This window comes from Homalodisca vitripennis, chromosome X (genome assembly GCF_021130785.1).
Source record: "Homalodisca vitripennis isolate AUS2020 chromosome X, UT_GWSS_2.1, whole genome shotgun sequence".
In the NCBI taxonomy this organism is placed as follows: Eukaryota; Metazoa; Arthropoda; class Insecta; order Hemiptera; family Cicadellidae; genus Homalodisca; species Homalodisca vitripennis.
Window position 1 is genome coordinate 41734501 of NC_060215.1, and position 144179 is coordinate 41878679.

General features: G+C 35.2%; 3 protein-coding genes across 3 annotated transcripts; all 3 read right to left on the reverse strand.

Annotated features, from left to right (window-relative positions):
- Positions 1-30225: 30225 nt before the first annotated feature.
- On the reverse strand, positions 30226-55540 carry LOC124369421 (poly(A) ribonuclease pop2-like). The gene is made up of 5 exons (XM_046827428.1): positions 55498-55540; positions 49946-50108; positions 36297-36408; positions 33075-33227; positions 30226-30291 (listed from the first exon to the last, which is right to left on the reverse strand). The coding sequence occupies exons 1-5, from the start codon at positions 55538-55540 to the stop codon at positions 30226-30228; spliced, it is 537 nt and encodes a 178-aa protein (XP_046683384.1).
- A 62554-nt stretch (positions 55541-118094) lies between these two features.
- On the reverse strand, positions 118095-118643 carry LOC124369423 (gustatory receptor 23a-like). Its single transcript, XM_046827429.1, has one exon. It carries the CDS (start codon positions 118641-118643, stop codon positions 118095-118097), a length of 549 nt encoding a protein of 182 aa, XP_046683385.1.
- A 7880-nt stretch (positions 118644-126523) lies between these two features.
- Positions 126524-127130, reverse strand: LOC124369424. Its single transcript, XM_046827430.1, has 2 exons — positions 126867-127130; positions 126524-126694 (listed from the first exon to the last, which is right to left on the reverse strand). The coding sequence occupies exons 1-2, from the start codon at positions 127128-127130 to the stop codon at positions 126524-126526; spliced, it is 435 nt and encodes a 144-aa protein (XP_046683386.1).
- Positions 127131-144179: the final 17049 nt, after the last annotated feature.

Here is a 144179-nt window from a genome sequence, read left to right on the forward strand (position 1 = left end):
AACTTTTACCAGTCTCATATTTATGTATTATTTTGCAACTAAAGTTTTAATCATTACTTCAACCAAGATTGATGACATAATGATAATTGCATAATCCTAAATATTTGAGTTGACTAATCTAATTTCATATTCCGTATAAAAGTTCACTGTAGAAGACTTGGTTTGACTTTAGGGATAGCTGAAATGAGAATCAAACTGTCAGTGTAATGGTTGACGTAGTACTGTGTCATTATGTAGTAGAGAGTCGATACATTTTTTCAACACGTGTTTCAGGTATACTCCGCTCAGGCTGATTTGATCTATGGTATTTATATATGGAATCTGTGATATGGCAATAGGATGAGTATAGACAGGCGACAAACATGGCTGCCCGGAGATGAGTCACGGAGATGAGTCACTCTAGTTGCGAGCACAGAGTTGGCTGACGCTGCTAAACGTCTACAGCTGACCCATCTAGGTCAACAGATTTCTGACAGCCAGTTCAAAAATTCAAAATCAAGGAAGGCTGGTTCACAAGTGCAATCATTAGTTACAACGTTAATTGGCTTAATAAAACCACAATATGCCTTTATAGATATACTATATTTATGTCGTAAATAGTATACAGTTATATTTTGAATATAGTTTTTACAAAAAATTTTAATTTTAATTTAGTCAGTTAAATTTTTGTCTTACATATAAAGAAATATACATGTCAATATTTATAACTATTTAGAAGACTGTGTACCCTATATTTGATGTTTTAACAAGAAATACTCAAAATAATATTAACGTACCAGTGTATAGATATGAAAGTTCCGGTGGACGGATAGACTAACTCTAACATGTATATCATTTCTATTGTAGGTTTTTTTATATTAAGTGTTTGCTACAAAATGAAAGTGTTCACAAATGCTGTTCAGTTACCCGTACGAGTATGTTTGAAATATCACCCAAGCCAACACTCATATGTTTCAAGAACAGAGGCAGGCTAATCAAATCTTCTGAAGATACTGTTAAGATTTGTTTAGTAAGTGGATCTGTTGTAATTTATTCGTAAATTCTGTTAATATCACGTCTGTAACTATTCTAGTTAGTGCTAAGTTTCTTTAAAAGTAATGGAAAAATGAATTGGGAGTCAAACCCATTTGGTATTCTTAATTTCCTTATATAAAAGTTATTTTAAAGTTAGATTGTACGTATTCTTTAACAAATTAAATTACAATTTAAATCAACTAAAACAGTAAAATGTATGGATCAATATTTGAACGAGTATATAACTAATATTTTATAAATTGAAACTTTCTCACTTTGATCATTTCTCTGAGCAAAAGATGAAAACGCTCGTAGCCGATTGACGTTTTCATTTCACGTTTTAAAATTCGTACAACAAGTTATTACATGTATTTGAAATGTGTATAGATTATTATTTAATCTTATAACTCTACTGTATAGTCTAGCATTAACACTGACTGTGTATAGAAAATTTGACAATGACGCCTCCTCAACTCTAAAGGCATTAAATAGCAGTTTATTTGAAAATAATTGCATTCAAAAGCACGGTTTTCACTTTCTATCTACTGAAATGACGACGGATTGGTTTCACCATAACCGTAACCATAGACATTGAGTTTTAACCATTCGCTCATACATCATTCTTATAAAAGTTATAAATCTAGAATTAGTTATAAAGTAACACAATCTTGCAAAATGCCTAATATTTACTCACGGTTATATATGATGTTACTAATGACCAGAATTGCACAAAGCTTTTTCGTGTCTTAATATTTTAGGATATCTGAAACATAAATGACTAAGATGTTCGAGGTCAGCCGGTGGCATGACATCTAGGTTTTCCGGTACAACCCGTGAAAAAGCATTACAGAATTAAAATCTTGATATGTATGCCAAGGTGTAGAGCCTACAGATAATCGTCTCGAGTTAAAAAAAATATTAAACCTATTCACGCCTCTCACTGATTTTAACTGTATTACCAATGTTTGGACACGTTTTGAAATGGAAAATTTAGATAGTACTAAATAAGTTGTAATTATTATTAATTTTTATTATCTTATGTGATAGGGAACATATACGAATAAGGTAAGGTTAAAGAACAAACTAATGTAAATCGTTTTTCCAATATAGATTTGTGTATTGAAAAGTATATTTTACTTTATAACCAACGAGAATTATATTTAAACACAAATAGGCCTATAAGTTTTTTCATATGATACCATCAAAAAGCATTAAATTTATAATATCAAACTTTTTTGTTTGTGTTTTAATTTTAAAATGATATGGAATATGGAAATAATATGTTTCAACTAACTAACTATTAATCTGAACACGTACTAGCCTACACCACGTAAACTCAGTTTGTATAGAAGACACGTTTACATAGATAGAAATTTAACTTATCTGTTTATATCGCATTTCAGTTTTATCTAGTCTACTGTCATTTTCAGAATGGATTTTAATATCCATCAAGCAGAATACAGTAATTTTCTGATTACAAGTAAATAATGTATAAGTAAGTTTAAATACGGAAGGGTTTGCGGATTGCTTTCCGAGCTTAATATAGATATGAAAAATATACCCTCAGTTATAAAGTAAATAACAGAATACCAATAGTAAGCATGTTATTAGGTTTTTAAATTACAGAAAACCATAACATGAAAGGAACTGATGACTACTGAATTACTTATTTAATTATGGAATTGAGTAATATTTTAGTTGTAATAACTAATTAAAACTGGAGTTTTTAGGTTCGCACTGCGTCAAAACATTGATAACACGATAACATTCTTGGAATACCACGGCGACTCCGCGGAGCCATCAGTCAAATGATGACTAACAGAAAAATTTAACATGCTTAGTTTCGGTTTCATTTATGTTCACTAAATATTGCTCTCCGGTGTGAGGTTGAAATATTTTAGTAATGTAAGCCTAATATTGTATTCAATGACGCAGTGAGAACCTGAAAACTTAGATGTTAGCCATGACATCGGCCGTGTAAGCCGATCATCTAAGATTGGTAATAATACAAACAGTAATGTACAATGAATTATTTTTTATCTATATGGGTTTTAGTATAATATAATTACTCTTAATCAAAAAATACTAACGGGATTCTTTGAATCTAACATAGGATCATAGGATTACTGAGTTAGGAATAAGTCCTATCGGATAAATTGTTCAATGTTAGAATGTGTTTTTTTTTTTAGTTAATAGTTTCGTAAACAGGCAGTTAGGTTATGTATACATTTCCTTCCATAGTAATAACGAGACGTTCAGTGGTAGGTAGTTTACTGCTGACGTCTCGACCAAGAACTTTGGACTATAGGCCCGAGAGGTTTGTCGGCATCCATGCGACTTCAAAGAAACCCCTGCACTTAGCCTCCTATAGTCCTAGGAACTGCCGCCGCGACCGGTTCCGCATTTTAATATTCCATACGCCTTGTAGTATCGCTATTGTTGTATTTCATGTTTCCATGAAACGTTATCTGACCAACGTTTATAATAAGTATATTTCTTTAATAGTAAATTCATAAAACTTGGCGATTTCAATGTTTTTTTTCCTAAATAGCGAATAAGAATTGTTCATACTTATTTCAAATTGAGTATAGCAGAAGAAAGGGTCAACAGTGGATACATATTATTTGAATGTTAGGTTTACTGATTTAGTCCCATAGTTTAGATTAGTGATTTTCATTTAGCCTATATTTAGACATAGGCTGCAAGGTTATTGTAGGCGTTACTTGTACTAATTATGTTGTCATTTTGAATTATAAATTTCGCACGAATTTAAACAAGCGCAAACGACCTAAAATAAATGTTCAGTGTCCCAATTCACAGTTAGCTATGTTCCAAGTTATTATTATCATAACAAGCTTGGGCTTATATTAATGTTATGACCTTTGTATGTGTTCGTGCTCTTTAATGCTTTTACGGTACTTTAGTATTATTCGGACAGATCGTCCAACTTTTTCGACGTCAAGAAACGTTGGCCGATCAGGTACGCGATCTGAGGTCGGAAAAGTACCGATCGCAAACAGCGCGAGCTTCAATGGCGTCTTCGGCGCCATGTCACACTTTTGGCGAGAAAAGAAAAACATCCCGCAAACGCTCGTTAAATTTTTCATATTTGTAATACATACGTATGTATTTACCTACTACTTACATAGGCTAATAATAAATAGTAGATGGGGACAGAATGGCCTCCGTCTCGCTTATATCACTTCCTTTTAGCAGACAGAAAACAAGAACCTATTGCCATAATGACATGCAATATTCGCAGTGAGCAAATAATGTCTGTTCTTTGTAATGGTGCAGTGTTTTAGGTCTCCGGTATTAAAAACTGTTCTAAAAATAGTGGCCTTCAGATAATACCAAATTACCGCTTTTGTTATGACGAATTGACAAATTAAATTAACTTCACTGCAATTATAATATATAGCATAGCCTACTGTATATTTTTTAGGATAACACAAAAGACAAAACTACCTTCTTTATGTGTCACTTTCTTTTGGAGCGCACATTTTCAGTGGATACTCGAACCACCGCCTTTATAGAATCAGAAGAGCTGGAATATTTAAATTAGATGTGGGTTTGAGTGAACTTTCACATTTCTGAAACAACCTACTCTGGGAAAAACCAAAATTCATTTACTAGGCCTGCCCCTAACATCACAATCCCAAGGGAAGCCCGACTCTGAGCCGTGTCGCTCCGCCTCTAGCTGGGCCTCTAATCGTGCACAAAATCAATAGAGCCTGTCTGGCGAGCGCGCATTGGCTAGGCCATGTGGAGTTGAATTTCTCCCCACACGCTCGCTCTCGCCGGGCTCTACATCACGAACAGTACGCTCGCGCTTACATTTCGCTCAGACTTACACGGTTTTACAACGGACCTCGTTCACGATTTCAACCTGGGCCTTTGACGAAGACTCACAAATAGGCTTAGGCTATTGGAGGAAAAAAACTTTTTCCTCCAAGATAGAATAAACATTGATCTTGAACTACGCACGCTGAACAGGATGAGTATAAAAGTAGTTATGATTGGATTGAATTAATAAATTACTTTAATTCTCATTCAACAACAGAACGACAGGCCCACGGGAGGTTGCCACACAACTGCCGCCCGACACGGCACAGGTTGATAGTGGTCCTACACCAGGAACCGCCAGACAGTCAGTGCAGTTGGCGGCGACCAATAGATTGACGGGCCCACGCGATGTTGCCACACAACTGCCGCCCGACACGGCACAGGTTGATAGTGGTCGTACACCAGGAACCGCCAAACAGTCAATGCAGTTGGCGGCGACCAATAGATTGACGGGCTCACGCGGTGTTGCCACACAACTGCCGCCCGACACAGCACAGCTCGCTAGCTAGTGGCCCTGCACCAGGAACCACCACAGAGTGAGTGCAGTTGGCGGCAAACAATAGATTGACGGGCTCACGCGATGTTGCCACACAACTGCCGCCCGACACAGCACAGCTCGCTAGCTAGTGGCCCTGCACCAGGAACCACCACAGAGTGAGTGCAGTTGGCGGCAAACAATAGATTGACGGGCTCACGCGATGTTGCCACACAACTGCCGCCCGACACAGCACAGCTCGCTAGCTAGTGGCCCTGCACCAGGAACCACCACAGAGTGAGTGCAGTTGGCGGCGACCAATAGATTGACGGGCCCACACGATGTTGCCACACAACTGCCGCCCGACACAGCACAGCTCGCTAGCTAGTGGCCCTGCACCAGGAACCACCACAGAGTGAGTGCAGTTGGCGGCGACCAATAGAATGACAGGCCCACGCGACGCGACGTTGCCACACAACTGCCGCCCGACACGGCATCGCTCGCTGTGGCCTACTACATACCTATGTCACTGTTGTACTGTACGAATCTCAAACTAATACTGACACTGAACATTGAAATCTTATCAATTTAAATATAAAGGCTCGACAATAAATTATTAAAAATGCTATTAAAGTTTGCTATTATATTTTAATGGTTTATAAATGTTATTACAAGCAAACCGTCGAATACAACAGAATAGTCTTGTCAGTTTGTCAGTGCAGCTACCATACGATACAACACTCTTTTCAGATGAGACTATTCAGGCTTTTATTATAAACATTTTTTAAATGATACTAACATGAATTTAAAATTAATACGCCACACTATATTACATAAATCGTACATTAAACGCGTTGTTTTATTGTAAGAAACGATTCGCATTTATAATATAATCATTATTTAAATAATCATCATACATTTTCCACTAAATAATTATTAAGATTGTCGAACAAAATACGTTAAAGAGAATAAATGACTTATTAATATTCCTACTTTTACACTTGTATTCAGGGTGATTCATGAAGTTCTCCCCCCACTTCTACAGCACATTGTACTAGTAAAAATAATGAAAAAATGTTATATAAACATAGGTCCGAAAACGCTTCGTTAGCGAGTTACAGCTAGCGAAAGATTTCGCCTGAATTCCTGGGTAAAGAGTAAAATAAAGCCATACTGAACTTTTGGAAAGGTTAATTAAGTAAGAAATATCGTGGATTCTTGTGTATTTTTACCTGATAAAGCTAATAAAATAGGTTTCAGAACTGTACCTGTAGTAGTTTTTGAGGGATTCAGGGTTAAATGCAAAAAATTGGGGCACGAAACAATGTTTTTTTTAAGTTTGATGTACAATAACTTTGTTAAATTGGTAATAAATACATAAACTCAACAAACATTAATTGTAGAGAATTTAATTCTGAGAAAATTGATATAATAATCAAAGTCTAAAATAAAACAGAAATAAGTACCAAAAAATCGATTTTATTCAGTATAATACATTACTAGCTGTAACGAAATACCGTACGGTATTAAGTTAAAATAAAACAAAAACAAAATGTTTGTTCCTTAATGATGAGATAAATTGAGAAAACAAGATTAACTGTTAAATAAATTTGTTTGTAAATAAAAATATCATGTTCTATTACGTTGTATTTTTTTTATATATATATAAAAATTTACATCAAATGTTCGAAAATAAATGAAGCAAACATTTTCCCATTATTGTTTACTAATCATCGAAATGCAGTTTTTTGTTTTATTAATTTCTAAGTTGGTAACGCACGAATAACAGCTGATCAACAATGGTATTCTGTACTGTTACGTTAGAAATGTGTATTAGTGGTGTTTTGCAAGCTACAGCAGGAGATCGGATTCTGTGAATCGTGTTATTAAATGCAATTTTTCTGTGAGTTATAATTCGATTGTTTATTCAGCGAAAAAATGCCTTACTTATTTACATCAGAGGAATACGCTGATATGGTTTTTATTTTAGGTTACTGTAATAGTAATGCTAGAGCTGCTGTAGAAGAATATGAACTACGTTACCCTAATAGGAGGATTCCAGATACCAAAACAATTTCAGGAACTTTTCGTACTCTTCGGGAAACAGGATCACTACCAGGATAGAACCAATTATGAAAGAGCTGTACAACTTGATGATGATATTGTTATTAATGCTGTTCATCGCAGTCCAGGTGTAAGTACACGACGTATTTCTAGGCGGATAGGAGTTTCGCAGTCAACGGTGTGGAGGTCACTTAATCGAAACAAATTTTATCCGTTTCATAAACAAAAGGTTCAACATCTACAGCTAGGGGATGGTCCGCTTCGCTTGGAGTTTTGCAACTTTTTGAATATTAATAATCAACTCTACAAGCGTATTTTGTTTACGGATGAGGCACAATTCACTCGGGATGGTGTCAATAACTTGCACAATGAACACTCATGGGCAGAAGAAAATCCACATGAGGTAGTGGAACAGAACTTTCAACACCGATTTAGCGTCAATGTCTGGTGTGGCCTTTTGCACAATCGGCTGATTGGACCTTTCATATTACCTGGACGCCTAAATGCTGAGTTCTATTTGCATTTCCTTCAAGAAGAGTTGCCGCAGCTGTTAGAGAATGTTCCTTTACATCTCAGACAAAATTTGTACTTCCAGCATGACGGAGCACCTCCCCACTTTTCACGTGCCGTTTCTGCTTACTTAAATCATCAATTTCCTGGACACTGGATTGGTCGTGGAGGGCCTCACCCTTGGCCACCAAGATCACCAGATCTATCCCCATTGGATTATTGCATCTGGGGATGGATGAAAGACATTGTATACAAGACAAAAGTGAATTCTCGTGATGAATTAATTGCCCGTATTATGGATTCGGCTGTGCAGATACAGGGAAGTCCTGAAAAATTAAGAAACGCAACAAAAGCAATACACAAACGTGCTGCAAAATGTATTGATAATGATGGCCTCATTTTCGAACATCTATTATAAAAAGGTGCGTACGGTTGGCCCAACCTGATTAATTTTGCTTAAAACTAGTAATGTATTATACTGAATAAAATCAATTTTTTGGTACTTATTTCTGTTTTATTTTAGACTTTGATTATATCAATTTTCTCAGAATTAAATTCTCTACAATTAATGTTTGTTGAGTTTATGTATTTATTACCAATTTAACAAAGTTATTGTACATCAAACTTAAAAAAACATTGTTTCGTGCCCCAATTTTTTGCATTTAACCCTGAATCCCTCAAAAACTACTACAGGTACAGTTCTGAAACCTATTTTATTAGCTTTATCAGGTAAAAATACATAAGAATCCACGATATTTCTTACTTAATTAACCTTTCCAAAAGTTCAGTATGGCTTTATTTTACTCTTTACCCAGGAATTCAGGCGAAATCTTTCGCTAGCTGTAACTCGCTAACGAAGCGTTTTCGGACCTATGTTTATATAACATTTTTTCATTATTTTTACTAGTACAATGTGCTGTAGTGGGGGGAGAACTTCATGAATCACCCTGTATACTTTACGCGCTCTCAGACGGCAATATTGTAGCCAAATCTTCTTCATGTTCACTTATTGCCTCATTGCTACTCGTGTCGAAATTATCTGCTAATTTTATAATTATTTGCTCTACAACACTTGTGCGGACACATATCAACTTACTGCAAGGCTTCTGCATGCCAAACTCTGGATAGCCAATCTTTAGTCACTTTAACAGAGCATCGTGAATAAGTTTTCAATCGTTCTCTTTTGCTGAACGACATAACAAATTATTAATCTTCTACCTGTGCCGACAGGAACAAATAAGTTTACTCTACTATTTGAGCTCACAACCACCAGATTCTCTAAGATCTTGCATCAGATCTCAAAAAACATTAAATGAGCCGCTACAATAATATTTCGTTCCAATAAAAGCTTTCTACCACCATTGGTTTTCTTGTACCTGAAACCAACATGCCTTAGTAATATATTTGTTTAAGTTACTGATCCGTTGTAAAGTTTTCTTTTGAGACCCAACGTGATTCTTTTGATGTTGGAAATTCTCCTGTGTTGTAGTATGACAAAAATCTTATGTCTCAAGTCATAAAATCCTGTTATTTTTAATTCGTGACTGCTTGTGCCGACTTCGTTTCTTTATTTATTTTGTTAGCAGTTCATTCACCGCATGCCTCAGCGCATAGTTTACCGCTTTGCTTAAAGTTCAAAGTTTCTCGGAAATGTTTCAGTAACAAGTGATCTACAGTAGGCTCTCTCTAGTTCGTCTTCTTGGAGATGATAAACCACCCGCAGGACAGTTTCCTAAGACAGAAATCGACAGGATGCAACTTGTATATTAAGTTTCCGGCCAAACGTAACCAAATCATGTCAGTTCAGTTGAGGATCGATTTCGTTTGTTTCGTGTCTAAAACGTGTTGTGTGAAGTGTCTGCAAGAAATGTTTACAAAAGTGAGTAATAAACGTAATAATAAAACGGTGAAAATGCAGGATGCCTTAAACTTTACTGCGCCTAGATAAGGGTGGATCAGTGCTAAGAATTAGTAGCGAATTCAATGTAGATAAAAGGACAGTACAACAACACTATTGTTTGGGTGAGTATGCTGTACTTGATTATTAAAACCATATTTGGTTCTGATTTGAGTCTATAGGTTATTACCGTCAGTTAGTCCTGGTTTTTTAAAATTCAAATTGAGGGTCCGGTCCCGAGATGGCTAAACTAGTGGGAGTCTACTGTATATTACAATTTATTGACACATTTAATAAAGGTGGAAACACTCGATAACAGTAAAATACTGCACAAAATAATATACGCGTACAGAAAAATCAAGAAAACTCAGTAAGTTTCAACAGCGACTGACTCAGAGAGAATAGGCCCTAACGTGCATAGAGAGAGGGAAGAAGGGGGCAGTATGAAGACATCTCTGTCTGGCACTGGCACTACCACCATTGCTGGGCTGGCTGGGGCGGCTTCTGTTTACAGGTACAGGTAGTATTTCACTCGTCGGCAGGACCGCATTCTGTTTTGGCGGGCGGCGGAAAAGATAATTGGTAGGGTCCCGCCATCTGCCACCACCTGCCCCCATACAACTCTGGCGGGGCTGGCCCGCGCACAGGTAAAACTATCCGAAAAAAACCGGTCTGAGCACCGGCCTGTTCGTTGCCTCCATATTTTCACTGGACTGGCATCACCTGTTATAACTATGTCGTGTTAAAACTATATTGCGTGTTATAATAGAAAAGGGTTACTTTTGAATTTAAGAAGAAAGTGCATTCATATTATAGAAATGCTTGTGCTGCATCATATTTTTAACTGATTCCAGTTTAAATCACTTAAGAGTGAAAATAATTTTTACATGAAACAGACCATTCATAGCCTGGTACGAAAGATGCTATTAAGTTCTTATAGATTTATGAGAACCGAAGTGTGTAAAAAAACCGTTACCGTAAACCGGGGCTACTTTGCACCTTGTGAGGTTACTTTGCACCAAAGTTGAAAAAAGATTCAACTTTATCTGTAGGAGAAACTATTAATCATTTCGACCTAGTTTCACAATTCTCCACTAGGCTGCACCATCTTCTACATGATTTGTGTGAACGGACACTTTATCCCGCCATTTTGGATATTTATGGGAAGAGTTGTCTTTGTATCTTCAGTTTTGTTTGAATTGTTACGTCAAAAAAGTGCCGTTTTTACGATATTAGACAACGTCAGAGAAAGGCAAGTGTGGTATATTTATGTGTAGAATTTTATTATCTTACAAATAACAACAGTAACTGAGAGTTTATATCAATACTCATTAAATTATCATCCATTTTAAGTTTAAGGTTACTTTTAAGAGAAAGACGGGGTTACTTTGCACCAGCATAAGTAGAGCCTTCAGCTGTTTGTTATGCTTTCCTCGTTGCCCTGCAGTCAACACGAGAGGCCTGCAGCACAAAGCCACAAATAACAAGAAAAAAGAAACTTGCTGTGCCAGCAGGAAAAAGTTTATCTCACGAAGAGAAACAATTTCCATGCAATCACTTGTAACTAGTGATAATGCTAGTGTTAAACACCCACAATCTATGACTGATGATCAAACACCAAGCACGAGTAAGGCAACCACAAAGACTTGTTTAACTAAAGGAAAAAAATCGTGTCAGCCTAAATTTCACCGGGATAGTAGTGATGAGTCCATAGATGACCCATCAGAAATGTGTATTGATGAAAGTTCCTCCGACGATGACTGGAAGTCCTATAGGAAAAAGAAATTAGAGGAGATCAATGAAGCAGCAAAAGAAGAGGCTTTTCTAACAATAAAATCAGGACTGAAACCCATTAACAAGTCTGATCTACAAGTAGATTCATTTGTTGTTGTTAACTACGAAAACGAATATTACCCAGGTACCACTGTAAACGTTGATGAAAATGGAGCTTTTGTAAGTGCAATGATGAAGTCCCTAGGCAACTGGAAGTGGCCTGTTAATAAGGATGTTTTATTTTATGAGTGGAATGAAATTGCTGGATCTATAAATCCACCCAAAATTTTGAGCAAAAGAGGAATATTTGCAGTTCCAGAGCTTGAAGGCAATTTTGGGAAAATGGACTAATTTTTTTTAAGAATATGCATTATTAAGTGTGTATTATATGTTATAATGTTTTTGATCATAGACCTGCAAGTATTTATTAGGTTTTAAGCTTTAGAATCTCTAAGTTTGTCATTTTGTCACTGTCAATTTTCCCATGTTAAATACACTTTGTGACGTATCATGAGTTTTTGTTGTTTTCCCCCTTTCAGGTGAAAAAAATTAAATCATATAAGTATTCAGTGGTTCCAACAAATGTTTAAGGGTTTCTGAATAGGTCTTACTTTGCACCAATAAAGTTTTTCATAAAAAGATAAATAATTTTTCAGGTGGTGCAAAGTAACCCGCTCCTATGGTATACTTTGCACCAAATTAAAAAAATACATAAAAAATATTTAAATATATAATACTGAAATTTATGAGTGTGGAATGGTTTCCTGAATGTATAAGAATTAATAAAAACCAGTAGTTTGTTAATTTGTTGAAATGCTTTATTTTTTATGAGATAATATTTATTTTAACTCCTAAAAGTGGTGCAAAGTAGCCCCGGTTTACGGTACGGCCGTTCCCGCCGTTATGTACTGAAGTACATTTTTGAAAATTAAATTAGATCTCAGATGTATTTACAACTATCTTACCAAATCGAATATTCATTCAACAGAACACGATTCTACTATTTAAACATGCAATTTCTTACCATACATAAAATATGCTTGTATTATCTAACCATTAAATACGGGAAACCTATAACTCAGAAATTCTTTATTGACAGACAGAATATTACTGCAAAATAGCGTCAACAATAATGTGTGATAGTTAATTACATTAGGTGATTCAGAATAAAGTACATAATTAAGTTACATATAAAAACAAAGTCACAATAATTAAAATAGTATTAAATTTTTATAAATGCTAAAATAAACTAAAGCTTATACAGGTGGTAATCTTAATATAAAGCTCAATATAAGCTAGTCTGATCAGAGCACTCCACAAAGTCCCCCGGACACTCTAATAAAAATGTTTTCAATTCCTCGATCTTCGTAAACGGCTAATATAATACAATAATTACTTTCAACCCGTTTATATTAACATGGAAATAAGGTGTAGGGATGCACGTAAAATTACAATTTTTAATATGTGGTTAATTAATTTAGGACAGCTCTAACATTTCTTTCGGACGTAACGATTAAGTATTTTAAGTACAATTCACTCGCTTGGTTTGCGGTTACAACGGGGGAATATTTGGTAATATCGCTCGTCCTCTCTGGCTGCTCCAAGGTGACGCGCCACATAATGCATGTATGTGTCACTGAAACAGGGAATACTCAGAATATATGTTATGAAGGGTTGATTCGTTGTAAATGAAGGGGTTTAGCTCTAGATCTTCTATATTTTAGTGCAAGGTCAGGAAGCTGATTTGACACCTGGAATCTGGCTGGAGTCATGTTCGTCTGAAGACATACAAAATAAGGTCGGCGACGAAGAAGCTCAAAATGAACTCTACATCGTTTTGACATCAGATACACATAGGCTACATTATATAGTGTAATCTTAGTGAAGATGTATTCTCGTTGTCTAATCAAGGTCACAATTAAATGCACTATGTTGTTTAAATACACGATCTCTAAGCACGTAGGAGCAAGCGAGTTTTCTACAAGTCACATAGCTATGGCGTGAAGGGTTGTTTAAATTTGATTGATGAGTTAGCCTAATTTCACCTTCCTCTTAGTGCAGCGTCTGTATCTGCTGCTGTCACACACTGAAAGTTTTGCATATTTTGACATTTTCTCTTTATAAGTACGAATACTCGGACATATAACATTTGCATCGTCGCGATTGAGTCACAAATAGTTTTCAGAGAAGAATTGGGCTGCCAAGGTTTATTGTAATTGTTTATAAATTTCCAAGTGTTCTATGTCTTTGTGCTTGGCAGCAACTGTCTTATCATCCCAAAGCATTCAATATGCGCGGAGTCCTTTCCCTAATTACACACAAATTGTGGCGATGGTCACTTTTCTACCTATCCCTTCTTTTACATCCGATCTTTTGTGTTTCATTGAGACCAACTGTCTGCTCTCTTCATACGCGCAAATAAATGCGAAAGGTAAATGTCCGTAATTAGATAATCTTATGTAGTAACGTTAACCTAACTTCTTATTCACTTTGTATTACAATAAAAATCAATAGTGAGTGTGATAACTATCGTTCCAGCAAATAGTCATATTTATACTACAGCAAAATTATTTATATTGAAACTAATAAAACAAATGTTGATTTCGAAAGAAAGAATTCGTTCCTATTTTTCGAATCTTTTAGAGTTATATTACTTATTCTGTTCGCTTTGACAAGCTTTCGATTTATACTCAAAAGTTATGTTACTTAAAACCTTACAGTAACTGCAAAGAACTGAATTGCCAACCTTGGCGACCTGCACCAGATGGTTCGGAGAGGGACGGGTTTGCCCTTTGCCTTTTATAACGGCAACAATAGAAACTAATGAAGCCCTTTGCTATCAGTTGGGTCAGCCATAAACTTACCCTAAAAAACTCTGACCATCGACACATGGTATACTCCCCAGCAAACAGAAGAGGTTGTTTTCTTGGACTATTTTAGAAATGTCGTCTAAGGAAACAAACAACAGGATCCCTGAGGCGCACATCAGGTCTGGGTTATGCCTGGCCCCGGTGTTGATAAGACTATTTCGATTTTTATTAAGGTAGATGGTCAATTTCCGGTTGCAGCTCAGCTTAGAAACTATAGTAAAACGTCTATGAAAAATCTATTCCCTATAACTACAGTGTTTCACTTCAAATACTTTTGTGACCTTATTTACATCGCAGAATTATGATAGATATCTTACTTTTAACATTTATTTTTGTTTTGTTTGTGATTTGGAAAAACTGATTTTTTGGTATTTTATACGTTAAGACAAAGTATTTATTTGCAAGGAAAACTATAATGCGTTTGTGTGTGTGTGTATATATATATATATATATATATATATATATATATATATATATATATATATATATATATATATATATATAATTTATTTAATTAGTGACGTGGCAATACTGCTCAATGTAAATAACTTTGTCAATGCTTTTGTAAGCCTGATCGACAATAAAACAAATTCTTATTCTTACATTTGTATAAATAGCAATAGCCAAATTTAATTTCAATAAACATTGAATCACAAATGCTCCCTTGCCGGTTGAGTCCCGGCGGAGCAAATACTTTTTGTGATTCATTGTTTATTGAAATTATATACATTCACCATCCTTTTAAAACAAGACATCTCTCATAATTATTCTGCATGAAAAACAAGGGCGTGAAAGTGTTTGAAGTGGCGATGCGTGAGTTTTTGTCCTGAGCCAGAATACGTCGTTTATTGGAGTGTGCGTCTCTGGGACATCCCTTACCAACCCAAGAACCTCAGTAGCCTTGAACATTTGGACTCAATATACATGTTCAATTGTTCGTTGTGTGTGGGGTTTCCCCACCCTGGCGTTTTGTAGAGTTGCGATTTTGTGGACTTTTATATTGTTTTACTGATTTCTATGGTTTTCTGTCCTAAGTTATTATTAAAGTATAAAGAAAAGGAACTTGTATTACAAATATAATTATAAAATTAGTGAACAAAAGTGCAGGAGATGATTTTGATGTTAGAAAAATATTATAGATGTGGGAGAGTCCCTCCCTGCCTGCGCATATTGTTGCAGTACTAATCATAACAGGGAATTATATGGTTAATAAATTTATTTTGTATGATAATCTTACTTGCCTTAATGACTGTATTAAATCTACTAATGAGTAAACCATATTGTAACAGCCACGGGATTTATTTTACTATTAAGTAAACCTTTCTTCATAGCACACAAACAAAAACTGAATGTGAGGGAATCCCCGCTGTAAGTGTCAGATTTAACATTGTTCTTATAAGTTTAAATTCGAGGTCGTTTATCTACAAACGGCTCTTAAGGTGAGAAACATTCCTAATGCTATTAGAGTGTATTATATTACCGATAGATTGCACCAGTCATTCCTATTTTTCATGCTTGCATTCTCATGAACAAGGTAATAGGTGTTAGTCTGATTATTACTTACTTGTGCATCAGTTTGTGGATCTGTATCACCATCAACTCCTACAGCAGCACTGAAGGACTGTCCATGCTTCTTCGTGTCTGCTACTGTTTCCACAAGTCACCTCAACCGAAGCTTCAATCCTCTTATCGTTCTCGTTCATCACTGCCAGTTTGATTTGAACATCAAGGAAACCTCCGCTTAGAAACCAATAGAATACGCCGTTCTCCGTCCAAATAAGTTAATTTTCGTACATGAACATATTTTCGTACATAAGTATTTACACGAGAATCCTATCGCTTCGAAGGGCAGGTGACTGAATTTCCAATGCTTCGTCCTTGGATAGAGTAGAGGCCCCCAACCCCTCACACCCATTCACAAACACGATTCTAGGGTAACTGCGATAGCGTAGCGATATGCACTAGCGCTAGGTCAGGTAGATTCTGAAGAGGAGTGAGGAGGGGTTGTTTTGACAGTGTTGGAGTCAATGAATACAAACCTTATAAGGTTTGTATTCATTGTTGGGGTACGCGCGGGGGGGGGGGGAATGGCTGCCGTGTCGAGTGTCGGACTTTGGTTCCGGACACTACGGTGTAACTAAAGCGGCCCATACACTAGACGTGCATTGCACGCCGTGCAGTTTTTTTATACTGGCACGCCGTGCTTGGCATGGCACTTTGTGCCCCACACACTGACAGTTTAGTCAGTCCCGTATCGTGCTAGAAGTTGGTTGTGGTACTGTGATATTGTGTAGTATTGTCGTGCTACATAATGCATACATGCACATAATCAACTGTACAATCAGGCACCACAGTTCTGCTCAGTTCCACTAGGTCTAAATACGCATTTTGTTTTAGACTTTTATTTGAGTACTCTTTACACTTCACTCGCCACAAACAATGGTGATTTCTGTACGAATCTATAAATAATGGTAAGAAATTAGGAGAGAGAAAAGTTTGTGTGTCAGCAGTTGAAATGGTAAATATAGGAGAGTATTTGCCGCGAGAGAACGAAAAACAACCTCAAAAGACACTCCACTCTCAGCACGTGGCGCGGGACTGGTCCACACACTTGCAGGATGGAACGGCGCGGTAGGTGGCACGGCACGCCGAAAATCAAACCGATCTTGATTGCCATCGTGCCATGCAATGCACGGCGTGCTTAGCATGGAGACCCCCACACACTGGCACGTTTCTTCCAATTTTGGCACGGCGTGCATTGCACGTCTAGTGTATGGGCCGCTTAATGGGTTAAAATGGAAAATATGCAATTTTAACCGCTTAATTCATTTATATAAGGTATTTTGTGTATTCGCAGTCCGGAAAAGAAGCCACACACTTAAATGTTTACTGACGAATCGAAAAGTTCATATTTTGTATGCAAGTAGAATCTTTGTTTTTAGTTGTATTAAAAAAAAATCAATGTCGGAAGTGTTGCGGGAGAAACACGTTCATGTTCCATCCACAATACTAGTTTCGTGCAGCGTTACTTATCCCTCTTTGTTGGATAGTAAAAAAATATTTTTAGCTTTTAAAAACTCTCTTTAACACAGTGTGTAAACAGAGTTTCTTGTATATTCTTCCGTGCCCTAAAGTATATCATATAATCTACTGAACAACTGAAAAATAGAATACATAATACAGTTAAATGAATATTTTAATATATCTGATTAGATATAATGAATTACAATTATATTTCAGAAAAAAGATAATGTGGATTCATATAAAAGTTATTATACGTCTTTATAAAAGCTAACAAAGTTTTTTTTCCTGTTAATAACATTTAAATGTTAATATTTACTCATTTATTTATTATCAACGGTAAATCATTAGATATATTCCTTAATCTACACTATCATAAATTTTTAATCGGAGAAATTCCACCCTACGACAAGGTTGCATGTGTACTGTCCGCATTGACTTGTATTGCGCGCGCGGGGTGAGCGGGGGCAGAGGGTCGAGGACTTCCCTCCAGAGACAAACGTCAACGTTTTGTCCGGACGGCGCTATAGTCACCTCCGCCACTTTCACCGCGAATACCTTGGTAGTAGAGAGGTGTGATTTCAACCAGTTGCACCCTCAAATTGGTATTATTATGGTTTTAATGCTAACTTAGTGTAAATTTCATTAGGTGAAAGGAGTTTATTTAATATAGTGTATATTTGTTAGTTTTTAGCTTTCAAAATGGAAACGGTTCGCAAGAAGGGACAGACATATTCACTGTGAGGCGAGGGATGTTATAAGGCGAGTTATTCAAAAGTGTGATGAAGAATCAAATACCGGGTTATCTCCACATTGGACTGAAAGCAGAGTAATATCGGGTAGCTATATTACACGGGTATATCTGTGCGAAGTGTAACATCTATAAGGGAAGAGTGTCGAAGCGGTAATGGAAGCCTTAAAGTACTCCGGGAAAAAAAGCCCTATTCAGAGGAGAAAAAATTTCACATCGATGAATTTTGACCAGAGAGTGATTCGTTGATACCATTAATGATTTTTACATTGTACAAAAGAAAAGTGCCAACGGACATAAATTATTAACGGCAATTAAAGAAAAGATGAAATTTCCTTGGGAAGTACACACTTTTACGACGCTACTTCATACCGTAGGGTTTTAAGTGGAGAGATGTGGAAAAAATCAGGAAACGTTCTTAATATGAACGGCTGTTGTAAATGGCGTGCTCGTTATTTGCGAAGAGATACGGAAGTTGTAGACACGGGGCTAAAGTTAATTGTGTACCTAGTACGAGGACGTGGGTGGACACAAAATTTAAATTTTTGGAAAATGTTGAATTGAATTGAAAAAAACTTATATTCATAAAGGTATACAGTGGTATACATTGAATGGCGTCTTAGAAAAAATTAAAGCTAAAATAACATTATATACAGTATTGCTAAAATATTTGATAAAAGAACTAGTTATTATAGTTCAGTTAACCCCTTACTATGGTTTCTCTGTTAAATACAATTTTAGCTCTTTTTTTAAATTTCTTTAAAGTTGTCAATGCCTCTCAATTCCACAGGAAGCCTTGATAAAAGATGTTGCACCTGCGCTTGGATGTTTTTTTGTGAAAAATTAAGCCTATGGAGTCAATGGCAATTTGTTTTCTAGGTCTGGTAAAATTGTATGTCTGTCACCTATAGTCTAGAATTAAACTCTTATTACATAATTGTTTTACATGTAGTGTGGGTATGTAAACAATAAAGCTGTAGACAGTTTTAATGGCCCAAGTGAGAAAAATGTTCGCGAACTGAAACGTTCAAAATTTAGATTCAACATGGTTCGTATAGCTCTTTTCTGAAGAAGAAGAATTCTATGTCTAAGTTATGCTTTGATTGTACCACCATAAATAGCAATTACTCCAAAAGCGACAGATCGATTCGACCAGTGCCGATATAGAGTGCCTTGTAATGTATTAATGAACAAATTGGACATTCGGTAAATAGCATATATTCCTGAAACTAACTTTACTTATACATGGTCAATGTGGAGAGAGATTCCATGTCACAGTTTTCTGTCTACAATTAGACCTAAAAATTTTGAGGAAGTTACTTTTTTCAAAACTTTATTATTGATATTAAAATGGATCAACTGGATGGGTTGTTTACTTTTTCCCTGTTGAGTACATGATAAAATTGGTTTTTACTTGCATTTAAATAATAATTATGGTTACTTAAATAATTGTTATACACTGTTAGACTTAATATTGATTATTTTCTAATTATTTAATGATTTTTTTTTTTCCCCAAACTTTTAAAAATTTTCATTTTAAAACTAGCATCATATGCGTAGAGGCAACAATTTTTTGATGGACCCACCAGGAAATGAAAGTGGTAGACCTTTTAAAATAACAGGTTATGAAACAATAGTGGGCCAAGAATTGAGCCCTGTGGAACGCCGTTGATGAATCTGAGAGAGGAGTGTGGCTGCAGATTAATACGATTTTTTCCGTAGTTTTTATTTCACAAATTTTTTACGATCAATTAGTAAGAATTTATGCCAATTCAAAGAATTGCACAAATTCCCAGGCTTTCAATTTTGTTAAAAGAAGTTTATGAAGTTACCACTGTCAAATGCTCTGCTTAGGTCCAAATAAATTCCCACTGTTTTCTATCCATTATCCACAGAGTGATAACTGAATTAATAAATTCAATGCCAGCCGTTAAATCAGATCGGGTTGGGTCTGAAACATGTTGTTCTTCCTTCATGTAAACACTCGGTCTCAAGATAATGTACTAATTGGTGGTAAGCAGCTCTTCCCATGAATTTTGGAAAAGGTGGGCAGCTAGTGATAACGGTCTATAGTTGGAGACGGATCCTTTGAATCACCTTTTTGAATAATGGAGCTACTTTTGGACAGTACCCCTCGCGCTTAAGATGTGCTCGCATGGGAAATTGCCACTGAATAAAAGAGGGAAATTTTAACCCAGTGGTACCAAGGTTTACCTAATGAGTTGTTTGCTAGGCATATTTTATCACTGTCATAGGAATTTCAATCCCTTCCTGGTATTTGGTTTTGAAAAGAGCTTAAGATTTTTGAAATTTCATTTTCTGTTTACTGACTGAACTTAAAAGTAAGCTTTACAAAGTTGTAGTGGCCAAGGCAGAGCATTGTTGTCATATTTGCTTGTTGCGTGCTAACTGTGGAATGTTGGACAAAATCAACATAATTAGTAAAAACCTCATTAAACAGGTCTACTGATTGCCTGATGATCAACCAAAAGGTACCACCAGCTGCAATTTCACTCACGATTTTATGACATACGAGTACACTGGACAGTTTTTCAATTTCATTAAAAAATTGTGGTGTACAGATTGTTTTGAAATTCTTCCTCTAGATAATTTCTTAGATTAAAATATACTGGAAATATTACATTATCTATGATCCGACCTTCCTTAGTTTTCCCTCTTTGTATACTTGTCCTTGAAAATACATAGCTCAAAAATATTCGTTGTGATGTAATTTGGCAAGAATATTAAGTTAATGTAAAATTGAGTTAGTATGTAACCATATGCTATGTAACATGTCATACATGTCTTTGTCTTCACTAATTAATCGTAAGGTACCCGATTATAAACCGATTATAACAATTATACTAATAAACACTTGGATACTGTTATTATGTTTTTAGTGTTTCTATTTTGAAAAACATAATTATCTGGTACATAGCCTATGATATCTTTTCTTGTGTGTTCTTGTGCTTATCGATTTAGAATTCTTAGTTGTGGGATCTACACAATGAAATATATTTTGACCGTTTTCAAATAAATAAATTAATATTATAAACGTAATAAAAGTATTTTCTATGAATCCGTAAATTAGGGAAATGTGTGTGTGTGTACAATGTTCGAGGCTACTACGCTTAAGAATAGACCGCTAGCAGGGTGAGATGAGAATTAATACATTTTGTTGTTTTTCTCTCGTTTTTTGTCTTGTCTTTTAGTTAAATAAACTTGTTTTATCTATCATTGACGTGATCTGCATATATGTTTCCCATGAATATAGTATTTTTTGTTATTACTAAATACATACAATATTACATGAGTATTGTTAATGTTAGTATGTACTAATACAAGTTCAGGTCTAGTACAATAAATAGGTATCTGAACGTCCATTAAACAATAACCGTATTTCTCTTTCAAATACGCATGTCATTCATGAAGAATTTTAAACAATCCGATCATTTAAAAAAGGTATAGGTACATAATAAAAATTTGTTTTAACTAAAACCAAAAAGTATTCACATAGCCCACACGTAGTTCAATATAGCATGTTAACAACAATTATGTATGTACGAGTGTGAGGACTGATTTTAAAGCGATTACAATTCAATATACAACATGCAAATTCACAATGACATTAAAGCTGATGCGTACAGAAAATAAAAAACTACAATCAATTCGTGATAATTAATACCTGTTCTACTATTATTTCATTAACAATAACAATCTATTTTTAAACATTATAAAGACAGATATACACAGAAAGGTTAATTAATTAATACAAGCGTGATTACCACATAATAGGTTTTAAAAACCGGTTCAAACAATAGAAACAATGTTTCTTGGTTATCACGGGAATTATAACTTTGGAGGTTGGTACAGGGAAGGCGGGTTACCCCTCCAGCGGGTGGGGTTACCCCCCCCCCACTCTCAAATCTGTGGCGATATGAGCTGTGGACGCTGTGAGCACTCCGGCCAAATCTTTGGCGCTATGACCTGTGGCGCTATGAGCATGGATCCGATTATTTATTCGGTTGTGTTGGCGCTGTGAGCACTCGACCAAATCTGTGGCGCTATGAGCTGTGGCGCTGTGAGCACGGACCCGATTATTTATTCGGTTGTGTTGGCGCTGTGAGCACTCCGGCCAAATCTGTGGCGCTATGAGTTGTGGCGCTGTGAGCACATTCACGTTGTGGCGCTGTGAGCAAATTCACGTTGTGGCGCTGTGAGCTTAGGCACTATGAGCCACCACCGATCTGAATGCTCCAAGTGCAATTCTTAATGCTTGATTTTGAACATTGTCTAGTTTATTCAATTCAACTTTGGCAATGTGTCCATAAAGAAAGCAACCATAATCTAACTTACTTCTGATAAGACTTTTGTAAATCTGCAGTACAAATTCTGGATGCGCTCCACTTGTTCTGCAACTAATTGATTTCAATATATTTAAATCCTTTAGACATTGTTGTAATATTTTATTAATATGAGTCTTGAAAGTAAGCTTATTATCTATAACAATACCCAGAATTTTCATTGTATCAACTAGAGGTAATCGGTGTTCCTTTATAAAGTATTGTAGGTCAGGATCAACAACTATTTTTCTGGAAAAGATAATTATACTACTTTCCTGGGCATTGAATTCCATGTGTAAGAAGAACTGAAAATAAGACAAAATCCATAAATAAATCTAAATAAACTCACAGTTTTATCTCTCATTAACAGTTTGACTGTGAAGTTAAAAGTTAAAGTAATGAATCACAATAATTAACACCAAAAACGAAACTAAATGATCAAGATTAGATCACTTGACATGTGAAGTAAACAAAAAGGACTGTACAATTCTTGTAAAGTCTGTTGAATTAAAATATTGATGTTTATATCATTTAATTACTATTTTTAAATTTCTTTACACCTATAGTTTGAAAGCATAGAGTAAAAAAAACTGTATCTTGAAATAAACAATTGCCTGAATTCCAAAATGTAAAAAAACAACTGTAAAATTTTGATTGACACTTTCACAGCTGCCTGTGTCATTTTTCTGGATTACTCAGTCAAACAAAATGAAATCATGGCTACTGACATATAGATTATCCTTTCAGTTTTACCTTATAATCAGTCAATCATGAAGTGATTTTTTTTACCTTTGCAATAATCTGTTGGTTTTTTAAAAAAGACAAACAACTTATTACTTCGATTGCTTTCGGTTCGGATAACTTTGTTTCGCACGCAATTAAACGATTTGCGAGTGTTTGTGAACATTGAGAGGATTATTATAAAGATGCCGCGACCCAGAAGACCAAATCTGTCTCAACAAAGCCGAAATGCAAGAAGGCTTCGTAACGTTGTGAACAATTCTACTGAAGAAGAACGTGAAATCGGACGACAAGAGCGTCGTGTTGGTATGGCCCGACTTCGTGCTTCTCAATCTCAAGAGCAAAGAGAGGAAGCCCGTGAAACAGCTCGCTTGGCTATGCGAAATCGGCGAGCTAATCGTACTGATCAACAACTAGATTCAAGTTCGACACGCAAGAAGGAATACATCAGCTGTTGATTTGAATAGAGCATCATTTAGTTATGATTGCACTTATGATTACAGTTCGCATGTATCTGTACTTATTGGTCCAATGGATGTTGTTTGTGGGCATTGTAGTGCATTGAAGTTTGTTGGAGAGTCGCTTGGATTGTGTTGTCTTAATGGCAAAGTAAAATTGCCAATACTGACTCCCCCTCTTGATCCATTGCAATCATTGCTTTCTGGAGAAACGCAAGAATCACGACATTTTCTTGCTAATACTCAAAAATACAATAGTTGTTTTCAAATGACATAATTTGGGGCAAACATAATTCAAGAACATGGATTTAATCCGTCTAGTCTAACTTCGTAAAGTTTCTGTAGCTATACAAGAGAATTTGTGGTACTAGAGTTGCTGTGAGAGTTTAATTTGTCTATTACATCTTTCCACTTTCTATAAGGCGTAGTTACTAAAGTTCCATATTTTTGATATTTACCTTTTACCAGTGAATCCATTGGCAAATAACACACAATACGTCCCCCGGATCCCCCGGGTCGGACCCCCCCCCCCCGAACGAAATTTCTGGCTACGCTACTGCAACTCGCCTATCTCTTCCGAGGGATGGTTCACACATTGGGAAGGGTTTACTTTAAGAATAATTTCGTCAGCTGGCCGGGCGAACCGCGCAAGGGCCACGTATAAGGGTAAACGGACTGTAGGCCCCACGTCGTAAAACTGTCGGGACCATTTCAGCGCAGGAAGCTCGCTATCTCGGCCCACCTGCCACACGTGTCCAGTCTAACAATGACTCACAATTAGGCTAATTCTGAAAACATCACTTTCGAAACAATGAAATTTTAAGATAAACGTTTAAAAATGCTATTTTAAATAGGAGGTTGTATGTATAGCCATTAAAAAGGCTTGGTTGGGGAAAAATAAATAGTTAGAAATACGTATTATACTGAGTATATTATTTTTTTATTGCTCTGCTTAAATCTATGATATTATATAACCAGACTTAAGAAACAACAAAAAGTTTACATAATACGAACTTAAATTCAAGTCTCTAGCATTCAAAATAAATTAAGAAGAAGATGAATGATTTATTCAGTCCAGCTCTAGTAGCCGAGCAGATAAGACGCTCCGTTATCGCTCCGTTCAAGGTCGCGCGCCTCGTGCAGAATACTTCCTGTTCTAACACTAAACTTAATAGTTATTTTGTACTTTTTGGATTAATTTGAAGTATGGCAATCTGTGTCGTCTGCAAGGTTGAGTGCGTTGACGGTAGTGAGTTGAAAATGTGTTGGTGGCTGTGGTCGTACGGTGCATGGAAGCTGCGTGAAGAGTGACGGACAGAAGCAGTTACGGTCGAAAAAAGACTGGAAATGTTCTGAGTGTAAGAATACGTCCGGAAACAGCAACTCGCAATCCACACCTGTGTCGGCAACTGCAGTAACAAAGGAATTTTTTGCTAGTGAATTGGAAAGTTTTAAAAGAGAAATATTTGAAGAGTTCAAACTGTTTAGAAATGAGATGCTTGAACTCGCTAAACCAACGCAGTTTGTATCAGATAAACTCGATGCATCCAACTCGCTTATGGAAGAGCTTAGAACTCATTTTGTTGAGCTGAAGAAAGAAAATGCAGAACTGCGACTAAAAAATGAAATCCTAAGTCAAGAGGTGTCAGAGATTCGTGAGAAAATGCGTGCCTTAGAACAGTATTCTCGGCGAAACAACCTGGAGATCAGCGGCATTCCTGTAACAGCTAAGGAAGAAGTCAGCGAGGTGGTTAAGGACGTGGGAACAGCGCTGGGGGTGGATGTGCAAGATAGCGACATTGCTGCCGCACATCGCGTTCCGTCCTACAAGAAGGATAGGGAACCCTCACTTATAGTACAGTTCAACAACCGCGCTGTACGAGACCTCTGGATTTTCTAAATACAGAACTATAAAGAATCTGTCAGCCCAGAATATCAACAAGGAGTTTCCTGCCCGCAGAGTCTTCATAAACGATCATCTATCACCGGAGAACAAGCAGTTTCTGACCAGGATCAAGCAGAAATGTCGGGACATCGGTTACACTTTCGCCTGGAGTCGGGATGGCAAGTTCTTCGTCAGGAAGGGGGAGGGAGACAGGATACAACGGATCGACTCCTACGCTGACATCGAGAAGCTGAAGTAATGTTGCCGAACATTGAAAGTAAGAAAGTACATATATCTGCATAATTAGTATAAATTTGATTGAGAAATATAGTAAATTATTTTTGTTTACCTAGTATGTTATTTATTTATTGAATGTTATTATTTATTGAATGTTATTTATTTATTGAATGTTATTTATTTATTGTAGTTTATTTTAGTTATCTATTTATGTTGGTTACAGTATTTATTGTCTGTTATTGCTTTATATATATTTTAATATGTTGTATAATCCAGTTAGTTTAGTTTTTTAGATGGCTAATATGGATCCAATCTTAAACACAAACAATGATCCTAGCAACGTAGTCAGCTTTTTCGGTGATCGAAGTTGTCAAATTAATTTCATTCATGCAAATATAAGGAGTTTGCGGAAAAACTTTAACTCATTTCTTTTAGAATTATATTTGATAAATAGTAAAATACACTTCATAGTTCTTAGTGAAATTTGGGTTTAATAGTGACGAAATTCATTCTTACGAGATCCCTGGTTACAATATGTTCTATTGTTGCAATGATACATACAGAGCTGGAGGTATTGTTTGCTATGTAACCGAAAATGTAAAGGTTTCGCAACTTGAAATAAATTTCAATAGGGTAGACTCGGTGTTGGTTAATGTAAAATTAAATGATTTATATTTTAATTTATTCTGCATTTACAGACTTCATAATTATTCTGAAAAAAACTTTTTGGATGAATTAAGCAATTTTTTACCTCAACTATCGCATTATACAATTATAATTGGTGATGTGAATATCAATATTCTTGAGCATAACCAAATTACTCAGAATTATTTAAGCCTTCTTACTAGTCACGGTTTTAAACAGTTTATTAATAAACCAACCCGAATTACAGAAATATCAAAAACTTGCATTGACCACATTTTTATAAGGCATAGACTGTTGAACATATTTCAAAGTGCAGTTCTGGACACAGGTTTAACAGACCACTGCTTACTAGGCTTGAAAATGGATCAGTATTGTAAATTAAAAACACCTGAGATCTCTAAAGAGCGCTTTGTTATAGATTATGTATTGTTAAAACGCAAATTGCAAAATACTGACTGGAATTGTTGTTATAGTTTGGTAGATGTAAACACTTGTTTTAATATGTTTCATAGTATTTTAAGTGAAACTGTTGGTAGTTGTAAGATTAGGGCTAGTGTAAAAACTCAGTTAGACAAAGCAAGGTCTATAAGTCCTTGGATTAATGAAAAACTATTAAATAAATTTAAGAGAAGAAAACAACTTTATAAAATTTACAATAAAAGGCCTTACGATCGTTTGTTTAAAAACTATTTTCAGAAGTTTTGTATTGAATTAGCTAATGAAATAGATAACGCTAAAAATCGATATTACGCTAAACAAATTGAAAACTGTAATGGCGATATTTCAAGGCAGTGGAAGGTAATAAACCAGTTAAGTGGTGACCATGCGAAAGTAGGTGTTAGTGAAATAGAATTAGATAACGGGCTAACTGTTTCAGACCCACAAACAGTTGCAGAAGAGATAAACAAATACTTTATCTCGGTACATTCCTGTGTTGACCTTCACGACAGTGCAGTCCCTACTTTAAATTTAGAGCAAAGTTGTGATTCTTTTTTTATTACGCCAACAACCCCCAACGAAATTGTAAATATAATAAATCATATTAAAAATAAGAAATCCTCTGGTTTTGACAGTTTTTAATTCCTTTTTAATAAAAAACATCGCGGAAGTTATTTCTCCGGTATTGTCTTACATTATAAATCTAAGTTTTTCGGAGGGAGTTTTTTCCCGAAATTTTAAAAAGCAGTGTTGTTGTTCCTATTTTCAAAAAAAGCTTTAGTAAAAAATTAGATAATCTAAGACCTATCAGCTTGTTGTCAGTTTTCTCCAAAATAATCGAAAAACTTATGAAAAATCGGCTCATAAATTATCTTGATAATAAAAATTATTTTAGCAGTAGACAGTACGGTTTTAGGAAAGGGAAGTCCACCGAGGATGCTCTTGTTGAGGTTACGGACTACATTTACACAAACCTTAATGAAGGAAACAAGTCCACCGGTTTATTTATAGATTTCAAAAAAGCATTTGACTTGGTTAATTACAAAATACTATTACTGAAACTAGATGCACTGGGAGTAAGAGGAATAGCCCTAAATTGGTTTAATAGTTTTCTACAGGGCAGAACCCAACAAGTACAAATTAAAAATAGTTTTAGTTCACACCTTTCTGTGAAATCAGGTGTGCCGCAAGGCTCTGTCCTGTCGGCTACTCTGTTTTTGATTTTTATTAATGACCTTTTAGAGTCTGATTTTAATGGCATCCCTAGCGCGTTCGCGGACGATATTGCTCTGTTTTATTCTGAAAAAAATATTTTACCGCTCTGGAGACAAATAACAGAAGACCTGGCAATTTTAAGAATCTGGTACGATAGTAATAAAATGGAAATAAATGTTAACAAAACTAAATATATAAAATTTTGATTTTAGAAGTTTTCATTTCCAATCTGAATTGAAGTACCATATCCTAAACTGTCCTCAAACTAATTATTGTAACTGTCTAAGTATAGGGAGAGTAGACAGCTTCAAATATCTTGGAGTATTTTTAGATACAAAACTAACGTGGGAAAATCACATTAATTATTTGTATAAAAAATTAAAATCATCATTACGAAAATTTTATTTTTAAAAAAATATTTGTGGTGAAAAGCTGTTGAGAACACTATATTTTGCACTAGTTGACTCTAGGCTGCAGTATGCAATACAATGCTGGGGAGGAACTTTTAAATATAAAATAAAAAAAATACGTGTTATTCAGAACCATTTTTTAAGAATAATTTTACAAAAACGGAAGCGTGAAAGTTCTTTTCCCCTATACTGTCAGCTAAGATTATTACCTTTACAACATCTTTTTGTATTTAAGGTGCTAAGGCTCTTCTATTTAAGAAGTGGTAATACAGGCACAATCCATTTAATGTATAGAACGAGAAACTTAGTACAAAACTTTTTTAGAACGCCTAAAGTAAAGAAATCGTTGTTTAGACATTCTTTTAAATATGTTGGGCCGAAATACTTTAATCAACTGCCTTCTGAAGTTAAAGACTGTAGCACAGTAAAATTGTTTAGTATTAAGTTGAAAAAATGGTTATTTGAAAATAGTAATATCAGTTTCTTAAAACAATACTCTTGTATAATTATTCATTGTATGTTGGCTTATTTATTGGTTTCTCGGCTTTATATTTATTTTGTTAAACTGTAAATAGTATGTGTATTTATTTATTACCTCATTATTATATTATTTATTTGTATATGTGTATTATATTTATTTCTATATTTGTCGCTATTAAAAATTTTGTTTCCTTAATATAGTAACACGACTAAGTTTTAATATCTAATCATTCGAAAGTACATTAGTCAAATAAGGCAATTTGTATTGATAAGATTAAGTACAGTGATTAGCAGGCGGCACGGAGTGAGCAGTCTATAAAGAAGAGTTTGGACTCTCGCTAATAAACATTATTTTTTCTATTATTGCGCTGCCACACTACTGGATGAAGTGGCAGTGTATATTCCTAGAATGTAGATTGTTGTCGAACTGTATTTTTGTGGAGGAATAAACTCATTATTTCATTATTTCATTTTATTTCAATGCGTAATAGGCTACAATATTAAACTATGTACAACTCAGTAGCTTCAAACATAATTATATACATATAGTAAAATAATACAAGAAACAATTTGTCATAATCCTAATATTATTATAAATGCGAAAGTAAGTTTGTTTGTTACGCTTTCACGCTAAAACCATTCTATCTGTTGTATTGAAATTTTACATGGACATTCCTAGAAAAAACATAAGCCTATTCTTATTTTGGAAATCCTTTCGGGCTACGCCCCGCTGGTCTTTCAAAAGTTCTGTACTGTGGGCTCCAAGAGCCGGATAAATGCATTCAACTGCTATTTTTAAACATCGTATTATGTCAGCACGACCACATGTTTTATTATTTTAACCAGTATTTTGTACTTGTTTACATTTCTAGAGTGAAAGCATAACAAAGGTAACAAAACTTCTTATTTAAACATAATGAGAAAAATTATGTCTCAAACCACTTCGGCACTATCAAATGTTTAAGGAGAGATCTAAATAGCCGTGACGTCAGAGCCCGAGGGGGTGCTTATTCCAGGGGGTGCTAAAGCAGCGTCCCCGCGTAAACCACGCCCCCACCGCCATTCTGCCCTCTGATTTTTACGTACCGTTTTCCATTTGAAAAATAAGATCACTGGTCCCTTGGACCGCTTGGTGGCCTCCGGTGTGGACTTCTATCTCGCCGTCCACACTGGGTACACCTTCCCCAGTAGTCCTATGTCTACAATTCCATACAGGAGCTGCATAAACAAAATGATTAATTAACGTTACTAAATACTAATCCATTAAAAATACACACTAAATAGCAATGAAAGTTACATATTTTTATTTAAAAAATCAAACCATTATCGGTACTTTAAACATTTGTGTAATAACAAGAACATTAATACTACATAAATCCATATGGGATACTGATCTATAACTGGTCCTTGCGAAGTAGTCATATCAGGTTTAAAATATTATTGCAATATGATCATAAACTTTTCTTTGTTCCAAATGTATTATTGATGACGGATAATTGGAAAGGAATATTTCAAACGTCAATTTGCTTTTTGTCAATTTTGACTTTGGCGAGTTTATCACAACGGAGACGTCGAACTTTGGGTATGAATAGACATAGCGCAGGTTCAAATCATGTGACTGTTATACTTTTTATCAGGCAATTGTAAACAGGCAAAATAAAGCTACAACGGGATCGGCTTCTTCCTTTTTTTAAAGAAAGAAAATCCCCGTAATGTGATTTATGCTATTTTGGCCCTATGCGCCATTGTTATGTCTTAGGAGCTGCAGTGAAAGGACTTTGAGTGTTTCCCTTTAAATACAATATTAAACCGCGTGCTCTGTTATGCCCTTATGATTGATAATAGCGTAATGTGATATGTCTCATTTTGAAAATAAGAAATGTCTGTCTACTTAGTTGTCTGTTACACTAACTATAACTAACCATAAGTAATTGACAATAACATTACATAATTAAAAACACAACAGATGAATAATATGAGAATATACAGAACATGAAGTCACACCCCGAAACCTCAACTTATGGCCCGCCAACAGTTCTGATGCCACCAGAAAGATTATTCCAAAGGCGTAAAGTAGGTACAGTGAAAGTAGTTAAAAAGGAAGTACTGTGAGTGGAGATGGATCGATAGCAACAAAACATGACGCTGAGTATCACAAGAATAGAAGATAAGGAAGAAAAATGTTCTAATTGATACAATCTAATATGCAATATCGAATGTAGCGTCTTCAACGGGCTACATTACGAAGCTCATAGAAGATTAAGCGATTAGAAGTGTACTGTGAAATGAAGAATAGTGTTTAGAAAAGGAAGCAAATTAAGTCATAGAGATAGATGGCCAATCAAAAGAGAACAGATTGGAGTTGTAAATAGTTATTAATATTTGAGGGTTAAATTGAAGTCAGCGTTGTCGTGGACGCTGGTAATTCTGTTTTCTTCTTCAACTGTCTTCTGATTAGCAATAATCATGTGCCACTTAGTGTAAAGCACTCGTGCTTTGCTTTGATGTAGTTATAAGATATATTATTTGTACGGCGCCTACTTGTGGGGGTACATTGAAAGCACCAAAGTCGAGACTGTAAAAAAAAACTTTAAAAGCATTATTTGAATTCCCCATTAACACTCTTAATTGTGTCATTTACTTAATGGCAGGATTTGAAAAAAAAACACTTGTTTGCTTTAAAAATGAATAAAAATTATTTAGTTAAACTGTGGAATTTAGATTACACTCGCCCGCCTAAAATTCTTGCAAAGCATATTGTAAATAAAAACTCCGGATAGGATGGTATAGGGAACGGAAAGTAATTAGTTGAACTGTAGAATTTAGACGATACTCGCCTGCCTAAAATTCTTGCAACGCATATTGTAAATAAAATCTCCGTTGGTGTAGGGAATGGAAACTAATTAGTTGAACTATGTAATATAGATGATACTCGGCTGCCCAAAATTCTTTCAAAGCATATTGTAAATTTAACTGTAGAATTTAGAATAAAATCGACTTCCTAAAATTCTTGTGAAGCATATTGTAAATAAAACTCCGGGTGACGTAGTAGTGAGTGGAAAGTAATCAGCTGAACTGTTCTGATCAATTAGAGTAATGGAAAACTTGCCAATTTAAATTACACGCCATGGATAGAAGGGACTAATTGTAAGTGCTCGTTATGTCATATATAGGAATTTGAAGACGCTTTTCATTTCGTTGCAAGGTGTCCAATCTTATCGGCATTGAGAAAACATTGGTTTGGAAAGTTGATATTATCAAGAGATTAAATCTCATACTATCTTAATGGGAAGGGCGCGGCTGTTGTTTTAACTACATGCGAGAGGCGTAGAGACACCGCTGGGACCTTGTGAGGAACTTAACTTGTAAATTGTATTAAATTATTAGTTTACATAGATACTTCATTTTCGTGACTACGAAACGCCTTTTCCAGTTCAAACCATTAATACTAATATTTTTTTAATGTGTTTTTTAAATTTTTTATGGCTACAATTAACAAATCAGATTCAATAAATTGATTTACACTTCACTGAGGTGTTTAAATTGTGGTAAATGACTATAGATTCTAGATTTTATACATTTTTACATTAAGTTTGTATGATAAGAGTATGTGTAGTATTGTAAACATTACGTAGTGTTATAATTCATCATGTCTATCCAGAGATTATAAGAGGTAGGGGAAAATTATATGGAAAGTACTCAATACGGCTTTTTTACTTCTTGTTTGTTGTTATAATATGATATATAAACTGATGAGTATACAGTAACCAATGTATAATTGAATTGAACTGTTGTCAAGATTGAAAAGTAATTCCAGTAATATAAATTAAAAACTAAATTCTAACTTCTTTTCTCAAATTGAAGTATGTAACATGTGAGGGATTTTATTTTACGCCAAGAGTTTCAACAAAAACAATGTCTTGCAAAGAATGCCGTTTATTTAATGTATTCCCCCTTCGTGTAAAAATTATGTATTCAAAGGTTTGTGAACGGGTCCTTACCGTGTACAGGATAACGAAGAACACCTGACCAGTCAGGTGCGAGTCACTCCCTGCCTGGTGTTGCTTCCCTATCCTAGGCACCTGAAGTATGTCGGCGATCCTCTGCAGTCCTTTCCTCGTCGCTTCAGGCCCCCATACCCATGCGCTCAGGTACTAAGAGACGTACAATTTTATTCCATCAGCAATTATTAAATAGATTATCACTCATTAGATGTCATGTATTATACTACTACAGAATGTATTATATTATATGACGTACATTCGGAATTCGTATAACGCAGAGAATTAGTGGATCATATCTAAATTCGTATATAGTGTAAGGTAAGATAAGACGTCAAAGCATGGTGGATAGTTAGTAATCCGTTGATAGGATGACTTAATCCAAACACATAAAGATAGTTCCACTATGATATAAAGGTTTTATGTAGCACTTATTTGTATGCTTTTAATTGCTCATTACTTATTATTTTTTCGTTTTTTTATTGTTATCGATTAATGAATATATCTTGTTACGTTTCTCAATATTGCGACGTTACGACGCGTTTTATCAACACCGTGACATTCTCAGGTACATCCGCACATTAGCATTTCGTCATAAATTACCATAAAATAACATATCGCACACGACACAATAACATTTAACCCTCGAACTGGCAGTCATTTGTTCCACAGATAACAGGTCATTTATAAGCGTTTTGTACCCGTGCCTTAAACATTTTGTAAATAAAATAAATTTTAACCATAAACCTATATGTGTTAAATCATTGTTGTTTTCGGGAAAATGTGGAGATTATTATGGTGTTAAAATATATGCATAAACCATCCAAAAAAGAACCACAATTTAAGTGGTGGGACTGCCCCTGGTAAAGTGTAGTAATATTATAAATATTAGAATCTGAGTCAGCCAATTTATTCTTCATTTTATTTAGTTTCAGAAAATATATAATGGTATCTACGTTCAGTTGATAAATAATTATATATATTGTAAAAACCACAAATAATACACGAAGGGCTTTTGTTACTATGGTTAAGATTATTTTTTAATAAATTAATCTAATTAATTTATTGGCAATAAATAAATTTAAAGCCAATTTCTAATTTTTTTTTGGAAAGTGGTGGTGAGTACCTAAATTAGTTAATATGGATAGGATTATTTTCAAAGAATTACAAAAATATAATGTTTACAGTAAATATAGTATACATTTTATAAATATACCAAAATATATGTTTGTTTGTTATGGTATAGCCTAAAACAAAGCTAAAAAAGTTATAAACCAATATTATAAACCATACCTATGATATCACTAATTTTCAAAATGGCTAGATGAAGACGATCTTTCTGGCAAGATTTATGTCGGCACTGTGACATCACTGTTGCCAAAACAGCAAAACAAATTTCGCCCATTGACATCAGCACATCTTTCTTTTTGAAATAGTACCTGAATAGTGGTGGTAGTGCTAATTTATGTACTGTATGAGCTGTCAAAACGCGTGCGTGTCAGATCGACATTATAGCCTAATGTCGACTGCCTCTTGTCAAACGATTTAGATAGACATTATAATTTGATTGCCAGTTCGAGGATTAAATAAGTAATACACATTCTACAAAATATGAATGAATACGACGCGGTGAAATGAAATGAAATGAAAAATTCTTTATTTTTACAGGCAAAGTTAGAGCCGCATGGCCCTTTCTTACACTTAACCTGCTGCAATTAAATAAATATTATCTAAAAATAAAACAAAAAATAATAAAGATAATAAAATAAAGAAATAATTACATTTACACAAAGTGGTGAAATTAATGTAATATTTTAACGTGTTATAATTAAAATTTAACACATTAATAAATTAACCATCTCTACTATTCTTAAAACATATAATATAAAATTATATTTTTAATATACAAATAAATTAAAGTACTTATTACTAATGAATCCTAACTTTTATCACACACAATCTCACATTCATCCCTCTGCCAGTGTCACGCCCACAGCATCTCAGACCTGAACTGCCTCGGCTAACCGCTCAAAATACATATCTTTCAGTTTCGCCACTAACCGGGAACGGCTATCGATGTAAGTAATTGTTGCGGTGGCCACCTTTCCAGTTGGACTTTGCTCACCTCTCACCATTCAAGAGCATTTCTGTGTCAGACAATGAATTGGTTTGATTGTTTATTTTATATAATTGTTATCGATTAAGTTGGTGTCTTTGGAAGTTGCATGTGAATGGTTTTTAAAATAAGCTGTGTTAGGATTTATTGAATTATGTTATAAAATGTAGTGTAAGTGAAGTTTTAGTTAGTATAAATGCTTACCTTTGTCTTATTTATATATGGAGATGGCGTTTGCCAACTAGTTTATGAATTTAAACAACAGTTTCTAGATTTTCGATTAGCTTATTACTACTACATTTAATGTCTGTATCTTACCGTTGTTTAAATTCATATTAATGTTCCCCCATGGTAGTAAGCTATTATTTTATTTGTACAAGCAAGGAACCCGAAACAGATTTTGTCTGGATTAGTTACCACGTAATTGTTGTTTGTTATGTTATCTTTAGAAGTTACATGTACTGGTGTGCAAGCCTTACAAGGAGAGTTGGACGGACGCCGGTGTGCGGTATTCCATTTAATAAGCAGGCGGACATTATTAAAAATATAGGTATATAAAAATTCAAATATGTAAACAACACTAGTCGTTTTAGTAATTCATTTTCCTACAAATGGTGTCCATCGTTGCTAGGATAAATAGATACATAAGGCGTTTTTTTAGATTTTAAGCTCACTTACAATTACAATTACAACAAAGTAGAAATGCATTAAACTACGTTGCCTTTCCTGGTTAGCTATTAATATAAATACAATAATCAACGCGATTAAAAACAAAATGTGAAAACAGGTATACACGAAAAAAACATTCACTCATCACGCACACCCTCTAAGCCCAAATACCATTAGTCTCCATTGCCGCAGTTAGTGTCTGGCCACCCATGTAATAGGAATTGATAACTTGGGCGATCTTGTACAGAGAAAGAACACTCTGACTTCACATGCTAAATTGAATGATTTTTAATATTAACAGAAGGAGGTAGCACATTTGAATGATTTTGATATTCTTTCGTCTCTCCAGATCTTTGTGACGATTATCCTTATACTTAAAGAGTTGCGGTATATTATTCTTAGCCACATTAACTGTCTATATCAGAGATAAAACCAACCTTTACATCCAAGATGATGGGGAAGTAGTGGGACACCACCTCGTTGAATACGCGCTTGTCGTACTGGAGTCCAGGGCCCACCATCTTCAGGAGGTACAGCACATCGTATCCCCTGCGAATGTGTAAGTACATATTGAATAAATTATGTAACATATTCATTAATCATAGCAATATTTATAACCCCATAAATGATTAATAACTTAATAACTCGTCACCAACTTTCAATGGAGAAAAAACACATACTAATAATAATTGTGTATAAAGTCATAGACATTTAAGGCGTATTATTTTCCAGGAGTCACACCTTAGTGTTAAACATTAACAACACGAGTAATTTTGTATGACAACCATTTTACATGAGTTACAAATGTCTTATTGGTAATCACATATCGCCAATGGAGATTTTAAACGAATAAGATTTACAAGAAAGTAATGTTGAGTTTGTTATTCTCATTCATACTGCGTAATTTTCTTAAAATTCGGGTTACTGGGCAATCTGCAAAAGGTTACATTTTCGCTTATGTTATGGCCGTTCTTTAGCGGATAAAAAAAGAATAACAATAATGCTCTAAGGCGCTGTCAAACTTACAATTTTTAATATTATTAGCATTTAAAATATTCCGGGGGGACTTGCCCACACGTTTCTTGTTGACACTTCAACTGTTACTGACAAACACAAAATCATCACGTCCTAAAACAAAGTGCGCTTTCCATTTTGTCGGTTTCAATAAGATCTGTACATTTATTTATAAATGGCACTTGGTTAAAGTTGTTTCACTTGTTATTTTATCCAAAACAACACATTTTCTTCGGGAAAAGATTTTTGAAAGTATTTTAAAATATTCAACACTGTTTTGCGGTCACCACTTTTTGTATAGATTTCCCTGCAGCTCTTAACGCCATAACACAACCTACAGTTAAGTAAGACACTTGTCAAATCGGCACTGCGAAGAAAAGGTATAAACATAGTTTATACTATGTAATTAGATAAATACATTAAACTTAAAAAAATATTACACTGAGCACTGTACGCTCACAAAAATCCGTCACTCCCAGAAAACTAATGATTATATTGCTTTTGACTCTGTTTACAAACCCGTCTTATCCTTAGCAATCTGCTGTTGTGTTTAGACTGAGGGATTGTAATAACAGATAGATAAGCCGTGCAGCCTCATAGAAGATAACAGATTCTTTCCTATCCCGCATCTACCCGGTTCAGAATGACATTTAAAAATACTCGAGAGAATCAGCGATAAACTGTATAATATAGATGAAAATACATCAGATTTTTAACTATATTTTATTGCACGGGAAAAGCTAGATTCTTTTTACGGTCACTGTAATACAAAATGTCTTTAAAATACTATCGTAACAAAATCATACTTTTTAAAGTTTCAGTATTTAAATACCATTTCGGTGTGAATTAATGTACATATATTGTTTCATAATAAATTACGAGTTCATTTCACACCTATATTTTTATAAACTTTTATTGTGATACAAACATCACAGATAACTAAAACTCATGTAAACAAGAGCTAAGGTACAGTGAAATCTATTTAAGCGCCTTCGAGCGCGTCGCGAGGACAGTTGACGCAACCCGCACAACAGTAGGCATGGTGTCCCCACTAAAGACCCACAGAGTAATAAGGTATATACAGAGTGCTCGCGCCCATGCTTTCATGTGTTAACAACTTTTGGACTGTTTTGTGAACTGTCCGCTTTAGTGCGCGACGTGAGCTTGTGCCCCAGCGGGCGTTGCCGTCGTGCCCCGACGGGCGGCGCGGCGCGGCGGGTGTGGAGTGGATGGGAGGGGGGAGTGATGAAGCGGGCCAGTATCCCTGTGTCCCAATCTGTCGCGCTCAGCTCACTGTGCCTTCGGATAAGCAACTTAAATAATATCAGTAACAGCCTTTCAAATTAAAGTTCCTTGGCATAAATGTAATGAGAGAAGCCGCATAGAGTTATATTGCACAACATTCGATAAACTGACGGACCCCTGTATAAAAATCTAAGATTCATACAGAAATAATGAATGGTCTCAAACAATAGTACTGTATTTTCTGTGAATTAAACCATTAATTAGAAATTATAGCATCGTAGGTACAAAGTTAAGACTGCATTGCTTTTCTTAAGTAGTCCTGAATTAGTTACAGCTTTTGGAGCACTGACCTAAACATTAAATATGACATTGATATATACTGAGATAGAAAAATCAGTAGGTAACGAGAAAATGTATTATTTATTAATTCAATGCGAGAAGAATCTGACACTGTATATATAACAAACGAGGTATACACAATATTCACTACAAGTGTTATCGTTATTAATTACTTGTTATTATTTCAACTTCATAATGTAAATCAATATAAGAGTGCGTGTTAGTATTAGTAAGTAAGAGGTATGTTTTAGTAATATGTTACTATTTTTTATTAAATGGTATTATGACTTCCGTGTAGTATAACAAAGCATTTATTAAAACAGAAAGTTGTAACTGGAGAAGATACGCAAGTGTTAAAAAATTCTGTTATTTGACGTTTGAATTTCACAGTTACATTATTTTCCAAGAAATCTTCTAGAAAAATTTTGGTCAAGTTTATTTTTTCATTATTTGACTGTCAAGTTGTTGATTTGTACTATATGTTCTTTTACTAGCCAAATGAAGTTAGCATCCGGAATATTAATTTTTCGGTTGATCGAATCATAACCTGATGTAGGAAAGTCAAAAATTTAAAATGTTACCTCAACTCAAAACAGTTTTGCTCGATTACAAAAAAAGTATGGTCGGGTGTATGGTAATTAATTACGGGTATGCAACTATCTTACTACAGCACACAATTTACGTTCCATTGTTTGGTATAAACGTGGTTATCGGTATTTGGTTGTTCAAATCAGTTACTATCCAGATATTGGATAAAGATCGCACAAAACTTTTTTGTTTTTTCAAAGACGTTAAAATTGATGTACGTTAAAAAATAGATATGGCAATTTGCATTTTTTTATTTGGGTATAAACTATGGTTGTTTGTAAACACTTAGCCTACATGTTTCATGCAAATTTTAAACTTAATTTTATTTTCAAATTAATTATAAAAGTAAAAATTATTTATCTTTGCAACTGCAGTATGTGTGTTTTATACGTAAATTCCCAGTATTGTAAATTTTTGAACTGCCATTTTTGACTTATCAATGCCTTTACGATGAGAACCTGGAACCAAGCGCGCATGGCGCATGAAAGGTAGAGAGAATTTTTGTAATGTTCTTGAAAATGTAACTACACAAATAAACTGTCAATAAACTAAAACACAAAATTATAACACGACATGTAAACTATTGAAAAACTTGAAACTCGAACCCCCCTTTAGTTTTTGTAACACCCTGTGTTTAAAAGACCTGAAAATATTTTTATAAGATTTCTAGTAGTGGTGTCGTTTAGTTTACTATGTAAGTCAAACAGTTCTCTCACATTAAATTTCAAATACAACAGGTGAAAACCCCTGTATCAAATAATAAACATATAATATAACACAAATGACATATGTTCAATAGGTGATGAGGTGGCCTCTGTTACTGTTGGAGGAGACGAAATTGACAGCAAATCCTCTAGTATTTCATCCAATATACCTTATTACTCTGTGCTTTTAACAAGATAATGTCCCATTAGACCTGTACTGCACGGCGAACGTGGAACCGATTATACAAGACCTGGAAACATTCTGTCTGCCTGTCCCCAAGATATCTTGAAAATAAATTGACCTATAGACTTGAAATTTTACAAGAAGTTTTACTTTTATATTGGCAATACTGGTTTGGATGATGATGCATGTCACGCCATAGGTTTTGTCAGAGCGCTAGTGTATATTTTTACATTGGTCTTGCGTCATTGAAGCCTATCATTCAATATATATATATATATATATATATATATATATATATATATATATATATATATATATATATAAAAGCCGTGACCCTTGAAGAATTATACACTATTAAACACACATTCACGCCTGGCCGCACCTCTCATCACCATCATGGTGCGAGAAATCAATGTGTACCAATTTTTATGTGTGACAGTAATTAACTTCTGGTTTTAATATAGACCTGCGCATTTAAAGGTCAGCTTTCAATTTAAGTTTATTGTGGGTCTGAATTCTAGATACTAACAAATACTGTATTATATGCATACACCTATTTGTGGAATATCGCACAAACTTTTAAAATTTCCTAATTTAAAGGAAATATAACTTAAAGAACTGTGACTGAAAAATATTGAAAACTTCATCCAACCGAAAGCAGAATATCCTTAAATTCTTCGCGTAGTCCAATAATTAAACACTTAATTACGCTGAAATTTAAAACCATGCCTTCTACTACTTACTATGAAACCATACTCTACCTCATTCTCAAAACAAATATTGCACATACATTTATACTCATTCCTAGCGTTCAGTTCGCACTCTAAGTTAAGAATAAGTTATTTATTTCCATTTGATCCATATCAAAATTAAGTTTCTTATAGTCAGAATTTAGCAATTTCATAAAAATTGTTAATGTTTTGTTAGAAAACAAACATTCTTTTGATCATAGCCTTCTCTATAAACCAAATAAACTCCCTCCTAGCCTATTTCGATTAATATAAAATATATCCTTCAACAAAATTAGAAATCGTTACGATACCAGTATTGAATACCGTGATTAATTTTATCTCCTTATGAAATACGAGAGAGGGAATTTAGAAGAAATGCTTGTACTTTTTCTTTAAATCCCAAACTCATAAAAAATGTGTATTACTTTCCCCCCTTATTTCGTTACATTTTCGTGGTAACTCCAAAGTACATATCAATTAACGGCACATAGCACTACGTTTCGAGGATTAACATCTACCTTCTTCTTCAGGTGCCAAACATCCTAATACACAAAAAATTAAAAGTACGGCAATGGAATTTTGCAGTTTTTTAAATGAAAATCTTACTATCTTTTCAAATCATCCATCTACAGTAACACACTTTAAAAAAAAACCAACAACTACATAAAACATTGTGCAGAACGACTAAAAAGGAAAATGTAGCAGACTACGCTAGAGTGCGTACTGATAAGGCCAGTTGCCTCAGGACGCTGATATGTAACATCAACATCCGCTCTTTTTATCACTAGTCTGAAGTGTCGTCTTCGTTGTTATGCAGCCAAGGACGGTTCACCTTCTAGTTGCATTATCGTTTTCTTCGTACTTCTGTTCTCCTTCTCTTTCTCTCTCACTTAAGAATAAGAGCTGTTTTGTTTATTTGATGTTGGTCGTTTGCCGCCGAAAGAACAATCGGGACTACGGTCCACCTTTATGGAAAACCTAAGCTCGCTTTATTATTTTACGTTTATGGAAAACCTAAGCTCGCTTTATTATTTTACCTTTATGGAAAACTTAAGCTCGCTTTATTATTTTTACAATCATTGCCACGTATAATAGTAATTAAATAACTGTCAACATAATAATTCATTATATATTATATTTAGTTCATAAGTTAAATTCACCATTAACTATATAAGTAATCATTTTTTTAAATATTGTTGTTACTTACTGGTTTATTTGATTTAGATTGATCCAGCAAGAAATAAGTTAACCCAATAGAAATATTATTAGTGTATACTCATAATCTATATTTATACTTCTTGATTCCTCTAACTTATTGAATTTCAACAATTTAAATATACGAGGTATAGTCATAGCTTTTTCAGTATTCTTAGAAATTCTGCAATTTCATAGCTTACATTTCAAAGTAAAAGAAGCCAGTAGACAATTTATTATATATTTATTTTATTAATAATATAACTAAGACCCGTGGAATGTATTTGCTATTGTAAGAGAATTAAATGTTACAGGGGTTACATTGACTATCCTAATATTGTTTAAACAACTGTTAAATTATCTGTGCTTTGCATTCCCTTTTTACCCTCAACAACAAATTAACACGCGAGCACACGCACCCGCGGCAAATTGCAGCATTTTTCCAATATTGAGTGCTGCTGTTTCATTTTTTGCGGGAGAAGGTTGGGCGGCTTTGTAATCCTCGGCAAACTATCCCCCTACGTGACCTTGGGCTGGGTTACTGTCTTGCCGGCCGCCGGGATGTGCAGTCCTTATCTTATCTCAAGCGCTACCCCAATTGTGAGCAGTTTGCCTACGTGCGTGCTGTCGCGTTTTTTACCGTTAGCGATCTGCTCACGCGCGTGCATCCGTGTAATCTGGTGTATTTAATATATGATTATCCATACATTGGGTTTTAAAAATTAGTTTTAGTGCGCAAGTTTTGGATATTGAACTTAAAACATCTTTATAAGGTAAAATATAATACATATATATACATATGAAGAGGAACAGAGACGCATACGAGACTTGTTAGAGTCAGTTCCAGAACCACGAACGAGCGAATTAGACGCTCCATCATTACATTTTACAATAAGACCAACTGTGGTGTTGATGTAAATGATGCCATACAAAAACAATATTACGTGTCAAGAATCTCTAACCATTGGCCATTAACACTGGTTTTTCCTTCTCAATGTCCGAGAAGGAAAAATCGAAAAATAACAGTTTTTTGCAATAACTGTCAGACACCGATCTGCAAAGACACACTGTGGCTGCATGCACAAGATGTTCAGGTGAACCAGAAGACGCCAATAATGAAAGTATGGATTTTGAGTAGAAATCCAGTTCATCGATTTTTCAAGTTTCATATTAAAATTATTCTTCTTTTTTACACAAAAGTAAATGCACAAGTGATTTTCTATGTATTTAACAACAGAGTAGGGCTACACAGGTAATTTAAATATAATTTTGTTTTCATTTTTATCAAAAGGTAAATAATTTATGTAATTTTTGCAATATTCTTGTATATCAGTGTAGTTCTAGTTATGAAAATAGTATAAAGTAAGTTAAATTTTGTTTAAATTATACATATAATTTACAGTACTCTATTTCTTACAATAACTAGTACATCATTAGGATAAATATAAACTTATCATATCATAATGATATATTTGTATCTTTTTAGACACTAAAACATATAAATTGCACTGATTTTTATACAATTGTGGCATTACTATTACTTTTAAACCTGATTCAAACAAACGCGGCAATATGCTAACGGCGCGTGCCACGGCGTAGTTAAACGAAACTATGATTTTACAGGATATTTGTAAAATATTTATTTAAATAGATTGGAAAACTATTATCAAAGAATATTAATACCTAGAATAAGGTAAGATAACGGACTACACCCAACAATTAGTATTACAACATAGGGATTAATGTCAAGATCGTGAGAAACAATATAGTAAGATGTGAGCAAATTGCCGTAGTGCGTGTCCTCGCGAAAAAAAATGGGTGCGTTTGCTCGCGTGTTAAACATAATGATAAAATTCATGAGAGCTGCTCAATATAATTAATAATTATTTAATTGTTAAGGTCGTACATACAGGCCTAAATATATTAAAGCACCATTGCATTACTTTCTCGCTTGTATAACTTAATACTGCGCGTTCTTCTTAGATAATAGACTAGTTTTAATTTTTTATTTCGGGTTTTGATTTTGTTGCTTTTTAAAAATAACTGTTAATAAAATGTTCTTTTGACCTATTAATTCACTTAAAATAAATATCCACCAATGGTTTAGATCTTGAGCCCTTGAGGGCGTAGGAGACGCTTCAACGAACGGAATATCAAGGGTTATGTCGACTTTCTCGGGTTGACGAACAACAAAAGCGATGTTTCACCAACAAAAAATGTGCTGTCCGCCTGGCTACCCGGACATTTCCGTTTGTTTGTTTCCTACGGTTCACACAATAAGTTGCAGAGCCCGCGCCATCTGCTCGCAAGGACCTTTCTCTAATAGCCGCCCCCTCCCCCCGCAGCCCGGCACCACCATAAACACGTAAGCTGTGGAGAATGTATTCAGTTACGGTTTTGTCGATACTAGCCCATTAAAGACATGTGGCTCCTATCGTCAGTGCAGGGCCGTCCCCATTATTTAATGCGCCCGGGGCAAATCATGCCTTGGGGGCCCCCACATAAAAATTACATTTCGTCAGTACAGCCATACCAAGTGATAAGGAATTTTTGAAAATTGTTATATGTAAATAAATACTCCAGTTTTCTGTGTGTAACAAAATACCAAATATATTATATGTGTACATTTAAACATGTTTTAGAATAGATAATAGAATATTGAATAGACCTATATACATAGATATAAAGAAATTATTACTTTGGCTCTTTGGCATACAATACTTTTGTGGAACTTTAGGGCTATTAATAGTAGTAACAGATATAAACGCAATGCATAACTATTTCAATCTTAATGTCATAACTATTATTTACCTTTGACAGAGATAGTTTTATTTTTTTAAAGAAATCTTCGTGGCCTTTGCACTAGCAAACTTCTTGATAACGTATTCTAACTTCAGCCTTTTACATTCTTCATGTTCAATAGACAGCATGGCAAGGGATGACAGTCTCTCCTGAGACATTGAAGAACGCAAGTAGGTTTTTATTAATTTAAGCTTACTAAAGCTTCTTTCACAACTGGCAACAGATATGGGAATAGTTAGCAGGATTCGAAGTGCAATCCATAAGTTTGTGTATAGGTCCTTTCTGTCTGTCTTCTTAATCACTTTTAAAACTTGTAATGGGGTTGCCTTAGCTAGACTTACTTCATTCACAATAGTTTTGACATGAAGGAGTTCCTGATAAAGTTCTTTTCCGCTTATGTCAGAGGTTTGCCCAAACGATAGGGGTTTCTGTAAATTTTCACAACATTCCTTCAAATCTTCTGCGTGAGGGAGTTGTTTAAGGTCGTATAAGAACCCCCATTTCAAGTTGTGGTTTGAAAACTGAATCAACCTTTCTTTTAGGGAAGACTGCATAATGTCCAATAGTGGGTAGAAAACGTTTCTTTTAAATTCTTCTTCTGGGGTTGCTTTGTAGTCACTTTTACTTTCATAACCAAAAAGCTTATTTTTTGTTCTTTGGCGTTTTTCTTTAAACAATGGTTCCACGTCAATTTCACTACAAATCTCTTTGGCTTTTGAAACTGAGTCATTTAAACCGTCTTTACGAAAATCATCTATGAACTGTAAAGTTTTTTGCAGCAGATTTGATGTTAAAGCAATATCAGTGCTTTTACCTTGTAAGGTTTTACTTATCAAGTTTACCTCAAACAAAACATCGTGCCAAACAATAAGGCAAACCAGAAATGAAAAGTCTTCCATGTGAATTTGGAGGGACTTAGCTTCAGATGAGATTGTAGCGTCATTGACAGTTTCACTCAGTTCTACAAGAGCGTCAAGGACGTCTTTGTACTGGTATCGAACGGCAGATACAGAACTTATTCGAGCCTCCCATCTTGTTTCACAAACCTTTTTCAAAGTTAAACCTTTAACATGGTCACTGACAACGCACCAACGTTTTGGAGATGATGCGAAAATGGTGTAAATCCTTTGAAGGATTCCAAAAAGTAGAGTAGACTTGACGGATGATCTGGCTCCATCTGCAACAACCAAGTTGAGGCTGTGGCATCCGCAGGGTGTAAATATAGCTAAAGGGATATTCTGAGGATATTCGTGATTGGACCCCTTTTTTAGCTCCTGCCATGTTTGCCCGCGGCAGTTACTCATGTCCAAACCACATAACTCTACCTCTTCTGTTAACAATTGAGTCAATGCTTCCCCTGTTGACTCCTCAGTAATCGTGTAGCCTATAAAACTTTCTTCAATAACAATTTCACCATCGATCTCCTCTTCTTCGTGAACATAGCGAATGGTGAGAGATGTCTGTTCCTTATGACTTACGTCTGGCGTACAATCCAACATAACTGAGAAGTACCGTGACAACTTTATTTTCTCGATTATATTGTTTTTCACATCCTTTGCCAGACAGTTCATCAACTCATTTTAAATATTGACACTTAACATTTGAACTCGATATTCACTCTCTTCAATGCATCTTAAATGTTCCATCATAACCCAAACTCTCCTAGTAACTGGATAAGGCCAAGGAAGTTTCCGTTATTTTTTCTAAAAAGTTTTGTTGAGTTTCCACGAAAAGCCAAGTTGTGTTCTGCTAAGTAAATAATAATAGCAATAATTCTTCTTAGTATGTTTTGCCATCTCTCGGCTTCTTTTTGTATTTGGCCCATGAGCTCAGTATCAATTGCTGCATTTTGGTTGATTCTACGTTCAGCTTCAATCCATTGCTGGGTAAACTTAAAATGCTCAGATGACGTTTCGTGAGATGAAGCTCGCTCATGAAATTTTTTCCAATTATTGAATCCTTGCTTTTTGCCAAAACTTGAGTGTGGATTATTGTCAAATAAACGACATGGAAAGCAGAACACTGCATCAGAAGAGCAAGAATAAACTAACCACCGCCTTTTCACTTTCTCGCCATTTTCTGCGTGGCGATATTGAAAATCATTTGAAAAATGACGCTTTTCACTGTTTAGTGGATAGTAATCATTACTTTTTTTAAATGACGGAGCACCCCTTGTTATGTTTTTATCTCTCTTTCTGACAGTTAAATTTTCAGGCCAAGTTGACGTGTCATTTGAAAAATTTTTATTTTGTTAGTTTAACATTTCAACAGTTCCCTTCTTAAGCTTGTCACTGGTTTCCTCCTTCAGTATTTCAGCAGTCTCCTCTACCTCAGTTAAAATTAGGTCTTGTTCACATTCATGGTCGAAGTCCTGGGTATTTGAGTAAAGATGAAGTAGGTTGTTGGGTAGTGCCCTCAGTTATTGTGAAGAATTTTGTCAACTTGGGTACTTTACTTAAAAGAGCACTGTGAGCTAATTCACTGTCTTTTGTTAATTTTCGTCTCTGAGCACCTGATAGTTTTTTTAGACATTTTAATAAAATAATCTTAAATAAAATGAAACTTCTTAAAAAAATTATGCTTGTTTACTTAAAATGAAATTAAAAAATAATGTTTAAATCTGTTGGTCTACATGTTGCGTAGTTTTTGGGGGGTTTGTATGTGTATAGTAGAATATCGTTGAAATTTTGTTTTACAAATTTAATATTGACTATGAGTAAGGCACCTCCTAGCCGCGGCGCGGCCCTTAGCTGCAGCGCCCGGGGCGACCGCCCCGTTCGCCCCCCCCCTTCGGACGGCCCTGCGTCAGTGTAGTGTCTCGTCTGGCATTTTTTTTAGATTTAGCTTACTCTTACGATTCTTAGATTCGAACTTCCGCTTCCGACTTGAATCACATATTCAAGTATCGTAGCCTTGGGCCTGGTCTTCTTACTGGTACCACAGTGCAAACATTCTTTAATCGTCAATTATGTCATCTAAGTTAGATTCTTTGTTTGATGTTTGTTTTTTACGATGGAATGATTGTGAAGGAAACATGATTTTTTCCGGACATTTGCCATTGTTCAGTGATAAAAAACACGTTTTTAACATAAGTTAGATTCCAGACTGAATCGGTTACTAATTAATTGTGTAGTATATTCTGTGTTTCATTCACAGTTTTGTAATAGAAAGTTATGTCATGATTTGAACAGTTTAATTTGTTAATATTTAAGAATACCAAAGTAACTCTTTTCCTTTATTTCGTATTTCATGGGTGTTTCGGCAACTCATGACCTTTGAAAAGGTTTAATTCGCCTTATTCACCTAAATATAAATTTTACAATGTTTTAGGTAGTAAAAGAGGTTTAATATCCAAAAAGTGATTATATTATTACTCCCATTATTTCCATTCTTTATGATTTGAAATGTGAAACCAATTATGTTTTCAAATTTAAGCGATACTTTTAACAAACAGAAATGTCTCAGAATCAATGTATACCGGCTTGATCACCCAGTCCTCACATATCTCGTAGTATACTAATCCATTTCAACCCAAACAAAGGCCGAGTAAAATAGCGACAATCAAAATAATATACATTGTACCTGAATTGATTTTATTACTATATAAATTGATTTATTTTCTTATTTAATTATGTAGTAATCGCCCATAGTCGGTAAATAACTTTTAACTTGTTGATATTTGCGGATTCTTGTAATAATTTGCTTTATGATTTCGTGTCCTAAGTTCTCTAAATAACTAGTGAGTGAAAGTTTTATCTGCCTTAAAAAATTTTAAATGTAAGTTAAACTCTGGTGGTTTGATAAAATGTTCATACTTTAAATGGCCGTCAAATTTTAAAGAATAACATTAGAGACCTCTAGTTTGCGCCATTCTTGTCACTTGCTAAAGGTTTCTATTTAAAAATGTTGACTAACCCCTAAAATTTTCAAGCGTATCCCCAAAAGTAAATCACTCCATCTCTATTCATAAGAAATTTAATAGGAGGGGGACTAAAATAACATTTTGATCCTAAGCACGCGCGAGACATAACCCTCTTTAAATTCAAGAGATTCCCAAATGTTCAAACCAGTTACTCCCGACCTCGTACAGCTCTCGCAGCTTTGGTAGACAATGTGTCGCACTTGTTGAATGCATAACGTAGTATTGGGAACCCTGGTCGAGAATTGACCGTGATGTCGGGATGAAAAGCAAATCAAGAACCGACCACTCCCGAATAATTACTTCCGTGTCATACTTGGAGTGTCTCAATACTAGGCCATATTTACTCTTTAACACCGTAATGTACCATCAGGGTGTCAACTTTCACATACAGTACTGGGCTTACGGATTCCTTCTTCAGAGTCGCTACCTTTTAACAAACAACTGGGTTTTGTAAGGGGTTACAAGGAATATAGAAGATATATTGGAATGGAACTATTATGGGGAAAGGAAAGCAGCCTTGGTACAAGTGTACATGTCCGTGGGTTTGTTTAAGTCAGCGAAACATCCATCTAAATATCCAGACTCTGAAATTCTAAACATATTAGAGGATATGTTAGTTTGTTATACACCCTCACTTGTTGCATGAGATTCCGAATCTAACAGCAACATACGGTTTCACAAAATATACACACTGAATCCGTGCCGGTGTGATGATTGTGTTTCTCGTACTCTTGACTTGTGATCAGAACTTGCAATCTCTGTAGTAAAAACGCTTGGACCTAGACTCCAAGCAGCTTTTGAGTATGTTTGAACCCTTCCTTTCCCTTCTTTTCTTCTTTCTATTCTTTATTTTTGTATGTCGTAATACCTACTCCACCTGACGAAGAGGATGGATTCCAATCGTGGAAACGTTGTGTTATACCTTTTGTAACATATAACGATGGCAAATGTCCGAAATCCTGTTATCCTGTCAAATCTTCCATCGTCAGCAACAAACTTTAAACAAAGAATGTAAATAATTCTTCCATTCATAAAAACATTTTAAATTTGTACGCTTGTACATACATTTTCTTTACTCTGATTCAAAAACGTATAATTGTTTACTGTTAATTGCCTCAAAGCAATTATTGCTCTTAAAGGTTTATAGATTTTAACATTTCTTGAAAACTAATTCTTCAAACACTGCAATTAGCTGGTATTTATTTTAATCGGTGTCCGAAAAAATGGTTACTTGTTGGTCATTGAAATTTATTGGCTAATAGTAGGCTGTTTGCAGAAGGAATGTTTTACGCGCACAAAATATATTGTCAATTATTTATAAGGTACATAATGTTATGTAAGCAGTGAAAGTTTGATACCATACCCATGGAAAGTAATCCACGTTATGCGGAGAGATCGAAACAGTGGAGATTGAACAAAGAGGTTGGCAAAGCGTCGTATGTCGATACCCTCCTTCTTCTGTTTCCCGAAATCAACCCCGGCTCTCTTGAGGATGTCAACGCTTTCTCTTGTCCAGGCGTTTTTTTCTGCAACAACACCCATGCATCACCAGGCATCACATTTCTATAAGGATTACGCTCTCAGTACAATTCAACTAACTACTTACAATTTTCGTAGTGGTAGTTCATATCTGTGGGATCGACCCCACTCTATGTTGAAGTTTTACCTCTAAAATATTGGAAAAATTTGTTGCCCACATGTACGCTGTGTTTATTTACATTTTCATTTCAGGTTATGCTTACCTTTTCTTATTTGGTCCATACATGTTTGGTATTGTGATAAAATGACCCTTTGACCAGTACGACTCAGCAAGATTGTTGGAAAATTCACTACCAAATAAGTGCTGAGGAATGTTTATTGTACTATTCCCTCTTGCATTGTCTATCAAGAAAATTCTATCAAAGAGGCTCTTTCAAGGGAATCCGAAAGAAGTTGTACTTGCTATGCACATTAGAAGCAATTTTTTGGCCACATGGCACAATTTATTACAAAAGTAACATTATAAGCTGTGTTTATGTACGTTTTTACTTGAGGTTAACTTTTTTATTTCGTAATTAAATTTTTGGCATGATCGTTTCATCAGTTCACGATCGTCGTGAATTTTCGTTTCCTCACAACAAATATTTGGTACACAAATTTTCTACGACAGTTCAAGTTTCCAGATTTTGAAAAAATAACCGTGCCCTCTAACTTGTAGGGAAATTCTTAATTTTACAATATACGATTCCTCGTATGTCAACCCTCTCACCGCATAACAGCACATCAAAGACCGTGCATGTTTATACTACTTGTTTAAAAAATACCTTCTTAACATTTATAACCTCTATGGTATGTTTACTGATCCATACACAAAGCGAAAATACTTGCTTAGCCCAAAAATAAGTTCTGTATTTGCTTAGCTCAAGTTTGTGCCAACAATTCCATGCACTAAATATTTCAAAATCAAAAGATAAATTTTTGTAAACTCATAGCAGATTGTGCATTTAGAATCAACTTTCAGATTATTAGGTTAGAACGCCTTCAATACACAAAATAACAATTATTTTCAAAATAATATAAAATATAACTAAACGAATCACTTTCTTTTTCTTTTACTTTAATGAGGTATCCTTAGGTGCTCACGCACTTCCCACATGATATTCTTGTATTATTGAAATATTTAGAGTGATCGAATTATATAACGTTGACAAACAATTTGTTTATTTCGATTTAAAATTGAGCAGAAATTACTCCAAATTTTAATAAAAACTAGTAAAGGTTAGAATGATTTAAACAGACAATTATTAAATGAAAAGACAGTAATCTAAATAGACATCGCAGACATTAAATTGCGATAATTATCATCAATTAGTATTCCCACATAACCCTCATAACCCACATTTCAAACGAGACATGTGAAGTATATTTTAACTTAATTTGGACCTATGAGCATATCATAGTGCACACGTAAGAAGACAGTTCGCTCAAGAATCATTTACCTCAGAATCTCATAGTGCTTTTCTCGCTAAATGCGATTGGGTCGATAGTGTGTATTTATAGAAATGTACTTCAAATAGAGCGTAATAAGCTTTGTAAACTTACTCAAGGCAGAATTTAAAGTGAAACTGCCACGTGTGACAGCCAGGGGGTGATAGCCCTCTTGAAGTGAAGAGAGACAACCCCAGTTGAATTATTTTAAGCCTCTGTACGTTAAACACCATCCTCGCATACTCATAGCCGTCCACCTCGAGGACTGATGGGCGGAGTGATCTTATTATCTCTCCAGGGAACTCTGTATCCTGGCAACATATATTTATATTCGTAAAATACTTTGTACAATATTTTAGTACAAGGTAATCCAATGGTTCATCCTCTGATAACTTTTGAGCTCATTAAAAAAAATGATTTAATTTTTTGTGTTCCAAACCTCTGAGGAATCTCCCCAGGGGAAAAGCCACCATGGCACCTCTCTCCTTGTAAACTTGGAAGGAAAACAAAAGTAAAAGTGGCATGTTTTCTTCGTTCCTTTTCTATATACTCAATATTAATCATCATACCAAATGAACACATTTATAATGTTAATAATAATTATTTTTTGAACGTTCTGAAAGATAAACTGCAAGTGCAACATTTTCAGGTCTTTGTTTTGAAAATGAGAACACTAGACAAACGTTGATTACATATTTTTACCTACCAACAGATTTTAAAACAATTTTAAATGTTCAAAGGTCAGTTAAAACAGACTGTCTGGGTGTGAAATATTATTAGCTTGTCAAATGTGGCAGCCGAGAGATAATCGTCCATTATTGCGGACAGGCATATCCGTACCGTATAACTGGCAGAATATGAGCGGTACACAATTTGACTATTCCGGCATATTTTCTCAGATATCTTGCATCTCCTGTCTGCAGTAAAAGGAGACTGTTAAACCGATTGTAATAAATCATAATACAGGATAGTACGATAAACATTGGTCATGTTGAACGCTCCTGCTTTGCATACGTGACTGAGTTAGACACCCACTTCCGGTATAAGTGTGGTTTTTTTTCTGTTATACAAAATTGAGGACTTTTAGCCACGAGGGCAAATTTTAACTATGTTTCCCCCTTGTTACTCAATAATTTTGCGAATAGTCGTAGTTATTAAGCCGAGGACTTCTTGTAATGTTAATCTAATTAATATTGATGTATATGGCAATCAGTTATTAAGCCCTTACCACGTTATTTTAGATTATTTAAACCCAGCAGTGGAGTTGCACGTATTTAACCCTTCTGTTAGAACGATTTTTGTTTTATTATTTAATGTCTCAGTTTACATCTAATTAATTTGTGGTTAGTTTAGGGGCAGGTTCGTGGTGACAACAAATGGTGGTTTCGCCCGACTACCCGTGCTTAATTTTGTTAATTTGAACATTTTTAAGCCCAAATGAGAACGATTCTATCAGATTATTTACGGTTTGAATTTTCTTCAGTACATTATAATACTTTAAGATAAAATATTAAAATTTGGTTGTTTAGTTTTGCAGCTGCTTATAATAAAAATTAAAAATAGTAAGAAAATTACATAAAGAAATAGTGTGATAAAACACGCATAGGATTATTTGAAGATGCTGTACAGGATCGGTGGGCATAATTAAGTTCCATTAATTCTGATTTCGTTATACAGAGCAAAGTGTGTTTAACTTATAAATTTATAGACAGTTCAAAAAAAAAGTGTTGATAAAAATTAGAAATCGTCGAAATGCGAGTTTATTAAAAGGATTTTAAATTTGAAGCGATAATGTTTCCACAGATAACATTTTTTTCTCTTGATACACTTAAAACTGATCGTCAGGCACAAAAATAATAATAAAATCACCGTCAGACAAGTACACAAAGGGACGAAAGTCACCAATTTTAGCGTCTGTATAACATTTATAACAACTGCCGCTTTTTTAACATTTATTTACATGCCTGATGGAGGTTTAATTGTGTCATGCTAAGAACCACCATGTTGTGTGCTTATACAATACACATTGGCTTTCAGCTCTATAAGAATTTATGGGGCATTTGGGTGGGATTAACGGACATATACAACTAGACTTACGATTATAATACACGTGTTTACGTTAAATTAACCATACGATAGAAGCATCTTAAGTTACGCACTTCGCCTGAGGTTCTCGTAATAATTCTCAAAACGCCAACAGAGCCTGAACATGGCTGGCGAGTTCAGTACTCTCGAACTAAATTAGTTTAACTTAATTCAAAAGAAAATTTAATTTAAAAGAGATAATGTGAATTATTATTACCATTGCTACAAATGTGTAGCCTCGATGGATTTCCCGCACCATTTTTGCAAATTCTTCTTCTAGATTCCACCTCCATACATTCATTATACCACAGTCTGGCCCTGCGAACCAACATTTTATTTATTTATTCATGAAATATTCGATTCATATTGAATTGTAAATCTAACATAACACACCATTCTATACCCTTTACTAATTATTTATTACTAATTAAAAAAGCTTACTGTTACATGTTAACTACTTATTTAACTATCAAAGTAAACTATATAAATTCCGTAAATTCGTTCCGATTGAAATAACTCTCTTTGAATAAAACCTACCAAAAAAATAATTTTTCTTTTACTTGGTCGTTCAGTGAGAGTAGTGATTTCCTGAGTGATAAGCTGAACACTTGCCCATAACCAAAGCGTTGGTCGAAAATGTGTAAAACACTTTCACACACGTTTAAAAATAAAAATAGATAACACGCTAACAGGCAAAATACATTGACCTCAATGTAACCCTATTGCTTGTAGTGGGCAAACAACTATCGTGAGACTGTAATAAATACAGAATATTAAACTGTTCACAACTGTTCCGTAATATCAGAAATATCACCTAAAACTTCTAAGCAAATTTCACAAACTCCTCATACCATTGGCCCCTTTTGATATTTGAATCGATATTAGCTTTACGCACCTGTCCAAATCAAATACGTTTGGCGTTTGAGAAAGGAATAAATTAATCGTTTATTGGTTGCTACAAACGAGCTGCTTTTGTACCGTCAGTCCTGATAAGTCTACTCAGCATCATATGTACCAACGAAATCAACCATGCAGACAAATACCTATTTCCACCTATCTCAGATTATAAATTCAAAATAAAAAATATTTCCCCGACCAAAAATCAACCCACCACCTTAAGGAAGGAATTTTGACTACTAGAGTAGATTGAATTTTCTATGTATGGCGGAAAGCATGATTTCAAAATTCTTGTGGCATTGTCACGTCTATAAATTATTATCGTGCACAGAGAAAGTACTGTACAGAACATAAAGTCGAGAAGGAAATTGTTAAGGTGTAGACACACAACACAACATAAGTTGTCAACCTCGGAATGAGAAATAATAAGCCGAATATTTGTATATGCCTACATTTTGGTGTTGTAAAATTCCTCTAAAAAGTGTCAAATAATTTCGTGTCTGCGTCGTAAGTTATTCAAGGTCAGAGGTAAAAACCAGTTTTTCACGGTTATTTCTGGATGATCTAGGACTCTATTGCTCCAACGATTTTATTATCTATTGAAACATTTTTATATCATAAAATTTAAGATAATGTTATTTCAAAATGTATTTTCATGCGCTCAGTAGTTTCTGAGATAGAGGGCGGTACGCGCGCTGCATGCCACACGTTGTGTAATGCACGGTCACCCGTGAATATCTGTGAATATTATGTTGAATTTGAATAGTTTGTATTATTTATTCATTAATACTTTATATTTAATCTTATATTGTTACGGTAAGGTGTGACCATAAAGTGGCGGGTATTTTTGTGTGTTGGTAACTAATTGCCGTCAGTCAGTTTTGAAATTCAATGAAACTTAAATCCACACCCTTACTGTTACATCTATACACGATCGTACAAGCGGTCTAATCTACTGATTCTTACCTTGGCGTGAAGGTCCTGCTACTGGAAATCCCTGGCCTTCCATCTTCGACTCTTTTCTGAAAGGGAACAAAATAACAATTTTAGTATCATGACATTAACGTGAGGATAGGTTGAAATTCTAACTAAAGGCTACTGAATAGCTATACAGGTGTGTATAGTGTAAGCTGCATTTATACCTTTAACAGTAAGCGAATAACCATTCTTGAAGAGGTTTTCGGAACACACCGGGATATAAGATGGTACATCTTGCTGAGAGTTGAAGAAAATGCTCCGTAGTATACCATTAACCTTATAAACACTGTACTATTATGACCTAAACAATCTCAGAGGGTGTAAAATCACTATTTAACTCTTTTTAATGTAGCTGTGTTAAAATTATATATGTCACCCTTTAGAGAAACACAAATTTTTACTTTTTCAGAGCTGGTTAGAAAAGAAATATACGGTGGTGATAAAGGGAAGACAATTGTCTGCTTCGTAATTTTACAACTCTGCTTAAAACCCATAGTGAAACTCACTGCAAATTTCTTCCTGAGTTTTGAGCATCCAGAGGACCTTACTTGATGCCAACTAACAGATGGTCGGGCTTGCATATGAGATTCATTCTTTCTTGATGCTTGACCCTCATATGACTTCAAAGGGTCAAACTGCCCCCAGGAAGAGTCTGGATAGGTCTTTTAATGAAAACTGCGTTATTGGCTGAAATGTAGCGAAGCCTCTCGTGGGACTGGAACAATGTAATTTCTGTCTGTCTATCTGTCAATCGTGGTCACACCTCGGGTTGTCACGCCTGACCCTGGCCACATCAATAATCTATACTGTACAAAATGCCAAATAAAAGGAAAATGAAACTAAAGACGATAATGTATTGTTTAATACAAATATATTTCATTAATAAATAGAGGAAATTGACTAAACATATTAGTTCTTAAAACTGAAAAATACCTTGACACAAGTATAATTTATTAATAAAAAAGAATTCACACAGTACAAACTTAATAATAAAAGGCCCTTAACAAGTGTGTGCACATCTTAATTCTTCTTTCAATTTTAAACTCATCTGGAAACGAGGATGTGAGGGAATTAAAAATATTGTTATTTATCCTTCGTGAACAAACCCTGTCACCGAACATTCTCTTTCACGGCATGTGGAGAGTTTTTCCTTTTAAACGTAATTTTTCATATGAAATCTCTTCTCTGTGAAGCGTGGAGTGTTCTCTCTTGCCCCTTGCACCGTTTCAGTAGTTAGAAAACAAGTTCAAAATACGAAGCTAATACTGTAGTTGTGCTAACAAAACTGCGACAATGATCATAATTTGACGTCGTACAAACATTTAGGCTCCAGGTAGCTCTTAGGGAAAGCCCATTAGGCCCACTGGAAAGGTCTTACACAAACGCATCCCGGCGGACCGTACTCATTGTTGTGCTCACGTTCCTCCTGTACAATATTCCCACGGTTTCTCATATCTATATTGCCCACCATAAAAGTCCTTTGTGATGGAAACAGAGACCGTCCGGCAATGTTGGGGAAAATAATAATCCTTGTTTGGAGGGACTTGACCGTTGAGAGCGACACACACACAAGGACATTGCTCGGCACACATTCATGTTGTTAACTGCTCATTTTATTTTTCTTATAAATTTACTTAAGATTATTATTTTAATATTTAACTCCTGTGTTGTACCTTATGTGTTTTTAACTAACTAAATAATTCTTCGTTTGAAGTTTGTTATTGACGATGGAAGGATTGTGAAGGAAAAAAATATTCCCCGGACATTTGCCATCGTTCAGTGATAAATAAAATCAGTAACACTACGTTTCAGGAATCACACCATGTTGTATGTCAACTTCACTAACTCTAAAACATGTACTTAATAAAAAAAATTAAACACAACAGCGTTGTGTTTAGTTTTTTATTAAGTTGACACACAACATGGTGGTTGTGATTCCTGACTTAAGCGTGTCACAACGCTCTGGTATGATTTGTATATTTTAACGTAGTTTGTAATTATGTGTTAGGTTAGTTATTTACCTGAAGAAGAGATCAGATTGCACATCTTGAATCTTGTTGCCTCACCCTAATTGGCTATAACTGTTAATGTTAGTTATTGCTTTGTTTGTTTAAAATAGTACATTTATTAAAGTAGAAAGCGGAAAAGTGCAGCCTGGCAGTTAATGTAACTGTAGGAAGAAAATGATCAATCTTGGGGGACAAGAATGGCGGGAAGAGTATTTAATCAACCGTTGGAAGCATACTGAGAGTTGGCCATATCTTCCGTAGTCGTGGCAAGAGAGATGGTAATCATCTGTGTTATTTTGACCAAGACTGTTCATACTTTGAATGTTCTTACACCGAATGCTCCAGTTCCTAAAATTAAAACTCGTCCCTACAACGAAAACAACTTCGATGTTGGAACGATTTTGTCATTTCTGACACTGGAGGATTGACACTCTCTCTTCGGGACGCCATTGGACGCTCTTACCATCACCAGAAAACCCGAGACTCCCACTCCACCAATCGTTGACTTAAAAGGATTACCCGTTTGAAAAGCTCTTTAACAAAAGATTTTCCGCCTCGGCTGACAACCTGAACCTGGTTCCACAGCCCCTACCATGAATAGCCCGTTACTAATCCGAGCACCACCTCCCCGAACCGCAGGCTCCACCCCATTTCACCACACTTTCCCAAACCTACCTACCCATTGCCAAAATGGAGAAGTTACTGTATATATCGTACTTTGTAGTTACGTACTTATCGTATGGCCCAAAAAACATAAAAAATACCATTCCACCTTAAAGGGAAAATCCCCCTAGGGTTAGGTGGCAAGTCTTTCCATACAGTACAGCCGTTTAGCCAGCAAGGGTGAGTGGGCTGGGGAGATGGGGCTCTTTTATAAAAACATCTGGGTTGGCGACTGTAACTGCGTTGTTGTCGCACGTGAGTCATGCGTGCAGGGGTGGGACAAAGATAAGGGCCTGATAGTCCAACCAGTCTTGATGTACATCACTGAACAGTCAGGTCTGTGAGTGGCGCGTTGAGATTCGGACTTGAAGTGACTACTCGTTTTTTTAACTAGTGTAGTTTTCGTGGTGCTTGATTTTGTTGAAGTGCAAACATTGTGTAGTACAATTGTGCGTTACTTTCGTTAGACTTCTTCCTTTAAAATGGAAAACGAAATACAATCGAAGTTGATAGGTCGCATAGTTTATAGACAAAGAAGGGAAATAATTTCAAATATTAAAACTTTATGAAACGCAAAGCTGACAACAAATCTGTTATGATTCCAACCGTTAGGGGCCGTGAGAAAACCACCGTAGCTACCGATGTTTCGGAAGTCATCGTTACCAACATCAACGCCGAGGATAAAAATTGAAATTTAGTGTTGAAAGAGAAGTGAGCAGGTTTTGTAAGCTAAAGAAATGCCCAGGGAGGTCAAAATATATTAGATGTTTTGAAAATGTTGACAACTGTATCATCCGGCGAACCATTAATAATATTCAGAAATACAGGCCATAACCGAAGAAAGGACTCCCACTATGGGTCCGGAGGACTGGCCTAGGAAATGTGAATACGTAAAAAAGTTGAAGACGAGTACTTTTCCAGGGAAGTAGTGATCAACAATTTTTCATCATGTAATTGAAAAGTGATTCTGCGTCGGACAGCACCGATGGGGACTCAGGGCGAGTAAAATAGAGGAACTTCAGTGATCGCCTTGATAATGTAAGTGGTTCATAAATTATAAAAGCACGATTTCCTTCAAATTTGTAGTAACATTTGTTTAATCTACTGGTTGCAGAAGAAGTAATTTCAAAATTTAGTATTCTAATATTTTTGAGAGAAAAGTAAACTTGTTATAAAATTAGTAAATTGTAAAGCAAAATAAACAGGACTCTAGATTTATTTTAATTTTCTTTTCAAATCGAAGTTTAAAAATTTTTAATCAGCAATCTCAATACTGAAGAGTGTGAGTAGTTCACATGTTCTATAATGTTTATACAATTTGAGTTTGCGCTGAACCCTTCTCAGTAAAATACCAACTTTGATATGTAACACGGATATTTTCAAAAATTTACGGTATTTTACTATTGTTGTTAGAGTAATAATTTTGAAGAACTAATACATATAAAAATAAACATATGTATCTAACACACACACACACACACACACACACACACACACACACACACACACACACACACACACGCGCGCACACACACACACACACACACACACACACACACACACACACACACACATGGCATCTTGGAATCTTTCTATGATAAACGACTTAATTTATTTATTTTTAAATATTTTCATGATGTCTGATGTTTTCATGAACAGGCTGTATGATCCATAGCCATGGCACAAACGTTCTACATACAATTATAGCACATAAAAGTTTCTAGAATTCTTGCATGCTAACATACAGAACACTGTGGACTACGAATAGATTACTTATTAGAAGTTGGAAGCAATATTCATGAATATCATTTTAGACATTCTTAATCGAATAAAATATTTATTAAATTGATAAGAGTACAAGACTTAATTATATGGACCTGTGTATTAAAACTTTATTTCGATTCAACCATATCATACAATGTTATTTGAAACTCCTGATTAATATTTTTGTTATAATGTTTAACACATTGTAGTTATTCAGAAACTGTCCATCTTAAAGGAAAACGTGTGCCGAATGGCATAAATATTTTTTATGTGTCCGCTGCTAACAGAAGACAATCATTTTGGCATTAGACAAAGCATTTTAAGTTTTAGGTGGAAAGATTAAGACATTCCCTTTACTGAGTGAATCACCCATTATGCAGAGATTTTTGCAATAACGTCTCCTCTCATTGTTTCTGTATTATTTGCAATTATTAACACCTTTTTAGTACTCCCCTCTAAAAAATTACTAAATCATGTGAAGTGGGATTTGTAAACATTTACCAATCAATCCAAAGCGCTAACAATGTCCTCCTCCTCTCGGGGTTGAAATGTGTTCCACAGTCAAAGGAATTATCGTACTTTATTTACCATTTATTCGGTTTCACTTTCTCATTCCGGTTAGAGCGATTGAGCAGACTACGTTCTTCTGGAGGAAGGTTCATAAAAATATCTAAAACACTAGTACTTCTAACATTATTCTCCGGGACGCCATGTGACACTCGTCACCAGAAACTCCTCAATTATCCACCACCTCTTCTTCGCCAATCATGGACATAAAAGAATTACCCGGTTTCAAAAGCTCTTTAAAAAAATATTTTCGGCCTCAGTTGACACCCTGAACCTGACCCCACATTCCCTACCAGCCATGACTGTTCGTTGCAAATCGGAGGACCACCTTAACGAACCGCAAGCTCCACCCCTATTCAATCACCCTACCCAAAACCTACTTTTTAATTTTATTTTCACCTTTTGAGTGCCACAGCGTCGCTAATTTTGACGGTACGAAAAGTGCATAAAGTGCCAGCGTCGCTAATTTTGAAGTTTCATATTTCGGTAATATTTTATATTGAACAAGATTATTTTGGCCAAATAACCAGACAGCTGTATTCAATAGGTTCCAAAACTATCGAAAAGTAGAAGTTTTATGTGTTTTCTCTACTATTTTATCTGTCAAACTTATGTTGTTTGGGTACTTATCAAGAGGCCACAATTTTTGGAAGAGTTTTTCTTATCGGGAACAAAATAAATTACGGTATTTAAAAAAAGAGACTTACTTTAACCTATTTTGGAATTTACAATTTATTAAGACACTCAGTGAAAACAAAAACTAAAAGAACAACGTTTTATTATTCGAAAATGTCTAGTCATTCGTGTATCTATTTGGAGACAATATTTGGCGATAGGAAGTATGAAGCATCGAGTATTTTTCGATTCATTATGGAAGAAGGAAACTATGATGAAGTTTATTTTGGTCCCTGATAAGGAAAACTCGCTTAAAAATAGTGGGCTGCGATATTATCGAAGTAACTATGCGATGATTTTGTCTTCCAGTAACGCAACGTAGCGGGCGAGTACCGTGTTGTGTAATGGTCTTTCTTGTTGTTTAAGTGCCGATAACCAAGCTTTTGAGTAAATACAAACTAAAATAGTAACTTATACAGTATTTTATCGCATTTCTTTACAAAAGTAATCCAGAGATTTGAGTTGTATTCAAGCAACATTGAACACAGAAGAATTCAACATTGAATTCTCAGAATAAATATATTAGGGTTATTGTTTAGTAAATGTGAACTTTTATGTAAATATGTTAGCAAGTATTTGTCTCTACATTTACTAATAATATTTATTTGTGTTATCTTGATGTTTTATTAGATTGTTTGTAAAGACAACACTATTACTATATGTAATGTAACTCTGGCAAATGAAGTACAATTTATAAAATGTCGGTACCGAGCAGCATTTTGTTCATACATATAATGCCATGTTTTTACAAAAGCATTTCTTTACAAAAGTAATCCATAGATTTGAGTTGTATTCAAGCGAAAACACTGAATTCTCAGAATAAATATATTAGGGTTATTATTTAGTAAATGTGAACTTTTATGTAAATATGTTAGCAAGTATTTGTCTCTACATTTACTAATAATATTTATTTGTGTTCTTGACGTTTTATTAGATTATTTGTGAAAACAACACTATTACTATGTAATTTCTTAACTCTGACAAATGAAGTACAATTTATAAAATGTCGGTACCGAGCAGCATTTTGTTCATACATATAATGCCATGTTTGTTTCTATTCTAGATTCATATATTATACATGGGTTTTATTTAGAAAATTATATGGCCTTTATTATGTTATAAAGAAAAAAAAACTTAAAAATACCTTATACACTCAAATTAGGTTCAAACTTAACTTTTTATAAAAAATTTTTTTTAGTACTGAAATTTCTAGTTAGTTTGTATATGCTTCTATAAAGCAAATTTTTTTGTAACGATATGCATCATATTTTGCTTTTAATAAAAAAAAAAAAACAGCAACATTATGCAAATTTGTTGGGTATATTTTACGCCTTTTTCACAAAAGCTTACAAATATGAAAAAAAAACACAATGCATATGCCTTGGGAAAATACCTGTGGTACTCAAAGGGTTAAACCTCAGTACTGTATTTAAATTTAAGGTAGGAAGATTGAAGCATTCCCTATCTAGAGGGATTTTATCCATCTTGCAGGACTGTTTCTAATTTCATCTTCGCTCACTATTTCTTGAATATTGCAATTTTTGTAGCGTGATTTAAAGCAAAACAGGATTCTACAAAGGTGAAAGTGGTCAGAGTGGTGGGGGAGGCTGCCGACATCTAAGCGAATGGGCACCCCGCATTCTGCCGGGCTGACGACCCTTGTTGCCAAATTTCCCTCCGTCCCTCGTCCTCAGTCTGCCTCAGTGTCATTTGAGCTTTGGTGGAGTGATCGCCTAGTGGTGCGCGCGCGTTGTGTTTGTTCTATTTGAGTCCGGTCTGCTTCCGACCAACAATCTTTTTCAAGAGTTAACTTTCTTGATACGTAAAATGTCTGAAATGTCTGCTAGTCGTAAAAATCCACGATCTCGACCCTTGTTTGTTCGGTAAAAGAATATTTTGCTCAGCAGCGTGGTAACAAAGGGACCTTCATTCCAATGGATAAAGTTGTGGCGAGTACTGCTATCGCGTTGGGCATTAAGAAAAATACAGTTACGAAAATATGTCAAAAAAGGGATAGATCAGTTGCTAACGGAATCGTTAAAGTCCAGACGCTTTCCAGATTGATGCTATACGACGTCACGTGTATAACGTATGCTATTAGAAAGAAGCATCCGAAGTTAAAAAAAACTGGTTATTTCATTAAGATAGGCTGAATTATTCATTGGCAGTAAATCCTCAGATTTCTAAAGCAAGTTGGATTTCTTAATAAGAAAATCGATGGTCGAAGAGTGTTGTTAGTGCGGCTGGGTCTCGTAGCTTTTCGCTGCAAATTTCTTAGAGAAACGTGGAAGCAACAGTTTGAGTGTATAGTTTGGTTAGACGAGACATGGGTAAATACTGGCCATACAAGACGACGGGTGTAGATGGACGACACGAAAGAAAATGTACCATGTGGTAAGTAAAAGCATATTTTTTTCACCATATAAACCCGTTCTTGAAATGGTAAAATATGTTTTTAATTACCGGGTTGAGCCTGTGTATTATTATACTCTTTATACGAACCCCCTTATAAGAGAGATACTGTGTTCAATAAAACATAGTTGTATTTAGATTTCAACGCTATATCTAAATGAAAACCACCAAAACTACACAAAATACCTTGTGCAGTGCTGAGTTTTACAAAATCCAATGTTCTAAAATTTTCTTTGCGCTCGATAGACCACGAATATGGCCAGGCCATCGTGTTGGATGAGGCCATACTAAAAGTGGTCGGTTCTTCGAAATTCCTTGGAATTTAACTTGATCAAGGTTTGACATAGAATGTTCATATCGATTACGTTTGCTCCAAATTAGCCTCAGGAATTTAATACTGCCCTATTCAGGTTATGATGATGGTTTAATCTATCCACATATTACCTACGGACTAGTGCTGCACCTGCATGTGCAAGTAACCAATTTATCAGAGCATTCAAGCTTCAAAAACGAGTGATACGCATAATTGGAAAATTAAAATTAAGCGAATCGTGCAGGCTAGTTTTCAAAAGATTGCAACTGTTGACCCTGCCAAGTCTCTACATTTTAGAAATAACGTCATATTGTATGTCTAAATGTACCTTGACCAAACGGGATGTTCACTCTTCCGAGACAAAACGTATAGAAAACTACCGAACCAGGAGACACAGGACGGTAGTTCATGAACGTTTGCCCTTACAGGCAGGGATTCCTCTCATCAACAGCTTGCCAAATGAAATTAAAAATTCACCTACGCTTAAAGCATTTAAAACTCTCTTGAAATGTTGTCCAGTGTTGAACGTGTTTTATAGCGTGAACGAGTTTATGGCGTATAATTGGGAGACCGCACAATCAGAAGACTTACTCTCGAATTGAGGTGGAAAAAAATTGGTGATGAATGGAGCAGAGTGAGTGTCAAAAATGTATGTATGAATGAGAGTTTGATGTGGCATGTGTATCAAAATTATTAGATACTTCACGTTTTTATACCAATGTACTTTTTTCTCCGTACAAAATTTACAAAAATACGTATTTGTTTCAAATGTTATTACTAAGCTAAGGATGAAAAAAATTGTTTAAATCGTTTGTGAAATAAAATAACTACATCAGTTTTAGATGGTCGGTGTTTATGCTTTCTTATATGTGGAAAGCATATTCTTAGGCCCAAGTTATATTTTTTAGTTATTTATTGGTTATTGCACAGTTAAAAACGGTTGTCTACTTAATAACCTAAAATTATCAATTATTTCCATAATAATAATAGTATTTACGTTTGCTATACAAATGTACTTTTTTCTCCGCAATTACTATTTGACTATTGTCGCCGATGAGCCGGTGATGCGGTGACCAGTGCTTGCGGCTGACACCTCCTCCTTACCGCGCCGCGGACCCAGTCCTATTCTGCTTTAAATCAGGCTATAACAATTTTAAATACTTTCCGCTAAAAGATTAACAAATCATGTAGAGTGGGACTTGTAAACATGTATCGATCAATCCAAGGCGCTGAGCAAATGAAGCCCCTTCAAGGTGGTCTACCAACCCACCAGGAAAAGTATGCAGAATCATGTCATCCGCAGTCAAAGGAATGGTCGTGCGCCATTCCTTATTTATTCTTTAAATATTTACATCTCTTCACTCCAGGAAACAAGCGATTAAGCAAACTCCACTCTTTCCGAAAGAGGCTCATACCATCTCCTAAAACACTAGTGGATAGTAATTCCGAGGTTCTACGTTAATTTACTAAAAAGTGGGAAGTTACTTTAGGAACTTCAATCGACGTCTTTCTGAGAGGAGGGTCTGATAAATATATAAATAAGGAGAATATAAGATCTTATTATTTGTAAATTAGTAATATTGTTGAGTGCTGTTAAAGTAGCAAATTCAGATATGTCTGATTTAAAATGCAATAAAAATATACCATTGCTGAGAGAATAAAAGTGCAGCAGCCAATACGCATATATTCCTTATAATATATTTTAAATAATAATAATAACAGTCATCATTTTATTAGGACACAAAGTTGAAAATTTAAAGTATTTGTATCATAATCGACTTAATTTTATTTAAATTATACGTACTGCAACTTTCATTATACCGAAAAGCCATTACAACTCACTAATTCAATTTACATAACGTCTTTCAGAGTGGTTCAATTTGTTTTTGTATGAACTATCTGATCACAGCCTTTTGAGATACCTTTTCTTAAGCCGAGGAGGTACGAGGAGTAGTAGGTAGTTGAAGCAGTATGAAGGACAATTGTATAATCAGGCCCACAGAAAAAAACTGTTGGTGATAAGAATGCACACTTTTTACAGTGACGACATGAAATATGTATGAAAGAAGTGACATATTATTATTTACAAAGAATGTAGTGTTCTTAAGAAATATAACATCCAAGTTTTAAATTTAACTTTTTTCAGTCATAAATGAATAAAAACATGACACTCCCTGAAGATATCATAAGCTGTAAGCTATGGGTAAATTGGACATTTTTATCTTCAGCAGTTTTTATTGTGGGTTGATTATTAAGTTATCTAAATTCTCTATTTTAATTCAATTAATTCTCCGTGGAGTTATGAAAAAAACGTATAACTTTCTCTGTCTTCAGGGAAGTTCTCTTAAATGCCTATGAATTTAAAACAAAAATAATTTCGCAAACAAAAACCGATTGCACTACCGTAGTACTAAAATTAAACTGTGTATGAAAAGGCAGAGAATACTCATCATATATATCTGGATTACTTTAACTGTGATGTATTGCTTTGCAGCAATACATAATTGCTTTATTAATTGCTTAATTGCAATATTAATTGCTTAATTGCAATATTAATTGCTTAATTGCAATATTAATTGCTTAATTGCAATATTAATTGCTTAATTGCAATATTAATTGCTTTAGTTGTAGAGCAATTAAATTTGTGTAACTTTTATTATAAAAGACACTGTAGCGTGAGTACTAATCAAGTTCTTAAACTGCACACAGTTGTATTGGTGCCGTTAAACAATAATGGCTAACTATTTCATATTTTTTTCTATTTTAAGTTGTAAATAAATATACTGCGAACCCATAAGGAAACACCATAATTTGTAGGATTGTGCGTTTCAATTTTTTATTTACTTTAGTTTAGTAAAGAGTTGGAGACAATTATATACTTTTACTATAAAACTGAAAATTGTATATTTCGAATAACTTTTAATTTGTTTTATTACTTTAGTGTTTTTATGCATTCAGTGGATGATACATGGTTATAACAACCATTTTAGTGTCACCCACTTAAGTAATAAGGGTTGCACCTTCTCTATTTCTTGGAAAATATGTACACTCCTAACACGCGAGTCTCTAGGACGAGTCTATTAAGAGTTAGCACATACAGACAGGCAACGACAGATTTGTAATAAATCCCCGTCGGGTACTTAATGATTAGATTAAATTGACATTCGCAACTGACAAAAACGTGCAGAATTTTGTTTCAAACGAACTATTCTACTTGTTTCCTTTCTAATTGAATTTAATAACCAAATGGACTTCATATTTTAGAATCTATATATTTTATCCTTTTGGTTTCCAATCAAGAATGCAGAAATGACTATTTTATTTACCAAAATGGTATTTTAATTACAGAAGGTACGTAAGCATTGTCCATGGGAAATAAACCTACGTGGGCTAAGCCCGTGCTCAGACTCGAGTTGATATTCAAAATTAATGAACGGGCTGAATATTTGACAATTATAAAACTGAAAATATAATGAAAGCACTAAAGACTGCGTGGATTTATTTTCAAGTATTAAAGCATCAAAGATAATCACTTGAAAAGTAGTTTGCAATAGGTTATAAGCAACAAGTGAAACAGTGCCACAGCAGATTAAAGTGACATGTAGCGATAACAGATTGGTGGTGGATGTACTACACGTCAAACAGTCCATCCGTAATTCATAGGCAGCACTGCCTCTGCACCCTCAATACACAATGACAATAGCCACTTGTTCACGTTTTAAACTAATTGCAGACATTTCATTAAAAAGATTAAATTAAAAAATATAAATGTATTTAAAATCAGTACCAAATTATTTTATTCTAGACGCGCGAAGTGTCAATTTGTTGTCACCTTGAATTATTAGACTCTTAGGGAAATTTTCAGAATAGTTCTACACAATTATGCGTAAATGAAGGGTTATTTAAAATTTAGTAGCTTTAAAAAAGTGTTCACTTAGTAAAACGTATTTATATTCTCATTAAATATTTATCTAGTTTAGTTTAAAAGCAAAATACGTCATTCGGCAGTGGAAACCTAAGATATAAATAACAAAACGAATATTATATTAGCTGTTGCGGCTCGCGGTATACTTTGAGTAAGGTAATACTAATTATAGTTTTCAATTGGAAGTGTAGAAGTCGTAACTTTTAAGTAAAACTGCGTATTTTATTTTGCACTATGCTATTGCACAAATACAAGACTAATGTTGAGTGGACTGTATTGTATTAATGTAATATTTAAGACTGCACCAATTCCCTCTCTAACTATAAAGTGATGTTTATAATCCTACAATTAGATATATTAAAATTACAATATATTACTAGGCAACATAAATTAACTATAATTGATAAACAAATACAATGAAAAGAACCAAGGACGGGTTGTAATAAATCATTTCATTTTTCAACGAGATAAACTATAAATGTATCAATAGAATATTTAATTTAAATAAATCTTTACTCAGAGATTTAAAAAAATTGACATTTTCCATACGTCTAGAACCTTTCATAAAAATGATGTTGTGTACTAGGAGGATCAACAAGAGATCATACACAAAAATAAACAAGATCAGGTTTACTGGAACACTTAAATGTTACGTCGAGAACAAATTACGTATTTTAGCTGTTACACAAAGGAGTAAACTCTTTGTTTAAAGTTTGTTATTGATGATGGAAGGTTTGAAAGGATAACATGATTTTGGACAGTTGCCATCGATATAGGTTATAAAAGGTATAACACAACGTTTCCAGGATTGGAATCTATCCTCTTCCTCAGGTGGGGAAGGTATTAATACATACAAAAATAACGAACAGAAAGAAGTAAAGAAGGGAAAGAAAAGGGTTCAAACATACCCAAAAGCTGTTTGGAGTCCAATCCAGACGTTGTCACTGCACAGGATGCAAGCAAGTCCCGAGCACAAATTACAAGTACAAGAATCTCAATCACACACCACATTAGCACAGGCTACAGTGGAATACTAACTAGAATGGCTTAAAAATACAGCTAGCATAGCCCCTGGATTTCAATACTCGAAACGTTGTGTTAAACCTTTTATAACCTACAACGATTTGAAATGTCCGAAGTCCTGTTATCCTTTCAAATAAGTATAGTTTTGACTCATAATATAAAACTAGTTTTTAAATATCAATAGTAAGAAATTTTTTAAAAGAAAAATATTTCCAAATATTAACAGTCACATCTAAAGCCACTTAGGTTGCATGAAAGTTCAAATTGACCCGTCCTTGTAGTATCTGAAAATAATTAATATTAAAATATACAGAGACGGGTGATATATTATCTATGTATGTATGGTTTACTGTACCTTCTACACTTTCTAGACGGTAACCGTGCAATGGAAATGTCCGCACACCACAAAATCTCTCCCGTGAGTGTTCTGAATAGGATATCTCGCTCTGGATAAGGACCTGCGTAATAACAATGCAGATTACATGCCGGGAAATAATTTTCACAATATAGTAGTGTTACAAACAGTAGATTATTTCCTACTTGATTTCGAGAGTTAATCGCATTCTGTAAACTCGCTACCAATTTAGTAGTTTACTGTTTTGGCTCATGATGGGCGTGATAGAATAAGATAAAGATGGTAGTAAAACCTATTATTGATTTGATACTTATTGTTTCTTTACCAGCCGTATGTCGTTACTGATATTGGTACGTCCAGATATTAAACTTAAATATAAACCACCTCAATATACACCAGTTTTTGGCAAATCAATTTTATTAATAAATCCAATAAAATTACATATCGTTACACAAGCAAACCCTGCTTTAGTTGACAGAAAACATTGACAGTTCGAGCCACTTTAACTTCTAAACACTCCTGTACTCAAGGTTGTGATGGTAAACTCCAGGGACATTTTCCAAAGAAATGGAAAACTCAGTGATCATTTCTGTTTTGCTCGATAACACCCATTATTAATTAATTGTCGAAAATATGGGTAGCTCTCAGGCTGACGTGTCATCCTTGTGTCTCATTGTACCAGCTCCACACGATTCCTAGATATTGAGTCCATCCATATGTTCGGTCTTGTTTTTCTATAGGCATCGTATTAAATTCCATTAATTTGCACAATTGGTTAGTAAATTATTGTTTTCGTGGTTGGCCAGATATACTGCGTGGTAGATTTAATTATAAAGACATTGTGTTTCGTCCATTAGCCATTTTGAATTCGTGTTTCCTTGAATTTGGTTTCAACAATGGAGGTACTTTCTATAAGTGTACTAGTTTCACCTATGGACAGAATGAGATTTTTAGTTAGATATGGAATTTACATTTCTTTTCTTTGTGCACATGTAGCCGTCCATCGCCATTACTTTATTCCGCAAATCTTATTTTCAAAATTAAAATGAGTTGGTGTGAGGGGTGTGGCCTTCATTATTTATTTTTTATTTGAGGTTAGTTTTTGCTAACGTGGTGCTAACAACTGTGGAGAACGTTTTTATCGTAGACCATCATTTTCGCTCAAACGGAATTGGACGTGCGGGTGGGCCAAGCTTGTCTGTCATAAACTGCATTACGTTTTCAGGAACATTTCCACACAAACCCGCCTAGTAATGCAATAATTCTTAGTATTGTTGAAAATTTTCGAAGAACAGGTAGTGTTTTGATACAGCGAAAGGGCTTTTCAGCTCGCCCAACTACTCTCTGTACAAATAAAAACCACGGAAGAGTGTTGCAGCAAGTGTTACAGTCACCGAAAAGAAGCCTAATGTGAGGTTCTCTTAAACTGAATATTAACAATACGTCAATGCGAAGAATGTTCAAAAACATTGGCGGTTTTCCCTACAGGGTAAAAACTGGACAACCTATGAACTGTAGAAATAAACTAGTCAGAGTTCAGTACTGTGCTTCAATGTTAGCAATGTGCTCTAAAGAACCTGAGTTTCTGAGTGATGTATGGTTTACAGATGAATGCCCTGTGCATCTTAATGGTTATGTAAACAAGCAGACAACACGTTTCATTGGATTTGAACGGCCTGACATTGTTGTAGAGAGGCCACAGCATAGTAAGCGTGTGTAACAATTTGGTGCGCTGGGAGGGGTATAGTACGACCATACTTTTTTGAAGGCAATAATGGAGAGACTCTTATTGTAAATAAGTATCGATATAGGGCCAGTCTTGATCGTTTTGTGAGAGACCTCAGAAGATTTTGTCGTGCACCAAACCTGCCGTTAAATTCACAGTGGTTCCAGCAAGATGGCGCAACCAGTCACACTGCCGTTAACAGCATTGATTTACTCCAACAAACCTTATGCAACCGTCTTATCTCCCTTAGAACAATTTTTCTTGCCCAGTCCACTCCCCGATCTTACAACACCGGACGCCTACGTATGGGGAATGTTGAAAGAAAACAGTTTCCGCGAGGACCCATCATCTAGCATCGTTCAACTCAAAGAAACAATAACAATGTGTATTAGGAGAATGGAACAACCCCTATTCATAAGAATGATGCAGGACCTACAAGAACGGTACGAGTGTTGCCTCAAACTAAACGGGGGTCATATTGAACATGTTAATACCCGAGTTTAACCGATTTTGCTTCCTTTGACTTGTACTTATTGGTAAAATCTATATGTAGTGTTACTGTGTTTACCATAATAAAATATTACCATTTCAGTACTGTTTATTTTGGCTAGTACTGTATTTGCAGATAGATATTTCAACAATATTAAAAGGTATTAACTGGAATGAAGTGTATCGAATTGCATCAAGAGAGTTAGCATTAATTCATAAATGGATTAATGATAATGTGCTAACCATGAACGTAGGTTAAACTAAATGTTTGCCAATCGCCCTGCGTGCCGTGGATGAGCGCTTGCTGTTCTCAGATTGGTGCAGTCAATGAGTGTTGTAACAGCAACGTCATTGAAAGGGTAGACCAGTATAAATATTTGGATGTAATGCTGGATTCGAAATTAAATAATTTGATAGCTACACCGAGAAAATTAAGAACATCCTTACGAAATTAATATATGTTTTTTATCAGCTGAGTCACATACTAAATTACGAATAAATCAAGCGTGTATATTTTGCTTACGCGCAATCCATTATGTTGTACGGAATAGTTCATTGGGGAGGCGCTTGTAAAAACCTAATCTACTTTGTTTACATTTTACAAAAATCAATAAGAAAAGCCGGTTTTAAAAAACCGAAACGCCACACGTCAATTCAGCTTTTTAACGAGACAAAAATAATTTCAGTAAAGCAACTACATACACAATCAGTTTTGGTCTACAGCTGACGCATCGTGACTCAGTGATAACTGAGGTTACACACCAACATATCGCGAGACATGTAGGTTCCCAGAGTGATAACTGCTGATAATTGCACAAACTTTATATATCGCGAATTTGCACAATAGAACAATATCTGCCCATATAAGTGGTCTGCAGGTTCACTTAGTTCATACAAAAAACTGATAACCGCCTGGCTGGTGGAGGTAGGAGCTGATTACGCAGAGCTGCTTATCTGTCCTGAGTAAGTTTGAATATGTCGAAATACTGACGGACACTATACACACAAGTACTGTGTTACAGCTGGTCTTCCCTCGTGTATGCGAGTATTAAAATATCTGCAAAGCCAATCGTTTTTTGCCTATTTAAAATTAATGCATGTCCAGGTGTTTTTCATCTATTATTATTTATATTTTGTTTTATACTCTGTTTTATATTTTTGGATTTTTTATTTTATAAATATTCTCATACAGAAACTGGTTTAAAAACCTCTGAATCTAAAAAAGGAAGAAAAGTATTTCTGTAATGCTAGTCAGTTTGATGTAACCGCATTTATGTAATTAAGTACGGTTGCAACTATTCTGTAGAGGTCTTAGTGTGACCTTAGGTTTGTTACTTTAAAAAAGACAGTAGCCTACATTATATTTCTAAATTTATTTTATTTTTCAGTTGATATGGCTTTTTTCTTTCTTTCTGTCTCTTTAAGTACAGAAAGTATTATGTAGTAAGCGCACAATGTTTTAATGGAACTCAGAGCCACGCACAGGATTTGTCCGATGTGGCTCTGCAGTCTTATTGTAATGTATGATTACAAAAAAATAAAGATTATTTTATTTCTGTTAACAATAAATAAAGTTTTATGATTTATGTTAAAAATATAGTTTCTTATAGGAAATAAGTAATAAAACTGTATTTTAACAATTGTCTGAATTTGTATACGTACCGAATTTATTAATCAATTATTAAGGGTAGCACGTATTCGTTAGGGACAAAAACACGGAAATGTCGACCCCGGCAGACAGCCATCAGTGAATGAGATTAAGAAAAATATGTTATTTTTATTAAGAGCAACGAAACAATGCGGCTTAGACTTTAGTAGGTTCCACGTCATGCGCTACCCAGTTCCCTGATGTATGTGAGGAGGCGTTGCCACCGTGGTAACACAACACAAGGGTGCAAAGCCCTCCCCGCTAGCTCCACCCCCTCGCGACGGCACGTGGACCACCCCCAGCATCATCGATGGACCGATCACCACATCTCTCAAAAACACAGGCAAGCCACTTTGCCCCTCAATTCCAATCGATCACATCCTAACATTTTTAACAAAAAATTATATCCAATACACAAAACATTATTGCAGTTTCTATATGAAGTTCTCAACAATTGTGTTTACACCTCTCCAACAAGCCCATTGAGTACTGTTGTATGAGGAAACACCAGTATCGTTCGGAGTAAGGCTTTCTTTACAGAACGTAACAAAAGTGTCATTACATCTGTAGGTATAATGAAGCCTAATATTTTGTAAGCACTGCTGACAGTGTTCCCCATTTTGCTTTTCAAAGCTAATATTTGTACTGGATATATCCTTATTAAAAAAAATTAATTTATCTTTATCTTATTTGATGATTTGCCTCAATTGAATCGTTATCTACCACTGCTCCTGTGTTGCCTTGAAGTTTGAACTGATTCGTAAAGGACGCCCAAACGCTACGTGAAGAGGAAGCGCTAAGTTTCTATCTGAAGAGGAGTAGAAGTTCTGACCGACCCAGTGGCAATCCAAACTTGTGAGCAATGTAGACATCGTAAGTCCTCGTCATCGATATGCCCAGATCATGAAATTTATCCACAATAAAAAACTTTTCATTTCAGATAAGTCGTCATAACACGACATTTATATTCAAGTCCAATTTATTCAGAAAACACAACAGAAAAAGAGAAACGGGCATAAAAATGTAGAGATTTTGTTATATGTGTAATATGTTTGTCGCTTTTTTGAGAGCAAGTTTTAGAGAGTACTTTTTAGAAGTATGTGCGTCTCAGTTATTTTTTATTTCATTCCACCAACAAAAAAATGTTAATAAAGTAAAAATCCCGTTATTAAAATAAAGGAGAGCCAATAAAATAGAATCTAAGTACCCTATTTATTGGAGAGAGCGCTTATTGGAAATGTATTGCGTACAAACGAGTTATGTGACTTACAGAATGTTGTTAGAAGCGGGGGAGGGGGGATAACTGTTAGTGTTAACGAATAATGCAGGGGATTGGATTAGGGCTGTTCACATTTCTGCTCTATTAGTTACCTAGGGCACTCCCCCAATAAAACCCAGATTTTCGTTATTTGTAATTTTATCCTAAAGCGATAACGTAGAGAACGTAGGCCTATATATAGTACACCGAAATTATCTCAGAGTATTGCTCACTCGTGTGTTTGAATTGTTGCTGAATAACTAGGTCAATGACACAGGTGACTGTTAGGACGCCATAACGTTCATTTTGGCTTCAAGGTCCGGTCTGTAGAGTTATGGATTTAAGGCGCAATTGACCGTATATCGTGTTTTTTCTTTGTTTTTCTTTCTTTTACCTTTTACTAAACCACTCTGCTGCCACGTCCTTTCGTGGCCGTACATCACGTGGACCCTAGGTCCACTGGCTGTAGATGAAGCTCTGAAACACAACTCAATTACCAATTTGGTACATTATTTATCTGATTCAAACTCACATCTAAGGGGATAAGCCAATTACGTCCCTGGTAGGGCTCGTAGGCTCACTCCGGTGAACATTGTGGGTGTTCCGAATCTGCTGTCTTATCTACTGTCCTTCTTGCAAATTCTTCTAGGGTTTGGACCTGTAAAGAGTTGTGAATTGTCTCGTTACGAACAAACCAGGGCTGTCTCGTGATGGATCGGATTGTTCTGGATTGTCTCAAGGGTCTTACGATTAGATCTACTACGTGTTGCCCACTAAGCTGTGGAAGCAAATATTATGACAGATGAGACAACTGCAAAGACAATTGAGACAGAGAGTTCGAAAATTCATCAACGTTTATTATGAATGAATGAAAGCAGACCCATTCTTTCGCTTCATCATGATTACGCCTCCCCCCGCTTGGTTTCTCTCGCAAGCGTTTCGTAGCAGCGCTTGGGAAAATCACTCTAAAAATAGAGCTATTTTCCAGTGGTTGTCAATGAAACTGTATCACTATTAAATTTGCTGGTAATATGTACTCTTAAGCAAGCACAGATCCAAGCTTATGCAATGAACTATTTTCTTGATTTTGCCACAGTTAATACGGTATATGTGTTAGGACACTACGGCTCAGGACAAACCTTTTGTCCTCAAGACGTGGCATTGAGTCCAAGACGGAAAGTTTATGAGAGGAACGGAAAATGGCAGGTGCCGGGCTAGCCCCGAGTCTAATCGCTCTTGAGAGAAGGGTCAGCTTTCTGCGTTCGTGAGAGGCAAATAGTTTTTGGCCTTGGACGGCAGGCCTTGGCGCTGCGCAGTGCAGAGGGTGGGAGGGGGAGGTTGAACCATCTCAAGGACACGAGCATTGCCCATCCAGTCGCTACAACGATGAGTCACGCACGCACGACTCTTCTGTCCTGAGGCACAGTATTCTGCACACTGATACTGTAATAAGGGTGGCTTCAGTCGGCACGAGCTCCTCCCGTTTGTGTTCAATGGGGTGATCGTGACAGGCGGAGAGAAAAAGTGGGGATGGAGGGGCCCCTCCTGCCAACTAGAGATAGCCCCGCGTATTAGAATAGTGGAATAAGCAGTCCGCGCGTTCTCGCTCTGTACTCCTCTGAATTTAATAGAGCCTGGTGGTGTAATATGTATATGTATGTATATGTATAAATGTAATATATATATATATTACATTTTCAAAGCTGGATGCTGCAGGATGCAGCGCAATTAAATTTATTTCATTGAACCGTGATTTTACAACGTAATTAATGGCAGGCAATTACTCTTGTCTACATACAAATAAACCAATACAACGGAGTATCGAAATACCAAAAAAGACGTAAGGAAGTCTAATGTAACAAAGTAACTTCGTTACATTCAGTGGCGTAGCTATAAAACATTCGAGGGTGGATTAAAACATCCAGGAGGATTAAAAAGAGCCCTACTTAGCATAGGAGTTAAAGAATTTATCTTCAGGGTCTCCAAACACAAAATCAACAATTATGTTGAGTTTTTTTAATTGCATCTTTCGTATTAAAATGTAAACCAATAAAATTGTTTCGTAACATTATATTTGGTTCATTGCATTTTCCAACTGCCTTAATCAAATAAATATAATTTGTAGTTACATTACTATTATTAGAAATCATTCGATAATTTCCATGTACTATAGATCAGATCAGCATTATAATCGCGTACGCCAGACGACACAAAATGACACTTATCAGGCTTGGTCGAAGTTGCATGCACAATTTCAAGTCTATAGCTTATTTCTCATTCTCTATATATCCAACAAACAGACAGAGAAATATATTGCTATTGCTATAAGTTATAAACTTGATCGTAATAATTTGAGGTTATTAAAATATGAATACTTAACAAAGTGTTTCAAATACTAAAGTTCTCAAAAGAAAATACGATAAGATATCAAAGGACATGCCACAGAAAGGAGATATGAGTCAACCAATACTGCAACCTTGCACCTGGCGTAGAAACGCTGGCTTGACTTATCACTAGTTTATCATATATATATATATATATATATATATATATATATATATATATATATATATATATATATTTAAACTAAATAATTTGAAGTGTTTCTCATTAAATGTAATGTTAATCTACGGCCAATAACTTCCAAAGGTAAGTTGGAGAAATTGATTTTGTAATGGGTACTGTAAAGATGAAATTGCTTTCAGATTAAAACGTATAAATACCAGAGTTTTAAATAACCACAGAGTAACCACTAGAGTTACAATAACAGGAACCACATTTTCATTTAGCTGGTTTATTTTGTAGTTTTAGGCATATAGCTGGATGGACATATAGGCTTAAATGGCTATAGCCAATTTTCAGCAAATTTCAGGGAGCGAAAACATTTTACAGAGAAATGTATATCATGTTTGTGGAATAGTTGATTTTAGTAAAATTATGGAATGATATTAATAATCTATAGACAAATTTTTGAATCTACAAAAATTACTAACAAAATTATCTTAAATTTAGTCCAAATAGAGGGGTGTTGGGGCTTGTAACACCCACAGTGGTAAAAACATTCGGGCAAATTTCAACTTGAATGTGTTAAGCTGAAATCATATTCGTTGTCGACGCAAGCTCTTAGTTCAATTTCGTGTTTTATTTGATTTTATATTTTATCTACAGCAGCTGACAGACAGACAACACAATAAATTCAATAAATTGTATAAATTTGTATAATTGTATCATAAATCTGTATAGTAATATAATATAATTATGATAATTTTGTATTTATTAATTATGTCACGTGCTATGTTAGGTATTTAAGTCAGGTAGTTGTCATTGATTTTGTCATATTTCTATAATTATGTTTTTGGTTAAGTAATTATTAATTTATTTACTACAAATTAAGGGACTCCACATTATAATATGTTGCTTTTTGTCCTATTAATTTGAATATATTCCAATATCACAAAAAGATAAACTGGATATGGTTATAATTTATATTTATGGCATTTTATGTATACTGAATTAGCTTTAGACTTTGAAAATTATATAATGTGTTTTTTTATTCAAATTTGTTTTATTAAAGCTTAGTTTAAATGGGTAGATTTATCGTATTTGAATTTATTTGTTAATTTCATTTGCTTGAGTGTTGTTTTCTTTTGTTTTTCTAAGAAAGTTGGAGCCTCTACACAGGCAGTTCCTTGCCTTTTGAGGTCCTATTTTGTTTTCTTGAATTTTGTTTATTGATGTACCCTAGCTGTATTAAAATAAAAAAGACATGTTCATATTTCTTTAATAAAAAGTAACATTGTTTTATTTTTATCCTCATGTCAATTGTGTCTACAACTAAGGAGCAATGTTTGTGTTTGTGCTTAAGGTATAAATGATGTTTATATAATTTTACTATTGTACATATTTTCAAGAAAATAAATAATTTTTCTATTCTATTCTAGATTATGACATTTTATTCGTTGTGCACCATCTCACATTTTGTAAAGTATCTTTGGAGTTATAAAGAAAGTTCAATATTAATATAATTAATTCGATATAATTTCTATGTTTTGCAGATATGTTCGGATATAAAACGACTCATTAATTCGGATATAAAACGACTCATTAATTCGGATATAAAACGACTCATTAATTCGGATATATAAAACGACTCATTAATTCGTAAGGATAATAGAAATCAGAACCGTTCCGAACTGAGGTCGCTATCAGCCGCATGTACAGGGTTTGTCAGGAATGTTCGGGATTTATCGGTACTGCTCGGCTCTGCCCCCACTCTTTCTCTCCGCCTGTCACGATCACCCCATTGAACACAAACGGGAGGAGCTCGTTTCAGTCGGCTGGCGCGCCGGAGCGGCAGGCCTTGGCGCGGCGCAGAGCAGAGGGTGGGAGGGGGAGGGTGAACCATCTCAAGGACACGATAATTGCTCAGCCAGTCGCTACAACGATGAGTCACGCACGCACCGACTCCTCTGGCCAGATGTCTAAGGTTGGAGCAATATTCTGCTGTAAACTATTTTTGTCTGTGAAGTTGGTCCACCCATAATAGCCTATCCATTTAAAAATGGTTAGAATCGTCAGTTGACGTTTGATTAGACATTTTTAACGTTTGTTTTGATATCCTTTTGTTAGTTTTTGCAATAACAATATCTGTGTGCAAATTTCTCAGTAGTCCGCCAACCAACATACATACCTTCGAGACAAAATGCATGCCATTCGATACCTTTTCGTTAGTTAACGTTAGTTTTGTCAAACACGACGTTTGTTTATGTCGTAAATTATTTTAAACAAATAGTACCATACCTTATTTTTTATGATTTGTATATCAAAATAATTAGATTTTCCAGTATTGTGGCCTAGAAATTACAGTTCTCTATTTTAATTATAGATTTGATATATAATAATTGTTTAAAATATACATAATAGTTTATTATTATTATTGATAGGCCTAACTAACTATTATAATACCGCTGTGCACAGCAACAAGAACGACTCGTCACCACGCACAAGCCTCTGTGGCCCATGTGGGACTAGTTTCATGTATATTAAGCCGTGTCCACACTATGCCGCGGTTGGCTTTTGGCAATGCCGCGTTGGCAAAGCCAATGCAATGTAGACGTGGCCGTTGGCATATGCCGCTGAGCCAATGGTTTGCCAACGAAAATCGCTCTAGTGTCGGTCTCCATCAAAGGAAGCCGGTGAGAGCCGGTAGTGGGACGAGCCAACCGTTGGCTTCACGCGGCATGCACGTGGTTCAGTTGTGGCTGAGACAGTGCCGAGTACAGTCATGGGAGTGGACGAACGATAAAGTGTGTCAACTTATTGAGCTCTACCGTGATAAACCTGTTCTGTGGGACTGTCGCTTGAAAGGGTACAAAGACAGAAACAAGAAACAAGATGCTCTTCAAGAAATAGCAGATGTTTTTTGGTGTTGACAAAGCAGTAGTGGAAAAGAAAATTAAAAACCTAGTGTGCCATTTTTTACGTGAAATAAAAAAGGAGAGAGACTCAAGTAAGTCTGGTGCGGGAAATTCTGATGTGTACAAGAGTAAATGGTTTTTGCTATAACAACATGCTATTTCTCCAGGATCGAAATACACCTAACGAAACGACGGGACACAATCACGCAGGTAAATATATATTGACACAGTAAGTATTAGTAATTATATTTTACGTTCATATCAAACACATATTACATAGTTAGGGCTAATTATTTGTCTTGTTGAAAGGATAATTTTCCAGCCGGGGAAGCGAAGAAGTCTGCAAATTCTTTTCTAGTGGCTTGTGCCTCATCAGTGCTTCTTCTTGAAGTTCGAGGAATGTTGACCAAAGCTTGATTTGAAGGGGATTGTCTCCAATGTCCTGGATTGATCTCACCTGTAGTTGAGCACTCAGAGTCGAATGTTCCCACGGGGTTGTACACTGATTTGGAATTACTTTTCCTCCTCAAGTAGTTGTGCAGATAAAGTACTGCCAACACCACCAGCGTAGCCCATTCTGGTTTTAATAGCATAGGTCTTTGTAGTATGCGGTTACACAGAGGATATTATGCCAAATGCATTCTCAGAAACTCTACGTGCTCTACTTAACCGATAGTTGAACACTCTTTCTTTAGAGTCCTTTTTTTGAATACCTGGATATGGTTTCATGATGTGCTTCGATAAAGGAAAAGCATCATCGGCCACAAAAAACATACGGTGTTTTTATCTGTTCTTCCAGGAAGAGGAGTAGGAGGAGGAAGATGCATTGTGTTGTTCCTCAGACAATCTCGGAATGTTGTGTGACTAAACACACCTCCGTCTGATATTCTTTCTTGACAACCAACACTTGCGTAGATAAAGTTGTAGTGCGCATCTACCACCGCAAATAGAACTATACTGAAAAACCCCTTGTAGTTGAAATATTATGTGCCACTATGGATAGGTGCTTGCAACTCAATATGCTTCCCATCAAAGGCCCCACACAGTTTGGGAAATTCCACTTATCATTGAACTCTTTTTGAAATAACTTTCCACTCTGCTTCTGTTTTTGGCATCTGAAACAAAATGACAACAATATAGCAATATTCATTATCCAATCATTAATCTTTTCCTTTTTTTTAGGACGAGCATACAAATAAAGATGGAGATACTGCAAACCAATCGCAAACTGTCAACCAGGACCAAGTTGCTGGACCAAGTGGAGAAACGCCTCGAAAACGTGTAAGTTTGCCAAAGGAACAGTCTGATCGGCCAGGCGGAGGCCCCCACAAAAGAAAAAAAAGACTACAGCTACAGAAGAAGCTCTGTCAATTATGAGAAGTATCCAAGGTCGGCATAAAGGTATGGATCAGTTCAAATCTTTTGGAGAGCAAGTAGGACTGCGTATTAAAGACCTCCCATCATCAAATGTTCAGAAAATTGCAAAACACCTTATTAGTAATATTCTGTTTGAAGCAGAAATGGGCAAGTACGACTATGGCAAACCCAATCGGCGGAAGTTACTCACAGCCATTCTACCAACACCGAACTACGTACAACAACCGATTTCTGTCCCGATGCCACCAGCTTGTCCCAATCCAAAACCCATGTAGTGAGCAGCTGTCTTTTCACGGAATCACACAGGCAAACTCTCCAGATTCAGTCATAAGCTCCCTCGCTATCAACCCATACGGACAATGACTCTATCGACAATATATTGATGCACCTGTAATAATAATTTTACACAAATTTAAAATAAAGAGAATTTTACACCTCATCTCTTGAAAATTCAAATTTGAGTTAAGACTTTTGTTCATTTTTGTTATTGTAATTAACTTAATACTCATTTTAACTAAGTAAATAAGGGTTTCATTTGTAATGGAGAGTGTTTTGTTCGGAACTTGAGACGCATGTCTACCAAATAAAGGTTTTTTCTAATATTACAATTTTTTCTTACCTTGATGTAATCCTGTAATACACTGACAATTGCTTCACAAACAGTCGGGATGATGGTTTGATATTATTTGCTTTGAAATCTTGAATGTGTAACTTAACGAGTGGTAAGAGTCTCCCGTTGCCAAAAAACCGCAGAGTAACTGCAAGGCGTTCATGTGGAGGAATAGCACTTCTGAAGGACGTGTCTCGTTTCTGGATGATACGAGCTATCTTATTTAGAAGATCTTCAAAGTCACTACTTTTCATTCGAAAAAAAAAGTTTTTGAAACCACATCCATATCTGTACTCGAGATTTAATTCGTTCTTCATCATCCAATACCAAAATCCTTCATCAACTCACTAGTTCCGTATTTTCTTCACTTTGAAGGCTTGGACGCACCCAAAACCGTCGTTTACGCAATTTTTCGTGATTGATAATTACAAACGCGCCCTAAAGCAACTAGTACATCCTCCTCGTCAGACATTTTGCGACTGAATGCCAACTCACGTGTAGACGACAAGCCAAAATCTAGGTTTGCCGCGTTGGCTTTGCCAACGCGGCATTGCCAAACGCCAGCCGCGGCATAGTGTGGACACGGCTTTACGTGTACTATGTTTGTTTTTTTACTCACAAATACATCACTTACACTTTATTATCATTACGTACTCTACTTACATATTAAGAATTAATGTATATAGATAATTAAGCAATATATACACATACAAATAGGGGGACATACTACATTTTTAGGGAGTAAATTCTTCTAAGAAAACAGCAATATTTTACTTTGTCTTATTTATGTGAATTTTCCAAGTTAACTGCGAATCCAAATATATTCTACTTATAACTAACTATCCACCTGTTCAACGCTTGTACAGCTACAACATTGTGTGTCCTTCGCCTTGCATTTTGTTTTATGGAATTTTAACGGATTCTGAAATCTCTTGAGGTCAAAGATAACATATTTAGTTTTAGTTATGTTCAAAAACATTTAATTTCCGTACAACTAATATTGAAGCTTTTAAAAATCGAATCCTATATTTTGTTTTAAGCTGTTCTTTAAGTTCTTGGAAATATAAAGCAAGGCTATATTCGCTATTTCATACGCGAATGATATGATGTTGCCTTTAAAATTTGTTGAACAAAAATTTATAATATATACAGTGTATTAGTATGGATACAATCGGTTTAGTTTTCGATTGAAAAATAAGAAGGGATGGAACTCGGGACACCTTTTTAGGAAATAGAAGTAAACTTTTTAGTCACTGTTACAATTTTGTCCATTTTTCCCCAAAATGGGATTTGGTGGGGGGGGGGGTTTGTGAAGTGAGCTTTAAAGAAACTAGAGCTTTCTATCTTGGTCCAGTACAAAATGCCAGCTCATTGAAGTTCACTTCCATTTCATAGAACGTTATCTCGAGTTCCATCCCTCCATTTTTATCCATCGAAAACTAAACAGAGTGTATCTATACTTTTAACTCACACTATAGTAAAAGATAGTAATAGGGCCTAATTGCCTAACTGTGACAGCTTGAGTTCTTCCCAGCAGGTGTGAAGCGAACGGATTTTAAGTGTTCCTCTGATACCAAATCCTTCAATTTTCTTAGCAAAACATTCTGATCTACCTTATCAAACGCTTTACTAAAATCGAACTACAGTCCCAATACGTGAAGGCTGTCGTTTACGGCTTTATGTACTCTTATCATAAATTTCAGCAGTGCAGATTCCGTATTGCCTTTTTAACCCCAAACTGAATTTCAGAAATAACCCTCATTTCCCTCCAGAAAGTTTACAAGTCTGGTTTTTATATAATTTTCAATTAGCTTATACAATACATAAATCAACGAAATAGGCGTATACTCTGAAACGTTAACGGTATTTGGGATTTTGAATTTTTTGGGACAGGTATAACGACAGACGTTTTCAAACACGATTTTAATCGTGTACTTTTCAAAAACCTTACAGAATTTGTGTTTTTTTATTAAGTAAACTTCAAATTTTAACACTATTAACGGTTAAGGGTTTATTTTAAAGGGGAATAAAACTAATAGGGTTTAGGAATATATTTAAGAATTTGTGCCGTTCGAAGTAACTGGTGCCTGTAAATAAACATATTATCTCCTGTCGTTCCTGTATCACTAATTTAATTAACTTTACACATTGTCGCAGCGGGATATAGCGATAAATAGCAATTGGAAGTTTGAAACTAGACAAATTCTTTATCCGGTCTTTATGGAATTGCTGTTTGAGTGATATTTACAACCTATCGTTAGCGGCATACGGTTGCTAGTATGTAAGTTAGCATGTCTCTGTAGGCAGATAAATTATGTTTACTTTTTGGTTTATAGGCCAAGAGTCACCATTTAAGGTAATAAAATATTTTCTCTTCGTATAGTTGTCTATTTAACGTAATTTGATACAACTATAAATGTGATATATTAGATATGAACTTAATGTTTTTTTTTAAATTATTAACAGTGTTAATAAATAAACTATCCATTTCAGTTAACGTGTCCTACTCGTATAGCCTACACAGTAAAATTAACGATGGATCAAGAGAAGGAATAATTAATACAAACACTGTAGATGTTTATGATTTATTAGGATGATGCCGAATTACTCAGATAGTAATATAATGCTATTTGGAATTTGTTTAGATATAGGCAGGCAGATTGTGACTGTGGGGGGGGGGGGTGGATCCTCCACTTCTGTTAAGGCGTCTGCCGATAGGCACTTGCCTTATGTCGGTGCGGGTCAGAGCCCTAGTAGCTAGTGCTACCTGTCAGTTCAGTATAGTAGTATAGTAAGTGTAGTAAAGTTTAGTCATCCATTGGAGGACGTAGACGGGGGACCTCCTGGGCCTGTAGTAGTCGGATGTGCTCCCAGGGCGAGGACTCTGCAGCTTCTTCGAAGGACGACGTTAGGCTATCCACAAAGGTCCTGATCGTAGGGATGTTGGACGATGCTTTGACGACGGAGTTCCTGATGAACCAGGGCGACTCAGTGGCTCTCCGAAGACAGCTGCTCTGGACTGCGAGCAGCTGTTTTCTGGCAGTCTTGCAGGTGAGATGGTACCATGCAGGAGCCGCGTAGGTGATCACCGGTCGCACCAGGGCCGTGTAGAGCAGGACCTTTGTCTTGATGGGAAGCTTCTTGGAGTAGAGCAGGGGGCCGATGCTGGCAAAGCCCTTCCTCGCTAGGCTGCACAATCTTGTCACGTGGGGAGTCAGTGAAAGGCGTCTATCCAGGAGTACCCCCAGGTACTTGACAGTTGTCCTCCAAGGGATGTTGTCACCGTTGAGTGACAGATGTCGGCTGTCCGCTTGCCTCGGACTTCTCGTAAAGTTGATGGCCTTACACTTGTCAGCGTTGACTTATATCCTCCATCTCTGCAGCCAGGGCTCCAGTAGATTCAGCTGCCGCATGTAGACACCGGCCATCCTCAGGTTGACGGAGGTGGCCGTGAGGAGGGCGTCATCAGCGTAGAGCGACAGCTGGACTCTCGGAGCTACAGGAAAGTCGTTTGTGTACCACATGTACAGGATCGGGCCGAGCACTGATCCCTGTGGCACACCAGAGGAGACTGGTCGTGAAGTGGACTTGGAGCTGGCAACGCTGACGGAGAAGGTCCGATGCTGGAGATAGCTGCGGATCAGCCTGAACATTCTGCCGGGCAGCGGGGAGTCAGTCAGTTTGTAGAGTAGCCCCTCGTGCCACACTCTGTCGAAGGCCTTGCTGACATCTATCAGGACCGAAGTGGAGCGGTGCTTCTTCTCCGCCGTGCTGGTGAGGAGGTTGAGCACTCTGCGGAGTTGAAGAGTGGTGGAGTGTCCTCTCCTAAATCCATATTGATCTTGGAGAGCACAGGCAGCAGTGATATCGGCCTGTGGTTCTCTGGGAAGAGCGGATCCTTACCAGGCTTGGGTATCATAATCACCTTTGCATCCTTCCAGGTGGTCGGGAAGTGCGCGAGTCGTAGGCAGGAGTTCAGGATGCAGGTGATCGTGACGACCACCCAAGCCGGCAGTTTCTGGAGTGCAGGATTTCCCAAGGAGTCCGGGCCAGGAGCCTTCTTCGGGCGGAGGCGACGAAGATGCTCTCGTACCTCGAGTGTTGTCACGGGGGGCAGTGGGTCGTCTTCGTCTGGTGAGTAGTCGTCCAGGAAGTTTTCAACCATCTCGCAGGTGTCCAGGTCGTAGACATCCGGGTGCGGGGAGAACTGATCTTCCATGGTGTCGGCGAAGGCCTCGGCTTTGTCGCCAGGGGAGTAGACGATGCCTCGTTGACCGTGGAGTGGTCTTATTGTCTTCTTCTCCCCTCGGAGAGCCTTGGAGACCTTCCAGATGCCGCTGACACCACCGTCAGCTTGGAGCTCCACGAAGTCGTCCCACGCGGCCGCTCGGTGTTCTGCCAGGAGACGAGAGCACCTCCTAGCCTGGCCGTTGAAGTCTCGCTTGGCGTGGGGACATCGTGTCCGCTGGTACTCCCGACGCAGTCTACGGCGAAGTCTTATCTCCTCTCTCAGGTGCTCAGGAAGTGGTGGATGAAGTTCCTTCCGTGAGAGAGGGGACGAGGAGATGGTCACTGCTTCCTGGAGAGTAGTGGTCAGTGCTAGTACTTGTTGGTCTAGCTGGTCTGGTGATTCGGCAGGAGTTGGTGGAGGCCGGGGTCTGTCAGCGAGGTAGTTGCCGTACTTGTGCCAGTTAACTTTGGTGGGACGCGCCGGGGGGTAGACCGGCGCTCCGTCGTCCGGCAGGTCGAATATCACCGGCACATGGTCTGACGAGAGATCAGACACGGCAAAAACCTCGAAGTGTACGTGAAGTGATCCAGCTAGACCAACGTCAAGGATGTCCGGTTGGTGTTGTCTGTCGTAGTGGTAGTGGGTGGGATCCTCAGGAGCCAGTAGTTCGATGTGTTGGCGGCCCTACAGGAAATGTTTGAGGCCACTCCCGACGGCGTTGGTGACTCGGCATCCCCAGTCCAGGTGCTTGGCGTTCATGTCTCCTGCCACAAGTGCAGGAACGCCAGGTCGCAGCAGGGTGTCCAGGTGTTGTGGCTGCAGCATCTTCTGAGGCGGGTTGTAGATCGAGGCGATCTCGAGTTCGGTTCCGTAGAATGGAATGGCTACTCGAGTAACCTCGATCCCCGGCGTGGGAACAGCGGGCAATAGGCGGTGAGGCTGTGATTTAGATATAATCACAATTAGTAATCCACTTCATATATGACAGCTTGAGTTTTGTTTGAGTCAACTGTTGTGAATATTTACTGCCTTAGCAGTACGCTGTGTGAATGTAGTGGAAGCATCACTGATCAGAATGAAGAATGAGTGCAGGAAGAAATACTAATGCACGGCCAGGTCAGTTGTAAAAAGTAGGACAGTTAGTCCACGGGTGTTGGCGGAGAAAGGGTGTTGTCCTACCCTGGAGAAAAGTGACGTTAGCCACCCTCGTCAGAACCAGGCGTGGACCTACAACAGTCCTGCAATTGTTTTAATCGCATCGCTCAACATCTTACAATATCTCTTTATATGCTAATTACCTATTTTTGAATTTTTCACCAATCTAATTATTTCTATTTGTTTCTGTTCTTTGTTATTTTCCTGCCCGATTAAGGAAATACTCAAAATGCTCCTCCTGTATAGCCGACTGGAGCGTGTTTTTAATGCTAATCTACTGTGATAATTTACAAGGTTCACGTCATAGGGCCTTCGCTAAGAGCTTGCCTATTTTTTTTCTTTTTCTTTATATTTCTGATTTTTTGATCCAACCAAGATATATTTTTATGTTAACCACTTAGGTGTATGAATAAAAGTGTCAATATTGTTTATTAACATTAAAAATCCTGTTTACATACGTAATTTTTTAAATTTTATACCATTGAATTTTTTTACATTATCTATGTAACGTTTCACATTCTGTTTTATGGATGTCTGCTTATGACTCGTGGCTCTTGAAGTAATATTACCCATATCAACTACTAGACTAATTATTTTATGATCGCTTATGTTTAAATCCACAGTATCCGTTTTAATTTATTCATGTTTTCTATCTAACCCAAATATGGTCAATACAGGAGGAGCTATTTGATTGTACTCTTGTAGTCTCATTAACAAAGCTTAAAAACTGGTATGATGATAGTAACTGTAAGTATTCGTTGTAAATCTTACAACGAATTAAAAAACAATTAATTAACTATTAATCACAATTAATTAGTAATTACATAATCATCATTAAAAACATGTATATTAAAATCTCCTAAAACATGTATTTGAGTGTTAAGTAGAGTAGCTCGTACATCATTTACTTTACCACTGTACACTTGGAGGAAGTTTTCGGCAGTGATTGTTGAAAATTTGTGGTAGTCCAAAATAGCATGAGCTGTGAATTTTTCTGTTGTGTCATTCCATTTGCTAAATGGAGCAGCGTCCAGAAACCCCATGTTTTATTAGTTCCTTTGCATATTCAGGTCTAAAAACAATGCAATTTTTGCAATATGCACCATCTTTTTCCTCAGAATATGCAAGCCAATGCCACTTCTTTAATGAGCTATGTTGAACCTTGTGTTTCTTATTGTTATGTCAATTTTTAGGGTAATTAAATCCCTTTTCGCTACCAAACAGTTCAGTAAAAATCTTATGTTTTAATTCCACTGGTCATAACGACCTTTACACTGCCATTCAGGCTATCACATATTACATCTCAAAATAAGTAAGGTTTTTTCTTACGTCTATGTCAATGTGTTCACAGGTATAAGATGTCGGATTCCTCCCTCGTATCCACGCCGTGCCACACCAGCCAATTCCACCACACCTCGCAGTCACTTGTAGCTTGTTCGTGTTATCCTGAAACAAAAAACAGCTGACTGTGTATGCTTCCCCTGATTCCCACCCCACCTAACTGGTTATACCAAAGCCAGCGGCATGTGGCGCGAATTAATTGGTAATATTAAATACTAAGGTCAGTTATGACACTTAAAGTTGTTAAAGGTTCTTATTATTAAAGTTAGTTAAGTATCCTGGTCGGTGTTTATTCTATATTTGAAAACTAGAGCACATATGACTTTCAAGGACGTTGCCAGTGATGGGACCCAAGGGTTCCAAACTCTCCCCCCCCAAATTTTCAATTTTACCAATTAATTTTTTAGTAAGCGAATACTATTATTTAAATAATTCAATATTACTGACATGTACTGCTGAAAGATTGTTCTCAACAAAGAAATGGGTCAAGAACTGTTTAAGGAACAAAATGGGGCCTTACTCTCTGGCCACTACGGGAAAATATCAGTTGTCTGCACCCCCCTTTCCATAATTTTCTCCTGGTTACTTCTTGATGAGTTCGTATTAATACTTTTACAGTGACTACAACCCCTCAAACTACTTACAACAAATATGAATTCCTGACCTTCACTTAATGTTTCAGTGAGGGACCCTCCTGGCCACCCTAGCTAACGACTGTCAATCTGAAGAACAAGACAAAATATGAGTACAATGCTCACATCATCTTGGACAACCCACCAGTTCCCCCCAAACTCCTTGGATGTCTACAAGATTGACTACAGTATGATTGCTCCATCATTCAATACATTGATGTAAGTGGCAATATGTAACAATTTTTTCAATACTCCATAAACTGCACCTTCTTCTTTGGTAGGCTAGTGTTAGGCTAGATTCCATTATAGTTAACATTAGCTTTTAAAGCATCAGTAACCAAATTGTAGACACATGAGTAAGAGTTTGCAGGTTTAATTCAAGCGGCCAGACCAGTTTTATGACATTATTACTCCATATTTGGCTATCAATAGCCATTAAATTCGTATCCAACCATTCCCAAAAGAAAAAGAGGAGAGTAAAGAAAAATATATTTAAAAAAAATGTATTCATTTTTGCAGGCTCATCTGACTAATGCTGAGAGAGATTTCAGAAGTATAGGATCTGATCACTTCCTGAAGTTTTGTTGTTATTTTCACCAAGTTGCAACATTATATAACTTATGGAGGTATTCCTTTGTCAAAGAACAGACAAATGGAAAAGGAAGCATTTTGTTAGCTATGTTTCTAGGAGAAATCTTTATACTGTGTCCAAAAAAATAACATCCTACAGTTAGGAAATACAGGTTAGATAACTCATCTGCTTTGAGTTTATCAAAACAGGAACTCAAAACATAACTAGGATTTTTAAAAAAGTGTAATGGAGTGTCGCCAGTGATCATTCCACTACACTTTTTCAATGCTTTTAGATTAGTGGTGGCATGTGAATAAGAACACTTTTTGAAACAATATATATTCTTCTTCTAATTCATTTATTTTTAGTTAATTTTTCACACATATTATGTACAAAATGGTCAAAATCTTTGATATTCAATTGTACTCTGTTAATGTTAAACCTCAAACACTTGTGCATTAAATTGTTTGTAGAATGATGGTGAATGTCTTATTGGAAGATATGATTAGTATGTGTCAAACAATTTGGGGTTTTTCCTTTAAAATATATAATTTAAATATTAAACTTGGATTTAGAATGTTTTCTTATTTTTTGTAAATAATACATAAGGTAACAATATAAAACACTTAGTTTAACACTATTGTTATGCGGCTAAAATCGAGATGGCAGGCCCCCATTGTAGCGTTTAATCACTTTCAACTATTTGAGAATTCTTTATTCTACATGTTCATCTTCAACTCATCAGCTAATAGTACTTGGAAATCTGTTATGTCATCAGACGTGTTGATTATATACGCTGTTAACAAAACTAAACTAGTTTAATATGAGTAACAATAGTTTTTTATGCTTATGTGAGATTCCCTGAAAGATACTAAAAATAATATGGGTATCAGAGTGACCAAACTTGTCATAGGTTGGTTGCTGAGGTGCAATGAACTGTACCTGGCCGAGTAATAGTAAATTTAAATTTAACCATTTGAAAGATTTCGAATGTTATTCTCAAGCAAAATACGTCAAGCTGCAGACGTAACAATTAAAATAAAAGTCTGATTATGTCCAAGAACTTCTAGGACCCAATGAATGTGTGTTTCATGGACCAGGCGCACCTTTTAATAAACATTTATTACATTTTAATATTTCCATTTTGAACACACACAGCGGATTTACAAACAAAAAACAAACTTTGCAACTGTTGTAAAAGGGTACTTAGAAGTATAAGAATGAGTGAGCAATAATAAATATCATTCAGAGGAATATTATAACGAGGTAAATAACCTTTTTATTAATATTTAACATAGTCCTTGACCACTCGTAAATAAATACCAAACTCTCAGATTAAATGATGTCAGAATATAGTATGGTAATTCAGAACAGTTAATGTAAGTCAATTTCGATTTATTTTGTTTTTATGTAGCCATTGTAACAAAGGCCTAGATACAGGCAAAAGGTAAGAAGAAAATTCCAAGAAAACAGTACTAGCTTAATAATATTCATTAGCTGAGCTTTAGTGAAGCCTATCACTCATGGGGATGGAATGTTAATTCCCATATTACTGGAGCTAAAATACTAATGAGAAAGCCTTTGAGAAAGTTTGGAAATTAAACCTAACGTGGTCCATCTATTATGTAAGTAGATTTGATTGTTCATTGACAATGATTTTTTAGATGATTGAAAACTAATCTGGTAGGTACTCTTTATCTTTTAAGGGCATGTGGGTAGCAAAGTGTGGAGTTCCTTACAAATTTTTATATATAGGGCTTCACAGAGCATAGAAAACCAACCTAAGTCACAAATAGCAGATAATAACCATAATCAGAAAACTTAAAATTCATACCAACATTTACACACAGTACGAAAAGTTTGCGCACTTACAAACTCAAAGGTTCATGGAAAGCTTTGAGTGAGCTTTAATTTTTATTAAAAATTAAGCTTTAATTTTTTATTTAAAGATTTTATTATTTCTTATTTGCTACTGATTTGTATGTTATAGAAAGTGAAACATAATAAATAGAAAAGAGCAATAAACAGATATTGAGGAAATTCAAACATTTAGGATATTATTTTGGGGGCTTTGAGACACAAATCGACCACAACAGATTTCCTTCTTATAAAAAATGACCAGTTTTATATTTGAAACTTTGTCAAAATCTTAAATATTTGTATAATAAAGGAACTAAGTATTTAGTATTCAACTTTTGCAATAATAATATAGTATTTAAAGCAACTTAATTATGAATAAAACTTCCAGAGCTTTTGTTACTCTTTCTTGGAATTACTATCATTGCCAAATAATAGTAAACTATCTTGAAATGGGAAATAGTATTTAAAGCAACTTAATTATGAATAAAACTTCCAGAGCTTTTGTTACTCTTTCTTGGAATTACTATCATTACCAAATAATAGTAAACTATCTTGAAATGGGATGTGTTGACACAATATTTTGAATATAGTCTTGTGTGTAGTATAATTAAAAGAATGGAATCTATTAAATCACTGGTCCATTATGTTTGACTGGTCCAAAAGCTGTACTGGAAAATATATCTTAAAGTAACTACAAACTCAAATAAATTTCACTATTCCCACATAAAGTCACTATAAATTTTATTTACTTTGGAAGTTATAGTATAGTTTCACCCTCAGAATTTAATAGGAATTATACCAAACATGACTTTACAGACATTCCTATGAAATTGAAGTAGTGACTTCTGGGGTAACTACATAGTCAAGAAACTGGATAAATCACAGACACTTACATGCAGCTAGTTTTATGCACTTTGGGATATGATTGTTTATATGTAAAGACAATTTTAAAAGTGTTTCGGTTTACTGTACATTTTCTACCCAAGAAAACTTTGGAAGGGTCATGGGTGGGATATTCTACTTATAAAAATGAGTTCCCTTTTCACACCAAATTTTTCAGCAGTAGGCATTGAAATTGCTATATTATTTCACATTTTAGCATAGGTTTCAAATGAATATTCTACCAGTATATTCAAATTATACTGAATGGGAAATGACTACCTAATTAGCGTAACTAATTCATTAAAAATATATTTTTTTCACAAATAAAGGGTGATTCAAAAAGAGTGCCGGTTTTTAAAAGACCGGTAAATTATATTTTATCGGTTGGCAACAACGTTTGAACTTGATTCTATTTCTGCCTACATTCCGATTGTTGACGCAGCTGATATTTTTCTCATTAGTGCATTCTGTGTAGAACCATGGAGAAGTTAACTTGTTCGCAACGAGTGTTAATAGTGAAAACGTTTTACCTGTATATGAGTGGAGAGAGTTATGCGGCTACTGTTAGGCGACTTCGCGGTACTCTAGGACGTAATGAAGCACCGAATGAATCAACAGTTCTCAGACTCATGAAAAAGTTTCAAGAAACGGGTTCAACAGTCGACCTCAAAAGATCTGGACGTCGTCGTTGTGCCCAAACTGAACAGAACATTGAGGTGGTTCGTGACAGTGTGACTGTTAGCCCAGCGAAATCAATACGTCGCCGTTCTCAACAATTGGGTTTAAGATGTTCTTCTGTACGGAGAATTCTTCGGTACGATCTCAAATATCACCTCTATAAAATTCAGCTGACGCAACAATTGAAAGTGTCAGATCACCAGAAGAGACGACAGTTTGTTGATTGGGTATTGATAAATTCGCAGGAGGAAGAAAACTTCGCAATGAATATCATCTTCAGTGATGAAGCGCACTTCCAATTGAATGAATTTGTTAACAAACAGAACTGCCGTATCTGGGGTTCAGAAAACCGTCGCATGATTAACGAAAGGGAAATGTATCCACAACGAGTGACAGTTTGGTGAGGCTTTTGGTCGGGCGGCGTCATTGGCCCTTATTTTTTGAAGATCAGTAAGGGCAAGCTGTGACAGTGAATGGAGACCGATACCGTACAATGATTAGGGAGTTTTTGTGGCCTCATTTGGATAACATAGACATTGACCAGTTGTGGTTTCAGCAGGATGGTGCCACCTGCCACGCTGCCCGTGAAACAATTGTGTTGCCCCGTGACCGCTTTCAGGATCGCGTCATTTTTAGTAATTCCGACCATCAATGGCCACCAAGGTCGTGTGACTTAACACCTTGTGACTTTCATCTTTGGGGTTATCTAAAGTCATTAGTTTATGCCAATAAACCCCGAACCATCAATGAGTTGAAGGAAGAAATTCGACGGGTTGTGGGCCAAATTGAAGTGGAAACTTGTCGTGCAGTCATGGCTAATTTCATGGACAGAGTTGTTGTGTGCCAGCGTAGCAGAGGAGGACACATGCATGACATTATTTTTCATACATGAAATCGGAAGGTTAGATGAACATATTTATGTATTTCATTTCAGATTTTCATTAAAATAAATCTCTTAATTTGATATATCAAAACCGGCGCTCTTTTTGAATCACCTTTTATATTTATAATGCATTGTCTATTTTTCATTCAGGGAGATTTAAGTGGATGTGTTCATAAACACTTTCTAGATAGATTTTGTAGTGGGGTGGATGACAATATTTCAGACTCTAGTGAGTCAAAAGATATAATAGGAATAACAAAGCATTGACTTTGATAGATTATTATGAGTTAGTTTCATTAAATAAAAAAAACTACGTGGACAATAAGGGATATTTTATTTTTGTTGAACCTGTAGGATGTTCTGTAATGGATATTGTAGCAATACCAACCACTCGGTATATTAGGTAGAGTTTTCGATTGAAGTTTTAAGCTGTGTATGCTCTGATCACCTGCAAATTGCGATAACAATAACATGTGACCTACATATCGCATATAAGAGTAGGGGTGAGCTGATGATACTTTGTTGTTATGTTAAAGTGGTCAGACTTTTCCTCCCATACATTTATTTTGTTAGCTATAGAACAAATCTGACATATACAAACTGTTTAATTCTGAAGCTCAACTGTTAGGTTTAAGTGATTTGAAATTCGTTCTTATTTTCCAAACTTCAATATACGAGGTAATAGATTATTCTGGCCAATTCTTTTTAATCCACCAATCCAAATTGAAGTATGTTATATGTTCTACTTAAAAATTACATTAAGTTCTTTAATTGCTTATAGTTTTGTGACATAAATATTTTAGTCTTTTAAGAAATAGTTAAACTACTGTTATAACATGGAGGAGGAAATGATTATTATCAGCATACAGAGCCCTCATCAAGTAGTAGAGATTCGTGGTGATGTGGCGTGACGTGTGCCTGTTCTCACCTTTATCGTACTTAATGCACAAAGATATCTCAATTGCAGACCGCATTAGGGCTGACATTCTGCTTCATGTGACCAACTGGCAGAGGGTTCAGTCCACTCAGCTACAGTCTGGTGCTCCTTACCATACTATGCAACATAGCACATATACGTCTAGATCGTAGTATACCTATGGATGAATTGCAGAGTTTATGGCAGTGGGAGAAAAACTTTCTTATAAATTTTAGGTATATTTAGATGGCGTTACTGTCATTTTCACTGATTACACAGAGACTCAAAATAATTAAATTGACTGGGAGGACGCTTTGGTGTCCCTATTCGAATTAAGGAAATTATAAACCCAGATACTATTCAGTTAACTCCCACCTCTCTGGTTCCATTGGAATTTGAATCTAATTTCTCCTACATATTATCACAGCTTTAACTCAACTCGCAACCGGATCAGAGTCCCCCAGTTGAGTTGTTATCAGCTCCTTCTGCACCACCAGATGCTGGGAGAAAAGCAAAATAATTTGGAAAATGATTTACAGATTTATAAATAAAAAAAGAATAAATAAGGGATATTAATTAAACATATGTTAATAACTATCCTGAAGTTCACCGGAAAGCTACTACAATAAAATATAATGAAAAAAGGTCACTCACTACCTTGGACTGATAAATCATGACCGGTTTTAAATATGAATGTCAGAATAATTATTCCCAGGACAATGTTGACCCTCGGTCTCCTTGCACCTGATGCTGTGCATTGAACTGGAGGTACAACTCCACCAAATTGTAATGTGTTAGCGGCAGTATAAGACCCTACCTGCCCTTGAGCCCTACCCTGAACCCCTTATTGCCTCTTCAACCATCAGAATCCAGCGGCAGATTTTAAGTGAAAACTGTTAAGAAATAGAAGGACATTGAAGCCACGATTATTACATGAGTAAATCATTGAGAAACTATTTATATATCACAAATTTCTTTGACTACAACACACTGTCACTTTCGCTTCAAACATCTGCAGCCTCCCATAAATGTGTGTTATGCAATGACTAACAACAAATCACCAGGACAGAGTTTGAAAGTGGCTGGTATGGATCTTGGCACAGACTGTTTCTGCTATGGTCAGTTTTAAGTAGCTTACTCCATAGTCAGTCCACACTATAGCCTGGTCATCCTCCAGCCAGAGTGAAAATCAAGAAATAAAGTACTTAGCTCTTCATAAAAGTCAGCAATCAAAATTCTACAAACGAGAAATAAATATAAAAACATAATAACGTAAATTGAAACCTTTTGGATAGTTGGAAAATTTTATACTTAGTAGTTTCAAGAAAAAATATTATTTTTTTCTGGACAAGGTCTTCTGGAACCAAAGGTTTCATTGTTAAGCAACTCCCCAAATAAATATCAGTAACATTACATTTTTGGACAACCATTGAGAAACAGGTTGGGGGATTTATAATGGACACTATCAGATGCATTTCATTCCCAATTTTGTGTATTTTTGGGATGCAGTACAATTTAGAATGGTAGATTAGGAACTATAGGTTTTCTGTATAATTGGTTGTCTAACACATTTTTACAGTTTTTAATGTTTCTGACACTGATCTAGTATATTTTTGGATTGGAATTTTCTGAAGGATATTGTATTTTCTCATGTTTAAAGCTGTTTAACTCTTTTATGACATTTTTCTTTTTTCATAATTACAATAGTAATTACTATTTAACTTTAAAATAAAATACATTCTTCGGTTTAAGATATTTTATTGCGTTAATGTATTCTCCGTTATGTATATGCGAGGAATGTTTTTCTTTAAGAATCTTTGAAAAGGTAGAGCATATGTCAGATCTTATGGTAGTATTTTACTGTCATGTAAATATTAAATATTACTTTGTAAGTTAACAATTAAATATTCATGATAATTTCTATTTGTTGGATTAAAATTTAAACCTTGCTTTTTCTTTAGAAAGTGTTTCTGATGAGTTACACACTACTTGTTGCTGTTTAAAAGGAGATTTGGTTTCTCAATGGGGAATTAGATCATTGGATCATTCAAGTAGTTTAAATTTCTTTTCTAACTTTTGCTGTTTCTTTCCATATTTGAAATCAATAGTGGTACCATCAAGTATGATACAATATATTATTGAAATAAATTTTAATAGATTATGTGAAGTGATTCCTGAGTATTTAAGTGCATTTATTTTGTTACTTCTTTTAAGCATTTTGCTAGGTATATACAACACCCGCATGAGTATATACTAGTGCTTATTGTGTAAAGTAGTAATTGCATGTTATAGCACTGTTTTCCAGTTTTGAGTTATGTTCCGAATTTCAAGACACTTGGACTTCCAAAAGTAAGCAGAAACTACCATACATGAGATACATCTCCGTCCATTCCATCAAAATTAGTAATCCCAGTCAACAAAACACAGTAAAAATTCATTTTTCACTAAAAACTTTTTATCTTGTACTCTGGTGCTGATATTAACATAACTACAAAACAGTGCTAAGTCCTTGCTTTACGATCTCTGTTTGCTATATTATCCTATTTGTTTCTTTAATCCAGTGTAGGAATTATGATGTAAATTTGTATATACACTAACAGTATTATCACAAATTATGTCTGATTCTTTAGTTTGTGATTTCATGTGAAATGTACACAGGGTCAATGCACTCTCTTGTTTTCTCAAAGTTTAGTCACGAAGGGAATGACTCATAGAACTAGTGCCCTTATGTTTTATTTCTTAGGCTACTGTGAATATTTCAATATCAAAAGAACCCAATTTGATACATCTTACATGCACATATTCACAATTTAGTTCATAAAATTTAATTTTATATCAATGTTAAAATAATATACAGAACTCACTAAATGGTTTAAATTTCTCACTGCCACCATCTATAGTAAAAGATATACAATACTTTTGTTATTATAGGGGGGGGGAGGATTTACTGTTTCCGTGAGAATTTTGGAATCTTTACCCAACATCTAATATACCAACATTACATATAACCCCATTTGTAAACTAATTTGGTTACATTTCTTAAAAATCAACACATATTAAATCAATGTTTGATTCTTTTAACACAAGGAGCTGGGAAACCTCTCATTGCACATAGTCCTAAAAGGACCTTAGCACTTGCTTCTGGGGTGACATGATATTTAGGTTGGGTAAGGTTGCTGGTAGAGGAAGGCTCCTGTCAAGATCCATGTCCATTAAGAACGAGGTAGCGCTCTATGCCTCAATCTTTCCACTTTGGAAGAAGGGAAGGGTGGCTCTATTCCAGTCTTTCCAGTCAAAGCGGGCTGGGGACAGTACACCTGTTGTCCAGGTTAGCTACAGTCTTTAACACTAAGGAGGCTTCCACTCACTCCTATAGCCATCCTCCTCAGTAGACTAGACCTATTGATCCAACCTCCTATCCCAATATCTCAACATTTGCTGTTAGTGATTTGCCGTTCTTGGACATCCTTAGAGTTGCCCAGATATAAGTGACGCATCGGTTTTTACTGCACCCAGTATAAGTGAAAGGTATGTCATCCAAAAGTACACCATCCCGGAGTGAAGGTATTTTCTTGTTGCTGAAAATATGTCTATATCAATACGATTGCTATCATATTGCAATACAACTACGATGCATACCATACAATAAGAAAAGTCGGACATGCATACAATTCAAGCCGCTGTGTGTGCACCGAGCCTTAGTATACAGTCATTATGGCTAAAGGCGAAAAGATTCAGATTGATTTATTTTAGTTATGGTTCTAGTGAGTGACTACAGACAAATGTCAATGTTCCCAAACACTTATAGGGCCTACACATAACGTAGTTAGGGTGAAAAGAGTTCAATGTGAAAGTGGAGTTCAGCTCCATTTCACCTCCCTCTTAGTGCAGCACCTGAAATCTGACACTGTTTCAGACAGCTCCTGGAATCTGGAATTCGCCATGCTTTGGGATGTGACTAAAACATTGTAGTGGACTCAATCGTGCACCTGCACCTGATAAGACAATAAAAACACTTCTTCATTGATATTACTCTTGATTTTGATGTCAAAATGGTAAAAAGAGTTCATATTGAACTTCTTCTATAACAATTTCATAAGTTCAATGTTATATTGTGAAAAATTAATATTTTTATAAAAAAATGTAGCTTAAAAATATATAAAGTGCATCTAAAGACACAAATTCTAAATTATTGTCCTAGTCTCCTCAGTATACCTGCGGTCCTGTGAAATATATAACATTTGTACAAAACCCTTACCAACTTAATTTGAGGAAATGTGTACAAGTCTACAATCTTTGTTTTTCTAAATGAGAAAACAAACTTCCATAAATACTGGCTTTAATACTGTGAAACTTTGTATACAAACTTTTTATATAGTTTTACATTTTAATGTAGCTTTAATACCATAATACCATGACGTTTTTATGATTATCGTTTGCTTAATTAAAGACTCTGCAATGTCATTACTTAACCAATAGCTCAATACAATTATTTACAATACTAAAATACATCATTAGCAGCTCGTGTATTGCTTCAAGGTCGCACTTATGTGTGCACTGCAATATAAAACAATGCTTCACCCCAGTCCACAGCCCATGCAACACGTCTGCTGGCTGTCAGTGTGGGATGTGACAACATGACTGACACCTCTGTGATGGTTGTCGTACTCGTGTGTACACTCCGATATACAACAATGCTTCACCCCAGTCCACAGCCCATGCAACACGTCTGCTGGCTGTCAGTGTGGGATGTGACAACAACATGACTCTGACACCTCTGTGATGGTTGTCGCACTTGTGTGTACACTCCGATATACAACAATGCTTCTCCCCAGTCCACAACCCATTCAACACGTCTGCCGGCCACACCACTCGGACACCTCTGTGATTGTGAAAAATGTTAACTTTCCCATGGACCAGAAATTTATTTTTGTCTAACAGCGCACTTATGGATCTTCGGCCAAGAGTATAGATTAACCTATTTTTATCGGCTTAGTATTTAGACAATAATGCAACTTGATACATATGGTTAAAATTACTATACTGTCATATTGGACAGTTTTAATATGATGTACTCTTAGCCGAAGATCTATAAGCATAATGTTGGTGTAAATAAAATTCTGGTCAATGGCAAAGTTAACATTTTTCATTGGCTTAGTATAATATGCACAATAATACAAATTGATACGTTTGGCCAAAAGTACAATACAGTTATGTTGGACAGTTTTAAAATTCTGTATTCTTGGCTGAAGAACCATAAGCGCACTGTTGTATGTATGGTCAAAATTACAATACTGTCTAACGGTGAGCTTATGGTTGTGTTACTGTTTTCTTGTTTCACTGAACGATGGCAAATGTCCGGAAAAATCCTGTTTCCTTCACAATCCTTCCATCGTCAAAAATAACCTTCAAACAAAGAAGTAGTATTATGGTCTAAATAGTAAGCCGAAGAAAATAGGTTAATCTTCCCAAGGCCCAAAATTGTATTTTTGACTAACAGTGCGCTTATGGTTCTTCGGCCAAGAGTACAGCATATTAAAACTGTGCAATATAACAGTAGGTATTGTAATTTTTATATTACATATCAAGTTGTTTTATTGTCTAAATACTAAGCTGATGAAAATAGGTTAATTTTCCCTAGGCCCAAAATTGTATTTTAGACTAACAGTGCGCTTATGGTTCTTCGGCCAAGAGTCTAAATACTAAGCTGATGAAAATAGGTTAATTTTCCCTAGGCCCAAAATTGTATTTTAGACTAACAGTGCGCTTATGGTTCTTCGGCCAAGAGTCTAAATACTAAGCTGATGAAAATAGGTTAATTTTCCCTAGGCCCAAAATTGTATTTTAGACTAACAGTGCGCTTATGGGTCTTTGGCCAAGAGTACAGCGTATTAAAACTGTCCAATATGACAGTATTGTAATTTTGACCATACGTATCAAGTTGTATTATTGTCCAAATACTATGCCGATGAATATACGTTAACTTTACCATGGCCCAAAATTGTATTTTAGACTAACAGTGCGCTTATGGTTCTTCGGCCAAGAGTCCAAATACTATGCCGATGAATATACGTTAACTTTCCCATGGCCCAAAATTGTATTTTTGACTAACAGCGCGCTTATGGTTCTTCAGCTAAGAGTACAGCATATTAAAACTGAGCAATATAACAGTAGGCCTATTGTAATTTTGACCATAGGTATCAAGTTGTATTATTGTCCAAATACTATACCGATGAATATACGTTAACTTTCCCATGGCCCAAAATTGTATTTTAGACTAACAGTGCGCTTATGGTTCTTTGGCCAAGAGTACAGCATATTAAAACTGTGCAATATAACAGTATTGTAATTTTGACGTTACATATCAAGTTGTATTATTGTCCAAATACTATTAATACCGATGAATATACGTTAACTTTCCCATGGCCCAAATTACCATACGTATCAAGTAGTATTATTGTCTAAATACCAAGCCGATAAAAATAGGTTAATTTTGGTTAGGCTATATATACTCTTGGCTAAAGATCCATAAGTGCGCTGTTGGACAAAAATAAATATCTTGAAAGTTAACCGTTTTCATCGGCTTAGTATTCTGTCTGAATGGTCAGTCGTAAAATGCTGTACTCTTGGCAGAAGATACATAAGTGCGATGTTAGCAATGTTTTAACACACAATTCTAGTCCATTAGAAAGATAACCTATTCTATAAAATTGGCTAAAGACACAACAGCGCAAGTTGTAATAAATACAAACTTATTCACCAAAATATATGTGAAACTTCTGTCCCAAATTCACTAGAACATATTCAAAACATATAATTTTCTATTCCTGATCCATTTAGACAACAAAACTTACCTTATTGCGTATTGTAGCAAGCAGTTCATCAGCACCGATGGAAAATTTTAGGGGCGATAAAGTTATAGACGGTCAGTCAATGCATTGCGTTATACTACTTAATTCAGTTAAAACTTAGTAAAAGTATTTTGTGGCTTATTATTCGTGTGACTATTAGTATCTACAAAAAGAAACATCTACAAAGAGAGAATCCAATATCTAAAAGTTCAATTATCTAAACTCTATTTTCATGAAATAAAATGAAAATTTAAATAAATATAAATATATTAGCCTAACGTACAAATGATAAAAAATAGACTAAGCCTACTACGTGAGTCAATCGGCACGGTGACGGCAGGTAAACCGGGTCGTGCATTTTGTATGCCGTTCGATCAGTCACAACGAACAAATGACAGATAATTCGATATGTAAAATTAAATAATAACTGTCCTGATGTTAATTTTTTTATTGTTTCTGACAAAACTGGGGAAAGTAGCCTATTTCCCATGACATTATGAAAAAAGTGGATAATGATGGCTTGAATATGAAGCTGTGTAGAGGAAAATCGTATGGTAATGGTGCTAATACGGCTGGAAAGTACCAAGGAGTGCAAGCTCAAATACTGAAAGAGAATAAGTTCGCATATTTTGTGCCATGCTCAGCTCATTCACTAAACTTAGTCGGAGTTCAGACTGCTGATACCGTACTTGTCTCCCAGTACAAAATTATTTTGGAGTTTGTTTTATTTTATTTTAATTTGTTTATTTTATTAATGTTTTATAGAGAGCTGCCATATAAGTTTTAATAGTAACATTTTTAAAATAATGGTGAACACTAAATTTGGCATAATTTCTAGCTGATTCAAAATAAACTTGGTACTAAGATAGTACTTACACATTGCCTGAATAAATTGGTTACCTATTTTTATTTCGAGTATTTCAGAACATAAATGAACATTGACTTATTTGACTGTAAAACAATTCCAAGCAACTTTTATTTTGACTTAATCTTCGAAAACTTTCCAGGTTTTATTTTGTAAGGCGTTCTAATGCTTTAGATGTACGAGGCAACAATTGCATGTTTGTGAATATGTTTACAAACATAATTTGAGATTGATCAGTTACAGACTAATTAAGTCCAAATTCACTAATTATATAAACAAATTTGTGTGCTTATAATGACTTTTATCTAATAAGATGTCTAAATATTTGCTAGAGTTTCGAGTATATTAAAATGCCAACATTGTGTGCCACCGTACCATCATTGTTGTACAAACTAATGGTCATCATATGTTCCATATATTAAATATACTCTTCTTCCAAATAAGCCGAAATGAAAGATTTACTATTGGTTTCCTAACGTAAATAGTTTGATAGGATTTATCCAATTTGTTAAAGTTAAACTCAAGTTTGTTCATCCTGATTTACACCAAAACCTGTACATCTAAAATCTACGGAGTTGAGGTTTTAAATTTTTTACAAACTTAGTTGATCTACTACGGTTTTCACCGGGCAAATAAAGTCAATGAAAAAGGGATAAGATATCCAAAGATGTATCTAATAACGATAATCTAACGTGCATTAAAATATAATAAAGGGTGAATGGAATAGTTATAGTTCTAAAATAAATATCCATATTGTTATAACAGCGACATTTTTCATATTGTAATTATTGATATAAATTCAAATTACTATTTGAAGGATATTATTCAGAGATACAGTACAAATCCTGCTCGCGTTTACTACAAGCAGGGCAAGCCTTTGTTTTTTATTTATAGTAAAACAGGGTGTGGCTAAAACATGTAGCATTAATAGTATGGTCTAAAAAGCTTCAATAAGTTTAGTTGTGCTCTAATTAATTTTTTAAATATATTAACTTAAAGAATAAACAGAAATAGAATAAATGATGGATATTATATAATTAATTTTGTTAATTGGTGATATTCAGAAAAAAAATTAAGAAAGCAAAGTTATGAGTGACAATGTTTACACAAATAGGACAATGCGTGCGAGAGGAAGAAATCTAAGGTCTATTAGCTTTGTTAGTCGGAGCACTTTGAAGAGAAAGTAGGCATATTTGAGAATTATATTATTTTATCGTTTATCGGAAATTTCAACTCAATCGTAGATAGTAGCTTATAAGTGACAGCTTCAGAAAATCCAGATAAAAACTATTATATTTATGATTACATCAAATCTGCTTGTGTTGCTGGTTGAATGCTAGAGGTTGCTAATTCAGTGCCTGGTCCGTGTCCATGCGGTGAATTAGCACCCCCTGCCGTGACGTCAAAGTCCGAGGGGGTGCTTATTCCAGGGGTGCTAAAGCAGCGTCCCCGCTCAGAGCTCGATCATCACACCGTCCGAGTCGGGAGAGGAACCGGGCTTACTGTAACGGCAATAGAAACTGGCCATCGGAGCTCTTTGATATATTGGTGGGGTCTGCCACAAACATACCCTAATTAAAATACTGACAATCGGTGCAAATGGTTTACACCCTCAGGTACAGTTGATCCCGGGCGCTCCCTTAAAATTATTTTTTCTTATACTTTCAGAGTTTTCACTCCGGACACATTTTTCTACTACATCTAACTACTTCGAGCTTTTTAATCAAGGGTCTCCTCGGTACCGAACTGTCTTCCAGTTCCTTCGAGACCCGGTGGAGAAAAGGTCACGTTGTGCCATGTGGTTTCTCCCCACACTCCTTACATTACAATATTAATCATTAAAGGTTATAATCTGAATTCCCACTCTCTGTTTAAATCTATGACAAATTTAAACAGCTGCATCAATTTCTCTCTTATTGATTCTGATTAGAAGTATTATTTTGTCAGAAAGTAATGTGACATTAATGTTTATTTGGCAGGGGACAGTAGTACAGCATGTTTTCCGGGTGAATATAGGTGGATTTTTACATTGAAAATGAATACTACTGTTAGGGAATTGATCACAGAGGAATGTGATGTTATTAAAGTGTACGCAAGTTTGTATTGATGTAATTCAGTGGTGTAAGTAACCCTTATTTGAATTGTTATCACTCAAAATGTTGGTAGAAATGCACAATATGTGAGTACACATACATATTTTACTGTATCTTTACGTCAGTAACTATGCGTGACAGAAGTTCGCCCTGGAAACTAAAATAACTCACCAGCGGACATCTAAGGCTTCGGTTTGTGTTTCATAGATACCAACTATCCAGTCAGAAGGTAAAAACTAAACTTTTGGAATTTGAACCTTTAAAAAAATGACAGGCATAATCGAGTGGGGTATAAAATTTATGACAATTTTCCCCTAACTCTAACTACGAAATTGAAGTTCAAATATCAATTTGCTGTTTATGTTTTGGTTGTGTGCGACTACCATGTAGATGTGGGATAGGTCCGTACGTGGTAAAGGGTCGGCGATATTGGGGTTTCTTTACACAGTATCTCCTGAACAAGCTCACGAGTAGAGTAGTGAGGTGTGCATTTACTTTTGATTGCCTCTAAAATTTTTAAGTTAAGAAAAGTTACATCGTGATGGTGGTCAAGTTTAGTCTTAATGCAATATCGTGATAACATAAACTGCAGTTTAATGTGTTTTACTTCTGTGCGTCAATTTTCTTCAAGACTTTAGCAAATATTTCAGTGATTAGTTCTGATCACTGATAATACCATGGTTATATCCCAATTCGTTATGATGTGGATTTCGTTTCGAAGCAGCGTTATTGGATAGAGTGCAGGGATAACATTTTCTTTTAATTCGTGACACTTTCATGTGGCAAACTAAGGATGAATTCGTTTTTTAATTGTAATAATAGAGATTGAGGAAAAATGAAAATGAAGTGTAAATTGCCCTATTTATGTGGGTAAATGATAGGATCAGATTGCCCCTCCATACACTAAACCTGCAGAGACAGGCAAATATTTATTAAATACATAAATAAATTCAAAATATATTAAATATTTGCATAAAGTATTAGCTGAATAATTAAAAATGGGAAGCATACGGCTTCATTATTTCATGTGCAAAAATATGGTATTCTATAAATTTTATATCTTTAAATAACAAAACATAACTCTTTATTTAGTAAATTGTCACTGATAAACCTTTTTAGTACCTCATAACAGGTCAGGAATAAATTAACATAATATTATGGTTCTGGACAATTCGATGATGGAGGTTAAATATGTATTTGTTCGATAACAGCTAGACTGAATATAGTGAAGATATTTAGTATCTCTTCTAATGTTAGTCACTTGCCTTCAGGATGTTAGGGAACAACTGTAGATATTGTTCAGTTGTTCAGTTTGCTTGTTGTAGTTGGCCCTCATGGGGCGTATATGATTAATGTTTTGGAACATTTTAACATTGTTGTACTTATTAGAGGCTGATCCCATATCTGTGTTCTCATATAGATTTTTAGGTTACGAAATTAAAAAAAACGTACAATTGTCCCTCCCGTAAGTATTAAACAACATATAAAGTTAAAAAAATATAATTAGTATTTATTCTTAGAGCTATTCTCAAACAATCGATAAGTCGCAATGAATAACTTCTGGATAAATTAAGGTCAGAACGAGTTGAGAAGTTGAAAATTGTATACTTTTTTATAAAGTTATAAAATGATAGTAAGTATCCAACAGAATGTTTATGTTATGGATATCAGCAGGTCGTTGAAGAGGTCCCATGGTGTCCCCCTTTCCTAATAGCGAAAAGTTCTTTTTTTAGGAGAGGCCGATATGCTTTTAAACCTTATTCTGCCTATACTCATGGGCTACTGGCTTGTGTGAGGATCTTATCAAACAAGATAAGGGGGGAAGTCGGTACAGTACAAGGTCGATGGTACTGATAAAAAGTGCTTCGGCCACATATAGGATTTAAACCTGCGCTATCTCTAACTCAGATTCAAAGTCTAACGTCTAGACCGCTGGGACGCAGCGCTACCAAAAAACATTTAATCCTCTTACAAGAGATATAATGAAAAAATTGAAATGTTACTAATAATTTTAGCATTTTATACATTTCATAAACTGAAGGTTTTATCAATTAAAAAAAAAAAAAAAAAAAAAAAAAAAAAAAAAAAAAAAAAAAAACGGGGATTATATTTCAAAGTTACATTTCCCAGTAAATAATGTAGACAAAATTTAAGATTCGGAGGCAGCTGACGCAATTTAGCCCGTTCGATATAAAAGTTCACAGAGGATTGAGTATTTTCCTTGACACCGTATTGTTTTTATTTCCTCTGGCTGAGACAAACTATACGTGATTTGATTTTCACATTAAAGATACACTATTTAAACTACGCTGACTGCGATACTAAGCGAATGATATCTCGTAAATTTTATTTGAAAGTGGAAACTTCTACTTCAAATACCTATCAACATATCAAAGAACACTTAATTAGAGAGAGATTTTTATTGATTTCAATATGATTAGCTATAATCGGAGTTTCCAAATTGTTTATTTTATTTGGACGATTATTTCTGAGTCATTTGGCAGACAGGACAATTCTGAAATTTAATATACGTAAAAATTGACGGAAAAATATAGTATCTGATGAGTTGTATAATGGCGTTATTTTATCGTTGCCATAATGGTTATCCATAAGACCAATATAAAAATATTTCCTAACACTCAGTCACATCCACTGAATGAGATACACCATCATCGCACTCAGTGTTCCTCACATAGAAATGGAGCTTCAAGGAATATTTCAAGTCTATAGGCCAGTTTGTTTTCGAGACATCGCATGGACAAAGATAGATAGACAGACTGACAGAAATTAAATGTTTCCACCACCACGTGTGAAAGGATTCACTAAAGCTCAGCCAATAACTGCGAACGTCCCAAGCACATTTGTGACACCAGGTGATAGTGATGCTTATTGTTATCCTGTGCTGTGTGCTGAACTAAGGTGTATTCTGTCACCTACCTTATCCTGTAAGTGTAATTTACCTCACCGTCTCAGGTAAGGGTGTTTCCAGCCGAAGTTAAACAGTTTCAGAGGGGGTAGGACCACCGATGAGTCGGGTCGTTGCGTAGAAAAGGCCCGTGTGAATTCTTGGGCAGCGGCAGCCATGGCCGAACTGTGAAGCAAGAGCAGTGCAAACCAACTATCCCAACGTTATCACCATAACTTTACTAAGTAATTAAAAGAGAAAATACAAGATAAAAATATATAACTTGTTCAAAATACTATGTTTCATTATATAAAACCGACATTATAAAAAAAACGCGAATGGTGTAAATTAAAGTGCACAAGGTGTTTCTAAGTAATAGAAAGTTTACAATTTCTACACAAATCTATTTTAATTCTCTTAATTGTATCCTTCTTCAGACGTTACCATACTTTATTAGTTTCACACTACGTTAACTATTAATCAAAACTAATTAAACTTTTGAACACTGACGAAGAATAACTAACTCTTACGTGTATTATTAACTCACTACGTCAAGGTTAGCACTTTAACTCAGTGGTGTAATAAAAACTATGTATATATCGAATAGGGTAAAATGGATATTCGAACAGCTCATCCTATAGGTACACTCCACACCTGATGAACATAGCCTAAATAAATTCAATAATTAGTTTTAAAGTTATATCCTCCTTTCTGGTCGCCATTCCTTCAAGGCATGGTAGTAGTCCCCATCGTCAGTCATGGAAATATATTTTAGCCCGATTACTAAGTAATTCATTACAATTATCACATAGACTTGCTTGTTCATTACATTGTAACGATACAATTTTGCTGCATTCAATATTTTCCACTGAGAAGTTACCGTTATATCAAACGGCTACATAAGGAAGACCTTCTAGTTTGGCTGTTCGGGAAAGTACAAGCTACAGCAGTTTCTTGATTTTTAAACATTTTACTTGAAATTTTGGGTCTTCCACAAGTTAATTCATCTCTATTTATGTACTACTGGATATAAAATATATGTTGAATTCTTAATCTAGTTCAAGTTAACATTCCTCAATTCCATATGCTTTATAACTGACAACTTTTTTGACAAATTTTACTATAAAATAACGTGCTTTTAAAACTGAAAATTACAATGGTACACTATTACAGTTGAAAGCTTAGTATATTCATACTATTATCAATTAAAATGTTATTTTCTTGTTTCATTGTTACGAATTTCACAGATTAAACTATTGCCCTATCCACCATACTTCCCTCCGGCCCTCTGATAAAAATTTTAAAATCTAGTGTTTACATTTAAAACAATAAAAATTCACAGTACCACGTTGCTATGGGATGTCATAGATACATCGATGTAGGCAGTAATGGTATATAAACTGCCTTTTATTTTCAGTTTCAATTATCATCCTTTACTTTTACCAAGCCAGACGTGCAGAACGACTAACTTATTCACTGACTAATTTGTATCATAAATTGGGTACTGCCAGAAGAGGAACAGCCCTTATATTTGGTACGCTGGCATAGCTCGTTTTACATCTAACAGGAAAATGTTAAACCTATAGCTGTATGTCTGTAATTTTTTAGTCATCCGTAAAGGTCAGAAAACCCAAAGTTCACTATAAGAAAGAAGTAGGGAGATTTCCAATTTCTACCAAACCGAAAAACACATTGAAAATTCGAGACATCTCACCTAGACATGTAAATTAAAAAACGTAATGGTCCCAAAAATGTTATATTTGTGTTTATTTGGGAGGGGGAGAATTACATCTTTTTCGAGCGATTACAGGTCGAGTTTTCCATTACAAATAATACCACTGTTAGGAAATTGATCACAGTGGATTGGGATGTAATTAACGTGTACACAAGATTGCACTGATTTGCCAGTGGGATAAGTAGCTATCTTGGATTAAATTTCTATAATAAAGTATGTTATTAAATATGAAAACAGAATACATGAATGTAAAATCTCAATAGTTTTAAGTTGGAACGTTTTAAATAATGACGAAGTATAGTCGAGTGAGGAATACAATTTAAAAATAATTTCACCCTGATTCCAACTACAAAATTGAAGTCCAAATATCAATTTGCTGTTTATGTATTGGTTAATAGTGACCACCAGACGTGGGATAAATCCATATGTGGTAAAGGGTCGGGCATATTTGGGTATCGCTTAACCATCTCCTCAAGATATAGAGTACATTAGTGAATTGTGCTTTTAATTATGAATGTTACTTAATCTTTGTAAGTTTACGTTACGCAGCTTGTGTTATGTATTCGAATTACATCGTGATGGTGGTTAAGTTTAGTCTTAATTTAACATGGTAATAAGATACGCTGCAGAGGTAATATTTGATTACTGCAGATATCAACTATCTTTAAGAGTTTAGGAACTACTTTATAAATTTATTATTTTACTTTACCATGTTATTTCCCATTTCGTGGTGATGTGTATCTTGTGTTGGCGCTTTGTGATTGGATAGATTACAGGGATGAGATTTATTCTAATCTCCTTAACTTTCATGTGAAAAACTAACGATTTCGTTATTAAGTTCTGTAACTTATTTTACTTAAGTTAAAAACAAACTGTAGTCCGTCCTAAAGCAAAAACGTCCTGATTTATACGGTTTAAGTTAGGGTCAAATAATTCTTTCCTTAAATTAAACCTGCAGAATCAAGAAAACAATATATAAAATAAAAATCCATAAATTAATTATCCTTTTATATTATGTTTTATTAAGAAAGTAGTTGAATAGTAAAACAAATGGGAAGCATACAGCTACAATATTTCATGTATAGCTATATCGTGTTCTGTACATTTTGGTAAGTCATCTAAGGGATTTTATAAAATAACTTGCTATTAGTTATGTATCTCAATGATGTCTAATGTGAGGTTAACTATACTCTGTCGTCCTAGAAAATATCGCCCACAGGAAAATGGTAAACTGCGATATTTTCCTTAGTTTATCGTAGGTAAGATACGGCCTTTGAAAAATAGACCCTGATCAATCACCCCATCCTATAGTGCTGTGCTGGTCCAGGACGGAGGACTTTGCCTCCTAGAGGTGGTTCTCCTCCCCACAAAAACATAAAATTGAATTGTTATTTGGCATTACTATCCCTTTGCCCTTGGAAAGTCATTGAAAAGACTGTCCCCTCAGGCCAGGTTAATAGAGGTGCTAGTCATCCCTTTTTCCATATCACCTCAACATTTGCACTTGATAACGTCATCTTAGGTCGAGTGGCCTATATGACGTACAAGGACACACATCTCTTCGTCACATATCTCTTCATTACGACTTATTATAATTACTTTTTGTGTCTATTATTATTTTGTGTTAGGGGGGTCTAGTATTTAAATTATTTGTAATATTATTGTTTGTGCTTGTAACTCAAACATCAACACAAATACTCTACATATAAACAGTCTTCCTATTCAGTACTCAGGGATTTGTACTACAATGAATAAATTTAATTACTATACTATAAGTAATGTTAAATGTGTATGTTAAATAATAAGAAGGGAATTATTTTAACACATTTTATTGATTTCACTTGAATTTACACATAATAATAATAATATCACTTGATTGCGGTAACAATTATAAAATTGCATACAAACGTCATAAATATTTAAATAATAAAAAGGTAGGCCACCTAGTACACTTCATTCACTCACGCACACAGTCACATGTTTCTCTCATTCACTCTCATCTTCATTCTCACCAGACAATCCTGCCACTGCCACACCAGAACCAGAGGATTGATCTTGTTAGTTTTGAATTTCGTTCCAGCGGCTCTCCATAAACTCGTCAACTGAGTAAAACACCCTCGACACCAAAAGGTGTCTTAGTCGAGTTTTAATTTTTTTGTCATTCAATTGTTTGATCTCTTCAGGGAGCCTATTGATTATCTTGACACCAACCTCTGACGGCAAACGTTCGAATGCTGCAGTTCTGTGTTGTTGAACGCGGAAGTTGTCCCTGCCACTAGTTTCATACTGGTGAACGTCCCTGCCTTGAACCAAGTTACACTTAGAACGGCAGTACAGGACAACCTCCAGGATATAGAGACAGGGCAAAGTCAGCAATCCAAGCTCCCAGAAGGTGTTTTTGCATGAATCTCTGAAGTTCAATTTTGAAATGATTCGGACAGCTTTCTTTTGACTTCTAAATACACGTTCGAATTTGTATTTAGAACAGCTGCCAGTCTCAAACCGTATGTCAGATGTGGATATACCAAGCCAAAGTAGGCCGTTCTTAGTATATCCAAAGAGCAAAATTTTGCAAGGTTCCGTAAGACATAAATGCCTGAGGAAACCTTTGAACAAATGCTGTCAATGTGATCGTCCCAAGTCAGCCCTCGATCTTGGTGCATTCCGAGGAACTTGGTGGAATCAGTTTCTTCTATTAGAACATCATCCGCCATCACGGTAGCGAAGTTGTCAGGTTCTTGCTGCCGAAGAAAAAAATTGACGACGCTTGATTTGGAACTGTTGGCCCTCAGACTTAGTGTTGAAAAATGCTGAATACATGAACTCAGTTCTAAAAATGAGTTGATTTCTATTTCATCTTTTGTTTTTGCTCTGATGCAGAGAATTGTATCGTCAGCATACTGAACCATCTTCCCCGTAAGGATCGATGAGTTCAATCTGTTGACGTACACAAGGAATAAGACAGGTCCAAGGATAGATCCCTGTGGGACACCATAAGTCATTTGAACCTTTCTTGACAGGGTATTCGCAATCTGCACACACTGGCTTCAATCCCTGAGGTAAGACGAGATCCATCCGTGCGGCAGACCTCGAACACCACATGTCGTCAACTGGTACAACAGTGTTTCGTGATGTATACAGTCGAATGCTTTAGAGAGGTCTAGAAATATGCTTATAAGCTAGCACATGTTCTCTTCTCTCCAGGCCATCGAGAACTGTATCGATTAGGTCTGTGACCGCATCGATTGTGGATTTGTTTTTTCTAAAACCGAATTGTTCGGAACAGAGGATTTCAAAACGATCAAGAAAATTTTCAAATCTGACAAGAAAAATCTTTTCAAGAACTTTGCTCATGATTAGGAGGATTGAAATTGGACGATAGTTGCTTGCAAGGCAGGGATCGTCTTTTTTAAATGGGTGTGACTTTCGCAGATTTCAAAAGGGAGGGAAAATGCCTTGTGCGAAAGACAAGTTGATCAAATTTGTGAGTGGAGCCAAAATATGCTTAGAGCAACGTTTGAGCAACCACACAGACATGCCATGCCGTTGATGTCACATGATTTGTTTGGTTTCAATCCCTGTATCACGCGGGCCACCTCCTCCTCACTCACAGGAGATGACACTTCGCTGCAATTGAGGCCTTTGAATGATGGGTCAAGTGATGCAACAGATAAAAAAAATTAGTTGAATTCACTTGCCACTTTAGAGGGATCTGAAATAATTTCGTCCTGGATTTTGAGCTTTGGAATTTGGGAATTTTTTGAGCAATTTCGCTGTGTTGTTACATTTTTAATAATGCCCCAAGCAGTTTTGGAAAATTTTTCGCAATTTATCCGTTTTGTTTCAATTTCACGGGCTTTTGTAGATTTTATTGTTTTCCGATATTTGCTCTTGAAATTTCTAAAAAAAAGTTTTAAATTGTTGATTTTCGGTGCTAATGTAAATCGAATAGTAAAATTTTAGCCGTTTGCGTAAATCTACAATTTCCTTCGTCACTCAAGAATTTTGTTTGGCTTATTTGCGTTCTTTAAAATTTTTGAAAGGGCAAGTTACATTTAAGTGATAAACAAAAAGATTATGAAACGCGGTGTAAGCTTCATCTACGCTTTCAAGATTGTCTAAAAACGACCAGGACTCATTTTTTTAAAAACGTATTCAAAAGGGCAATGTTTTCCGAGCTAGTGTCTCTTTTGATTTTGGATGACGGGTGTTCAATTTCTGGCTGAAAGTTACTGATACTGGTCTCCTGAGCGAAGTGGTCAGAGATGGCCGCATTGAAAACAGTGACTGAGGCGTTTGGAATGTTTGTGATGATGTTGTCGATGGCTTTAGTCGATGTGGCGGTCACTCGTCTTGGCTTGTTTACTGACCAGATCAATCCGAAAGAATTTATGATGTCGCGTAGCCGCTGGGTCAGGGGGTCGATGTGGTCTAAAACATCAATGTTAAAGTCGCCAGTTATTATAAACTTGGACGACTTCAAACAGATGGAATTTAGAAGATTTTCAAAATGTTCAAAAAAAATTTAAGCCAATAATTTTAATTTTGTCATCAGAATTCAGGTCGATTTTTATTCCATCCACTTCAAAATCTAAATCACAACTGTGAGTTAACTTGTGTGGAAGGAATTCAATATCAGATTTTATGAAAATTGCCACACCTCCCCCTTTAAAATGAGATCGATCGTAAGAATGTTGCCAATTTATAGTTGTCAATCCTGAACAGTCTGACTGTATCAGGTTTGAAACCATGTTCAGAAATAACTAAACCGTCAGGATGCAGTTCGCGTGCCATGAGCGACAGTTCGTCTGCTTTGTTGGTTGGCAGTCTGTGCATTTTGATGCACAACCGAGAAAATTTTGGTTGAATTTTGTAGGTTTGGTGTTTTTTTGTGGAAGTTTTTACGCAAATTTTGACGCTCTGGTTCTGATGTGTCTATCCTTCTTTTGGTACATTGGTTAAAAACCGACAGTTTTTTTTGTCCAGAATTATCACTGTAGTGAAGGTTGGCTGGGCGTTGGCTCTTCACCGCCTCGGCGAAGGTGTCGTAGGCCATGGTCCGGACCGGTGGAGGAGCTGGCGACGTATGGGCGGCTGGCGATCTCGGCTGGGCCGGCGGCGGCGGTCCGCAGGGGGCAGCGGGCGGTGCCGGGGCCGGGGTGACTGCGTGGTCCAACCTTTGCACACACTCCAGCAGCAGCTCGGCCAGCAGGTGTTTGTGTGGGCTTGAGGTGCATCCCGTGCGATGTGAAGGCCTCTCTGCCGAAGAGGCTGAAGTCGAGTACTTCTATCCCACGATGCCTCACGCACAGCTCCTCGATGTACGAGTTTACTCGCGCGGTCTCCAGGTTGACAGGATGGCTTGCAGGCAGGTCGTGTCTATGGGGCAGAGTAGCGACGACAACCCCGCCGGTAGTCCTCAGCTTGCTGGTGATGCGCCGCTCCAGGTGTTGGTAGATGTTCACCTGCTGACCGGCGGCAACATCGTTAGTGCCGGCAATGATGGCGCAACAACTTTCTGCTGGAGGTGGGGTGTCGGACATAAATTGTACATGAAATTTACATTTTGCACCTAGAATTTATGTGTCCGTCAGCACTCTTGATGGATTAGGATGATCTTCCTTGATTTCATTAAGTCTTCAATTATAGAAGAAACCCGAGAATAGAATGACCCAAAACAACACTCCTACCTCGTCCTGCATCATGTATCTACACGAGGATAAATGACTTAACTTCCGATTTGAATGCTCCAAATTAATTACCCAGTTGATGTTTTTGTATTTCCATAGTTACTATTAAAAATTGTAATATCAATACACATGTATTAAAATAACAAGCAAAATATTTTACTTCTAAAATTTGCATTCAAAAGTGTGTGTGTGTGTGTGTGTGTGTGTGTGTGTGTGTGTGTGTGTGTTTATTTATTTACTTATTTACTTCTGGATTGGTTCGATGTTGGGGGTAGAAATTGTATGAACTGTGTAGGTTATACAAATTCAAACAGAAAGACTCAGGAGGTATTTAGTTGCATTGGTGGGGTTTAGGGCCCACCATGAGGTGGTTCTGGTTAAGTTCGAGGTTGGAGGTCAACTATTGTATATATCTTGGAGCATAGAAGTAAACCTGAATGCAGAGATGTTTTTTCTTCTAATGTAAAAAGTAAAGTAAAAGTAAATCTTACTTTAAGTATATATACCTCTGAATGGTCTCATTTTGTAAGCCAAGGATGATTTGTTCTGTAACAGCGAGAATGAATATAGTGCAGATATTAGTATGTATTCCATGTTAGTCACTGGCCTTCAGGATGTTAGAGACCACTTCGTATTTTACAGTAGCTATTGTTCAGTTGTTTAATATGCTAGTTGTAAGTGACCCTCATGGGACGTACATGGTTTAATGAATTGTAAAATTTTAATACAATAAAAAATCTGTCGGTTATAGGGATTGAATGTAATTTATTGGTGTAAACATATGTAAATGTTGTATTAATTAAGGGCTGATCCCAAATCTGTGTTCTCATATGGTCTCTATCGATTATCACCTACTCGCCTCTCGAAAACCGATAGAATTTTTCCATATATGTGATACGTATTAAATATCTGTCAAACTCAGTCACAATGAAGAATTCTGGATGGATTAAGCATCAGAATGAGTAAAAAACTGGAAAGTTTTTCATACTTATTTATAAATTTTTATTATGTTAGTATGAATTTTAAGAGAATGTTTATAATATGGGTAGAAGCAGGCCGCAGAAGAGGGATATTGGTGTTTGGTGTCCCTCCCTCCCTCCTAAAACTGAAGGAGAAATATTGTTACAAGGGATTCAATTGTTACTAATAATTTCAGCACTATGTGCGAGCGCGCGCGCGCGATCGTGTGTGTGTGTGTGTCAGAAGTCAGGTTTATTTAAATTCCTAAGCGTCTCGTAGGACGCGTGCGGGATATCACATTACAAATCATAAATATCACTTTATATTATTATATTGACAGTCCAAACAGTGTCACTTAACTGTTTATAAACCAATAAATACGACAAAAAAATTTTTACGACAAAAATAATATCATAAATAATAAATATATACATTTTATGCATTTAACAAATTATGTCAACAAACCTTACTTTAACAAACCCCAAAGTATACTCCCCTCCAAACCACGCACTGATATTACTCCATGTTTTACTTACTTTCTAAAAATAATAAATATCCATAACTAAAGATATGTACATGTAAATAAATATAGTAAAATACAACGTATATTACATTTATTGAAAAGGTTGTGAAGGCTGAGTTTATATAAAAGTTAAATAAATACAATTAATATCAACACAGCAACTACAAAATATACGGTTGGGAATAAATAATATTATAGCAATATATAACGATAAATAAAATAAACAAATACAACAATCAACAACACCAGTTCACGTACAACAGATAAACATGTATAGGAAGAAATTAAACGATCTTTATATAAAAAACAACATCATAATAATAAATAAACAGTTTCTGAATAAATATCTTTAAGGCAGTTCCATGATAAATTGTCTGACTTTCATTTTAGTTTTTGGTTTGTTTGCAAAAATAATTTCGTTACCAAAATGTTCAACGAAATTGTTGAATACTTTAGGTCCCTTGTAACAAAATTGGTTTCTACTTCTCTCTTTAGTTAAATTTGGTACTTCCATTTTAATAAATTGAGAGGCCCTAGTCCCTCTATTGACAACTTTCACAGTAAATTCATTGAAATATTTATGTGTGTATGATAAACAGCTTTGGTTATAAATTTGGTTGAAGTTAAAATATTTTTCTCTTGAAATATGTAACTTAATCTGTCTCTTATGTTTATGGAAAAAATTATTCGAAATGATTTTCGCTGGCAGCTAATTATACTTTTTAGAATTGTGTGTGTGTGTGTGTGTGTGTGTGTGTGTGTGTGTGTGTGTGTGTGCGTGTGTGCGTGCGTGCGTGCGTGCGTGCGTGCGTGCGTGCGTGGGTGTGTGTGTGTGACAAAGTTTTAAAAGAAATCTATAATTGTTTGTTGTACAATATTTCGTGTAATAACAATTTGTATATACAACTCCTATATATAATTTAGGATCCAAAAGAATTGAGATATATTGTTTAAATAAAGGTGAATTTTGAATCGATCCAAAATTGTTCTTCAATATTTTTCCTTCGGGTTTTTAAATGCTTAATGTTTCATAAGCACTGAGTTCGTTTTTCTTATAAAGTGATTTTAATTATTAGAAGTTTGTAAATATATTATTGGGTTCTAATGCATGTTTTGTAATAACTGGTGTTTTAGTTTGTATGTATTAAAAATATCTTTCATGTTCTTTCAAATCTTGTTTAATAGATTTTTATTTTACCAATTTAATTTTTTTCACAATTTTCACAGTTAAGTTTTGTAAATTCAACTTTAATTTTCATTTTAAATTTTGTCGTTTAGATTTCCAATTTATTTTTATTTATCATAGAAACAGTTATTCTTATATCAATATTTCCTAAATACATTTTTTCTTTATCAAATGGACTATACCTCATGGATTGCCAAATACATTTTTCTTCTTGGTCTCTTTTAAAAATGGTTCTCTTCATTTTTTATAAAGTGTCGGTTAATTCGATTGAGTGTCCACTGAAAATACTCTTTACATTATTTGTTACTTTCACTGCAGTAGTTTTCCAATAAGAAGAGCTCCTCCTTCAATAATAATAGTAGTTTAAATAAGTAAATAATATAGAACGAGTAACATGTTAATTATCGTTCTTAGATTGAGTGTTAAATTGAATCAGGATTACCAGATTGGTGGTTACTGTGGCAGCCATTGTAGTTAACATTCGCCTGTTGATCTGGAAAAAGTCTCTTGCAGAAAACACCACATTTTGTGTTGCTATCTGCATCAAAAACGACTCCAATTGTTGTTTGAGCCCCTGATCCAAATCCTCGTTGATCAGCTTGCAGATTATTGGTGCTGTCTCCTCCGCCGCTTGAGTGACGTCAGAACTTGAGGAGACGATCAACAGCAGATAACAGATGTTACACAGAGTCCATATTCCTATGAAAATGTTGCTTATTCTTCTTTCTGACGTGACAGGCGAGAAGAATACAAAGAGAAGGACCGTTACTGTCACAAACTTACAGAATATTAGACTCAATAGGACGTCAGAGTAGAAGGCATTCGCTTGGCCTACAGCATCAGGTAGCGTCTGGTAGGCGTTCATAAAAGATTTTATTTTAGTACTAGATCTACCGTCTTGTCTGTGACTCTGATTGCTGTGCTGCAGGTTCTGGCGTCCACGCATCGAGTGTCTGTAACTCTGGATGATTACCTCATGTTTGATCTTAGCGTTAATGAGTCTGAACCTCTTGGCAACGCTACGAGTGAATTCGTGAAATTGCACCAACACACAGATGTGTCTGCAGTTCGCAACAATAACCCAAACAGTTCTTACACTAAACTGAACGATCTTTTCATGATATTTTAACAAGCTCAGTGTCAAACATGTGTCAGTTAAGTGAGATATCGCGAGAGTAGCCGTCAAAATAATAACTGCTGTAGTAAATTTAGCTGTCGTCCAATATTCAGGTGCAGCTAGTTGTAGTGTACGGTCAAATCTCTCCAAGGTGTTACAGGCGCTAATGTACTTAGAACACTTCCTGGCAAAACTGGTGCATATAACTGCTTCTGTCAAGATAGAGGAGATTAAAATTAAAGTTATAGCAAATCGTCCGGTATCTGTATCTGAACGTAGCTTGACATCTTCTGACAAGGTTGTGTACAGGTCAAAACTAAGGAACACTGTTTGTATAAAGGTCAGAGTCAATCCCCACCACAACACCACTGGAACAAATGTGAACCTCCTCCTTGTGCCAGATTCTAACTTATATTTCAGTGGGAACCCTATAACCATTTGATAAAAGTACAGAGATGCTCTTGAGAGAACAAACATTCTGAAAAGTGACTAAAACGTGCCAGATATCACATCAGCTTGGTATAAAATCAATTTTTCATTTCCAATTTTGTGTGTCTTATGTCGTTTTTTTGACACGATATTAATATATAATTTCTTATCAAATGGTTAATTCGTGTAAAAGTATTAGTAGTATTTTGAAAGCTGCAAAATAATCAGGTATTTTTATACCTTTCGCTCACTTTTCGAAATAAAATCATAACTTGGACACTTCCTTACATATATGTACGGAAGTTGTATAAAAGATACCGAACAAAAAGCCCTTCCACAAAGCCCTTCCACGAATGGTTTAAGCAATCAATATCCTGTCATACTCAAGACTGCCAGTGCTTTGTTTTAAATGTTGAAAGTGCACTTATCACAAAATATATTGGAAACTATTGTAAACTTACCAATACTTACCTTATCCATTAAACTCTTACGACACGTGTTTGTCAGGTAAACTGATTAATCGTGTAAAAGTTACAATAACTCCAGGCTTTAAGATGATTAAAATTAATTTGACTAAAAGCTTTCTTCTACAATGCATTAAATACTATCCTCCATATAGAGAATACAGGAGGGAATGTAGTTTATATTAAAACTGATGTGTCAGTTTTAATCAAAATTAAAATTACAGGCTCTCTGAGGATGTATTAGTGTTTGACCTGAGACTCACTAAATTACTCAGATGATTTTTATATAATGGGATTTCATAAAGTTTAAATAAAACTACAACAGTTAACTTCTAACACAATCCCACACAACATATAAGGATTCAATCCTCTATTATTCACAAGATTTTGTTATGCTGAAATTTATTAAAAATGACTGAACAACAAAATATTTTTTGGTTCAAATACTTTCTACATTACGTAGGTACAGTTAACCAAGAATTAGATTTGAAACTGACTTCAGAATTTACTTTCTGGTAAAAATAGGTTTACATTACTTAGGTGATAATATGTATAACTCGAAACAATAAAAATAACATGTTAAAATATTGTTCTTGGTTTGGGTCTGAAATTGAATCAGAATTACTAGATTCGTGGTCACTGTTGGCTGTCATTGTAGTTAACATTTCCCTGTTTCCTGGAAAAACCCTCTTGCAGAAAATGTAATACTTCGATTAACCATTTGTAGCAAAAAGGATTTAAATTGTCTTTTCAGCTCCGGATCCATATCCCGTTGACCAGCTTGCTCATTATTGGTGAAGTGACATTATCGTCCGCCGCTTAAGTGACACCAGAGTTTGTGTAAACGACCAGCATTAGGTAACAGATATCCAACACAATATCCTCAGTCCTCTTCTGATGATTCCTATTGGATGTCCAGAAACGGAATACAGGAAAAGGAAGTATAGTTACAGTTATAGAAGATTGTACTCATTGCAATATCACAGAAGGCGTTCGCTTGTTCTACATCACGCTTCATTTGAGGCCTGGAACTTGGAGGTGCTGTCTAGAGACTGTGAGGTAGACGTCAGCGGTCGCATTAATTGTCTATAACTCTGGATGAGCAATTCTTGTCTGATCCTGGTGTTAATTAGTCTGAGCCTTGAGAGACTTCTTGGTATTGGACCAACATATATATTCGTCTGTAATTTGCAATCGCCACACAAACAAGTGATACAATACGCATAATGTTCATTTCATGGTCTTTTACAAACAGTTTTGTCACGTATAAGTGAATTAAGTCAGATATTACTGGAGCAGCCATAAAAATAACTGTTATTGTAGTAAACTGCACTGTTATCCAACATGTGAGTTGTGAAAAGCATTGGAGATATCGAGAAACTTTGAGTACTTACTTCCTGGCACAGCGGTCAATGCATGACTACTTCCGTCAACATGGTACTGATAACGAGTATAGTCATACCAAAGTGAGTGTTGTTGGTATCTGAAAAACATTGCAAACCCTTTCAATAAATACATATAAATGATAATACTCAGTTACTCTTCTTGTAGTATAGTCACGGTCAAGCCGTACCAGCACAAAGTTTGAGAGTCTTCTGCATGTAGCTGATGCTGACGGGTATTTCTGTGAGAACCCCATCATAATTTGACAAAAGAATATAACTGCTTTCGAGAGAATATATATATATATATATATATATATAATATATATATATATATATATATATATATATAATTTTCACATTAACACTGTTAATATTATTACTGATATGTGTGATGGATCTCAGAGTTTCTTATGATGTGTTTAAGCTTCTAATTATAGATTCATAGATTATTAACGACCACTAATTATCCCGATTGCTATACTGTCAATACGAGTACATGTGATTAACACACATAAATTAATCATGTAAAGTTCAAGGAGATTTTGTGTGATTCATTAGAACAGCTATGAGATATTCATAAAGGACCTCAATCACTAAATCCAGACACAAAATGTATTTAACTGCTTTCTTTTTGTTTAAATTGTATTCAAAATACTTGCCAAAACACCGCAAGAGATACATATAATTAAAACGAACAATATTCAGAAGAGATTATTGTTTTCCATGAAAGCTTTGTTTCAAATATTGAAAGTGCACTTTACGCTGAGTGTATTAGAGTCTATTCTACGCTGAATAATATTTACCTCATCATGTAAAAACGTTTCAATGTCCTATATTGTTTCAGGACAATCTGTATATGGTTTATACAAACTTGATGTAAAGAATCGGCACTAATGTATATTGTCTCAGCGTTAGTGAAGTTTATCACTAGAGTGGGCTGGGAAAACTACTTCTGTCTGTCTGTCCTATATGATAAATCGAAATTTTGCATGAAGCATCATTTCTACATTGGCAATATCGAGATTATGGTGCATATCTTGTTCATGAAATCTGGCTAAGCGTTTGCGAAGCTTATTACTCAGGGAAATATCACAATATCTAATTTAGTTATATACTTGAAAACTGGATTAAGCTTAATTTCTACATGGACAAAACTGACTTTGATAAAGGTGTATACATCTCGATGAGGTCACGCTGAGCGTTAGCGAAGTATATTTTTCAAGGGAATATCTCGAGACGAGATCGAATTGACAGCGAAGCTTATAGCTTGAAATGTGCACGAATCTTGACTTCTAATTAGGCAAAATTGATTTCAATGATGGTGCATGACCCATCATAGGGTTTGATTGAGCATTATCGAATTATTTCTCTGAATGCACTAAATTAGTGGCATATCAAGAACTAATTGAGCTATGGGCTTGAAGTTTGGATGAAGATTCACTTCAGCATAAACAAGATTCCTTCAGTGTATGTCCCTAATCTAGCTAGAGGATTGGTAAGGATATGCAATTTGCCTTAAAATTGTGTGGGGTGGGAGGGAGTGACCAGGGGACAGCAGTCCTTATGGCGTGATATTAATACTTTTCGGTATTTAGGTCAAGGTAGCTTTTAGGACAGTGGGATGAACCCTATCTCACCAGTATTAGGTTATTCCTGAGTTATGCGTGTCACAACGCTCTGGTACGATGTTACCTAGATTGTAGTTGTATGCGTTTTAGGTTAGGTATTCACACGAGGAAGACCTGTCCTAGATTATTGGACAGGAGATTTCAAAACATGGCCTACCACCTCTCAGAAGTACAGTATAGGCAATTTTGGATTTTTGACTACCTATTGTATGCGAAGTTCGTCAAATCCTGAGAATTTCAGGATTCAATAGAAAATAGGTATAGAACTATACAAACAGCACACACATCCACTAGATGAAATTATAAAGCAAAAAAATGTTAAATTTCAATGGGCAGATGAATATAAAACAGTTTTTAACAAAATCAAACAGCTACTCACAAAACCACCAATTTTAGCCAGTTTCATGCAATACCAGAGAAACTATTATTAACACATATGGTAGCTTTTATATATATATATATATATATATATATATATATATATATATATATATATATATATACTGTATATCACCTTTATATGCCTTTAAAAACAGAGAAAACATTGTTTGTTGAAATTTCGAAAAACTCAAAGACAATTTATAAATTACAATATACACAGATTATTCAAGGTTACAAAATTACAAACAATCCAATATATGAAACTACAGAACGGATTTATGTTCTTTGTATCTCTTACGGACTCACTAATTAACGGGTTTGAAATTTTGGCAGCTCATCCGCGCAGGTCCACGAAATACCGCGAAAAGTTTATGGGTATTTTTATAACATTAAGGATTGCTAAACACATAAAAATCACAATTAGGGTTCTATGAATCCTATAGATACGCTCAAGACGAGTTGTCTGATGTTTGTCATAATAAATCACGAAAACTCTTGGAAACTCGTGATATCATTCACGTGAACTCAACTCTCTTCGTAAATATTGGACTCCGAGGTTTAATATATAAATTGATAGAGTTTTTATTTAAAAACTAGTTCACCTTCCTTTTTTTTGCAGCACCTGGTATCTGACGCTGCGCTGTCAGAGACACCTATAAATAGGTGAAGTGGTAGTCTCATTATCTCATCAGGTACACAATTGAGTGCACAAAGTTTAAGACAGCGTCAGATACCAGAGGCTGCAATAAAAAGGAAGGTGAACTGGAGTTTAACTCAAAATTCAATTGAATCAACCCTTACGACAATAGCTACGTTATGTATATAAATTGATAATTGAAAATCATATCTTGCAATGATAAATGTAATGGTGCTCGATATATACATATTTGAACCCACCACATTACGGGTTTGTATAATGCGGACAGTTAGGGTCTGAGAACGATGACTTATTCTTGTAACTATCAGAGACTTTAGTGATGTTTGGGAACTGGTAAACACAAACATAAATGCTTCTGGAAATCCTACATTTGGAACCGGAACGAGCATCATTTCATATAGAATTTAGAAATACAAGTATAGTATTACATTTTAACTTCCCATTACTTAATATGACTAAATTAGCGTTTTCACAACGTATGGCTACCCATCTGTAATTCGGTAGTGCCGATGGACGAGCGGTCTAAGTTGGAGATAGATCAGGTTCAAATCCTATTTGTGACAGTGGCACTTATACCACAGTACCATCGACCTTGTACTGTATCGACTGTCTCCATTTCTCTATCTCATAAGATCCTCGCACAGATCGGTGGCCCATTAGCACAGGCAATTTAACACTTAAAAGGGAATCGGCTTTATTATTATCTTATAATTTTAAAAACGACTATAACTATATTGAAAATTAAACATTTTGGAAACCACACAATAAAAAGTACAGTTAACAAAAAATAAGACGCTATTTTAAAGGGATGTTTTTGGTTTTGTAAAATGGCCATATATCTTAAGATCTAGTAATTACAATGCTTTTGTAGATAAAAAATAGGCTCCCAGAAAATGTTTTGTACTTGAAAAATATTAGCAAGCATTTGTATTACTTATGATATGTATCCTAGACTAAAAGATATTGTGATGTAAATTGACATGTATTCTTGTAGAGTGTGACATATATATTCCGTCCATAGACGGGAGACGAGCGGACACAGATTTACGAACCTCAAGTTATAATTAACAAAACGACAATTCGTTTTGGCATAGCAGACAACATCCTATCCTAGCCCGGAAAGATACCGATGTTTACCATTTTAAATTTTGATAAAAACTTAGTAGACGTGGACTTTCACATAAACATTTCAACCCTCTAAACTAATTAGTTCTAAAGTTATCATACAGAACAAGACAAAGACAGAAATCTGGTGTCATCAATTGGTAGGAGAGACTCTGCCTAACGCTCACACATCTAAACTTCTTAATGGCTAATTTTAAGTATATGAATATGTCCTATACATAATAACACAACTTAGATTTTACAATCAATAAATTTACTATATAACATTTCCTTGTACACATTCTATACACACGTTCACTTTCCATCTTCAGAACCATGTAATGAAATGAAGACTGAATTATCGAAGCATCGACAAACATCTATTGTTTTAGTGTGATAGAAGATATTCTCTGTGTTTTAAGGGTATATTCCTAGGTCTGTAAGCATTCATGAGTATACACTGTCTTTGTAAAGTTAGTTTAAATCGATCAAATATTTGTACTTAATAGACATACAAGAACCAAGTCATAGAAACTTTCGAACTGCCGTATATGACAGCCTCTTATTTAATCAATAATAAAAGTCAACAAAAGACAGTAATTTAGGTTTCTATGAAAATGCCATTGCAGATTAAGCTGAAGTGTTATAGCTTTGTTTGAAACCAACCAATCCAAGAAATTAATAATCGCATATATTGGTAAGTTACTGAAACATTGTCATATGATTCACCCGCAGAATCTATTACGATTGACTACCAATTTGTTTACTCTGTATTTTCCCGTTGGCAACTCGGTTAGTTACTCGTAAGACCAAATTAGTTAATTTTTTTCCAGAGGAAAATAAGAATTCCCAATGGACGTAATACCGACGTAAAGGTAGTAAAAGATTCACACAACATTTCAACACTCTATGTCAACTCCTTTCAACGGTACAGTTCTGCCCTGCTAAGGAAGAAAAGGGTATCTGACATCCGGCCTATTTTTGAGCTAGGCTGACTTTACTCTTTTGCTCATTGCCAAGCAGTAGATTTAAATATTAAGTTCTGGTTTTTTGAGGCAATTTGTAATATTGTATCCAGAATCTAAAAATATAGTTTATGAAGTAAAAAAATTCATTTATCATTTAAATACTTGTAGTTACATAAGTGTACCTTAAGCGATTCTAAGCCAAAAAAGCGTATCTGCCACATACGGTTTTTTGGCTTCTTGTTCTATGCGATTTCAACAGCATGATTGTAGGGCTAAACACAGTAACAAAGTCACATAATATTTATCTAGTGTTTAGTTTTAATGATAAAATGAGACTTCTAATTACTATGATGACAAAGTTACACACATTTTTAGAAATTTACATGAATAATTGTCTATACAAACTCAGTCAATGTCATGTTCTGTGATTAGATCAGGCTCCTCACTCACTGCTAGATCAACCCAAAAGCCATGTCTGTTGGGAGGCATCAAAGGCAACAAGTTTTTTAATAATGTCTTGTTTCTTTTCTTTGTTCACACCTCTGGGGCTGGTTCTTGTATTTGGTTTTGGAACTTCTCTCTTCTTCGTAAATCCTGCTTTTAAAAAGGACAATTGAAAGACTTCCCCACTGAATGATTTTCTGTATAACATGTCAAAAGATCCTCTTTGGAAAAGAACATGTACCATTTCACTAAGATATGGACGAGGAACTTTTATGCATAATTTTATACTGTGAAGAATAGTTAAATTCTGTGAAAAAGTCCTGATGCTCCATGCTCTTTACAGTAACCTTTCCAGAGTTACTAGCTTTGACAGCATCTTTGAAGTCTTCAAAATCATACATTTTTCCTTTTGACTTTATCTGAAACAATACAAAAATTTAAAAATTGAATAACTTAAGGAAAAAGAAACAAATAAAAAGCTGCGCCGAAAGTGGAAACGTAAAAGATTACTTAATTTTATAACATTTACATTATAAAAGTAGAGGTACTTGTAATATAATAGGTTCTAAATTCAAATTTATCATTGCTTACCTGTTTATTAACTTGGTGATGGAAATGGTCTGCAGACATAAATGTATGTCCTGTCTCTAGATAGTTTAAAACAATCTCATTAGCTTCAATATCATTTGAATTTACCAATCCTGTCAGGTAGGAAAACAAAGCCCCAATTTTTGTTCTGGGCTGCACAATTGTCCATCCAAATGTGTATTTTTTTTTTGCATCTCTTTTGTGCATGATAAAAGAATTTAATGCACTCGCAATGTCCTCCTTTTTCCTACCGGAAAATTCCCTCATGCCAGATGCATGCAAAAGGATCCATGGTTGGTTTTTTTCCAACAGGCACAAATGATTCATTGAAAAAGGACAATTCTACGAGTAAACACTGCTTCTTTGAACTGTTCAATGTGAGGCAACATTATTACTTTCTGCAAGTCCATTGTGTAGACAACTGTACCAGAAGGCCTATAACTATCTAAATTGTCTTTATCAATTGATTTTTCATATGCTTCTCGGGCTTCAGTATATTTCTTTTTATGATCTTTCCATTCATTGCATTCCGGACACAAAAGTTCATCGATTTGGCCATGATCTTGTTTGTGTAGATTGTACTTTTCACATCTTTCGCATTCCTCGTGGCCCAATTTTGCAAAGGAAATGTTCATTTCTGATATTACATTTCGATACAAGTCCGTATGAACAATGAAAGTTTCTTCTGCTTCGTGATCTTTCATTAATTCTTCGTGCATTTTTGCTATTGACAGTTCACAGGGCAAATATTTCCTGTTAGGAGCATGTTCTCTCCTATAATGTGATATACATGGATTGTATTTTAAAAATATGATCCTTGATAATACTCCTATCCACAAGGTTATGTGGGGGGTGTCTTCCCCGTTGATCGCGTTTCGGTAAAACGCCATCAGTTGATTTGTTCAAAACATTAGTAATGAACATGTCATTGTTTTTTTTTGTAGCCGAGTGTGGATAAGAAAAATGTTTTACAAACCATCTTTCTTGCTCCGTCACTGTCTGTAAGGAAGTAAAAGAATGTTTTTTTCCCCTCCTTGATTCTTCCTCTGGGTGTGTTTTCCTTTTAACTTTGCTATTTATCAATGTGCCCTAAAATAAAACTTTTCTCTCATTTTTCCCTCCATAGCCCAAAAGTGTTCGTGGATTTTCATTCTTCTGTGTCTGTAAGTTTGGTCGTGCATTTTCTTTTACATGTATTATTACATGGGGGCTGAAGTGCATGTTTATCTTTATTTTTTTTTCACGTTTTGATTTAATGTCTTCTTTACACCTCGGCGCAGCTCTTTTTCCTCGGGTTCCCATTTTTGGTGAACCCTTTAGGAGCTTCATCTGTTTCCTCGAGCAAAGCAGCTGTATTATATGTTTCTAAGTTCGACTCTGCTGTCTCCATCTGCTGGTGTTCCTCTGTTGGCGCTACTTCTATTGGGTTGACTTGTTCAACTACAATGGCAACATTTTCTACCAAATCTGGAGCTATGTCAAACAGCACGTCGACATTCTGTAGCTGTTGTTCTTCTTCTGCCGCTTCAGGCAATAAATCAAACAAATCTTCAATAAAATCACTGGCATTGTCTTCATTTGATTCATAGCTCTGCAAAAAGTGAAATAAATGAGTTTTTCATTAAGGCCTATATTTTATATATTTTTTCATGTAGGCTATATTTTCATCCTATGCAATTTACATATTTGGTAATTCAATGAGTTTATGACAGTAGTAAGATATAAATCAAACATAAAAGTTGCCTATAGACAACATTGCATAACCCTACAAAAGCTAACAAAATATGAGGCGTTGGTAGGCCTACATTCAACTAGTTCGCTTATTTATTTTATGTACTGAATTAAAATAAATATATATTACCGATATATTTTAGGCTATCAGTTTGATAGGGCATAGTAGATTAAGCAAATTACCTTTTTATTATCTGTAGTTGTCGTAGACTCTTCATGTCTGATATCAACTTCTGTTAAATTAGCATAAGGCCTACTACGTGTTTCCTCATTGTTCAAGTGGACGACCATAAAAAGTGATCCATTTTGAAGAACTGTAGGAGCGCTTGGCTGAAAAAATAATAATTTTGTAAATAATTTTTGCAGGGACCAGCAAACAAAAAGCATTTAGGCTACAGTGGCTTAATCTAGACTAATTCTGCATATTGATAAATTAAGTTTGTTTTAAAAGCTCTATTTCTAGGCCTAGGATTAAAACTATATTATGGTAGGCCTAATCAATATTGTACTTACATCTGCATTACTAGAAGTAGATGGCAGAGACTGTTTCTACTTGCTCAAACGATGTTGATGTACTAGGCCTAGGCCTAACTGGCAAAACTTCCTTAGGGGCAGGATTGCATTTGCTGTCAGAGTTATGAACTAAAAATGCGCATCTAGAAAATGATTTCTTACACACATTACATGTATAACCCATTAAATTAAAACCATCTGAATCAAACACTTCTTCTCAAGGTTTCAAACTCACAGTCCAATCACAAATTCAGAGCTTATAAAGAAATTCACTTCAAACCTAAACAATTTTGTTTTGAGGTTATATTACGGCTTAAATCAGCTGAGGTATAATAGTTATTAGTTATTCATTTTGCGTTTTTTGATGTCATTTTACACTGTAATGTTACACTATTAACAAAGTCAAGCTTAATTGCACACGTCTCAAAAGTTAATATCCAAATGGGGTAACTACATGTGACGTAATAGATATTCTAAGCAAGAAAACAGTATCTGCACGAGACTAAGCAAAACAACCGTATCTGCACCGCACATACGTTTATTTTGCTTAGACATAGTAGATACGGTGTTTTTGGCTTAGAAATTCAGAATTGAAGTGTAGTTACGGTATATTTCATATTGATTATCTCAAAAACTGTTTGTAGATTACGGTCCTTTTAGCTTATTTTTTTGGATTCCCTCGTTGTCAATAACATAAAAATCACCTCTAACCTCAAATTCCTTAATTTTGTCAGTTACGGTCTTTTCGCTTAGCAGGGCAGAGTTGTAGTGTATATAGAGAGACAGGAATCGGATTTCGTTCATGAGAAACTGACGGTAGAGCTAATCATAGTGATAGTTTATTCATTAATAAAATACAGTACTAGCCATAATAAACAGTACTGAAACTGAATCAGCTGTAGTTGCTGTCTCGATCAGCTGATTCAATTGTCGATTGTTGCCACGGCTTCGTGTTCATTACTTCTTTCTTATTTGAGGTTAGTTTTTGGTAACATGGTGCTAACAACAGTAGTGAAAGTATTTATCGTAGAGCATTATATTTTCGCTCATTCGGAGTTGGACGTGCGGGTGGGCCAAGCTTGTCATACACTGCATTACGTTTTCAGGAACATTTCCACAAAAACCATGGATTTGACATTGCTGTAGATAGACCCACAACATAGTAAGCGTGTAACCACTTGGTGCGCTGTGTCTGGGAGGGGTATAGTGGAACCATACTTTTTTGAAGGTAACAATGGGGAGACTCTTACTGTAAATCAGTATCGATATAGGGCCATTCTTAATCTTTTTTTGAGAGACCTCAAGAAATTTTGTCGTGCACGAAACCTCCCGTTAAATTCACAGTGGTCCAGCAAGATGACGCAACCAGCCACACTACCGTTAACAACATTGCTTTCTTCCAACAAACCTTTCGCAACCGTTTCATCTCCCTTAGAACAAACCTTCCTTACCCAGCCCACTAACACCGGACGCCTACGTCTGGACAATCTTGAAAGAAAACATTTTCCGCGAGGACCTATCTTCTACCATCGTTCCAGTCAAAGAAAAAATAACCATGTGTAATTAGGATAATAGAACAACCCCATATATTCATTCATAAAAATGATGCAGGACCTACAAGAACGGTACGAGTGTTGCCTCAAACTGAACGGGGGTCATATTGAACATGTTAATACCCGAGTTTAATCGATTTTGCTTCTTTTTACTTGTATTTATTGGTAAAACCTATATGTAGTGTTACTGTGTTTACCATAATAAAATATTACCATTTCAGTACTGTTTATTTTGGCTAGTACTGTAGTTGGGAGATAATTTGCCGATCAGCTAAATAGAGATCTGCAGTGAACGAACTTACACAGAGAGCAAACGAACTTTTAAATAGCTCTTACAACACTGCTGTAACTGTTACTGTTTCTGTTACTGTCAACTGTTAAATATTAATTTAACAGACCACGTTATTTCCTTACTATTCCTTATTTCTTGTCTAGTCGGGAAGCGCGAGAAGAGTACAGATACACTGGCTGTATTGTCAAACCTATACAGAAGCTGATGGACACGTCTTTCCATCACGCTCGAGGCTTGTGATACATTGTCTATTTACTGTTGTAGTTGTAATATCGAAACAAATGAAAAAAATTACTGGACTGAGTTAAATAGTTCGATTTCGAAAGTAATCTCAGTAGAAAACAAAATTTAATAATTAATATATTTAATACCAATAAATATATTTATTTTTAAAGTAAAGAATCATTTAAAACAAACATAAAACTTAAAAACAAGGAAGGTTAAATTAGTAACAGAGTCTAAAACCATGAAAAACACGGCCACAGTCTGTACCTACCTAGTATCACATGACGGGCGTGACGCACCCAAGTGCTGATGTCAGCTTACATCGCAGTTTACACGACAGCTGTTCTCTCAGCAGGCAACGCCTACAAGCCTACGTGCCTTCATGTCTACGCGCCTCATCCAGCGACCGCTGCACGCTGGGCAGAGCGCTCCTCCCAGTAAAATGAAAGAAAACACATTTGAAGTCAGCGCGTCCATCACAGTCTGCAATAGACATCAAAATATAAATAAAATTTATTCTGGATAATTAATTTTAGTACAGCTAAAGGTAGGCCTATTATTTAATAACAACTTAATACCACGCAAAACACTGTGTCGTTATTAACTAAAACAAACACTGGAGTCAATATTTGGTTGCAACTATAACCAACGATTGAGTCTCTGTCCTTCATAAATATTTTTGAGCTACTGATAGTGTTATTTAACCTGGGATAATCTTAACTTATAGAAAGATTAGGAAGTTAGATGTCCATCAGCCTACACCATAGTCTCTTGTGCATTCTTAATCAATGCTGTCCTCTTTAATTTGTGCCGCTTTGCGTTTTTAAAACACAAGCGCCCTTTTCCTGGTTGTTCAATTGAAATGAAATTGGATGAGGTTTTCGGTATTTTCGGAACGCAATATTTATTCAGTCTGTATGTTTACATTTAGTTATTATGGTTTTAGTCTGTTACATCAAAGTTGGTGATCCACTGTATTGTGGTATCTAACTCGCCCCCACCTCTTGGAAACCTCTTAAGAGATATGTAATCGAAGACACGTTTTATACATAAGTAACTGTTTTATACTATGAACTCCTCTTACCCTAACAGACTTCAGAGGTGCAGAATCCTATAAATGTGTGTTACACCGTGACCATCAACAAATCACAGGACAGAGTTTGAAAGTAGCTGGTGTAGACTTTAGCACTGTTTCTCCCATGATACGGTTTACGTAGCTTGCTCCACAGACAGGTCACCCTATAGCTCGGCTATCCTCCAGCGGGATAGAAGACAAGAATATAGCTCCAAAGTAAGTATTGAGTTCTTCGTAAAAGTCAGCATTCAAAACACTGCAAAGGAAATACAAATATAGAAAAGTATACAAAGCTCCAGTGCAGCATAATTAAAAGAGATCAAACCCATTTATATGATTGATATTAGTCAATTCAAAACTGTATCTATTGGTAACTTAAATGACTCTTCAAATTGTTAAAATATTCATATTTAATAACTCTTTTCCAACAAGGTGTACTGTTCTTTGTTTGAAGTTTGTGATTGACTATGGAAGGTTTGAAAGGATAACAGGACTTTGGACATTTGCCATCGTTATATGTTATAAAAGGTATATAACACAACGTATCGAGGATTGAAATCCTATCGTATGTATTAATACCTCCCCCACCTGACGAAGAGGATAGATTCCAATACTCAAAACGTTGTGTTATACCTTTTATAACCTATAACAATGGCAAATGTTCGAAGTCCTGTTATCCTTTCAAGCTGTACTGGTTGAAATCAGGCAAACTTTGAGGTCTTCAAGCAAATATTATTGTATTTATACATATCGAATAGTTAATGTACATTTAATTTTACATTTCCATTTTAACTGACGTAGTGAAACACGGGTATCATAAAACAAACGGGTTTTAAAATTTAGCAACCTAACTGTGTAAATTCGTGAAAGACCGACATACTTTTACTTCATCATATTGAGTAGTATTAACACATATAAAACAGCACTGGGGTCCAAAATATATTCATAGGTTCTGTCAGTGGTTTTTGCATGTGTCGCGAGAAATCAAGGAAAACTACGATATCACACGCGTGTATAAAACACAACATTGGATCGTAAACATTGGATACCGAGGCTTGAAATATGGGTAGGAAATTGAAAACATTTACTTACAATTATGAATGTAACGCTGTTCGATAATATGTATATTTGAACCCACGTGACTATGGTTTGGTGCAGTAGGGAGAATTAGGCAGTGAGAATAGTAACATGTTTGAGTAACTATAATAGATTTCAGCGATGTTTGGAAACAGGTCCTCAACAAGGTCTGTCAATCCCACAGTCTGTACCCCAACGAGCATGCTATTTGACTATAAAATAAGAAGCAAAACACAAAATGCATTCAATATTCATGTTATATTATATACTACGTAGATCAAAGCAAGATGTATATTTTCCTTACCGTGATGTTAACGCCAACCGTGTATTGTGATCTTACTGTTCTTATTCTTTTTCACTGTATTCACTAGCAATTTAACATAACTATTCTCGATTTAGAACAGTTTATATACATCAAGATTATGCTGTATGGTTAAACAATAGCAGTGACTGTAGGACTGTGGGCTCAACAGATTTAATATTATATAAGATAACATTTTCTTTACAGTACACGCTCGCGCGCGCGCGCGCGCGCGCGCACACACACACACACACACACACACACACACACACACACACACACACACACACACACACACACACACACACACACACACACACACACACACACACACACACACACACACACTACTTAATGTTTATATTTCATAATGTCTAATAATCTACACTTCTACATAGGTTTCCACTGCATAGTAAAATACATAAGCATACATTCTCGCATTGTGTTGTAGAATCAAGCAGGAAGAGGCGCCCGAAAGGGGTGTAATTATGGTGTTATACCTCTCCACATTGGTATAAGGCCCCGGAGGGTTTAGCTTGTCGGTAAACATGACCAGACTCTGGCACTAGACCCCCCGGGGGGCCTTATTAAGACTGTGTACATGTGCAATAATGGAACTATACCCCCGGGGGTATAATTCCAGTCCTTAGCCATGTTCAAATTGCCCCTCATGAGTGGACATTAAAATTGTCCACAGAGGCTTCGGGGGGTGTAGTTCCGGGGGGTGCAATGACGTAACCCCCCTACTCGTCTAAACCTTTAATCATACCAGTGGATCACCCACTCATCAGTATAGTTTTGACGTTTTCTTGTATACTTTGTTTAGTTTTTGTTACCGGTATGTTAGAAAAGCACAGTGAATATGTCTTTTTATTTCTGCTAAGTACGGATATGTGTTCTCTGTAATCAATTGAGGGTTCTGGACGTGGCTCATCTTATGTAAAATTAAATGTTGATAATCCTGGCTCAGAATATACTGGAGGATTCCTATTTATGTAGCCTTGTATTATTTAGATTTTGGAAATTCATTTACAATCATATCATACTGTTATTTTTGAGAATTTCTTTAAAACAATCATTATTTTAAAATGTCCTAAAGTAATAAAATTATAAAGCTGTTATTTATTTTTTGCTAGCAAATTGTGGCTAAACAAAGATGCTCCCATCTATACCTCGCTTAATTAGCAGGCGTCCTGTACTTAAACACCGACTCTACTGGAGCCCATGTTGATTGTAGCCCCATAACAACAATGTTAAACCCAGTCCAATTTTAAAACTATATTGTTAGTCGTCGTAGAATATTGAGAGGTGTCTAATTTTAAAAATATAACGTATCCAAACGTATTTAAATTTTTCGATATTTTTATTGATTACTACAAAAATATCTTAATCTTTTTTGTAGCTTATCGTTGAAATACTGAATAAAGAACGCGGTTTGATACATATTAGTTACGAGTGTAAAACTAAACTAATGTTTGGGTCGTTGGGCCAACGATCGGTGGAGTAATCGAACCAGACCCGTTAGAGCGAGTCACCATAATGCTAAGATGAAGGTTGTAACAGTACATAAGATTTAACATTATTCTTGATGTACGAACTTAAGGACTTTTCTCAACATCCGGCTCAAGAGGAAACTCTAATCGGCTGCGCGGCTTCTAAGGCATAGGGCTAACGTATAAAATAGCGTCATAAATCGAAACTTGTCTCATACCCTTAAATACTCACTCTAGAAACTTAAACTATAGTGTTTCCATGCTAATGAATTGTAAAAACCGGCATTTTTATCTGTTACCATGGATTTTACCACGAAATAAAAACTAATAAAGTAAAACATGTTTACCAAATAAACTTTAGTATTGACTGTAATAGAGATTCGAACTAATTGTACCATTGATCAAATTACTTTTATGCATGTACTTACTAAAGGTCACACAATAAAAGTGTAATTTTTAAAAAATCTAAATTTCATGTTTTTGAGCATATTTTGAATTTTAATGTTTTACTACCGTTGCATTTTAAATGCCACTGTCCGGAAGAACAAACAGTGCCTTTAGAGACATTTTAAAAATTGTTCTTCTTTACTTTGCTGATAATGGAATTATGGTTCCATGTGAATTACAGGCATTTATGTTGTTACTGCCCAAACAACGACCTAGCGATAAAAACACTAACCATGATCTATCTGCTTTTGAAACTTATAACTATATATCTGGGTTCGCAATCAACCTCTACTTTTCAAAAATTTTTATGAAGGATATATCAGGTTTTAAATGTTCGATTTTGTAATAATGCAGAGCTTAATGCCAAAAAGCAGGAAAAATCATAATCTGAAAATCGAAAAATAGAAAAAAATATAGTTTTGAAATTAGACATCTCATGTAGATTCAGCTCTGGTCAGCAAGGTAGGATAGTTTTTAATTATAAACCTACAATAGTTCATTACGCTTCAATGTACTTAATGCATCTTTTATTAGATTCTTTTACTTGTATTTTGAAATTGAATTTTAGTCTGAAGTAGAGTGCACTAGTTGCCTTTGTTTTAGTAAAAGGTATGTCATAACAAAAACATTCCAAGATGTAGTGCGTCGTTCACTGTGGAATCCGCCGCGTACCGGAACTCCATTATCTCTGTGCAGCAACACTGACTGCCGGAGTCAGCTATCTGCGAACTCCATGACGCAGAGCGAACATTGTGCGTCAAACCAAGGCGTCTCCTCTCTATTCCAGTTCATTGCATTACATTACTTTCGTTAAATGTTCATAATTCATAAAGGTTATTTGGAAATTCTTAAATTTTAAGGGTAATTTACATTGATAACGTAAATATCCCTTAGCCTGAATAATATACAACAGTTTTCTTACTATCTCGCTCATGCTGAGTTATAAAATACGAAAATTAGAATTCAATTTAATGATTAAAAAAATTGCCTTACAATCCTATTACAGTGTGATTGCCCGTGAAAGCCGGGTTTTTACTTATTGTGATTAAATAAAAATTTGTTTAAATAAACCATTATTACGCTTCTGTGAAAGTTAAGCCATTTCAATTTGGTAATGCTTTCTGACTCAAATGACCAGAGAACAGTCCCTGTTGATTGACTTAATAAATTGCGGCCCACCCGCCGATTTTACCGGTCAAAATTTATACTCAAATAGACTGTCCTGGATACAGAAGTCTGATTAATATATAACTAAATACATAAGTAAATTTATATTACTATAAACGTTATTAAGAGAAGATAATAATAGTGTGGTTTAAGCCTCAGGTTTTAAATAGCAATGGTTTAAGAAACTATAATTCAAAGAATGTTTTTAAAATGTAATAAGCTATGACTTTTAAGTTTTTCAGCCATCTGCAGGAAAGTTGTGATTTCCCACGGCGACGCCCGTGGACTACCGTAGCCAATTATACTTTCCAAATCTAAATGATTTATTTTCCACCGTTGTACAATCATTTTACCTATAAAGTTATGTAATAAGGCTGACCAGTTACCAATATATGGCCAAAATGAGTCTTGTATTACTTTTTATACAAAATTAAAAGAATGCCCGCCCACATTAGTTCTAAACAAACATAACATAATAAGCTCTACAACATCTCTTGCTATTTATTTAAAATAAATACAAAACTTAATTACACAGCATTGCACAAAATGCCATAATAACACACATATTCATATAATGGTGAAACAAAGAAAACAATCTGCAAGTAAATGCTACACTAATATTTATAATATAGAATGGCGACAAAGACGTGAAAAAAGCTTTATCAGACTATGACATTGTAGGGATTAAATTTATACTGTATTTAAAAAATCGGTTTCGTTATTTTCAATAAGCCAATAATGCAATTTAGAAAATAAAGTGTTAATACTGGAAGGAAACAGGATTTTTCAGGACATTTGCCATACATAGTTCAGTGAAACAAAAAATCAGTAACACTACGTTTCCAGGTTTGCAATCTGATCTCTTCTTCAGGTAAATAACTAACCTAACACATATTTACAAACTAGTTAAAATTGGTTATTTTAATACTACCAAAGCTTTGTGGCACGCTTAAGTCAGGAATCACAACCACCATGTTGTGTGTCAACTTCACTAACTCTAAAACATGGACTCAAATAAAAAAAAAACTATACACAACATTAATCATAGTAATACTATACTATGTTTTATATGATGGGGTAACTGATTAAAGTGTTTAGGACCACTGTAACAATAAGCTTGCCTAGAAGTAACTTTATTAACTTAGGAATTTTAAACATATTTTTTGTGAGTTTCTAGTTTTGTAAAAGAGATCGTTGGTACATTGATTACCACTTCTGATATAAAAATCTCAGTAATATAAACACCTATAATAACCGGACCGGTATTATTTGAATTTATGTGTAAAGCGGAAAAGAACCACCTCGTTTCTGTTTTGTCATCTGACCTGGCCGTGCATTAGTTTTTCTACCTGAACTCACTCTAGTGATGCTTCCACTAAATTCGTACTGCTAAACTATCAAATACAGTTTAAATCCAATCAGTATTATATTACTATCGGAGTAATAGGGCATCATCCTAATGAATCATAACCGTCTGCTGTATGTACGTATTAATTATTAACCCTATTGTTCTATTGTTGGTATAATACTTTATATGCAAGTAGACCTATTCATTAACTGCAATGGATAGTTTATTGTTTTATTAGTACTGTCAATAATTAAGCAACCAAATACAGAATGTAATTTGATTTAAATCATTGTACATTTTAGTATACTTCATCCGAACAGTATTATATTACTATCAGAGTAATAGGGCATCATCCTAATGAATCATAACCGTCTGCTGTATGTAGCCTACGTATTAATTATTACCCATATTGTTCTATTGTTGGTATAATACTTTATATGCAAGTAGACCTATTCATTAACTGCAATGGATAGTTTATTGTTTTATTAGTACTGTCAATAATTAAGCAACCAAATACAGAATGTAATTTGATTTAAATCATTGTACATTTTAGTATACTTCATCCGAACAGTATTATATTACTATCAGAGTAATAGGGGATCATCCTAATGAATCATAACCGTCTGCACTATGTACTTATTAATTGTTCCCCCTCTTGTTCTATCGTTGGTATAATACTGTATATGCGAGTAGACCTATTCATTAACTGCAATGGATAGTTTATTGTTTTATTTGTACTATTTAAACCATTGTACATTTTGGTTTATTTCATAGGTCTGGTTGACAGCAGACTCACTTAGAATCAACTTGAAATATAAGTGATGGTGATTTTGATGGTAGTAATACTACCACCCTGGCCCAACACCTTAAATGAATTTTCAACACACGTTGTTACTTGTATCATATTTTTGGGGAGTATAACAGTAAAGTACGGGCACGTATTCCATATGGCGTTACACGTAAAGATGCAATGACAATAGTAGTAGTTGTATAGTTTCAATTGTGGAATGGATATTATGGACATTTTGGATTCATAAAAGTAGAAAGCATCTTTAGTACAAATCGTCAACATCAACTAACATAACATTAAGTCTACATTAAAGTTGGTATTTTCAACTTTGAAATTGTAAAATTTACATTTTAAACGTAATTGATAAATATGTATTTGTTATAATATATCAAGATAAACGTATAAAATTAGGATGGAGTTCTGTGTGGTTAGCTTTTCCAGAAAAACGGAGAAAATATAATATTTTAGAATAACAGAGAAATAAACGAATCCGGTGAAATAATTAAATTAAAATATCAAATTTACTATTACAGTTATAAATAATATAATTTATAATGTTGTTGAATTTATCAATAAACTTTATTTAATGATAACACGTATTCATTAGTGATAGAAAACTTTAAAAGCAGCGAAACATTGCGTCTTAAACTTGAGTTGCTCTTCAATTGAAGCATCAAGCGTCAAGACAACACTATACAATGCAAATTTGTCTTATGGATACTGTTAGTATAAAAAATAACTTAAGAAAAGGTAACATTGTGAGCAAAATGTTAGACTTCATTACAATTACAGAATGTTAAATTACCCTAACACTTTTGTTGCACTTTATAAAGAAAGCCTTACTCATAACGAAACTGGAATTTGCTAGTTTTTTTATCCCCTTGTCACAACGGTACACAATGAACTTGTTGGAAAAGTGGAAAACCAATTCATGCGAACCTTATACTGAAAATTACAAATTACATTAGTACTTGAATTATTGGATATAATTTTTGTTGAATATATTATTTGGATGTGATCGATTGGAATTGAGGTGCAAAGTGAATGTGTTTTTTGAGGTTTCAGATTATTCCCTTGTGGAAAATGCAAAATATCGGATTTATAAACCAAATAACAGTACATACATATTGGCGATTATTTTTAAGAAATGAATGAAAAATTTTATTACATTCATAATAGTTCAATTTGAACAAAATAACATGATCACCTTCATTTAACTAGTACTAATCGTATTAAGTTAAATTTTTTAGTTAGAACATTTGAAATAAACTGTATTAAAAATTGGTCGTCAACACTATCAGATGATCTGGTTACTCCCAAAAGTTTCTTATGATTTATGTAAAACGTCAAATGAGTTTTGGGGTTATCTCTAACATTTTAGCACTTTACTTTACTTTAATCATTGATAAAACCGGCACTGTCATTAGTTCAAAATATGTAATGGAGGCCATTTGTAAAAAATGTCGTGACTCTAGTAAGTTTCTATATCTACAGGAAATAAAATAAACTAATGAAATAAATGAAAAAGGTGGTTTTAGAATCATGTCACAGCATCCTTGAAGTGATAAACAGTACAGAAGAGATCAAGCCCAGAGATAAGCTTAGCGATCTGCACCGAGAGCTGAGCCGGAAACGTACAGCAATAAATCTGACCTGTCAATGAAAGTAATGAGCGCCGTGGTCCTGGAAGGAGTACCCTGAGATTGCCAAAGGCAGTGGCAACCTGCTCTAAACACCCAATGCTCCAGTGTCGAAAATGATAAACCCGTTGCTACGTCGAAATTATTTTAGCGTAGGGACAATTTTCCATTTTAGAAACTGAAGCATTCGGTGTTACAACATCCAAAGTAAGACCAGTCTTATTCAAAACGTCTCAGGTAATTACCATATCTCTTAATGGTTGATTAAATGTTCTCCCCACCGCCAGTTAATCATTTTCTCTCTACTATTCTTTGGTAAACACATTACCTTGGCTTGCAGCCCGACTTTTCTACTTTAATAAATCTACTTGTATTAGGCTATATAAAACAAACATAGCTCTAACCAGCATGAACTTTAACAGTTATCGTCAACAGAGGTGTGGTATCAACCTTCTAGCGAAAATAAGACGAACGCTTTAATTATGTGTTAATAAAAAATGATTTACGTATGGCACGTACCTAATTTTTGTATAGTTTGCCTTGACGAAATTGAACCAAATGAAGTGTAGGTCTTACTGTTATACAATAAATAATTTTAGGAAACTATTAAGTGTATTTTTTTGACTTTTGTGTATGCTAGTTAGTATAAACATTTTACGAGTAGCGTTATATAACATTAATTGACGAATTTTTAATGTTTAGATGTATTATATAAAGTGCTTGAATTATGAAATAGAATACAAAAATGTTTACAAGGAGTGGTGTATAACATTAATTCAAGAGAGGTTGAGTGGTTAGATACATTATGAAAATATAGTTGAAAAACATTTGTCTGAAATAATTAGGAATGTTGGTCACCCTGCGTTATGGACTTAAATATCACCAGTATTGTAGCTAGAGCATTGTATTAAAATAATATACTCCTTTTTCCAAGAGTTACTGTCAGTCACGTGTTTTACGTGAAAAGTTTAATATTAAACAGTATTAAAATCAGCAATAAGATACTTACAACTACTTGTATTAACAATTTACCTTTATATTCATTACAAGTTTTTGACGAAGAATTATCGAAGTTGTGCCTTTTTGGACAAACACTAAACAGATACGTTATTTGTCATTACTTTAAATAAAAAAAGTCTGGTTAAAAATCTGTCATCTCCGAGCTCTTGCTATTTAATTTATTTTTAAAATAAACTGTTAACTCGCTTATTCGTAATTTTATTTCTAGAGTAAAGCCTGGTAAACCTGGGATTCTCTGGTAAAACCCTAACTGAGTTGGTCAGTAGCATTCTTTTAACTAATTTCCCCCTAAGATAAGTCAAGAAATCTAAAATAATTGCTGTTTTAAAACTTGCCAACGGATGCAGCAGCAGTTCTTGAAAATAAAACTCCTCAATGCCCCTCTTATTGCATTTTATAAAAACTTTGGGACATTTTATTTACTATCATATTAATAACTTCCGTAAGGATCGTTACCCTCCTGAAGAAGTAAATTTCTGGTTAAAATGGCTGTATTACCGTTTTATCCCAGCAGACCATAAAGTCTTGACAAGTGTTATCAAATACTGCCGCAACATGGCCGTTAGCAGCACTGTTACCTTGTAACCCTACCTACAATATATGATGTCATAACAGACAGTTAACGTCATAAACAGTCGACCAATAGGATCTTGTATGTCACCTGACCCCTCTCTACCTCTCCTGGCTTCCTTCGCAAGTCACATCCTCCCATTCCGTGCCACAAGCTCCCTGACATATTGCTACAGAAAATTTCTTCAGCATCGTTCAGGTAAATCGACATTGAAATTGGTTATGCTTAAAGCTTTTAACATTTTTCGTACTATTATTTTAAAAATCCTGATTTTACGTAAAAGAAACTAATGATTTCGATAAATGAACTTTAATAATTTATTTCTGGAACAGCAACGCTCAGCTGCATACAAGCTGCCCTGAATACAGTCGAAAAGTTTTAACTAGGGAATGACACAATGCTCAATCCTTCTTTTGTTTCTGTTTTCAATGTTCATGCATCAATTTAAAATTTAATTTTAAATGAACATTTTCTCAACTTTAATGTGTTTGTTTCTTTGTCATTCAGTAACCGTTTATAAAATTTCAATGTAATTAAAACCAGAATATTAAAACCAAAGATGTATAAGTTGTGCTAATTAATCAATTCCTTGTGTAAAAATAGCAATTTAGAAACAACCACTATATAGCTGTCTTAGTTTACCTATATACGTAGAGTGATTTTAATTAAAGTTTAATGTGCCTTTTTTAGGTTTTTATAATCTCTACTTTTAATCCCCTAAAAGGCAAAATTAATTATTATAGATAAAATATCTAGGTCACATGTCAAAGTAAATCCACAACTGTCGTACCATCCTGTAGTGGTTGTTATACTAATATGGGAAATACATATTGATTCGTTTGTTGAACAGTAACAAACTTCATTGTAATAAAAATTAATTCTGAACATAATTTATAATTATTTCGTGAATTGTCGCTCCTTTAATATTTATTTTTGTTTACTTACTTATTTGTTGTTTGCAGTATTGCAGTATTGTTTTCAGTTTTCAGAGTTGATCACACACACGTTATATAATGGTTTAGATTATATTGTTGTAATTAATATTAATCAATTGTGTACTAGAAATTTTGTAAGCATGAATCATTGTCAATCAATTGGTCAGCTCTTTGGTATTTTTTTTCTCTCAAACTTGATTGAGTATTGCATATAAAAAGGATATAAAATAGTGTATAGTGTTAATAAAACCAAAACAAAATAATAATTATTTGTTGGAACGTTCGTGAATATTGGAAAACCTGTTACTCTGCCTAGGGAAAATAATCCACACTTGACGTTCACACCTCGAAGTTGTTATTATGCTAACAGGAACAATATATATTATATTATTATTTGTTTGCAAATGTTATATATTCAATACATATTAATTAACTATTAATTAGTGATTAATAGAAAGTCGTAATACAATTAAAGGTAAAAGGTACTATTGTTTAAATTAAAATGAAGAACCGGTGAAAATGTAATCTAAATTCACAAATTTGCACAATCTAAAGCCAAACAAAACGGTGTCCGGATGATATTATTTGGATAGTTTTATAATATGGAGCTGGTTGTATCCTTAATCGAGAGTCAGATAATACAAACGTATGTAGTTTGGCTATTCTGAATTTTGAATATGTGTAATATTTTAAATACATGTGCATACTTAATTGCAAATTTTGTGTTTATTTTTACTTTTATTTAATTTTTTTTACTTTCTAAACTAAGATGTTGTTTTTCAAACTTCATAGTTACACGGTCTGGAAGCACAGTTCTTTGCAAAAATAACACTGGTATATAACATTTTATATTTAAGTTATCATCGAGATTTGTTATAAATTTTACTAGGACAGTCTGCAAATCCTCACAAAACGGGTGTGCATTTTACAAAATATTATGGACGCTCGGCGAGGTAACCTTCCAACTCTTTACACTCTTATTTTTGTTTGCAAAGTAGATGTCTCATTTTAGAGAACGTATTTATAATCATTCCAATGTGTGTAAAATCTTTTGGATATTCAAGTAATGATGTTTAAAAATTCCGAGGGTTTCTAAAGGACCCATATTAATGTTGAAAACACTACAAAAACGTTGGCG

Coding starts and splice junctions, on each gene's coding strand:
- LOC124369423 (XM_046827429.1), bottom strand. CDS start 118,643: ATGCGTGGACGCCAGAACCTGCAGCACAGCAATCAGAGTCACAGACAA.
- LOC124369424 (XM_046827430.1), bottom strand. CDS start 127,130: ATGAGGGAATTTTCCGGTAGGAAAAAGGAGGACATTGCGAGTGCATTA. Junction 126,695..126,866: donor ATCACCAAGTTAATAAACAG/GTAAGCAATGAT, acceptor GTATTGTTTCAG/ATAAAGTCAAAAGGAAAAAT.
- LOC124369421 (XM_046827428.1), bottom strand. CDS start 55,540: ATGGAAGGCCAGGGATTTCCAGTAGCAGGACCTTCACGCCAAG. Junction 36,409..49,945: donor ACGTGGATTACTTTCCATGG/GTATGGTATCAA, acceptor ACACATTCGCAG/GGGATACGATGTGCTGTACC. Junction 33,228..36,296: donor CCATCATCTTGGATGTAAAG/GTTGGTTTTATC, acceptor TACGTCTCTTAG/TACCTGAGCGCATGGGTATG.